Consider the following 144,179-nt stretch of genomic DNA (forward strand, 5'->3'; position numbering starts at 1 on the left):
CGAGACGATATCCGACGAACGGGCTGTTTTTTTTTTTTTTTTTTTTTTACATGCAAGCTTTAATGTTCCCCCCTTCCTCTAATGTAGTATAAAGTTGTTCTTTGCCCTTAAAAGTGTTTCCGAACTCCATTCCTGCACCGTGCGTTTGGCTATAAGCCATTTAAACCAAAACCGAGACTTCAGCATGGCTAATTTTAACATTTTCCGTTTCATCATGATCCTCAGCATCTTTGCAAGTTTTATACTACAGATCTACGCAGCGAATAATATCTTCGTCACTTAAAATTTGGAAATTTGGTTCTCGGTTTTCTACATTTATCTATAACTCAGATAACTCTTATACTCCTTGAACTTAACTTAACAAGCATTGGTTTTTGAATGTATAAATACCATGCGGTTTGGCAACGTCATAAGATTTAAAATAAATAAAACTGTAAACATTGTAATGCGGCTAGTCGTCAGATTTTAGATTAGAATAAGTGCTGATGTTTAAGAAATATGGCAGTCTAGGGACAGCTGCCGATTTTCTCTGTCATATGGCATTTGCTTGTGAACTAGAGAAAAGTTCCTACCTCAAGAGGCTGGTAAATAATTATTTCAAATAAATCTAAAATCTATATAGCTGCGTCATATTTTTTCTTTTGATTTTTACCATTTATGTAAGGAGTACCGTAGTTTTTTTTTTTTTTTTTTTTAAATTGAAAATGTGAACTAGAGGAGGATGATTATTTGATTAATTTGAATAATTTGAGCTTTCTTTTTCTCACTGTATGAAGTAATTAATTTTAATTTCCGTTGTCTAATTCTGTGTGATAAGTCGTACTTGTAATCGAACCAATAAATGCAATCGGTAGTGTGACTGTATATAACAACTGTATCATCATAGATACTTTTTTTTTAAATGCTTAGGGTTGGTTGATTTTTTCCTTGAATTAAATAATTATGTTCTATATTTTGTATTTAATAATATTTTTAACAAGATGGACAATTGCGGGTTCTTTTATTTCCTAAAATTATGCACAAAATCTGTTATTCCTAAAATGCTGTGGATACTATATCCACAGTATTTAATAAAATTTTAACCTTTTTAAGTATTGTTATTGCATTTATGCACTTATAATTTAACTCATATGTAATTGGCAAACATGTTTTACTTGAAGTGGTCATTAGCGCTTTTGCTAAAGATTATAACAAGTTACTGTATCAGTCTCTAACAAAAATATAAAAATAGTGTAATTTTATGCAACTTAACTTAATGCATGCACTCAAAGAAACTTCTTTTCCTAATTAGTGGAATTTTTTCTGAGTAACATTAGCTGTCTAAAGAAAATATCACTGTAGAAATCTGTTACTACTACTTTGTGTATAAATAAGTGTATTACAATCTAAATATTAAGTAAATTTAAAAACAGGTGATGAGAATGTAAAAAATACTGCCTTTCAAAAGTTGTTTTTAGTTGATGAAAGGAACAAACCATTTAAAATATTTTTGAAATTTGTGACTTGATGAGAAAAATAAGTAGATATAACTTGTTTTGATTTATTGAACAGAATTAAAAATCATTTTTTTTTTTTTTTAATCAGAAAATTCTGGTGGCAGTTATGGAATGGTTGTCTCATTTAACATGGATTTTTAGTGGTCTCTCATCATAAGACACTGTTTATTATTATTATTATTTTACGTGTTGGAGGTTTTTTCGAATTGTGATTTTGCATGATTCCATAAATCCATCTCTGGAACCTGCATGAGCTTACGAGAAGTAAAGGTATTACGATAATTAAGTATATGTAAGTCTTGCTTTTATTTTGAAGTATTATATATAAATTAACGCATGTAAAAATCGAACACAACCACAAAAATAATACGCTTATTTTATTTTTTGTTTGTTTGTAATGTAGTTGATAATTTTATAATGGCGAAATTGGGAGATAACGATGACACCAAAAGAAGTATTGGTTAATCTTTGGATTATGGTTGGCGAAAATTTGGCGACAAACTCTGCTACAGCAACCCTCTATTTTTTTTTCGCCGCCATTTTGTCTTCACAAAGTAAAGACATGTTTCTTTTCTTTTTATTTACTCAACACTTTTTCCAACAATCTGCTAGCCGAATTACACTTAGGCTAGAAATTTTATGGAACAAAACTGCTTAATCATGACAAATATTAACTGCAAAATTGGGAAAAGGTGCAGAATCGCAAACTCCTTGCCGCGTTTTTCAGAATCGCACATACACAGTAACCATGTACACGTCGACTTATTTTTACTTAAAAAAAATCCCAGAATTGCACAAAAATGGCATTGCGCACACTCTTGACTTTATCCATCTACACTGCTATTTTCTCATAAATTACAAAAATTTGCAGGAAAATTTTGTGAATCTTTAAACTTAATAAAAAGCACATATATGAAATTACCTGATCGCGAAAAAGTATATACCCTTTCCAAGGATGAACATTTCCACGTATAATATAAATATAATATCCAAAAACTTTTACCTCTAAATTATCTATTATAAACGTCACCAACGAATTTATAACGCAAACATTAAAAATGGTTGCAAATACTTAGTGTCAAATATTTAAATTATTTCCATGCACGTTTACTTCCACTGAAACGTATACCAAATTGCTACAAACATATAATTCACAAAATAACTATCATTTAATTAAAATATAATTAAATTAAAAAAAACACTACTTAAAATATAAATAAGCACATACATTAAATTAATGAAAATTAGCTTGCAATCCTAATTACTTTAAACTAAATCATTGCTAATAACAATTTTCAAATAATACCATATTAATTTATTTACTCCTTACATTTAGAATAATGCATAAAAATAATATCCTCGAATAATTAAAAATACTAACTTACCTAAACTTCTTCAGAATCTTGATTACGTGGCGGATAAACTTTTCTTATTTCCTCTGCTAAATAAAAAGCAATCGTATATGCGCCTGTTTCAGGATCTTTAAAATCATACTTATGGTTCACAGCAAGATGTTGAAAACCTTCATCCTCCTAACAGACATATGACTTCCAGCAATCAGATATTATTATTGTACCAGGTAGAATATACCGCTTAATAAAACTTAATAAGCAATCTTTACTTCTATCTCGCACAACCTTAAAAAAACACTTATTACTACCCCTTTCAATCCCACTAAATACACATTTTGAATTCACTTTAGATTGGGCCATGGGATCCAAAAATTAACCAACACTGTTTCACACAACACAGAATGAAGCTAAATACAAAATTTCCAGATTTCCCCCCTTTTCCGATTAAAGAACTATAATTCGTCCATTAATGTCACATGACATATCTCATGATCTCTCATTTCCTTCACACAAAATAATGTGTAATCGGAACTGAGTACTTCTCACATTATTCCCAAAGTCCTAGGTAGTAACCTTTATCGCCTACCAAAATGTCGCCAAACTACCTGTTACCATATTCCAAAGATTAGCCGAAGTATTTCAAGTTTGATACACTGGTAGTAGCATTTCTGTAAATCTACTACCCTGACCTTTTAATTTTTTATTTATATCCCTTTTTCATTATAATTAAAGCCTGTTATTTAGAGGTAAAAATACTTATAAATATGAATAAGGAATTTAAATTCATCATAAAATTTCGTAAGATACATATATAATACTATTTACATATTCATTAATCTTAAACTTTTATGATGAATTTAAATTCTTGTATGTATATACATTAGTTTACATATTTGTAAGATATAAAATGTGAAAGAAAATTGCTCACTTTAATTTAACAATAGCCTTTTTAACTTCTGTTTTTAATTTGGCTATGTTTTGTTCCTGGAATCTAAACTGCGTCACTTAAAAACTAATCTGGGTTAGTCTATAGTTTAGGGTGACCCTTGGATTATCGGAAAGTTTTTTTTTCATTTATCGCTAAATTGTTTCATTTATGGTAACCTGAGCAGTTAAATATTATGGAAACCCTATTATGACGTGATTGGTTGCGTGATTGCGGTAAATTTGACTGATGGGAAAATACTTCTAAGGGCTTATTTCTGTGTTGGATGTCAGTTAGGAAGTATTTTGCTTATTTTGTACTGTACACTGTAAAATGGCTGTATGGGTGAGATTAATTTGAAGTTTCTATACAATTTGGAATGAAAGGGAAAAAAACATTAATTGACTGGTATGCAAATGAAGGTTTACTTAGTCATTATAAGTGTCCTGTTTGTACGAAGGAAATGCATATAGTTGAATGTAAAGATCATTCAGATGGCTTTGAATGGGTTTGTTGCAAGAAAGGTTGATGCAAGAAATGCTACTGACTGTCTGGCACTACAGAGAATATTTTTTACTTTTATTTTTGTGAATTTATGTGGAAAGTGCAGAAATTTCTAAATATGGTAAGTTGAAATTTCCTTTTTGTAGTGTGTATATGTGATAGCATGTATTTCCTTTTTTATTTTATTTCATTGTATGATTTAAAGTGCAGTTTGTTGAGCTTCGATTGGCTACAAACTTTGTTCAGTTTTGGTGATGAGTAACTTTGTTTTAACATTATATGATGTCATCATTTTCCTGATTTTTTTTTTTTTTACTGAAAATAGATCGATGTCTACATGGACAAATTTAAGAGAGTATGCAGTGCCATATTTGTGCCATTCTCTGATGTTTTTTTAAGTGAAAATAGATTGATATGCACATGGACACCAAGTTTGTGCGATTCTTGGACTTGTTATTTTGGTTTTGTGTAGTGGCCATCTTGAAATTGTGCCTTGCTGGCCAATCGCCAATTTGCACCAAGGGGCATCCTGAAATGCATTTTTACCCTAATCTGTATTTTGTCATCATCAGTCCTGCAGTACGGTTAGCTTTTGGCCAGTCACCATTCAAAATTTAAACAAAGGATTTAACTCTATAAATACACTGTGTTGAAATACAAAGTCACTTTTTCCTGTCTTTCTCATGCTGTATAAACATGCATTGCATATTTCTCTACTTCAGCGATCATCTAATGATGTATTCCATTTCATAAATGTGTGGAGGGCGCTTAATGCACCCAAAATGATGTATGAACATGTTTATGCATATCAAGAAAGACCAAGAATAAATATATGTATATATATTTTTTGGTGAATTCTGTCTTTGTTATATCATCTTGTAAATCTACACATTAAAGCCTTTCCGAGTAATTATACAGATAACATCTTGTCATTAACTGTTACCTTCTAATCCTCAAGTTATCTATACAAAATTATCACATTATACATACACACACATATATACCCCTGGCGACCCAAATTGCAACACCAAGAAAGACAAGAGATATTGCAACCAAATTTATTTAGTAGATAACATGTTGACCAAGTATCAAATGATTAAATTTATAGATTTCTGTGAATCCTTCCAGAATCAGTAACCAGAGTAGCCACCATTGTTGAAGATCACCTCTGCCACACGCCTCGGCATTGATTCAAAGAGACTTGGTATGTATTCATGGGGTGCAGCAGACCAAGCAGCTTTCACACGTTGCTAAAGTTGATCTGGTGTGGGGGCTTGGGATGTAATCTGGGTCAATTGTTCAGCAACCATGGACCACATGTTTTCTATCGGCGAAAGATCCGGAGAGCAAGCAGGCTAGGGAAGCAATTCAATCTGGCAATTGACGAAGAACCCTTGGACAGTGCGTGCCACATGTGGTTGTGCATTATCCTGTTGAAATATGGCTGTTGGCAAGCCCTGAAGGTAATGAAGGACAACTGGCTCCAACAGCTCGGAGATGTAGCGCTGGCTGTTTAAAGTACTGGCAATGCATGTTAGAGGAGTACGAGAGGGATAACCAATACCGCCCCATACCATAATACACAGTGCAGGACCAGTGTGGCGGTGCATGACACAGTTGTTCAGCATTCTCTCTCCACGGTGTCTCCAAACTCTAATCCGACCATCGTGGTGTTGCAGACAGAAACGTGATTCGTCAGTAAAGACAATTTCATTCCATTCTGCCATCCACATCCTTCTTTCATCGCACCATTGGTGACGGAAGCATCTGTGGTTCTGTGTCAAGGGTAGACGAAGCAATGGATGTCTTGTGGACAGACCACTCTGCTGTAAACAGCGTCGAATGGTATGCACAGACACTGGAAGATGCATTACAGACTGAATGTGCTGTGCTATGATTCGTGATGTGACTGAGCGATCTGTCACTGCCATGCTCATAATGTTCCTGTCATCACGTGACATGCTGCACTGAGTTGAATGCGATCGAACACGTCGGTCCATCGTACCTTCCTGCATCCAACGGTCACATATCCGCATTACAGTTATTTGGTTTCGTCCAACTCGACTACCAATTTCCCTGAAAGATAATCCATACTCTCGGTAGGCTTCTGTCGAACTCAGATACTTGATCAAACAATGATCGCTGTTTACTATGAGGCATAATTGATTGTTTTTTTGAAAAAAACACAATTGCTGAACTTGAAATCATCGAAAACTCCAAGCCTTAAATAGCGCTTTGAAGTGGCACCACAGGCGCCCATGATGTGCGTATGCGCTGAAATTCTAATCATTGCATATCTTACCTCTGCTAATGCATGTTGTAAATTTCATGTTATTTGCATGCTTCCTTCAGGGGGTTGCATTTACGATGGTCAGCAGTGTATATGTCTGATTAAAATTAATAGAATGAAAAATCGGAACTAAAATATATACTATATATATATATATATATTGTTTTAAAAGAATAAATTGAATTTAAATACAAATTTAATTAATTCTTTGTGCCTTTGCTGCAAGGAATGAAATTTAAATTTTAACAAACATGTATATACATAAAAAAGCAAATTTAAAGTTAAAATAATTTTTAAAAATGTGCAAACATATAAAAGATTTAATTTTTGAACTAATCTACAATATCATTTAAATTCGCACTTGATGCTACCTGAATTTAAATGATATTGTAGATTAGTTCGAAAATTAAATCTTTTATATGTTTGCACATTTTTTTAATTATTTTAACTTTAAATTTGCTTTTTTATGTATATACATTTTTGTTAAAATGTATGTATATAAGATCAAAAATATCTAAATAAGCTTTATAGTTTAATTAATAGCCTCTTAATTTGTCAATTTTAATTTGGGTATTTCCTCTGTATTCTAAAAGTAGTTATAACTTTTCATTTTTAGATTAGTCTGTGTCACATGGCTTGCATAATGCTGATGATGAAGCTTATTCAGAACTAACTAAAAATTTTGAGAACTGAAACCTTTCTAAATCTAATCCTAAACCTTCTTTTGGTGAGCTTCCATACTGGATAACTGAACGTTTTTGCTTCTACCTCTCTTCCTGCAAAGATGCTATTTCACTGAGTTCTCTTTCTATTGCAACACTATCAAAAATGTAAATGCTCTTGAATAGGCACGTTTAGAGTGCCAATTAAATTGTCACAAATATCAGTTGAAATAAAAATGAAATTTAATTTGTCTCGACTGCCAAGTTTCCTAGTCGTTATGAATTCAACATTTTAGCATTCTGCGCAGTTAAAATTCCTCCTCTTTGGTATGGGTCTACATTGTATGCTAGCTACATGCTGCATCATCAGTATTTCTTCATTTCTGTGTCTCAGTGTTCCTACATCAGCACTTCTAAATTTGTTTTTATTACATATATGTGTGCGTAATGAAGCAAACTTAGATATAATAAATATTGTAGAAATTGTTGATGATGTAGATGGAGAAATGTGGCATTTTGCCATTGTAATGAAGCAGTAAACATAGTAATGATGCAGAAGAAATATTGATAATGTAGATGTGTAGATACATAATGAAGAGCAACTTGGCAGACAAGGCAGATTAAATATTCATCTAAAAAAAAAAAAAAACATGTTCTAGTTCCATCAAGCCACGCTCACTGCTTAGAAGTCTGCTGCTGTTGTGGTATAGCAATGCCAAGTGCACTTCTAAGGTTGTTAGTTAAGATTAGAATAAATTTAAGCATTAAGAGCATATTGATTTAAATTATATTTACATTGTATTTTTCCTGCCCTGGCTGCCAAATTGGTTTTCATTATGGATCCACATAGCTATGCTATCAATGTTTCTTCTGCATCATTACTTCTAAGTTTATTGCTTCATTACAGTGCAAAATGCCATATTTCTCCATCTACATCATCAGTTGTTTCTACAATATTATTACATCTAAGTCTGCTTCATTGTAAAAATTTCCATGTATCAAGACTAAAATAATGATCTATACTTCAACGCAAAATATATCTACAAAATGTATGTATGAACTTCAAAGCAATGTGATTGGTCAATAAATTTTACACTCATTTATTAGTTCTATGTAGCTTTTCACATTCTAAACATTTGTGTTCTGCTTGCATAATATTTTAACCATCTATTCAAATCTTCGCTTACATCAGATGCTCAGTGGCAATATCTAGCCATTGTTTTACTGCATTGTACTAGTGCTTAAAAATTTAATCCGAATATTTATAAATGATTCAAGGATCAGGCGAGATGTTTTTTGTCTACTTCGGTTTTAGTAGATATATGTTAACAGAGATGTCACTGATGGAATAAACTGCACTTTTTTCCAGCAATATGAAATTGATAAAAGTGTTACGAATTTTCAGCTTAGCAAGATGCCTTCAATTTAAATTAAAATTTTATAGCTTTGAATTAGCAATTTTGGAAAAGCAGATTAGTTGCTGTTTAAAAATAAGTAAAATGTAATGAGATTTTTTTTTTCTTTAAATGGTTTTGAAGTTATAAGATATGTGAATACATTTAATGTTGTTACATTGGTATGTTTTATGTCTTTGCAGTAATTTATTCATCTAGTAGAGCTGTTAAAAGTATTTTGTATTATAATTGAATTGCAAATTAATAATTTTTTTATTATATTGAATTTAAAATCTATAGTGCTTTTACGAAAATGAAAATGAAATTTTGTTGGTATTAGAAATATAAATTCAGATAACTATTTTTGAATTATTATCTTATTTGTAAAGAACTGTAATATTTTTTCAGGGAAGATTTTTAAATTGTAGTGTAATTAAAATGTGAAATAGGTAAGAAAAAAGTAATTTCAAGTAATGGTGGATGAATTTTATAATTATGTAATGAATAATTCAATGTAAAGTATAGAGTACTGGTTCAGAAACAAAGGCCTGTTACTACCTGTGTACAATTGCTCCTTTTACTCTCCTCATATATAATAATGTTTAAGGCTGTCATTTTATGGTTAAGTGTAATTTTTTTATAAATTATTATTATTTTATATTATGGAATGTATTAATGTAGTTTACAAAAGCCAGTTACCTTATGTGAGAAACAGAGGCCTGTACAAGTAACTGCTCTGCCTATTACCCCTAGGCTACTAGTGTGACCGAAAAAATGCCCGCAGGAAAAATGCTCACAGGTATAAATGCTCACAGGAAAAAAAGCCCACATAGAAAAAAAGCTTGCATGGAAAAATGCCCACTTAGAAATATGCTCACATGGGAAAAAAGCTCACATGGAAATAAGCCCACTGATGAATAAAATACGTAGAAATATCCTTACATTAATCAATCAATAATTAATCGATTTTGAACATCGTACACCTACTTGAATTTTTCAAAGAAAAATTATTTAAATTACCAAAACATCTATGGTGTATATATATATCAAAAACTGTATAACTTATGTGTAGTTTCAGTTGCTATATAAGATTAACAAATGGACCGTTTTGGATTATCAGAAGGAAGGAAGAAAAATTAAACAGAATATATAGTGAAAAAGTATTACAATTTTAATTGTTAAAAAAATAAAATAATAGTAAATATCAGTTACACATTTTATAATATAAACATTTAGAAGAATAAGCAAATATAAATAATTATTTAATTTAAATTATGTAAAATACCTTATTATATATAAATCATAAATATACATTTCAAAATGTTATAAATACATAAAATTACTGAATATTAGCTAATATATATAAATATCTAATTTTATCATCAGTTTCATTATAGTTTCTTACATGATTCACGATTACCAAATGTAAGTTTTCATATTTTTTTTAACTTCAGCACAATCTGTATTTGTTATTGCTAATAACAAACGACGGGCTATAAATCTTTTTTCAATCCGTCAGATAAAAACCACATACTGGGATGGCTACAATTAAATAATGAATTTAGTACCTTATGAAAGCTTTTGTAACGATTTGTGGAGATTTTTTTGAAAGCTGCTTCATAATGATTCCTCACTTCGATTGGAAACTGTGGTCTTCTAGATCTTTTTTTGGCTCCAAAGTTTTAACTACATTCAAACATCAATTCCTGTAGATACACATCAAAAGTATGCAAAAATAGAGTAAAAAAAAAAAAAAAAAAAAAAAAAAGGCTATGGGCAGTTACAAGAATAAAAATGTTGTACAAAGGCCAGTGGTATAAATATTACAGTACATGCAAAAGTTTACTATACTTTTCATTCTTTTGTATACTGCCTCTGAAAAGGCTAATGTGAGCATTTGTCCAATTGTTTTTTCCAAATGATTAAATAATTTTTCTTTTAAAAATTAAGTGTGTGTATGATGTTTAGATCGATTAATTATTTATTGTTTAATGTAAGGATATTTCTACGTATTTTATGTATCAGTGGGCTTATTTCCATGTGAGCTTTTTTCCATGTGAGCATATTCTAAATGAACATTCTTCCGTTTGAGCTTTTTTCTGTGTGGGCTTTTTTCCTGTGAGCATTTATTCCTGTGGGCTTTTTTTCGAAGAACCAGAGCAAACATACTAGTTAGCTCAAGTGGATAGGCCCTATAGAAATGTTTGTTTAGAAGTACTGCAGGGCTTTACAGTTTTTCCAGAATAAGGAACTGCAAATGAAAAATAATAACAGTGAAATCATAATTTCTGCAATATTGCTTTTATATTTGTGATGTTAATATATAAATATGAAAATTAGTGTCATAAATTTGTATAGAACTTTTAACCCAGCAAGTGACTTTAAATCAACTGTCAGAATTAGTAGAATGCCTGTCACTATTCAAAATTAAGTATTTTTTCAAACTGTGAATTAAAATTTCTTAACTTTTTTACCCAATAAAGGCTTTAAACCTTAATTACAGTACAAAGTCAAAAATCCTGACCTCAAAACCACAACAACGTTTTCCTCGTAGGCTTTACGCACGTGCATTTGATCCCCCCCTCCGCTCATAATAAAACATCTGGAGAGTCCTGATTCTTAATTTCACTTTGACACTAAATAAAATACTTTGTTATTGAAGAAACAATCATTTTAGCATAAATTTGTATGACCAGTAATTTAGCTGCATATCTGCCTGGCTGTGACCTTTGTGAATAAATGGCCTGGTCAGCTTCAAAGTCACATGGTTTTATGTCACAAAAGGCGTCTGAACTTTCACCCTTCACACTTCTCTGTGGACACTGTAAGCGAAGAATTCCTATGTTAGTTTGTGTGCTGTTCATTAATGTTACACTGTATTTTTTATTTAAGTAATTTAAGTAAAGCAGTTATGCTGTTTTGGTTTTTAAATTTACACTGGTAGTTAAGTTTACTTATTTCTTTAGTATTTGTTAATAAATATAGCTATTGATTTCAATGTAGAGCTAAAATGAGTTAAGTCTACTTTCATGCCTGCATGATGTTGCGTTTCAGTCTGCAAATCGAATTACGTTAAAACCAGTGAATATTTACAGATATTCAAGTTTCCAAAAGATACATTAAAATGGGATTTCTAGATAAAAAAATTCCGAGTGAGCGTTGCATGTGAGAAATATTTTTGAGAAGATGATGTCATTCGGTATGATTATTTATCAAAAGATGAAGGCATTGTTATTTAAGTTTGTAAAGGACACCCTAAATTATAAACGATGCTTATCCATGCATTTTTTCTGATTGTCCAAAATACTTATCTGATAATCTGACATCTCCGAGGATGAGCACAGAGGAAAAAAGAGCCAAAACGGATAAACATATTTTTAATCAATTTTTGAAAAACTACAAAATTGCATCTTTTGAAGATTTTTCTTCTTCATTATAAGCTAAACATTTCAGATGATTCATATTTAATTTGACATAAAATCTGCTGATGGAAATTATATTTTATTGCTCAGTTTTAATCTACAGCCTAAAGTTGGGAAATGTATCTAACTATCACTTCATATGAATACAGCGGTGTCTCTTGGACAAGAAGCTGTTGAAATGGGAGTATGTAAAAATATATTAAATGGAAATAATAAACTTACTTTATGGACTGAATTTGAAAACATTTATAGCTATATCAAAAGCATAATAATTGAAAACATTAAATTCGAACTATGACTTACCACTATATAACTAGGAAGCATGCGTTGAATAAAAATCATTTGAGAATCTTACTTGAGGAATAGAACATTTTATTTTGGAACAAATTAAGATGTGTAATAAAAGTAAAATTATACTAGAAGGTGCTAATCTTTGCTTATTCATTATTCCCACCAGCCACAGAGCGGTAAAATCGCTGAGCACTGGTAGTTCCGACCTGGGTTCGAATCCGGGTGAAGGGGCTGGCTGCAAGACCATTTTCGCGATTTTCCCCATGTATAACGTGTATATGAGCCAGTTTGCCTTAGAGAGTCCTCTGTGAAGGCATACCTCAGGCAAATACACTAGTGTGTTTTACTATAATAAACTAAATCAAGTCAAATTAAATCATTAAACATTAAGTAAGCTGCTTGTCATAGTTGCCTCTATGACAGTCTACTCATCTGCCTTCCATGCATTGACCATTTCTGAAAAATCCTAGGCCTGTTAAAGCTTGATGTATCAACGGACAATGAAGCTAATTACAAGTATGTAAAAGGTAAAGTTAAAAATTTAGTGGGGCATTAACAATTCGTGAATTTATATATTGAGGAGGCTCGAATGAAAAAAGGTGACATAGAAAGGTAAAAAAAAAAAAATAATAATTGACTTTCCTAAGAATCTTGAAAGTATTGAAGCATCACCTGTTCAGTCTTTTATGATTTCTTTCTTATCAGATTATAAAGATATCATTACATGAGTAATAATTTGCTTGCTGTAATGCAGCACAATATTACGCTTTATTTAATTTATGTTGGCAAATCCCAAGAGCATTTAAGGAAATTTTAATTTTTCTGCGACTTTTGATCTCCATTTCTTTTTGTTAGATAATTACTGAAGGGAATACAAAATACATTTGCATACTTTTTGAAAGCTGTGCAGTTAGAGCATTGGATATGTTACTGATCGTTCATTCAAGTTATTCTTAAAATTAAAAACAGCAGTAATTATTAATAAATAATTATATTGGGATAAGGTAATAAAAATCGTTTTTGTGTCTTTTAATTGGTTAAATAGGGGTATTTTGTCAGTTAATTATTTATACTTTTTAATCCTTTCATTCCTTTCCTTCACATCTGCGAAAATAAACCTGCAAAATTTGGGATCAGTGAAATCAATAGTAAATTTTGTAAATATATTTTTCGGAGTATTTATTAAAGAATTTTATTTTAGCATTTAGTGGAAGTAAGACTTTGTTTTTCAGCAAATCTTAAAATGTCATTAAGTCTTGCAGAACGTGAAGTCCTGCAGAGCATGATGTGGTAGAATTGAAATTATCTAAATTTGAATTTAAAATGTTTTTGGGCGATCCCAAAGACCTGTTAACATTTTGGAGTATTTTTTCAAAAATACATGACTCGGAGAGACTGACTGCTATAGACAAATTCCAGTATTTATACCAGACTATGGTGCCTGATTCGAGAGCTGCTAGATTAGTATCTAGTTTCCCAATAACAGCTGAAAATTATCCAAAGGGCGTCCAAAAGCTGAAATTAAGATTTGGACAGTAGGATCTCCTAGTGCAAATATATGTCCGCGATCTCCTTTCACTGGTTCTGAAAAATGCTATGGCTGGGAAGAATGCCCCTGATTTAGCCACCCTCTACGATATGCTAGAGACCAAATTAAGAGCATTGGAAAGTTTAGGGTGTACAAAAGAAAAAGTTGCTGACTTTTTAGAGCCATTGGTGGGTCATGCTTGCCTGAAAATGTTTTGCAAGCGTGGGAAAGGAGTGGAATTTCAGAAAATATTGAAAAAGCAGGAGCTATAAGTCAGAGATCCCTGGAAAAACTTATGTGCTTTTTTACGCCATGAAGTCGAATCAGAAGAGATGATAAATTTGGCTCGATCAGGTTTCAGAACTCAAGTTAAGGTTAAAAGGGAAGTTGATACTACAAGATATGATATCCCTTCTGCTTTAGCTCTTGTTTCATCCACACAGGATTTGCACGTTTACAGTTCTTAGTTCAGTTTCATGTCATGTGTTAAAATTTATGTCTATTATATGTATATATTTTCATTACTTCATTTTGGATTTCTTTAAGGAAAACATGCCTGCAATGCAAAGGAGGGGAGGATGTTGCGACTCCTATTAAGTGTAGCATTTCTCGTTTCTTATTATTTAGTAGTTTGTTTTGCGATTTTGTTTGATGTATGAATCTGGGAACCAGTTTTGAATGTTGTGATCGGGGGAATTCTCATTATTCTAAGCAAGCAGTAGTTACATTAGTTAAGTTACTGAAATACTGAATGTTTCTTCATCATTAAGATGTACAGATCACTTTATACTTAACTCTACGTGTAAATAATCCCATTTATCTGTATGTGTTTGTAAATGAAATAAATTGGATATAAAGTGAAGTCTGATATTGAATCAAAACAGCGACTATCTAAGTCCAGAGGCATAGCTAAGGTTTTCAGTACCCGGGGGCACCTAAAGATTTTGTGCCCCTTCTGTATTCCAAGAATGGAAAACATTTCCTTCTGAAATGTGTATCATCAATTTGGCGCCCCCTGGATGCTGCGCCCAGGGACGGATGTCCCCCCTTGCCCCAACCTAGCTACGCAACTGTCTGGGTCTGTTTCCTTGAATGCTTGAATTCTGTAATAAATCTTAAGAAATAATTTGAAACTTAATTAATATGGAAACTTTAAAGGAAAATGTCTACTTCAGGAGAAATGTGAAATTTCTTTTGTAATTCTGTATGAAGTGTACTATCAAAATCTTATCGACAGAGTAGTGTGAGAATTTTTCAATAAACTTCTGCTGATGCTTACTAAAATTATAAAGTGAATGATACTTTTCTGATTATACGAATCCCTATTAAAACATAACAGACTTGCTCCTGACTTTGGAAAGCATGCATGAACTCGTTGACAGATTTTTCATCAAGCTAATGTGCAAAAGGCAACAACCATTTTCAAATGATGGTGCACTAAGAATTCCATATGAGAGTAAGCTATCAGTAAAATTAAAAAAGCAAAAATTTTCAGTAATAAAACAGCTTTTTTTGTGCTGCTGTTCTCTCCATGCACACAGCAATCTGTTTTGGGTTAAAAAGATCGGAGAATTGAGCAGATTTGTTATCTGTTCAAATTTGGCTTTGTGCACTGGCCAGAACAGACATGTTCTACATGCATATGTGGGTTGTCACATATTGGGTCATCTGGAAAATTTTGCTGCTTTTTTTTTGTATGATAAATAGAAATAAAGCAATAAAAAATGTAAAAAAAATTAACTGAATTGCATAAGCACCGTTCTGTCCTTTGATTTTATCTCTCCGGCAGTTGAAAAGTGCCTTTTTAAAAAGTAACTAGGTTTACTTTTAAAGAAGGTATTAAGGTACTGTTTGACAGTCTCCAAAGAAATGAACTCCATGCCATTCAGAGAACTCTGAAGTGATCTGAAGAAATGAAAATTAAGGGCCAAAGTCTGGTAAATATGAGGGGTGACAAGAAACATACTAGTCATACTCAATAAATCTCTGTCTGGTCTTCAGCGAAATGTGGGGCTGAGCATTGTCATGGTGGAAGACATCACTTTAATGATTGGCCTGTTCTGAGCACTTTACTTCAATTTCTTCTTTTAAAACTGCCATTTAAGAAGAATATTTTCTGAATTTCTTGTCTTATTTGGTGGTAACGCTTTCTAATATACAGTTCCTTTGTTGCCTTTCCATATACAAAGCATTACTTTCTTGGGATACAGCTCCGTCTCTGTGTTACTAAAGAAGATTGTTTTGGCTTTCTGGGGATCTTTTCCTTATAATGTTGGGTACTTGCATATTATCTTAACCACCTTAGCAGAAGTTATAAAATTTTCAGAATGTACCACACTCTACAAGCCAGTCAAGCTATTTCATATGCATGCTTTTTTCTGTATTCCAAGTTTCAATAATTTTTATAAATAGACTTGTTTTTCCCCCCTTAATTTTAAAATACATGCTTTTGGAGTTTACTAGCAATGGAAGAAAGTTCAGAATCTTTAAAGGGAACAGTGAGAAGATGTTGGTGTTGCTAAAATAGCTGGTGTTGCTAAGGTTTGCATGATGCCAAGTCTGCAATTTTCTGATATTTTTTGTAATGAAAATGGATCACTATGTACATGGGCAAAAGAATGTTGCAGAAAAAAAGCTGAGAGATTTGAGAACAAATGCAAGTGTTATATTTATTTAATGTATTGCGTAATCTGTATCTAAACCCTTTCCAGACAGACATCCTATATATGGATTCCATATGAATGTCTCTCACAGCTGGGTGCAGAGCCAAATTTAGACTTGATAAGGGCCTAAGCTATTTGAGGTATGGGGCCCTTTATAAGTCTGTTACAATATATTTCAATACTATTTATACTATATTTTAATTTTTTGGGGGGCCTCGAAGAAGGGGGCCCTAAGCTATAGCTTGTGTAGCTTATTTGCAAATCCAACCCTGGCGCTGTGTCCCATGCATCACTCGAGAATGAAATTTAAGTGATGCATGATGCATATGTGTATTTTAATCTGAACCATTTCTTATACTAAAAACCTCTAAAGACCACTAGATGGCATCTTGTGTCCTTTACTTTTGACCTGAGCATAGTTTAAAGATCCTGATCTTCAATTTGCCAGACTCAGGTGTGAGCTGTTGCAAGAGAGGAGAGAAAGCATAAAGTAAACAGAGCTCATCCCTTACTGGTCACAAGATTCATTTCGTGTTTTTGATATCCCTTCGAATCCACCTTTTTATTCATTTTTTCATTACTAGTAGGGTCTTTTAGGGTTATTATGTGGGGTTCTGTTTGCTTTGCATTGCTTTTTTTCGCTTATATTTTGGATACTTTCCTTTTTAATTTGGAAAGCATTGACTTAGTTTGTTATGCCATGCAAGTGTTATTTATTTGAGGAAGGATATACTCACATGGTAAATGAGACAATTAATGACACGGATGAGAGTGGTGGTTCATTTTAAGAGTTAGAGCATGATATTTCTAGTGATTCTGATACGGATGTTTTGTCAGAGACTGAGTTCGCTGAGTGCCTTGTTTCTTCTTGTAAATAGACGTTCTTGTATTTTTTAATTAATTTTAAAGTTTATTAAGGTATTTTGGCAATTAAAACTTTGAAATAAATTGAAAAGCTCTTCCGAAAGTTATTTCTCAAAGTAAGCAATTTTTTTAATGTATTTTCATGTAAAGTAAAGGAAAACGATAATTAAATGCTAGTTTTAACATATATGTCTAAAAGAATTAATCTAAAATGATACCAAAAATTATGACATCAGGGCTTAAACTTTTTTGTAATTGTTTTCCTTGAAGTTAGGTTTAGCGATGCATCCCCCCCTCCTGTATGGTGATTCCTTTTGACTGCCATACATTCTGACAGAACATCCTTTTATATTGGCCAACTTCTGATAAATATTGGTAGTTTGGAAATTTAAAAAAAAAAAAAAAAAAAAAAAAAAAAAAAAAAAAAGATGCAAAAACCACCAACTTTCACTCAATAAGTAACATTTGCCCTTTCATCTGTTAACAGTTGTCAAACTTTTTCAGTTAAGGATAGGAGTTGACACTAATTTATAATCTTCCATCCCAAATTTTTAAAGAATTTTTTTTTTTTTTTTTTTTTTTTTTTTTTGTGTGTAAGCTTGCTGACTAATTTTGGTATTTCCATCTAATGATGCATAATTTTAAGTTGAAGAAAGTATACTTCCGATTTAGTTGTGATTCTGCATCTCGACTTCAATTCTCTGAGGGATTTTTTAGATTCTTGCAATCAGTTGATATTACCAAACCATCATTTACATATAAGCATATGATTAACTTCTTGCCATTTTTGTTTCTGTAAGCAGTTGTTTGCTTCACTTGTCTTGAAGCCAAGTTGAGTCACAAAGTCTCCAAAATATTTATTCCTACAGCATGATATTTTCCATATAAACTGCATTTCAGCTTACAGACTTTGTCAAAACCATGATTATGTCCCTCTGGTTGCTACATGTATATGAATTCTTCATGTGTTCCGTATAAGAATGCTGAACAGACATCAAACTGAGAAAAATATGTTTTCTCATCGTCTGTAGTACTGAGAATTGAATGAACCATTCCTAACTTTAGTACTGGACTAAATGTTTAATCATAATCAACTACACAACACTAATTAAATCCTTTGGCAACGGGTCTAGCCTTGTAGTGAACGAGGGATTTGACTATATGCGAAAGGACAAATTTTTATTAATAACAGCAGCAAAAGGCTCACAAATAGAATCATCAAGGAACTTTGTCATAGTGCCGTCACTTTAAATAGAAAACGTATCATTTGAGTGTAATGGTTTGTGATGATTTGCTTAATCGGAATAAAATATTCATTAAATCAAGATACGTTGCTTGGCTTTTAGCTAGTAAAATGGATAAAACTTATTAAATTAAGAAAGTTGTTAAATACGCATTCTTTAAATTAGAAATTTGGCAATATTTTCAACATGAATTTTTTTTGGGGGGAGGCATATAATTTTGTCAAAATAAAAGGGAAACACTTTACATAGATAGGATATGGTATCCAATCAAATATTTGGATATAAAACAGAAACAAGATAATATTCATGTAATGAGATAATTTGCTGTGAATTTTTTAAAAATTAAAACTTAAGTTTGTGTGCGTGTGTATACAGTACAAAGTCCGTAATCCAGACTCCTCGGCGATTACGGATTTTGGGTTTTTCCGGATTATAGATCATCAATTTAAATCTGGTAAGATGGCATGCAGAAATTATACAATTAAAAATATGAAATTGTAATTTATGAAATAAAGAGTAATTGTGATCTAAAGAGTATCAAAATTTACAAAAAAAAAAAAAAAAAAAAGCTTAATATTTATTTGTGTACTTTATTAAACATTTCTTTCAATGTAAGTTGTTTAAGTTGCTTTGTTTTTTTTTTGCTAAACGCACATGCGCAGCATTAAACGCGCATGCATAAAGCATAAAAAAAAAGTTTGTGGCTTTGAAGTCCGGATTACAGATAATTCCGGATAATAGACGTTCGGATTGCAGACTTTGTACTGTATATATATAATTTATTTACATATATATACCGGGTGGCCATAATTAAACTGACAGTGCTCACATTGTTCTGTAGCGCGATCTATTTGCAAGAATGACGCCACATTTTGTAGGAAGATTAAACAAGACGAAGGCTTCCGCGAAAAAACAAATTAGTTCCAAAAGTCACCGCTAGGGGAATATTTGGCGCTGTGTAATAGAAAATAGAGTGTCAACAAATGCAAATCAATTCGGAAATTACCTTTTATTTTGCATTCAAATGAGGTTCAATGTGGCTGCCATTGTTGTGGACCACATATTGCATTCTGTGCACAGTATGCAGAACAACAGAAAGTAACATGTCTGCAAGAATCTCCCATATAGTCCGTGATATGTTATCCTTCAGCGTAGCCAGGTCCTGGACCACTCCTTGATAGACCTTGGACTTAAGGTAACCCCATAGCCAGAAGTCGCATGGGGTAAGATCAGGCGATCGAGGTGGCCATGCAGTTGGAAAGTAGCGGCTAATAACTCTTTCTGTTGTGAATTTCTGTCTTAGCATCTGTTGCATCCGTACAGCAATGTGTGGAGGGGCTCCATCTTGCATGAAAATGATTTCCCCCAGGCATTGTCTTTGCTGAAGTGCCGGAATGACAAAGCTGTTCAACATGTGGCGATATTTCTCTCCGGTACCAGAACAGGTTTCCGGCCCTGTCGGGGTAATTTTCTCATAGAAGAATAGACCTACTATAAATTCCGCTGTGAACCCACACCAAACAGTTACCTTTGGTGAATGTAAGGGAATTGCTGTGACTGCATGTGGTGATTTGTCATCCCAAATTCAGCAGTTCTGGGTATTCACAGTTCCATTCAGGTAAAAGTGGGCCTTGTCTCCCCATAAGATTTTCCACGGCCAAGCATCATCCACCTCCATTCTGGCAAGAAAGGTGAGAGCAAAAGTCAATTGCTTATCATGGTCGGGGTACAGTAACTCGTGTACACGGCTGATCTTGTACGGATAGAAGTTGATAATCTTTCGTAAGTTTTACCATACCGTACTGTAAGGCATATCCATATTCCGAGCTACTCCACGAGCGCTAGAGGTGGCAGCAATATTTTCTGGTCCTCTGTCGACAATCGCTGTGGCAATTGCTTCGATTGTATCTTGTGGTACAGGTTTTCGTCCTCTGCTTGACTGAACCTTCAGAGAACGTGTTTTCTCAAATGTCACAACCATTGCTTTTAGCCCATTAACTGACACAGGACCGTTACCTTTACGTTGTTGTGTGCTTTATAAAAGCACGAAGAGTGGCTGATGCGTTGCACTGGTTGAGGTAAAAGAATTTGACCAGTAACGCACGCTTGACTAAAGAAGGAGACATTGCACATAAACTTTCAATCCGATTGATTCGAAACGTAACACATTGCCTTTTAAAACCCAAGCAGCTGGCACTGTGCGAATGGATGTAACATTTAATTTGAATAAAGAACTTTTTCTTCTGCTTAGCGTACGTGATATTGCAGATCACGAGACTTTATCGGTGTTTATGTAGATTTTACGCTTTTTTAAAAGTGTTGCCGTGCTGCACTTGAACTAAATCAGAAAATGTGCATAATAAAAGGTAATTTTATTTCGTATTAATTTGCATTTGTTAACACTCTATATTCTATTATACAGCGCCAAATATTCCCCTAGTGGTGACTTTTGGAACTAATTTGTTTTTTCTCGGAATCCTTCGTCCCCCGTCTTGTTTAATCTTCCTACAAAATGTGGTGTCATTCTCGCAAATAGATTGCGCTACAGAACACTGTGAGCACTGTCAGTTTAATTATGGCCACCCGGTATATACATGATTGCATGTGTGTATATAATAAGTACTTGGCGTCACATTTTTAAACCAGTATAATAAGTACTTGGTGTCACATTTTTAAACCTTTTTTCAATTCATTTGTAGATCAAATGTCGGTTATGGTATTGAAATCAAGAATGAGCACGGATGATAAACATTCTCAGCAACAGAATTTCCAACGAATACCTACAGTACATGATTGGGAAAGTTACAAAGTTAAAGATGTTTTTGATGATGGGACAATGAGCTTCTTTTGGTAAAGAAAAAGACTATTTTTATATGTATTAAATTCTCTATGAAATCTGCATTTTTCTGAAAACTAAATATATGTATTTATGTAGATTTATGTTCTTTTGTAATAAATTATACATTTAATAAATCAAGTTTAATGTATGAAATTATTTTGCATTTTTTTTTTTTTAGGCAAGCGCATACTTTAACAGTTCTTTTTTTCTTTACCTGTGCTCTTGTGTATGTTTCGTTCTTTGAAGAATCGCCAGTAGACTCTGAATACAATGTTAAAAGGTACGCACTACATTAAATTTTCAGCTTGTAATCTTTTGTGTATATTGACATACACATGCACATCTGTGCATGCATATTTTTATTATAATTTAGGTGTTGATGATGGAAATACTTGCATTTATGGCCAATTGAACAATTCGTTTATTGTTTGCATGATAATTTAAACATAAACCCAGCTTATTTGGGACACAAAGTGCAGCTTGTTCATTGACCCTCTGAGTGGCATGACAACCTTTATCCGATCATGATATTTTTTTGTCACTTGGTGTATATTAATTTATAATTTAAAATATTTTGCTTTCTTTAACGATGTAAATATCATCTTAATGGAAGTTTATGAAAACAGACTAAAATTAGCAGTTGTATAATAAATGCTGTTTTAATACAGGTTTTCATGACTAGATCTAAAAAGCCGTGCCACTGAGAGGGCTAACAAATTTTACATTTTTAAGATGAATTTGCAGTGAGTAAGAAAAGCAACACAGCAAAACAGAGAAGTATAGAAGGAATGCACAGATGATAGCTCAAATGCCTGGATAAGACTAATTTATTTTTAATTCTCCATTATTTTGATTAATTTTAAAATGGTGCAGTTTTGTGAAATTTATTATAAAACATCTCTATTTCCCAGGTATTAATAATGTCTCTCATTTATAATATTTTTATCCATATAATTTATAATTTGTGCTGAATTCTGTCTTGTAACGTGTGCATGTATACACTGTAAAGACAATTATACATGCTGTTCATTATTCTATTACACCACCTTTTGCACAGATAACACCAGTAGTGTGTATGGGAAGAGATACAAGGCGGTGCTGAAAGCAGGATGGTGTCATTGTTGCCCACCAGTCTGCAGTTTCCACCATTAATTCATCAAAGAATATGGTGGTGAGTACTAAGAGTAAAGAGACCATTGCAGTTAGTTTCACAGATGCTCAAGATGATTTATATCTAAAAACATTAGAAGTTAATTCTATCCAGTGTGATAAGAATACCCAATAAAGAATCACATAAAAGATGACCCAGATAGTTAACTGTCACTATTGGCCTGCCTAATGCCTGTCTGAAATGACAAATGCAGTGCTTTGTGCAGTTTATGCCACACTCAAAGACTGCCATCCACCTGCAGCAGCTAGAATTACAGTTCAGTGGCCCAGATTGCATCATTTTAGTCTTCTGCTGTCCAGTTATGATGCAATTTGGCAAACTGCAGCTGTGACAATCGATGTCTTTTTTGTAGTAGTAGAACCAAAGATGGCCATTCGTTGTTATAACCAAATTGTATGATCTGCCTTGAATAGTCCTTTTGCAGATGCTGTATGAAGCACCTGCTTTAAAAATCTGTCATAATTTGAAATAAATTTAATAATTTGAAATAAATATCATAAATCTGTCAAAATTATGCCTTTTGCCATAGCAGGTGTGTATAATAATTTGTCTTTTCATTGTGTGTGTGCGCATGTTAATAAAGATCACCCAAAACCCAGTTCAACTTAAGTTAAAAATAGCAAGCAAAATAATTTTTTAAAGTGCATAATGTGTACAAAATGCAGTAACATATGTGTCAGTAAGATATGTGCTGGGAAAAAAAAAATTAAGAAATATAATTTTTCTTTTCTTTAGCAAGCCCTGCAACCATGCTAGTAGACTTACAAGTTTACAAATGGTTTTATGGAAACATTTAAAAAAATGCACATAACCTCTTACCAGTTCTATATTGAGACATGGAATTTATAGACTAGCAATAATGCTAATAATAGAATAGCAATATGCATCCATTCTCGTGCTTTGATTTGAAAATATCACATTGATCATAGCATACAATGTTTTGGATTCATGGATCAATGATTTAACAATCACAAAATTTTTAAAAGCATATCTTCAGAATTTCCGATAGAAGGTTAAGTGTTTTCATGTATTTTATTTTCAATCTTTTCAATTTATGATATCAATATTCAATTTTCTTTAATAAGATAATCAACATTTTTGTCATTTTAGCTTTATTTTATTGAACATCACTTTTGTTTTACTTAAAAATCACATAAAAATATACCACATAACATTTAACAAGAAAATCTTTAAAATCAGCATAACTTTAAAAATACCTAATAGAGTGTTAATTGTTGCTATGCACTTTCTATCTATCTATCTATCTATCTATATATATATATAATGCAATATTAAATTTAAACAAATTAAATTTAAATTTTAACAAACACATATATAAAAGTAAAAACGCAAATTAAAAAATATATATATATATATATATTTTTAAAAAAATGTGTAAACATATAAAAGATTTAAAAGATTAAATTCTCGAACTAATCTACAATATCATTTAAATTCAGAAGCATAAGCAAATCAAGTGCAAAACCAATCCATGAAAATAAATTCACTAATTTAGCAAATTAAAATTAATTTGAACAATTTTTTTAAAAATGCATAAGTGAATGACTGTTGAGCAGGCAGGAGACAGACTTATCAAGGGAAAGTTGCCTCCAAACCTAACTCTCCAATCATTCAATTCGTGTTTCGTCATTCATGCAGGCAAGGGTAAAAGTCAAAACCAAAAGTAAAAAGTAAGGAATGTCCAAAAAGAAATACCAATAAAGTGGTACCCTTAGAAATTAGCATTTAAGAATTAAAGTTTTAAAAGGAAAATACTAATGAAGTCTTTTGAGAAACAAGCAAGTAAAGTCAAGTATTAAATTAAACTTTTTTTTAAAAAATTAAATTAAAAAAAAATAATTTTTTATAAAAAATAATCTAGAAACTAATGTATTTTAGAAACCCTTGTCTTCAGAAACCTCCCCAACATGAATATGCATATCAATAAAAAGAAACTAAAAAAGAACTAGACATAATCCATATAAACCAATAAGAAACATAAAGAACTAATTCACAATTTTTAAGAAACAAATATATACTAAAAATAAAAAAAAATTTCATATCTAGAAAATACTTAAAAACTACATAAAAATTTTTAAAAAATACTTAAAGCAAGTAAATAGTAAGTTTTAATTCTAACTTACCTACTAAATGAGCGTTGGGGTCTGCAAAAGTGTTTTAAAAGAGAGGTAAGTGTGTTCTTCAAATTAATTATATAGATGGCGCTTATGTAGGTAAAGTTGAGTGCCAAGCTGCTATCTTTGTTATATTAAAAATTTTTTGCAAACATTAATATTAAAATATATAAAAATAAATCTAGAAAAAATTAAATTAAAAATCCTAAAGATATGTAATTCAAGTTTTAATTTTATCGATAAATTATTTAGGGAGTTAAGCCAATCAAGAGAGGTTTGCTTGAAGTAAAATAGAGTAAAGTGGTATTGTGAATTAATAAATGTAAACTGTTTGTAATGTGAAATGTTTGTTCTGTTGAAAAATTGTGTAATCTACTGAATTATTTCTTTAAAATTAATGCATAGTGATATTTGGTGACAGCATCCTTTTATTTGAAAAGTGATGTGACACAAAAGTGAAATGAATACATAATTGAGGATTATGGTTAATACATTTAATTGCTTCATAACAAAGACTTGTCTTCATGATGAGCTATATCTTGGTGCATTTGTCATAATTCTGAGAATGCATTTAATGCTTATAAATGCAATATGTTGTTCTCAATCATATGCCTATTTTAGAAACAAAATTTGAGAAGTTTTGAATTATCTCATAATGTAATTTTTTTTGTTTTTTTGTTGCTAAAGTCTGTTTAGAGGAAATAAAATATCACTTCCAAGTTTATAAAATTTAGTGAAAATCTACTACAGTCAAAAGTCGTTAATTCGGACACCCATAATCCGGACCTCAAAGCTAAAATCTTTCTGCGCATGCGCCGCGTTGACGCATGCTCATAGGCGTTTTACGCGTGCGCGCAAGACATTTATGACTGGGGCATATGCGTCTGCGCAAGCGCAGAATATGTTTTCGCGTGCGCGTTTAATGTATAACGGATGGTATAAGCTAAAATTATCTAATTATCTATTTCAGTTAATGTTGATGATTGCGTTGTTCCTTGATCTTCGAATTGGATCCGGCTTATTATTTTTTGCAGACCGTAAGAGCAATTTTATAAAAGTAAGCTTGAACTTTCGATTATGTCAAATAGAATTTCCGATGCTGGAGCTCCCAAAGGATTAGAAAACGAAAGTATGTTTCGATGTCCATCAAACAAAAAATGAATTGCTACAAAAAAATGGATAAAGGTATATCCTTTGTTTATCTAACCGTTCCAAAATGTGTTTATCAATTTCACGCTGCTCTGCGCGGGGGGAGGGGGGACGTCGCGGTGCGCAATGAACTGCAAGTTGATCTGTCAGCACTATCGTTATCTTCAGGGCAGATGTTTTTATTTTATTCGGCTTATAATTCCTTACTAAATGTACTATTTAATCTCGATGTACTCCGTGTTTGATATGATTTAAATCAAATTCCTCGTTATTATAAATATCACGAATACAAATCAAATAGTTTTCTGGTTGCAATTTTCTAATTTCGGCTATGCGTAAGGTATGCTTTACGCATGCGCGCGTTGAAAGAAATGTTTAATAAAGTAAACAAATAAATATTAAGCTTCTTTTTTTGTAAATTTTGATACCCTTTAGATCATAATTGCTCATTATTTTATAAATTACGGTTTCATATTTTTAATTTTATAATTTCTGCATGCCATCTTACCAGATTTAAACTGATGATCTGTAATCCGGAAAAATCGATAATCCAGAATCGCCGAAGTCCCGACGAGTCCGGATTAAAGACTTTTGACTGTATATTCTTCCCATTGATATAAAACTCATAAATAGTAAAATTAAAAAGTTTTGGATTACATTTTAATAGAATTTTTCATTAAGAGTTGTTTTGAGTATATTACCACTTCCAGCTGTCAATTAAAGATTTATGGGCTTTTGATAAAATATCACTTTCTGTTGTCCAGTTTTACCCAAAATCTAATATTGTTGTTTTTGTCCATGAGTTTCATGGAAGAATGGTTGGTAGAGCCTTAAGGAGATTGGACTTCTATTTCCACCCCAACTTTGAGGGAGAGCATCCCGAGGGTTGGTCCAAGGGTCTCCCACCCCTCTATCCTACCTCCAATAAGCTGTCTGTTAAATGCACCAAAATAAGCTATCTGTTAAATGTATATGCTCATATCATTGATATAGGTATTGTTGCACAAAGAGGTGATGACTAAATTATTTCGCACTGTTAACGTTTGTCGCACTGTTAAGTCAAAAGTTAACGTGCTCATAAACAGTATGGGCAATTGCTGGAACAGTCTTATGCTGCAGTATAGATGTTTTAAAAAGATTTGAGATATATGTATTTGAAGTTGAAACTGAAATAACAGATCACAATCTGCTCATTATCATTACAAAATATACTACATTCCTTCTGAAGCTTTAGTATGGGTTTTGGAACTGCAGTGCTGTAATATTAAAGCAATCCATGGAGAAGGATCACAAAATCAAAATGCCAGTTATTTTTATTTTAGCTGGGAATGTCTGATGACTGTGATAATGATTGGATGTGGATTTTTTAGGTTATAAAATAGCACACTAGGGCATTCAGAAGAATGGTTTTGTGAATTACTTTTTAAAGGAAACTGGCTAAATTTTCACAGTACCTCCCATATAGCCTGCCCATTCATCAGGATTGAAACTGGATTGAACTACCAATGTTTAGTGGTCTTATTCACTCAGTTGCTCATTTGCCTGACAATGATAATGGAAGGCCAGTAGTGAGTTTTACACAGTATGTGTCAAATAAAGAAACCCTGTGTCACATTATTTGTGAATCCTATCAACATACAAAGAAATAAATTTCAGTAGTTGGCTAGTTATTTAAGTAGGGTAAGTAGTTATTAATTAAAATATGTTTAACCCGGCAGAAGGCACGCACCCAACACTGACGTTGGAGATCGTGCGGGGTGACTGAGTCCACCCCACTCAGTTTCATTAGAAAAATGTGTTATATATTTTATTGAAACCATTTGATTATAAACAATAATTGCAATATTTCATTTAGAAACAATACTTCTTTACTTAAAAAAACTTATTTCAATATTTAAGAAAAAATCCATTCAAAATAAGTATATACCTAATCAGGGGTCAGAAGCTAACATACACTTCTGGCAAACATAGGAAGAATGAATTTTACATGAAAAATTATCACATATTTTGCAAGAAATTGTAGTTTTATTGTCTTTGGATCTTGGACACATAGCATGTCAGCCTTTGTCGAGTTTTGATTTCTTTGATGGGCATTTTTCTGATACACTAGAAGTCACATTATCGATGCTTTCACGAACCACTTTAGGAAGCATTGACATATTTTTTGTTATCTCTATGTGAGGCACTGTATAAGAGATATAGCCAAATTTTTTAGGAATTTTCTACTATTTCGATATTGTAAGGGAGGGGTCTTTGTTGAGAATAAGGCAACTCGGGTATTTGTTGCAGTGACGCTTACACAGTAAAAGATGACCATCGGCCATCTGGTGGGTTTTCGAGTTGTCGAATATGATGATAACATTTCATCAACTTTATCTACACCACCTTTTGTAGCATTATGAAAGTAAATTATTTCTGGTTTTTTTCGTATCATCACTTTCATCAATGGCATCATCGCAATGCATTGTAGATGACAAAACTACACATTTTGATTTTTTAGGCACATACGATACTAGTGTTGCGTTCTTTTAGAACCCAAATATAAAAGAATAACAGTTCCTATTTTTTGTTTGGACGAACTTGGTGGGAATTTCAGCCTTGTTTCTGTTCAGGGTGCCTGCGATAGTTAACTTCTTTGATAAAAGTTCTTTTGCTAGAGAATAACTTTTATACCAATTATGTATTGTTACATTTCTAACCAAACAAAGGGGTGCACCGACGTTTTGTAATTTCAAATGGTGAATTTTCAAATCTAAAGGGACCTTCCAACTGTTGCCCTGCATATATCTTCATGTTATAGCTGCAGAAAGATCTTGAATCTACTAAGGCAAATATTTTGATTCCATACTTCAATGGGTTGCTGGGTATATAGGGATGAAAGGAACACCACCCTCGAAATTTCTCTAATTTTTCTTTGATAGTAACCTGTTTACCAATAAGGTATATCTTTTGGCAGTTTTCATTGAAATTGGTAAAAAATTATCTCGCAGCCGCGAGTTTATCCAATTTTTTCCGAGCTTCACGATTGGTCACATTGTCTAACTGTAAACCCCTAAGAAGAAAATTAAATCTTTTATATGACATTGTGTTCCATAAAATTTCAATGCCTGATCCATCAGTAGCCCACAAATCTTGCGTATTTTTATGTGATGATTTATGCTAGCCCTGCAGATGTAAAAGCCCAAAAAGTGCTCTAATTTCCACATCATTTGTCGTTTTGGCATCCTGATCTCTGGTGTAATTTACCGATATTTTTTCAATATAAATATTTGTACTTCAGATGTACAATGGATCGTATGATTTTAGCATTGAAAAACAATTCTCAACTTTCTAGAGGCTCCGTTATATTGCGTGCAGTTCCGTTTAATCCTGGTAAATGAGTTATTATAATTTGAGAAGATGTTTTCACTTTTTGATTTGGTTTTCCTTTCTGCCAAACTCTTATTTTTGCTAATAAAAATACTTTTTACTAAATCAGGATTTCTGTCTTCATCATTCTGCTTAAATTCACTTTTGCTGTCCAGAGAACTATATATTTCTTCATCAGATTTATTTTCACTATCTTGATCAATTTCTCCTTCAGAAGACTCAATTTCATCTAAGTTCTCAAATGTTCCATCTCTTTTTCATATTCGGTAAATTTACGTTTGTGAGCCATTATCTATCAAATAATCTGACAGAACAACATTACTCGAGAGCACAAAGCTAAACTGCTACTAATGAAAAATTTCGAAGCAGTAACGGTTGCACGTGGTGACTGAGTCACCCCATTCCCTCATGGATTCCAAGAAACAATTGCTTCTCTCACAGAAAAGGAAAACAAGCAAAAATAACAATACACATTCCAAGGGGAGTGTCAAACAGGAGGATACTAGAAGGATGATTCATTAAAATGAAATATTTCCTGTTAGGATTATTGATTTTTGACGCATGGGGTAACTCTGTGCCCCGCGCGACTTCTCCTGGGTTAAAATTGATTAATTTGGTGATTCTCACCAGGCATTTAAACATAATGGCACATCAGAGAAATAAATAATAGTGTTCATCAGTTTGCCATTTTTTAACTGGGAAAAAAATTTTATTATATAGTTTTACCTTACTAAAGTGAGTCCCTGTATTTAAGTGAGAGACAATATTTTTCACCTAATGAATCCTATATATAACTGTTAAGCTGAACATGTGCTAAATTTTTACTGTTTTGTGGCTGTTAAACGGTTATGCTGTTGCAATTGTTGATAAATTTATCACCGCATGTTTATCAACAATTGTGCGGGGATAAAAGGTAAATATAATAAATAATGATTCACCAGGTTGGTGTCAAGAATATAAAATACTAGTTGGGGGTAAAATCAATGATGTTTCTATGTAGAATGCTCGGTTTGAGATGTATGCCAAGAAGATACGCGGCTATGGAGTCAAATTTTTGATCATACAGATTTATGCCAAAATGATTGTTTCTTCAATAATGAGGTATTTTATATAGTGCCGAAATGAAATTAAGAATCAGGACTCTCCGCCTGTTTTATTTAGGGAAAGGGAAAATTAAATACGCATACATAAACCATACCCCCCTGAAAAAAAGGTTGGTGGTGGCTTTGAGGTCCATATTTTAGATCATTCCAGCTATTGGACATTTGGATCTTAGACTTTGTACTGTATTTTACATTTAAGAGGATTTGAATTTTTATAATGATATTCATTTTCTTTGCAGAGGTATTGTTGCGTGTGTTGTTGTGTTTTTACTTCTTGGTGTCACACAGATTCCTGATGGACCATTTCGTAGGCCTCATCCTGGTAAGAAATTTTCTTAAAACTGTGAAAACATGTCTTGTATAAAAGGTACAGCTTTAATTGTGTATTGCAGTTACAGGTTTAATTGTAACAACTGGTATAGTATGCCAAAACATTTACCATATATTCTGGTGTATAATGCATGCTATTAATATAAAAAATAAGATTTACAGGTGCATATCATATGCCAGATTTAAAAATGATGTATTTAAATATAAAGAAAAGATGAGCATACAAAAGTTACATTTCTACATGTATCTAAATGCTGTTTACTTAAAAGAAATGATATACCTTATAAATTTAAGAATTTTCATTATCAGATAACCTGAAAAGTTTTTCATATTCCTTCTCCGTTATATATTCAGGCATATCATGGAATTCTGTCTCATCTTCACCATCATTATTACTTTGATTCATAAATATCCTCTTTTTCATCTAGATTGTTAGATATACTATATTTTTTTAATGACTTTTGAATTAGATCGGGATTAATTTCATTCTATGCTTTTATTATCTACTCGTACATTATTTCTAGACTGGCATGATTTAGCCTGTTTTTGTAAATGCTTTTTCACCTTCTTACATCCATGTATCCCATTGCACTTTTCTTTCAATGGTTTGTGGATAGATGCATAAAAAAGCTGAACTAATGGCATCAATCCACTTTGAATAGCTGCCATGTCTGTGTTACACTCTTCCAACATTTTTTTCATGTTATCTGCTAGATGGGATCTGAATGTTTCCCAAACTAAAAGACTGGATTCTTTAAGGCAGCAGGATGCTTCTGTCGAACATTTTTTTAAATCCACAATTTTACATTGTTTTAATCCATCCATCCTGTCTTGTGAACATGAATAAAAACATATCATTTGAGAAATTACATTTTGGTATCATCTTTCTTTTAAAAATAACCATGGATTTTGGTATTGCACCATCCGCTATGCAGGAAAGCACTATGGTGAGATGAGATTTTTTGTTATTTTTTTTTAAATGGGAACCATTTTTGTTCCTTTCACATCAGTTGTTTTATTTTCTACCATATCAAACATTTGTAGTTTCATCTATGTTTCAGTATGTGACAGTAAGTATTTTTATCTTTTTTAGGTCAGTAACATACTTCTGGAAACTTATCAGTTTGTTATCTAAATCTTTTGGAAGTTTACTTGGAAGTTAACTTTTTTTTTTACTCGACTAAATTAATCCATGCTCTAAAGTGACTACACCAACTCAAAGTTGCTTTAAAGTTTTCACTTTCATTTGCATTCTTTTTTGCCCATTTTAAGCAAATAAGTATACAATGTTCCTTGGTACAATTAATCCATTCTGGTGATTTTCTAGGATACAGTTTTTATCACTTTCTACTAGGATAGGTCATTTTGTTACTCCTGCACACAAAGCACATTTATCCTTTGGCATATAAGTTACTGTGATTTCATTTCTGTTCCACTCGGGTATTGTCATCAATTACTTTGATTTCATTTTCACTCACTCACGTATGAAACTTTCACCAGTACCAAAGATCCTTGCTGCAGAACGATTTCCATTTTCTTTCACAACTCGAATGACTTTGCATTGGAAACCAGCACTATGCTCGTTTTGTTTGACAGAAGCCATAATTACTACTACAAGAAAGACTAGATCAACTGTATTTTAACTAAAGGAAATATGGTTTACTAAAGCCTTTGATGTTCACTTCAAAACCATTGCTTCAAGTGACTGCTGAAGGAGAAAAATCTGACTTTTAATTCTGTGAATTCAATCAGGTCAGATGTGCATTCTAACCACAAATTAATTCTCTTTTCTTAAAACACTAGAATAACATACTTATGCACATCTATATTGAGAACAACCCACCCTTCTCACAGAATTATTTACTCATTCAAGCTTTTCCCCTACATTGTTTCCCTTATTGCTTGCCAGTTCAATATGCCATTGTTCGAAAACCTGGAAAAAAATCTTTGAATGAATGACTTCTAAAGATAAGAACATTGCATGTGTGTATTTCATGTTTCCTCATAAAGAAAAGGGTGTGCATTATATAGCCAGTATACCTAAAAGTTTTAAAGTATAGTTTAAAATTACAGGTGTGCACCTGTAAACTGATTCATGTGATATGCCAAAATGTGCTGTAAATAATGGGAAAATAATGTTATGGTTTCATCATCTGAGCTATAAAAATTGCAATTCAATTAAAAATCCTGGATATGTACATATGTTACAACAACATAAGGAGTAAAGACGAAAATTGTTATAAAAATTGTAAAAATATGTGTATTTAAAATTGATGTTTAAAAAAAAATTGTAGGTTTAAACAAATATTGCAGGAGATATCACAGTTAAATTAACAAAGTACCCTTCAGCCTTGTAGATTCATTACAATCTTTTATTCTGCTCATAATGGTATTTTGAAGCTTATGTGATGAGGAAAACTATTGTTGTTGCTAGCTTTTTTAACTCTGCAATAGTTTCACGGAGAATATACATGAGCTAGCATAACCTAAGGGAAAAACAAAACAAAAACAGTCACCTTCCTTCTCCCAAAAAAGAAGGAAATGGACAAATTAGTAAAATAAATCTCTCTCCAGGAATGTGAAAAACCTCAGAACATTGTATTTCATTGTGTATTGTATAAGAATGTGGGTCGTAAGAAAACAAAATGCTTAAAAAAGCACAGGTGAAACTTATCATCCATCTGCCCATGCAGAGAAGTTTTTGACTGATTCTAGGTTGAAAACAACAGCATGCCTTTCTAGACTATTTTATTATGTTGCACAGAAATATGGTGATTAGAGTGCACATTTCATATATATATAAAGCAGAGCATAGATAACTGAAGATATTAGTTATTCATTGTAGTTATAGTGTTGAGTTTTTCTTCTTCTTTGAAGCTGTAAAACACTAGTTTCTATCATATTCACACCGATTTCAGTTCATCAAGCTGGATCATCTCATGGAACATAAATAGAAGCCAGTTTCTCTCAGAGGATTCTACATGCAACATTCCTTCCTTTAGACAGGATGTGTGCTGTGTCGCATTTAAATAATCCGGTTAAATCTTTCTTGTGACACATTTCTTCAGATCAGAGATTTTGAATCTGTTGGGAATTTACTCTTGAGAGGCGATTGTATGGCTTTAGGTTTATAGCCTCACTCTGTGGGGGAAAAAGCTCATTGCAAAAAACGGCTATGCGCAGTTGAAATCATGAAACATAAAAGCTAGGTACTAGTTTAATGTAACTTCCCACCTGTTAAAGTGCATTTTTCTTCCCTCCCCCCCTTTTTTTTAAATGGCTATTGCATTATTTAGATATCAGCCAACAGAAATTTTAAAAGGGAAGATTTTTATGCAAGAAAGTTAATTCTATTATAGTGCATTTTTTTTTTTGGTAGTGATTGGGTATTCTATTTTTTTTTTTTTTTTTGTTTATCATGTTGTTTGTATTTAACTTTTGTAAATCACCACAATTCAATATATATATATAATAATTTATAATCAGAAAATTCTCCATATACCATCTCCAAGGAACATAAATTCAATTTAAAAACCATGAATACATGTTTAATATTTAAATTTGTAATTAAATACTTGTTTTTACTTTAAATTTAGGGATTGTATCATTTTTAACTTCCTATGATTTTGAATTACTTTTTTATGTTCTAAAATATACTTTTGTTTTTAAGATTGAAATTGAGAGTGTAGGGGATATGTCTTAAGTAAGCGCCCCGCTCAGTTTTTGTTCTTAGTGAGAAACTTTAAATTATTCTTTAAAGATTATTTGCTATTTATGTTGTTTAACAGGATTCTTTTGGCTTAAATGGACTAATGTCTTTATTTGGATTGAGAATTAATTCTGACTTGTGATTTGAATCTAGCAAATAATTTGATGTTTACTTAGAAGTAAGATGAAACACTTTCTCTTAATTTAGTTTCTGTTAATTGATGGTGGATTGGTTTATCCCCTCGGTAAGTTGATTAATCTGCAGTCATTGACAATAGCTACTTTTTCAATACTTAAAATGTTTACTTTTGGTTTTGGTATTTTTGCAATTAAAGATTTTTATTTGCAGATTTTTTTTAAGTAAGTAGATATTAAAATACTAATTTAAAATATTAAAATTTTGACTAAATTTTTTTTTCATTCATGGTTTTTAAATTGAATTTGTGTTCCTTGCAGATGGTATACGGAAAGTTTTCTTATTATAAATGATTTATGAATTATTAGTCTATTACTTTGCAGCTTTGGCGCAAGTCATAGGCCTTTTTAATTTACTTTCAATTCCTTTGATTTTGAATATACATGTATGCATGCATTGATTGTATTCTTATTATGTAAGTAAATAATACAAAATTTAGACTAAAATTTGTGCTTTAGAGCAAATATTGAATGCAGTTTATAATTTTACATAAACCTACCTTTTAATATTTTTCTCTTTTTTAATTGTTATTGTTATTAATGTAAATTTTACTTCAACATTTGGAGATTGACTTCACTATTCTAAAGGGGAGGTGTATTTTACAAAATAAATATCCTCTGTTATTTTTTTAAGTAAAAAAAAGTTTGAATATATTTGCTGATAGTCATAGAAATAGAAAGTCATTTGTCTTAATTCATCTGAGCTATGCCTGTTCTTAGTTTATTTAAAAATATGTGTTGTATTTTTATAACTTTTTCACTACCATCTTTTTATTATTTTCAAATTCATATGGTTTGAAATAGAAATAAAATAGTTATTGAATTGTAAATATTTTTTTCAAACATTAATATTTGAAAATAATCAATTTTCTAAAGCATACATATACAAATAAAATGCAAATAATAATTTAAAAATATCTACACCATTTATGCAACTGGGATATTTATTTATGAGGAAAATGTAAATATCTATGAGCAACATATTTTCTGTAATGATTATATGTCTTGAGCCATGCAGCTCCTGAACAAATGAATATGAGAATAAAGCAAAGTGTAAATATATTTGAAATTTATCTAGATATTCTTTGATTAAAAATCTTAATAATCATTGTAAGTTTTGATGAACATATTTATCTGTTATATGTAACGAATAATATTCTCTGTGCTAATGAGACATGAATTTTGAGTAAATTGTGAGCTTTTCTATGTGACTTCATGCTTTTATACTACTAGAGGCTAATTATTTGTATGCTATTATGGATAAATGTTTTGAAGTTGCATCTTGAAATTTGTGTCCATGAAATTCAAATTTTTGAAAGCATGCTACATATTCAGTCTTCCTTTTTTAGTTCAAAGTCTTGCTAACATTTTCTGATCTTTAAGGAAAATCACTTTTTTAACATGTAATATCATGTTGCCTTCCACAGGAAACATTTATTTAATTAATAGAAGTGTTATTTAATTAATAGAAGTTTCTTGCTTGCAAAATTGAGTCTTTTTTTGGTAGACTTCCAGTACCTAGATGTAGAAAGTCAAGTAACAAAAGTATTTCACATATAAATCATATTAGAAGTGCAGTTTCTATCTAAATAGTTTTTGTGGTGATGAATATCCTTTGTACATATAATACATCTAAGTAGCTAGAATAGTCATTATTTAAAATGTGCTGATTTTAGGACATAAATGGGAATAGATACTGTTCATTTACATGTGTTATTTGTGCCATTTCTTCAATGGAGGGATTTATGTGTGTTACATTTTAAGAAATCTTTAGAATTGGTGAAGCAAGCTGAACTTTGCACAAATAAACAGTTGTGAAGCACAATATAAAGTTCTTTGCTGACTTTAAAGTTGGTAATATATCTTTCCAGTTATTTCTTAAAAAACTGCATAGGATGCACTTGGTGACTTTTTCATCAAGAGTACATGATGTAATTAATGCAGTTCAGAAGTATTACACTGTAAGTGTCCCTTTAATTTCTAACCTTAGGTTAGATTATATTTAAAAAGAATGCATGTGCTCATCATATGAAAGGGAATGTATAATTCTGTGCTCTTAATTTTTGCTGAAAACAATGTATTTGAAAATGCCTAGCTTACATTTCTCAGAAATAAGTAAGAAAGTATAGTGTAATTTTTTACAAATCTTTATTTTTTTTTGTATGAAATATTAGTCTTTAAAATATTTTTAAAAGAACAATTCAAAGAAATACGGCATGGAAATTTCAAATAAAGTAAATTTTCATGTATTTTGCTGTAATTAATTGTGCATTTTTTATCAGTTTATTCACAGTTATAACAAGGATATTTATCATGAAGATTTTCAAAATGTAAAGTATTTCAGTATAATGTATGCGGTTCTAAACTGCTTTAAATACCAGATACTAGAACTGCAAAAACAGAAAACTTATTGTTCCCATCTTACCTTATAACTTTCATAAACACAAAATGAAAAGCTACTTAATAACATGTCAACCTGACAGCTACATAACATAAAACTAATACAAAAAAGTTTGACTTTCTAGAAATTTCGGGAAATGCCGAATCCCAGACAGTTGTGAAAATCCCAGATAGTTGAGAACATAAAAAATAAAATTCATGAAAGGAAAGCAAAATGAATGAAAGAAATTAAAATTATAAAAAATAATTTATTATCATCTTGAATATTGAAAACCTGCATTTAAAATTTGGTTAGTTTTTTAAAAAAAGAATTGCATTTCAGGCATGGCAGCTGATGTATTTCATAGTAAGTTCATTCTTAAGTAAGTAAAAACCTTAATTAAATAAAATCATAATTAAAAATCTTATCTGATTAAGAAATCCCGTCAACCCTGAAAGTTTTAACTTGTGTTATTCATTTCTGCAAAAGTTTAGGAACAGATTGTTCTTTATTTAGTTAGCAATCTACAAATACAAGATTTGGATATAGTATATAGAAATATTAAATCGGTTGTCATAATTTTTCATGTTGCATCACCATTGTTTAGCCCTTTTCAATACCAGAATACCAAACTTTGAAATTACTCCATTGTATGCTGTTTTTGTTGCAGGCAGGTCTGAAATTTTAAACATTTTTTGAAAATGCAAGGAAAAAATGGATAAATAGCAGTTAGCCTTGTATCCTTCTTCATAAAAGCTAAACCAGCTTATTGAGAATTTAAAAAGTACTATCCAGAAAGTTTTATGTAAAACCAAGGTAAAGATCTTATTGTGTTGCTGTATCATGCGTATACATTATTTCACTAGGTCACACTGTTTGGTGACAGTGATTTATTATGGCTTTATTAGTTTTATTATGGGGTATAATTTTTCAGGGATGAAAGTTTCTAAAATATTCCAATTTCTTGAACTTTCTGGTTAGTTTAATGATAGTTAATCAGGCTTTTACTGAACAATAAGTGAAATTAATTCTGCAACTAGCAAAAGATGATGAAATTTCAGGTCAGCAACACATGACTAAGTAAGCTGCAACGTGCACCCTAGATATTCTGCAAAGCAAATGCTGCTTCCTGTACCTAGATCCATTCATTCAGTTCAGGTAACAAGGATTCATAAATAAAGTAGTAGGGCAGCAAGGCTATTAAAAGCTTTTTCAAATTGAAGAACTCTGCAGTTATATACTTATTAACTAAATTCTGATGAGAGTTAATGAAAGTAGAAGTAGTACTAAAGCCAAAATGATAAGATAACTAAGTTAATTAACATAAAACCCATACACATGTTTGAGTCTATTATAAATTATAATTTTAAATAAAATTTCAAAGGACAACTGTAACACTCAGTAGCATCTTGCAGTCTGTAGTTAATTTTGATCTGAACCACGCATATTTTGAAATTTCTAAGAAAAGAATAGTTTTAGAGACATTAGGTTGTTTTGGAGCCAGACAGATGAAAAATCAGCAAAGCCTTCGCCAGGAATCGAACCGTGGACCTCTGGAGTTATGCACCCAGCATGCAGACCACCACACCAAGAAGGCAGGAGAAATACATTATATACACCCCTTTTTAAAGGGCGACTGGGGTTTTAGGGGACCCAGTCGTCTAATCCTGGTTGTGGAGATTCATCATCCACAACCCTTTTAGTTCGGGTGCCACTGTAGTGACATTAGGTATTTTTTGGAAGCAGGAAAGATGAAAAATCAGCAACACCTTTGTCTGGAATTGAACCCTGGACCTCTGGAATATGCGCCCAGCGTGCAGATCACCATATCAAGAAGGCGGTACTTTATATAGTAGTTTTTGACATGTCAGGAAATGCATCCTTCTAGTGTTCCTTGGGAGGGCATTTCTGTACAGTTCTGAATTTTTTTTTATAAACATTTTTACATTGCAAAAATATACATTGGAATAAGAGATAATAATGTTGGAGTAAAAGAAGATGAAAAAATATAAATTTCCATATTCCCTTTCAGCTATTATTTCATAAAGCATTGATGTTATTTTTTATTTATTCCCAATAGATGCATTTTCTAAATAGATGCTTTTGGAATTTTTTTTTTTTTTTTTTTTTTTTTAAGATTTCCTAAAAGTATAAAGTATGTGATACTAGATACTAGGATGAAATTGCCAAGGCCAAAGTAATACAATCTTGTCTAGTTGTATTGTAATCCATGGTGCCACTAAACCCTGATGGCAGGAAGTAGGTTTGATGAAGATATTGCAAATGATGCCATGCCCCATATTCAAATGGAAAGATGCTTTTTTGAATAATAGTATTGTGATTAACTCTTGATCAGCCATGAATATTGTGAAAAATAAGGATACCTGCCTGCTGGAATTATGCTTCATTAAATAGCACTTCAACAAATATAGTATTTCTGCTCATTTCCTGCAACAGACATTGCACAAGTGCTGTCCCTTGTGTAATCAGCCTGTTAATACAGATATGCTTTTCACATGAAAGTCTGCAAATGTGCCACACAGGGGTTATTATGGAATGAATGAATATTGGCTTCTATTCATTTGATGCTCGCTCTCTGATCTGCTGAGGTTTCATTGTCCTCTCTTTCTTCTGCCATTAGCATGTTCACATCAAAGTGCTGTCTATGATCTGTTCCCTTTAATGCAAAGGAATCTGTGTCATACCAATGGAGCATTTTAATGAAATTTGAGGCATCTGTTAGGATATGTTCTCCAGATAGATGATGTTTTCCCCAGTTATCAAATGGAATATTTTTGTAGAAGAACAGGCTTTTGTACTACTTTGTTACAGCCAGTGTCTCATATCATACCCTTCATCAAAACCTCACCTGTCATATTTGTATGAATTTGAAGTACTGTGTACATTTCTTCCACTTGACATCTTTTTCTGCATGGCCCAGGCAGTTAGCTTCCAGATCAAACTGTTGCTAATATTCAGTGCCTTGCTAACTCATGAACTGTATCTTACTACATAACTTTAGGACATATTTGCTTATTGCTTATTTGCATATTTGCTTAGGACATGATTTTTAGGGTTCGGTGATTCAGTTGCAGGATGCTTTATGTGTAAATGTTTACAAAACATACAAATACTCAACCAGACTTATCCAAAAATGAAGTAAATTGCTAGCAAAAATATTGTTTAAGCTTGGTTAATAGCATTCAACAAAAGTTTATATTCAAGTCATGGATGAAAAAAAAAAAAAAAAAACTTATTTATATTTTTGCGAGATTTTAAATTTTTTCATCTTTTCTATGTCTTTTTGTGATTATTATAGTGTTTTGTATTTACATTTTTAGTAAAAAGCATCATCATCCAAAATTTTAATTTATTATTATTATTATTTTTTTTTTTTTGTTTTTTGCAAGTGGCTGTCTCAAAATGATTTGAAAAATTTTTTCATTTTTATTGTATTGTGGTATCCTGTATGATCTGAAGAACCTGTTAATGGTTCCAGGATGAATGAACAGATTGTACTTCTAGCTTACCCAGTCGGTTCAGTTGTTCTTGTGGTACTTTTTTCTGTACTGACTTACATAGTTGCAAATATATCAGTATCTGCATGACTCAGTATTGGGCATTAAACTTAGTATCTTGGATTTCAAAAACTAATTTTTTGATGCTTTATAAATTTTTGCCTCTGTTTGAATGATTTCTTGATCAATTTAAAGCTATATAGCAGCTCTGTCAGTGTTTGTATTTCTGTGAATTATATGAGAGCTTTACCCACAAGAATTTTCTTCATTTCTAAGCTTTTCAATCTAATTTTAGATTTGTAAACTTATTTTTTTGTGTAAGCTTATTTCTATGTATTATTCGTAAGCTCATTTCTCTGCATTTATTTTTTAAATTTAAGTCGTCGTTTAATCCTGTATTTAGGTGTGTGATTAACCGCGCACCTGTAACCAGGTGCACTGTTTATACCTATCACCCACATGCTTAATCTAAGGTTAAAAGTACCTATAAAATTATAGTATTTTAATCCAAATGATGCAGCCAGCGTTAGTAGTAGCATTGTAATGCAGATTCCAGCACTGTTTATGCATATTTGTCTGTATGTGCACTTTTATTTTTTTATTTTGCAATATGTTATTATTTCTTAGCAATTTATTGCTGGTTTTTTATTTTTATAATAAGCATTTTATTGCTTTTTGAGAATCTGCTTAAAGTTATTTTGGCTTACCGTTATGAAAAGTTCAGATATATTTATCTGATATATGTAGTCTTTGGTGCTCCAATGTATTTCTAAAGAATTCTCTGAGTAACCTACAGATTTTTATTTTCTGTGTAAATCAAATTATTTTATGATTGAATGTAACTATTGACAATGAATTTTGTGTTTCTTCCCTTAGGCTTGTTTGCTCAAAATAATTTTTCTTTTTTTCTGAGTTCAGCAGGGAGTATATTGATAAAAGTATTGCTATGCAATTTGTTAAATTATAATTTTTACAGTACTATAACTAGTTTTTAGTACTAACAAAGAAATACATATTATTAATAATCCATGTACCATTTAAGCTATTCAAATTCCCTTACCATTTAAAACTGCATGCATGTTCATGTATATTTTATGATAAAATTGTGATAAATACCATATTTACTTGTGTATTTCTTTCCCTTGTGTATTTCCCTGGCTTTTCTAGGGTTTGATTTAGAAACTATAGTTATCTGCATAACTTTTAACTTTCTCCTCGAATTCAGAGAGTAAACACTTCCCTGAAATTCTTCATTTTGGTATTCTTTGCACCTGCATTTCAAAGTTGTTTATCCATCCCTTTAGAAGCCTAGCAATATGGATAGTATCTCTAATCTAAGCAGCTCATTAAAAATGTTTTTGTGCACTTTGCACATGTACTCTAACAAATGCATAGTGGTGTACTGTGTGAGGCTTAAAACAAAAAAGTATTAAAGACAATAAAACATTTTTTAAATACAATATGAGAACATTTATGTGTATGGAAGTTTTGTTATTTTTGCTTAGGTTTCTCCTTTACCTATATCTTACAGAAATAGCAACGCCTTGTAATTTTCTCCCTTTCAATCTTCAAGCTCTAAAATTAGTCAAATATTGGGGAATACATGAGTAAATACGGTAAATTGCTTATCAACTTTTTGTTTTTACTGTCTGATTGGTAATTGGTCAACAATTTTCACTTTTTAGCGGTCTGGAGATTTGTTTTTTGCATCAGTATAGTCTATGAGCTCTCTCTTATATTTATACTTTTTCAAGTAAGCATTTTGGAATTTTTTGTACCATTATGTGTCAGTCATAAAATATTTATTTCTTGGTTGAGACATTAAGCATGTGGAATGTTTGTCAATTTTCTAATGAACATTCATTTCTAAGAATAGTAATTATAAATTATAATGTCTTGTAAATATTTTTCATTCTTTTCATTCTAAAATGTTTGCACTTTCTTACATGCAGTGAATTTTTATTAAATTTTAAATATATAACAGAAATTGTCTACCATAGAAAGAAATGCATCCAGTTATGAGTAATTTGTTAAAGTACATTTGACTTCCAGTTTGTACATTCCTGTGTGGTAATTTTTGTCTTCAGTTAAGAGTATCACTTTCATGTTATCTAATGTATTATAACTGACTTTTTCTCTCTTATGTAATTGCATTTAAAGTAGAAAAATGCATCACTAAAGTTTTATTTCTAAATTTCGGGTATCTAAACACATTCAGTGCTCAAAAAGATAATTTTTTCCTTTCATTGCCAGCACTGTCAAAAATTCTGCTTGTTCCTGTTATGTAAAATTACTTTTCGATCATTTTCATTACCATCACAAAATAAATACTATGTGATATTTTAATTTTACCGTAGGGGGGGACACAGATTTCGAAAAATTGTGTTGTATGGTACAATTTGTTATTGCATATCTCTACATCTGTGCTTATAACAATATATAATCATGGGTGAAGTCCAAAGGGTCACCTAACACCCAAGGGGGTCATGTCGCCAGAACAATTTTGTTCAGTTCCATTTCAGGTTTTATCAGGAACTGTTTGGGGAATAGAGTCAATGGGTAATATATTCCACTTTCCCCAGTCTCAAGCCATCAGTTGAATATATTTGAAGTGCTTCCATGCCTCAGAGCCATTATTCAGTTAAATTTTGTGTTGACAAAGTATGTGTGAAATTAAGGACTAATGTCCATGCCATCACAAAGTTTCAAATTGAGGCTCATTGGTATTATAGTAACTTTGTTAAAAGCCATACTGTTTGAGCTTGTAGTATTTAATACATATATTATGAACAGTCTTAAGTTTATCATATATGAAATTAAACACAACATAGTTTCAACTAAAAGTTATATTTTTTGTTGACCAAGTATGTGTGAAATTAAAGACTAATGAAAGCAAATTTGTGTTTATTAGACGAATGATGCTTCTTCGTTATAATCATTCTTTGTTTTTTTGTATTAGTAAATTCAGTTATTATTAACAAGATAAGCCTATACTTAATTTTTTGCATCTTCTGCATAAAATTATACTGAAACTTTTTAAGCTCTTGTGGCTCATTCTACAAATATCCAGTATAAAGTACTCTTTGTTAAATGTATCCATTGTCCAAGCCAGCAGGCCCTGGATGAAAGAAACAAGTACATCTCTAGGTCAAACCGTAGGCAGAATCTTTTATGACCATAAAACATACCATCAACAACCATTTATATGCATAAATAAATATTTAGAAATGCTTCTGAACAATTTTTAGCAGATCATGCATGATTTGTTTTCACCACTTTTATATATAAAGTATGATAACAAATATGAAAGCAAACTTCTAATTTTAATTGGCAGTAGCCCCTTTTATTTATTCTTCATTCAAGTTTATATACGCTTTCTATTGTAAAAATAGTAGTTATTTATAATATATTGATTCAAACTGTCACATTTTCTAATCAATCCACATCATATGTGATCTTGCATAATGCAAATTTTAACAAATTGGATTAAAGATTTTGGATGAAATCAACACTTTTGTTCCATACTTTCTTCTGAATGCCTCACTTTTAGCTTCTGTTCTCTTCCATGAAACTTGCTGCTCCTTGCTGTTTTTAAAAATATGTTTAATGAGTCTCTCGGTCCTGATGTAAAAATTCTTTAAGAACGAGGTGCAATAGTGCCCATTTTATTTCCCTCAGATTAAAGAAACTTGTGTGAATGATGTATGAAAGGGAAATAATTGAATTTGGCCACATCTGCGAGTATTTTCTTTATGCATTCACTATGCTAAGTTATTATATATATGTGTGTAATATTTTAAGGCATAGTTGTGATGGCTGAGGGTGAAGGCATATAGATGAAACTTAGAAAACTGGATTTTGACGAATCACCAGTCTTTATTTTCACACTTGTCAAATTAATTTTGGTACACATTTATCCAATCATAGTTAAATATGATAATTTTTATGTACACTGGTTTTAAAAGTATGATGTAAGCGTCTTAGACAGGAAAGCATAAGCAGGCTGGAGATATTGCCAGGGCAGAAGTTAAGAAGAAAAGGAATGAAGCAGTATTTATACTAATTAGGTGCATAAGTATAACTAAGCTGTGCTTGGTTAATTTTAGATTGTTGTGTAATGGTCAAAGATCTCAAATTTGAAAGAACAGATGAATTTAGGGGCAGAATACCAAATTTAGAATAGTTAATTTTAAGTTTGCCAATTATTTATATGCATAGCCATTGTATTTTATTATATATATATATATAGAGAGAGAGAGAGAGAGAGATTAACTGTGAAAAGTGAAAGGAAATGTTTAACTTCAAGAATCATGATCTGCTAACAGCTGTTTTTAACCCTTTCCCCGTTATGTATATATATATATATATATTCTTTCCAGAAATTTCAGAAGTTTCTCAAAGTATCATGAATAAATTACACTTTCTTGATTATAATTTCAAAACAAACCTTTAACTTTGTACCTTAACTCTTTTTCTTCCAATACACATCCAACCCAAAATCAGATTCATTAGAGTCTGGCAAAATTTTTCATGTGTATGAATTGGAAATCATCCTTCTGTACAGAATTTTACATCCATAAATGCTTAGAGGTTAAATGGTAGTGCTTATGAATGATTGCTATTGCTATGTTTAAAATATGTGCTCAGGATTTGATCAATAGATGTATTTGTTTCTAACATCCAAAGTTCTTTATCATCATGTTTATTTAGACATGGCATCTGACAGTATAACAGGTGAATGCAGGATTAGACAGTGATCAGTCTTTGCTAGAGTTTTGCATGTCCAAGATGTTTTTGTACCTCTGAAGGAAAAAACAAAAGATGTATTGTAAGAAATGTTTATTTGAAATGGAAGTAAATATGCACAATGTGTACTTTCCTGGAAGCAGATGCCTTTATTCAGATAAAAGTGCTACAAAAACTGAAGAAATGGATGTAAACAATCTAGAAGTATTACCATCTCTAGCTTATTTGCAACCATGCAGTCAGTTCTAAAAGAGCAATGGTACAAGCTGCAACACATTGTCTTTTTGAAGAGGGACCTGAGAAAGCGTAGATAAGTCTGATTGTTAAACTGATAAAACTGATGACAGAATATTGTCAGCATACTGTGCAAGCTTAAGAAAGGCTAAAAAAAGACAAAAAAAAATTAATCCTTTTGCAATGGTGCACCTTTGTTTAAAATGTTCGTGCAGGATGGAAAGGAGTCAAAGGCAGTCATCGCACATGACTCGGGTTTTGCACAGCTAAGCCTAATTTTATTTAAAAAAATTTCACTTCTAGCATCGTAACTTTTTGGTACCATTTTAGACTATTACTTGAGCTCTTATATATGTTAAAATTAGCATTTAATAACATGTTTTCTTTATTTTACGTGAAAATATATTTAAAAAATACCTTATCTTGTAAAATAATTTTCCATTGCACTATTCGAATTATTCCAAAGTTTTAATTGATAAAATTCATCAGTAAAGTTTAAAATTAATAAAACAACAGAATAAAGACTATTTGCTGTAAGAAATAACAAAATTTTAAATAAAGTCTGAGTGGGGTAAATCTCGAAGTGCAGAGAAGTATCACTTTCTAACTTTTTAGGAAATGAATCATCACTCTCATCTGTGCTAGTAAATGGTTCATTAACCATACGCATAAAGTTCAGCTTAAAATGCATATAAGTATCGCCTGTTCCCTTAAATTAAATCTCTAGAGATGTGTGGTTGGGATGGCCGACTATAAGAGAAGTTCTTGGGGAATGCATATATGGGATGCCTGTCCATAAAGGGTTAAATATAGGTTCCACCCAATAGCCCAGTTCTGTTTCTTCAGATGCCTACATGTAAGCGATTGACTGTCAATGGAAAATTGTTCCTCATCACTCTTTACCTGATAATTATGATGGTGAAAAGTGGCTTGATCAGTGCTGTTCTTGTAGTTTTCACAATTGCTATATCATTACGTTTTGCCGCATTGTGTTGATCCATGTGTGAGGTGATAGGCGTGTGTGATCAAATGACTTCTTTCAGCCCAGTAATATATTCTGTTACCTCAATTATCTGCTCACATGTACAGTATGATTTCAAGGCATCTTTATAGTTAGCAGGAATTCATATGACCATGATCTGCTGTTGTAGTTAGTTGCTCATGCATTCAAGTTCTGCCCATGATTTTTTTCACTCATTGCATGCCATGCAATAGGCTACTATTTAGCCTTAAACCTTTTTTTCATGATTTTTTAAAATCTTTTGTTTGCTCTTCAGTCGTGGAGCATTTGCTTGTGGGATTTCATTCAGCTGAGGGTTGTCTTTTCTTCTTCCCTCTTTTATAAAGGGGGCTTAAGATATAATTTGATAGAATATTTCTTTATTTTCAAGCATGTGAAAAAAAAATCAGTCTTGAAAGTTATTGACAATCACATGGTAACACATTACAGTACAAAGTCCATAATCCAGACTCGTCGGGACTTCGGCGATTCCAAATTAGGTGTTTTTCCGGATTATAGATCATCAATTTAAATCTCGTATGATGGCATGCAGAAATTATACAATTAAAAATATAAAACCGTAATTTATGAAATAAAGAGCAATTAAGATCTAAAGGGCATCACAATTTACATAAAAAAGCTTAATATTTATATGTTTACTTTATTAAACATTTCTTTCAATGTAAGTTGTTTAAGTTGCTTCATTTCTTGTGCTAATACTTTCTCTTTAATTTTATAAACATACATAATTTCTTCTTCAGTTACAAAGTTCCACTGTTCAAGTCCTGTAATTGCTGTGTCGAGAATACTGACTAACTTGTCAATCAAAATTTTTTCATTTTCAATAACCTCTTTGTCACTTTCTTCACTATCAGAAGCGGTATTTTCTGGATCTAGAACCATACTACAGATTTCACCGTCCGTTAATTGGCTGGTGATTGAGGCATTGTCGCAATGAAAAATTTCTCTTATATCATCTTCATTTATTACTGCTTCTCCACATTGCTTTACAAAATCCAATAACTGGAAAATTTGACCTTTAGTTTGTGATGTCCAGAAACCTTCAAATTCACGGCTATTATTTTCATCGTCCTCACCATGAAATATGGTAGCTAGCCATAAATTATGCCAAGCATTTTTTAGAGTATCTGGAGACACATCCTCCTACGATCTTGCTATGTTCCACACAGCAGATTTTATGCTAAAAAATTTCAAAAAGTCTTGAATAGTCTTGCCATTGTTCAAAAAATGTAACATAGATTTTAAAAATGCTACTTTATATTTGCATTTCAGTGCGTGCACTGTTCCCATATCCAAAGGCTGAATGATAGTCGTACAATTTTGAGGGAAGAATAATACGGATACATTATCTTTCACTAAAACTTTAAGTGAACTATGCGTCGAACAGTTGTCAACAATCAGGACTTTTTTTGAGTCATCAGATAAACCAACCGAATTCAAATGTCGCCGGGCCTCAGGTATAAAATGATTTTCAAACCAATCATTCATCAGCACTTGTGTCATCCATGCTCTTTTATTTGCGCGATATATAACCAGGGAAATTGTTACTCCTTTAAATGCTCGAGGTCGTGCATGTTTTCCGATTACAAAAAGTTTGCACTTGTGCGTTCCTGCAGCATTTGCGCACGCTAAAATTGTTAGTCTTACTTTGGAATCTATGACTCTAGTTAGAGCCTTTTTTGTAGAGGTTGCCAAGGCATTTCGTGGTACATATTGCCAGAAAGGACCCGTTTCATCAGCATTGTAAATTTGTTCTGGAGATAATTGTTCACTAGTAATGAGTTCAATGAATTCATCTGCAAATTGTTCAGCAGCTTCAGTATCAGTTGAAGGTTTTTCACCTGAAATTTTTAATTGTCTTATACCATGGCAATTTTTAAATTTGGTTAACCAACCTGTCAAATATGTGCACTCAGTGTTTAAGTTCATTTCTTCATGAAATATTTTGGCTTGAGCCATTAGCATTGGACCCGTCAATGGCATGCCCTCGCTGTGATGCTGTCTGACCATTCAATCATCAATCACTTTGTCATGATCGTCACTTTTAGCATAACGAACCCTTTGTCTGTTATTCATTGCAAGTGGGGTTTTGGAATCCGCAAAAAATTTAAAAAGGTCTTTTGCTTATGTTATATACATTTGACTTTGTGACAATGTCATACTCCTTGCATAATTTTGAGACGGTTATGCCGTTATTCATTTTTTGCCGCAATTCCACTTTCTGTTTGATGGACATCAAGACATGCTTTTGCTTTGTGTAGATCCTTTGGCAGCTCCAGAATTGGAAACTCTGTTTGACATAATCGAAAGTTCAAGCTTAATTTTTATAAAATTGCTCTGACAGTCTGCAAAAAATAATAAGCCGGATCATATCAGTTAATCTGCAACAGTAACCGATATGCCTTAGAATCAGTAAAGATAATTTTAGCCTAGCTTATACTGTTCATTATACATTACACGTGCATGCGTAAAACATAACAAAAAAAAAATGTGGCTTTGAGGTCCGGATTATAGATCATTCCGGATAATGGACGTCCGGATTATGGACTTGGTACTGTATTTAGAAAGCTTTTTAACATGTTTTGAACTGGTTCCACATACTTTTACCTGGATGCTTTCTAAGGAAGATTTATGTTGGAAGACTTATCCTCATCTGTATGAATAAAAAATGAAGGTAATACTTTTGTTATGTATAGATTCCTGTCTACTTAGTGACAACAATGACTCTAAATGTGAACGGCTTATTGAACTGTTAGTATGCATGGAATATTGTTTAAATATAAAATGGAATAAGTTAAAAAAATTTTAGTCCCTGTAGTATCATAATTCAAAGTCTTGAATTGATACATTAAGTCTTTCTTGAAATTATTAAGATAAGCCACAGACACTAATATTTTCCTACCAACTCTGCTAAAGGTCAGATAAAATCTGAGCATTGCCAGTGAAAAAGTGAATATGAAGTACTGTTTCACTGTAAATAGCATTATTAGAATCTGAAGTGAATAGGTTAGACGCCAGTTTTGAAAATACCTTCAAATCGTCATATATTGGCAACTTGACTGTGCTCAATTTCTTATTCTGTATTCTTAAGAATGCCAGTTTTCTTCTTCCATATGAAAATTTTCCCAGTAATGCCTTGTATCTGGAAAATATGACAGAGAAATGTTTAAGCATTTAAGCACAAACTTCATGTATAACTCGTAAACCTAATGTGTAATTTTTTTATATTTCTGTTTGAAAATGGGCATGCGTTATATGAAAAGCCAATTTTTAACTAATTCAAGCAGAAGAATTGCATTCTATTGCCATCTATAACTTCTGTATTTGGTCAAAGAAAAATTCAGAAATGAAGTATCCATTTCTTATTCAAATATCCTAAAGCAACCCCCCACTGTCTCATAGTATTTTTTACGTATATTTGTACTGAGTGTATTAACTGATATCTTAATCCAGCTTCATGCATCCATAGTTTCCTAAAATGCATGCTGTATTGATTTTATATTCATCATAGAGCTAACATAGTTTACTGTGTCAATTTTGTACATTTTGTTAGTGCCTTTAACATTCATGGTTATATGTATGCACAAATAATACAGTGCCCATAAAAGTTCTTACTTGGCCTTTATTTTTGCGACTGCTGGCCATATATGTGTGTGATTAAAAAAAAAAAAAAGAAAGAAAGAAAGAAAGAAAAGATGTAACAGTGTTGTTATGCATAGAATGTAGATCCATACTGAAGAGGAAACTTGGCAGCTGAGACAAATTAAATCTTGATTTTATTTCAATAAACATGTTGCAGCCACAAACAATTTGACATATGTTTCGTGCTTATTTCAAAACATTTACATTTTTGATACTGTTGCAATAGGAAAAGGGCACAGCAAAATTACATCCAAGCAGCACACAGAGAGAAGCTAAAGTGTTCAGTTATCCAATGTGGAAGCTCATGAAGAGGAAGGTTTTAGATTAGAAAAGTTTCGGTTCTCAAAATTTTGACTTCAAGTTCCCAATTACCTACATCATCAGCATTATGCAATGCATGCAAGATTGATTGATCTAGAAATGATGCAGTCCAGAAAGATTGTTATTTTCAGAATAGAGACAAATTATTACCCAAATTAAAAATATGTAATTAAGAAGCTATTAATAAATTAAATTATAAAGCTGATTTACATGTTTTTTTAATCTTATACACATGCATATTTCATACTTCCAGATATCGAAATGTTTTAAATGACACAAATAATGATACACTGAAGAACACTGAAAATAGCGCACCAAGAAGGGAACATCAGATGGAAATGAAATTTAATACACGTAATGATACAGATGAGAGATTAATTTGATCCCCAAATCCAAGCAATTCAACAAATACAGTGTGTATAATTAGATAAATGCAGTGCAAACTCAGTAGCGAGTCGGACCACCTCCTGCTGCATTGCATGTTGCAACATGGTCCATCATTGAATTGATTAGATGTCTGATGTCTTCCTGAGGCAGATGGACCCACAAATCATGTACAGAGTGACACAGCAAGATCTGCCATTTCCGCTGGTCCCACATATGCTCCATAGGGGACAAGTCTGGAGAGGGGTCTGGCCATGGAAGAGTCTGAACATGACATAGGAAGTCTTGAGCAACTCAAGCTGTATGAGGATGCGCATTATCTTCTTAGAAAATTACCCTTGGAGGACCATTTAGGAAATGCCTCATTTAGGGTTGAAGAATGTCATCAACTGGCCCATTAATTTTATCTGTGTACCACAATTAGAGTGGATCGGCTATCATAGGCTATGTCTTCCCAGACCATGTGCCTGCTATGCAGACAGCATGGGTGGAATTGATACCGTTCACCAGGGTGTTTCCACACCCATATGCACTTATCATCTGTCCCCAAAACAAACCGGGATTCATCACTAAACACCATGTTTTGCCAGTCTGTGGCATTGCACCCCGATCTGGCTTGGCCCTACTGTAGATGGAGTCAGTTATGTTTTGGTGTTAAAGACCATATACAAAAAGGGTGCTTGGATTTCATATTCACTTCCACAAGGCATCCAAAATGTTTGTGTAACAACTGGCATGTCTACATCTAATTTGTGTAATGGGATGTATGAGTGCTTGCCATATGATCCTTTGAATCCTCTTGCTTCATTTTCTCCCTGGCTGCTGTGGACTTGGTTCTCCGCACATAGGTACCATCTCCTCTCCACTGCTACCAACGTGTTCTGACACCACACTGTGAATGATCAGCCTTTTGAACAACACAGCATGTTGACCAGCCTACGGTTTTTACACTGATCAGGCCCTTCTCAAATTCAACTATGAGGAATGTCTTCTCACATTTATACCTGGCATTCTCTGCTTGCTTCAAGTCATCCTAAAGTTGGAATGAAGCTTCATCTATGCACCGGGCCCACTTCCTGATAGCAGCGCCGCTGCAGGATATGTGGTCATGTGCATTGGCACCAAACTGAGATCATTTCTATGACAGATGTCACTGTACTTATTCAAAAAGTTTTGTTATTGTACCTTTCTTTGTTCACTATTTTCAATATTCCTGAGTGTATTTTGGCAGTTTAAACTTTCAAAAATCAATTCAGTAAAAAATATGAAATCTAACTTTGTACTTATTCTAAACCCTGTGGTTATATTTAATGAAAATTTATACTTGTTAATTTAATAAAATGCAAAAGTTTGGCTTCTATATGATAAAAATTGTGTGAAATATATAATTTTAAAATTTATGGAATGTGTAGATTTTATAGCATAAAAATTGAATTCATTGCACTCCTTGTGGGGTCATTCAGAAACTGAATTAGGATAAATTGAGTTTGTTTCTGTAACTGTTTATGGTCATCTAGTGATATTCTTTTGTGATTAGCCAATGTGTAAGATAGTTTAATTTATAATTTTGCTTCATTTGGTATGCTGAAATCAAGTAATTTAAGTTTTTGAATATTTAAAACATGTTAATATTCACATGCAGTTCTATTACACCAGGAACATAATAGCTATTCAAAAAATACATTGAATGAGAAATATTTTTAAAATTTAATTGATGCAAATAATATTGCAAGTTGTCTATATGCAAATCTCAAAGCTCACTATTGTTTTCTAGATTTTTTTTCTTCAAAGAAGTAAATTAGATGGATGCTGAAATAGGTTTTTTAGTACTTCTAAGTGGTTGTGTGCTATTACTGTTTCTATTATATATGTTAGATTAAATGTACAGTGGCAATGAATATTAGGAAAGGATTTAAGTTATGGTCTATGCAATAGAAATGCATGAGAAGGCACAAGACAGTATTTAATGAAATTTCTTAGTAATAAACTTCTGGCATATAAAACTATTTTAAATGTTGTGAAAGATAGAACCTGTTATCACTTTTGATCAGGAAGACATAAGAGTTGGAATAGAGAGATGTGTGAAAAAGCTCTTGGTGCATATCTTCACTCTAGTATTGGAGAAATAAGGAAGCTATCTTCAAAATCAAAATCCAGTGTGTTAAAAATTTTATGTGAAAATGAGGCACCTTTGTACCACCCATGACAGACTCAAAAGTGTATCCCTGGAGACGAAATCCATTTATATGATTTTTGTAATTTTAAGTAAATTAAATAATCTCTCCTTTAGAAAACGAATTCTTTGAGCTGATGAATACCAGTTTACCTGACCTGGCATTACAAGATTGCATAATAATAATTTCTGGGCTTTGCAAAGTCCACACATCATATGTCACAATATCAAATGCTTTAGTTTATTACTACTAAATAAATTTCTGTAATAATAATATAGAAAGAAATGCTGATAGGGTTATTAATTTTTTATGGTACTTTAGCTGGCAAGAAGTATACAGATATTTTAAATTGACCATTCTCTGACTCCTTGCTCTTCTCTCTCTAAAAGAGAATGTCTCACTGAAGGAGTTCTCATCTGTGTGACTACATCAAGCAAATTGGACATAAAGGTCCTCTGGAATTGCTGTCATAATCAATCACTGGACTTAAACCCACTAGACTTTTCTTTGTTTGGGGTTTATTGAAAAGCAAAGATTATGGAAGGGAATCAAGTCGTACAGATTGCTCAATTGTACAATAAAAGTAAATGCATGTTTGACATCAACTATGTTACAGAGATGAAGAACGTTTTATTTTATAGATGCAGTTTTGCCTAGTGAGATATTTTGAGTAAATATTGCATTAAAGTCATTCAGTTAGTGGAAACAATGTTTTGTCTTAGAATTTTGCATTTTGTTATTTAATTTTGAATTGTAAGGATGTCTGTTTTTCTTAATTATATTAGAATTGTCATAAGCTGTGTTTTTCAGTTTCGTAATTTATGTATTATTCTGTTTTTGTGATTACGTACTGCCAAGCTTAGAGTGTTGTAAGACTTTTTTTAATTTATTATGTGTAATATCTGATCTTACAGTATTTAGGAGAGTTATTTTCATTAATTTCTAAAACACAGTGTTTTGATCATTAATTATTAAAAAATTTTGTTCTGTCTCTAATTTTTCTTCCTGTTCAAATGGATATTAGTTCTGAAGATTGATTCTTCCCAGCAACTGTTTAGCAATGGACCGTTGCTAATTGCATTCTGTAGTAAAAATTAAAATCTCTGAAAAATTTTGAGTTGATCAAAACTTTTCATGACTACCTGAATATCAGTGCTTGTCATTTGATCTATTATCATCGGAGACTTTTAGTTGATATTTTATTTTCCATTATACAAAAATTTATATATTGCTGTCTTCAAATTGTACACAACGTCTGAGTTTTCAAGCAAAATTATATCATATTTTGAAATTAAATATTTTGGTGAATTTTTCTTATGTGTAGACTGGAAGAACATATTTTTATAGTTAGAATTAATGAATTTTACGAAAGATGCAAAAATAAAGGCTGGTTAAGAACTAACGTAGTGAATTCTTTTATTAATAAATAAAGTGTGCTTTTCCCAAAAATAATCTGTGTAAGATTTATGAAAAATACTCATGAAGAAAATGGAATGAGCATGCTCACAAAAGTATAGACGCATTAGGAAATTGCTCTAAACATTAGAGAATTTAATTCTTCAGTACGGTTAACTTTTACACTGTCTATTTCTGTTTGATTGTCATCTGAGCAATACTTTTAATGACTGCAATTATTTTGTTCTTCAGATCTATGGCACGGATAATTTTATCACCAGTTCAAAACTTGAAAACCTTGTTCCTGTTTTCCTGCATTTATAAATTCTGAAACATTTATCTTGAGCAATGGTTTTGCATGCTTTAGTGTTCTGAAATATGTCTACGAATATATTGTTAATTAGTGTTTGACTGTTAACCCCTTCGAGCCGGGTAGCGAAAATGTGCGCTTATCGCGGAGGCCAGCAGTGTCTTCCGCGAGCGTCTCTCCAGGCCCAGGAGCATTTTTGCTACTAAGCCTAAATCCATGAAATTTCCGAAGTATCAACGCATTGTTTAATAATGCTCTATAGAGTATTTAAACGGCTTATGCTTTATAGATATTTATATATATATATATATACTTTAATTACCTTATTTCTTGTCTAAATGCATATTTTACACATTTTATTTTAATTACTCACCATTTTATGACTTTTAACATTATACATCTGAAAACTAAATATATTACTTAAAATTCTCTTTTCGTATGAAAAATTTTAAAACAGGGATCTACACACAGTCCTACGTTACATTCCTTGAACTCGTAATAACTCATTTGCCATTTTGGAGGATTTTTCCGGGAATGTGAACAAACGAAGCATCGTCGTCTCATTTTCTTATCAGTCTCTTCTGAACAAAGTTTTGGAAAATGTCTTTCAGTTAATCTTTCAGAATCAATATCTGAAATATTTTGCGTCATTTCTGCTATTTCATGCTCTGTTAAACATTTTCGGCGCTTCGACATTGAAACAGTAAAAACAGAAAGAATTCACGTCTAACAAGATCTAATTATTTTCTAAAAACTGAACTGTAAACCGAAATACTCAACGCTTTAGCACATATAAAACTTCTACTTACAATAAACAACTACCACGTGCGAATAAAGTGCGATTTAAAGAGACGTCATAAATCACGCCATTCGGAAACATTTAGTTCCCCATTTGTTTATATAATCAAAAACACATGTATGTGAGTCATGCTTCTCTCATTTCGAGTAGAAGCTCTAATGTACATGTATCTGAAATCATATGGGCATACAGTGCCATCTTGTGGCAGAAATTATAGTTTGAAAAACGTTCCTAGGTACTGGCACAAATACGTGACATTCGGTAGAAAACGCAGCGTTGCTCTGGCATGCCGACGCGTCGGCCGGTAGATAAGTGCGTTCGTTGCTGGCACGTATACGTGACAGTCAGCGCGAAGGGGTTAATGTTACTTTTGTGTTTAACACATATAAACCATATCTTTTAACATAATGCTGAATAGAATGGTGACCCATCACTGCAAAGAAAAACTAAAATATCAATCAGTAATAGGTGAATTCACAAATATTACTAATTTTTCGTCATATTTTTTCTAATGTTACCATACATTCCCTTTGATTTCTTTAAAGTAATTAGCAATTCATTTGATAGAGGTCCGATTAATAAAGGCTTTACTGTACTTTTTTCCATGAATGAGTATGAATTTTTCACAAATGTGAGTACTTCTGTTTTGTATTTAGTTTCATGAGGTTATTATGTTTTGACAGGGTGTAGAAATGGGAAAAACATTTTGTGATTTTTCGTACATGGCAGTAAAGCATTTCCGGGCATTGTTCATATTGGAAAAGTATCCATTTAGACTAGAAGAGAAACATGCTAATGTGACAATCAAAATCGTAAAAACAACCTTGTATTTAGCTTATGTATAATGAAACACTCAATCGATTTCGAGGGCAGCTAAAGGTCCCTCCTCATCAAGAGAAAGAAATACCTAGAAAGAAGAAAATAAAGGAGAAGGAGTCACAGAAACACGTGGTCCTTATCAGCACTGCACGTGCAGTGCTGATAAGGACCACACGTCCTAGTTCCACGTGCATTTAGTTATAACCACGGGCAGTGCTGATAAGGACCACGTGTTTCTGCGACTCCTCCTTTATTTTCTTCTTTCTAGGTATTTCTTTCTCCTGGTGAGGAGGGACCTTTAGCTGCCCTGGAAATCGATTGAGTGTTTCATCATACCTATGCTAAATACAAGGTTGTTTTTACGATTTTGATTAAGTATCCATTTGCTGAATTATTATGCACAGTTTACCTGTCATTCAGTTGTATAGTCTATTCCAAATAAAAGCTACATATGTAGGAGCATGTTTCTTTTTAATAATCCCTTCAAAATTTTCCTCTGTCTGCATCTCAGAAGTAGTTGTAGTGCACATCATATTTTCTGAAGCATTTTAATCACTTATCTCTCAGATTTTTCGTTCTGTGTATTTTAAGCATACTATATACATTCTTGAATGAGGATGATTTATTATAACGATCAGAATTTTTTAAATGTAATGGTTGCACAGTAGCTCATTAAGCATTTGTTGGGAAAGTCCAAAGCCATTGGCCAGATAGCTATCTCATCATTGATAGAAATTGCCACAGTGTATCACATGGGTTTGTTGTGGTCATGATGCAGAATAATTTTGATAAAATGAATGCTAATCCATTTCTATAAACAGTATGTACAGGGTGTGTCAGGAGAACTTTCTTCTTTGAAACGTTCGTCATGTAGTGACATTTATTCTGAGAAGGGTGGGGTGGCGCTCATTAAAAAGAGTGGTATCTAATATTTTATGTCATGTAGGTTTAGTACCGATCATGCAGTGAACGAGAGAGTTGTACCTTTCAACGTACTGCATTTTCATCCGTATAAATTGACAATGGTTCAAAAACTTAATCCATGCGATTTTCTTTCACAAAAAAAAATGCATACAAAGCCATTCTTTATAATATGCCTCGTGATGCTCTTGTGTTCTTTAGCGATGAGGCTCATTTTCATTTTTCCGGTTGCAGCATGCATTAAGCAGAACATGCGATAATGGAGCGGCCACGAATCCCTGAGAATTTCATGAGCAGCCCCTCCGTACAGAATGTGTGACTGTTTGGTGTGCATTGTCCAGAATAGGCATCGTTGGACCATGTTTTTTTGGAGAACATTTTCCTGCACGCCTTATCTCTTTACGGGATGATCGTCAGTGGCCAGCGCACTCGCCTGAGAAGGCTTAAGAGACCGAATGAGAAGGCGTAAGTGACTGCAGCACCACTTCTGAACTAAAATGCATTCACTATAGGTTGACTAGTATTATAAGAAGGAGACTGCAACTGAAAACTGTGGGATACAGACCTGACTCCAGTCTCATGATAGCTGGTTCCACTGACCAGTGTGCTGAACACTGCAAAAATAAATAAATTTCATTTGCTCTAAAACCCTTATGCAGACAGTTTTTGGGATCAGCAAATTTTCTCTCATTGCTGGTTCGTATTGTGTCATGACCATTATTGCTGCATGAAAAACTGAAGCCTTCTGAAGAATATTATGATTGTGTTTTGTGACTTGTATTTTATAAGCATTTATATGAAACTTTGAGAGATACTGCCATTTTTATAGCTGTGAAAATATTTGTGAAGTTTTTAGTTATTTTTTTAACTATAGCAGTTTATGTTTGCATTTTTCATAATACATCATTTTATTGCTAACAATATTTTTGAATTTTTTTTTTTTAATTTAGACTGCTAATGATGCAAGGCAACTCCTTAAACATATTGACAAGAATTTGGGTAAACCTTTGTATGAGAAAAAATATGGTGGTAATTGTCTTTTATATGATGCTTCAAATCCAGATGATCCATATCATAACATTTGGGTAAGCTTGCTGATTAAAAATTTGCTTAGCCCTCTGACTGGCACAAGGTTTGGTGAAGAAAATTTCCCAAAACTGCCATGAGAAAGAGGTATTTTCTTGATTTTGAAGCCAAAATCTCCTAGTACTTTACACCCGGATTTATGTACTTTTAATGTATTGTTTTAATATCTTAGACATACTTCAAGACACACACACACACATATATATATGCTCTTAAAAACATCGCAAAATACATTCTAGGCTGTATATATATATATATATATATATGACCTTGCCTGGCAGAGGGTTAAGTATATATTGCTGTGAGTTTGAATTATACATGATGTGTTTCTAGAATTGAATGTATGTTAATTAGATGCAAAAAGTACAACCAACTCAAAATTTAATTGAGAATTGAATTGGCGTAAATTATCAGTGTTTTACCCAAGTAGCACAGCAATGTCGTAACGACGTTGCGAAAATGTTGCAATATGTCGTCTTTAAGACGCCTAAACGTCCGTGAAACTCCACTCTTTTGGAACCATTGCAAAGATGTCTTTATTGCGCCTTTGTAGATGAGATTTTTGTCGCATAGGTGTCATTATTGCGTCTTTCGCAGGTTATATTTTAGTTGTGAAAGCATCATATCATGACGTCTTAACAACGTTTAAATGTTCGCAAGATTCCACGTTTTGGCAACAGTTGTGAAAACGTCATTATTATGTCCTTGTGTTGCATATTGATTTATGCAGAAAAATAAGCTTAATAATTAGTATATTTTTCTTCTTTTTTAAAATTTTGTATTCCCTGTATTTTCCTAATGTTTAAATATTTTATCATTTCCTGAAAACCAGAAGATAATAAAATTTTTTCTCTTGAGAATAAATATGCGTAATTAATAATAGCTTTAATTATTTTCAGTACTTTATATTTTTTAAATAATTTAAATTCTAAGTTACAATTATTTAACATTTCATCTTTTTTTTTTTCTTAAACCGTTAGTATGCAAGTGAGAGTAATTGTGAAAGTGGTTATTATAAATATATAACATTTAGTAGGTTTTAAGTATTAAATAAAACTCAATCAGACATAAATAAAAGTAAAGATATATATGCGGGTAAAAAAAAGAGTTATTCTGATTACTGTAAAGGCCTTTATTTTCTCGATTTTCGCGAGCCCATCATAATTGCAAAAATTTAAGCCACGTGAAATACTTTTTTTTCCGCCTCAAATAATAATAAAAAATCTGAAATTTTTCACTTACCCAAAATTTAATGATTTATTGCACAGTTACAAGCTTTTTCTTGACAACTTTCTCTCTTATAACTATTTTTTGAATAATATACAACTATATTTCTCGAATATAAAACAATAAAATTAATAGAATTCACTTAGAATACTATTTTTACCAGCTTCTTTGAAGCCATTCAAAATTATCTCATGTTTGGCTTCAATACCGTTAAATATGTGCACAAGCCGAGAAGCCTGAATTGGTTTTAGTCGTGATATTCACAAGTCCACAGATTCTTTTTCCTCTAGAAATTGAAGCTCATTAGAATACCACTCAATAAACTTATTCTTGAGCAAATGCTTGAACTCGTCATTTACAGTTAAATCCAAAGGTTGGAGCTCTCCTGTGCAGGAAGCGGGCACAAAAACTGGTATAATATTCCTCTTCTGTTCAGTCAGAAAAAGAGGATCTTGGTGTGCCTTTTGAAATTTTTCAACTTTCGGTTCTGTTCATATAAAATTCGCGAAATCCCCCGATATATTCATTTTCACGAAAATAACGGCCTGCAAAAATAAGGACCTTTACAGTATAACAGCATTATCACATTTATTTCTGTTAAATCTCAGAGACATTGAAAATTGCTCCTGTCATGGTAAATTAGGAAAGGGTTCTTAAGGTAACATAATCAGTATTTTACCTCAACTCGAGTATAAATTTATTCGCGTTTCACAGTGAAAAATATAACAATTAACTTTTATATCTCCAAGATATGCAAATGAAAGACTGTATGAAGTAGTTAATAATCGTGATCAAAAATATTTCATACAAAAATATACCTAAATCTAATAACTTCCCATATTCATATCTAAAATGAAATAATAACCTAAGAAACAACATACATGACAGCACTATTTAAGAAAAAACATGAACTAGCAGTGTTTGAAAGTATAAATTGCAGAAGGAAGGTAACAGGACTAAAATTTCCAATTAATAAAAAATTATGTTTTTTAAATTGTAAGCAATTAAAAGTGCAGTAATTATGGATTGCAGTATTTACTAGTAATGCTGATGTTTCTTAACACCATTTCTTTCGATCATATGTTGATGTATTTACTTATTTTTAGTTTCTACATTTTATAAGAGTGGTAAATTACAATAATTATTTCATGCACTTTTTATAATCAGTAACTTTCCTTTTGTTACTGTACAGAATTAATTTAAATAATAGAGTATACGATAGTAAGCTAAGTATGTTAAAGTAAGCTCTTCGTTAAAGAGCACACGATAAAACTTTTTGTTTGTATTTATTATGAATTTATTTGTTATCACAAGCACATAAAAAGTAAGCGAAGAAAATAGAATATACTTAAATTTTAATAAACAATAAAACCCGATTTCCAACATTCATTTATTGAGATAATCTAATAAACATACATAACGGCAATCCTTAAAAAAAAAAAAAAAAAAAAAAAAAAAAAAACGCAAATTACACAGTGTTTAGAAGAATAGATACCAAATGAAAAGTAATAAAACTGCAATTTGCAAGCAATAAAAAACATTTGGTGCTTTTTAATATTACACAATTATAGATTACAATATTTCATAGAAATGCTAATGTTTCCTTAACACTATTTTTTTATCATACATTTCATACACTGCTTAAAATAATTAACCTTTTCTGCATACTATAAGACAACATACTATAGAATATGCATTATTATTAATTTTAATGTATTGTTTCTTGTTATTACATACGTCTAATTCATCTTCAACAGTCATATTAAATACTGGTACCAGTCCAATAATTTCTTTGTATTTTGAAAATAATGAATATACTGTAACAACTTGAATTGTTGTTGCTTCTGCATTAATTGCATTTTTAGCAAAACCAGAAAGTGCCTTACTGTTGTATGTTATTTTTGGTTTTGTATGAATTAATTCTGAGTATCAACCTTTCTTTATGAATACAGTAATTGATTAATATGAATGATATACGATATAGCACTTAATACATTATAATAGAAGCACTCTGCTAATCAGGTTATCCAAATATTGCAGCACTGGAACTACAGAAGGTTGAAGAACACCACCATATAACTTTTTAATCACCGGAAACACATAAAACGCCAAAACAGTATTTCATGAACACTATATTCATGATTAGCAATGTAGCACATTGCATCCGATAATTTTTAAAATGATGCTTTATTTTATTTCTTTTATTCAAAGTCTCAAACATTTCATTTTTGTACTTTAGAAATGTAACACACTTCATTTATCTTTCCCTTTTCCGATCAATATCCTAAGAATACCTTTCCACGGTGTTATCTTTTTGTTATTTAGATTTTTAGTAGCGTGAACATATTTTGGAATTTTCTTGCATGTGGCTCTCAATGTACCTGTGAAATGTATCTTTTTATGTAATAGTAATTTGGCCAAATCAAAGCTGTTATATTAATTATCCATAAACACATGATGGCTGATATTTAGTTTTTCATTCAATGCAAAATAATTTTTTATACATGATTTCGCCCTCCAAAGTTATCTAATAAACCAGCATATACTGCAATATTTTGCACTGTTTCAGTACTCAAAATATGATACTGTACTTAGGTTTGTTTTTATATAGTGTTTGTTATGTTTTGTAATCATTCAATAGTGACCAAACTCTTGGTAGACGTTAAATGACTTATCACCAAGTCTAAAATAAAAACTGAAAGTTGCAAAGACTAAAAAAGACCCGTTTATTAAAAACTAAGAGCAGAACATGCACCTGGTGCTTACAAGCTCAGTGCTTATGGCAAGGTAACTCGAAAGTAACAGTCATTTCAAATGTAAGCTAAATTTAAATAAGTTAGTAGCCAAAGGCTTTACAGATGAATTTAACATGAAGTTGGCTCACTTATCTAACCAGTGTGCAGATTCAGTACTGGCAATTACAATGCAAGGCTGAAGACTACAAATCTTATCTGATCTAGCAACCCAATAACATGGCCTTGAGAGGCAGAACATGCTCTATCTTACAATCTAAAAAATCTCACTATAAATACTTATAAACTAATTTGCCTTTTGGTGGGAAAACGGAAGGGACAAGTGACAGTAAAGTTCCAAAACAATAAAATAGCTGGTTAATTAGCATAAAGAAACCTTACAATTCTTTATTGATTTGTGAAACAATTGTGGACCACAGATTCATGTAAAGAACGTTTGTGATTAGGATAATATACTTAGCCCATTCTTTCATGAAAAAAATTCAGTTACAGGGCACATTTTACGCAACTTGTCTGTTGCCTGAAGTTCTCCAGGTGCACTATTTTTTGTAAAATGCAGTGCATGTAAAATTAATAAAAACTGATTGTGACTAAAGCTATTTGAAGTGCCTCATTACCCATATTTGAAGGACCCATTATTCCATCTTCTTCCAGTAATCCTGAAATCTATTCATTTTTACATTCCCCATTTGCAAGAATAATCAAAGAAAAACTAAAAATTCATCCACTTCTAAATCTTTCCATAAAGTTAGTTGTGACTTTTCTTTCATTTTGTTGCTACATAATATTTCCAACACATGTAATGATGTGTCTCTTTAGCTATTTTTTGAAGAAGTTTGTTGGTAACGAAAAGGTGAGAAAAGCCCAAAGTAGTGCATTCAGTTGGCTGTATTAGCAGGATTATTGTGGTGCATTGTTGTTTTCTGTCTGTGAGTCCTCAGTTTCTATGGTACCCACTACGATATCGCTATCCCTTTTTGATTCACTCAGAGAATCCCAAAGGTAGTCTTTATGATATGTGCTCTCGTAATTGGAAACATCATTCTTTTCTAATATTTCGGCATCTATCACTTTTTATTTGCTTTTTTTTAGCTTCCTGCTGTACTTGGAATGTTTGCCATTTTTAAAAATGCAGATAAAAAATTCAAACACACAATCCATGCATGTAAAAAAATTCATATTTCACTAATGTGCATAAGTAACCTCTTCATTCAACTTTCAGTTGCACATTAAAAGGATGTAACGTTTGATAGTCAACCAAATCAGAGTGTGTCGCTGCCATACGAAGTGGAGCCATTCTGCTGTGCCAGCACGTGGGTGGCAGTGAATATCTTGATAAAGAATTTCTGTTGTAACAAAACATTGCTCGTCAAAGATTCTGAAATAAAGATATGTATATTTACAACTCTGCAACGTATTATTACTACATATAATTACATTGTATAGCATATAATTCATAATATATACGAATGAAAATTTGTATATTCTGAACTGTAGCATGAGAATATATCTCACAAATTACATAAAATGAACATTATGTATTGGATTGGTTAAAATTTGTAATGACAGTAATAATATAATTGGAGTTTAACTATAGATTCTGTTTATGATGCGTAATCCATTTGTGATCAGTGCCCATATGTCAGGTAATTTCTTGAATACTTTCTGCCATAATTCTTGGAGATAATTAGAGAGAACTCTAGTTTTAATTGTTTTGGTAACCAAATTGATTGTCTTGAAGTTGGTACTTCAGGGACACAAACGGTTTATAAACAGACATAATGCTGAATGTGGAGAATAATACTTGGTGTAGCAGGTCTTCCCATAGCAGCACCGAAATCTTCTGGTGAATTATCACTACAGCATAAACATGTGCATTGGATGCATACAGAAAGTAAATATTTTTATGTTTCAAATGCTTCTGATGGTTGTTATAGCCCAGGTTCTGCAGATCATTAGAGTAGACAGTCTTTCCATAGAGAAGGATTTTTAACTCATTTTGAAACAATTCGCCTTACAGAAATCATTTACACATGGGTAGTTCATGTGAAGGACCTGGCCTTCATTTCCACTCTCATGATGTCCATGAGAACATCCTTGTGTAGTCAAAGAAGGTATATTTTTGCAGTCTGTGATACAACTGTATCCAAGATCATGTAGGTGATTAATGGTGATCATGTATTTGCAAACTGGTATCATGAATGCACCCAAACTTTGTATGAGGTAGTACCTGCCTTGATGGTCTAATACCATCAAAGTACTATGTTATGGTGAAGGATATTGTCATTCAATGCAGCAGAGATGTTGGCCACGGCAATTGCTGAGGCAATGGCCTTATGAAAACTCTTAAGTGGACAGTAGCTTGTAGTTAATTGGAATTATTGCTATAGTAGTAATAGCTTATAAGATCTGTTGGTAGAAACTTCGAAAGCATTCTGTCATATTCTCATTTTTCATCAAATTTTAGACTAAAAGTGTAAATTATCACAGAGCATTTTATATAGTGTAATAATATATATTGTAGAGACATAAGGTTAATTGGAAAAGCCAGAGAGATGAAAAATTAGCAACCGCTTTCGCCGGGAATCGAACCATGGACCTCTGCAATACCGGCCCAGCCTTCAGAACCACTACACCACAAAGGCACACTAGAAAAGTGGGAGAAATACCTTATAATTTAACAGAACTAAAGTTACTTTAAAGTACCCAAGAGAAACATATATGAAGGCAATATTTTCCTTACTACAGTACAAAGTCTAATCCGGGCTCGTCGGGACTTCAACGATTCCAGATTAGGGTCTTTTCCGGATTATAGATCATGAATTTAAATCTGGTAAGATGGCATGCAGAAATTATTCAATTAAAAATATGAAACCGTAATTTATAAAATAAAGAGCAATTATGATCTAAAGGGTATCAAAATTTACAACAAAAGAAAAGCTTAATATTTATTTGTTTGCTTTTCTAAACATTTCTTTCAACGTAAGTTGTTTAAGATACTTCCGCAAAAAATTCAAAAAGTTCCTTTTTCTTTTTGCTTATGTCATATGCAGTTGACTTTCCAATGTCATACTTCTCACATAATTTTGAGACAGATATGCCTTTATCTTTTTTTTGCAGCAATTCCACTTTTTGTTTGAAGGACATCGAAACATGCTTTCACTTTGTAGATCCTTTGGCAGCTCCATAATTGGAAACTCTTTTTGACATAATCAAAAGTTCAAGCTTAATTTTTATAAAATTGCACTAACAGTCTGCAAAAAATAATAAGCCGGATCCAATTAGAAGATTAAGGATCAGTGCAGTCTGCAACATTAACTGAAATGCCTTAGAATAAGTAAAGATAATTTTAGTCTAGCTTATATTGTCCATTATACATTAAATGCGCATGCGTAAACTCATTGCACACATGCGTAAAGCATACAGAAAAAGTTTGTGGCTTTGAGGTCCGGATTATAGATCATTCCGGATAATGGATGTCCAGATTACGAATTTTGTACTGTATTTTATTAAGTCTAGATGGTGCTGAAATACTTGAATTACTGCTGTAAAAAGCTAAAAAATATTGCATCTTGTTTTTGATTGTAATATGCTTTTCTTTCTAATTTATATTTTAAGGTATTTGTAAATTTTAAATATTTTCTTATAAGTATTATGTTTTTGTTTCATTATACAGTATTCACTGTGTTTACTTGCATATTTCCTCTCTCACAATTTTTTCACCCTAGTTTTTTTCAGCATTTGATTTAGAATCTTCTTATTTATGGTAACAAAGTAAAATATATGCTCAGGTACAGGTTGAACTAAGATCAACACCTATGCTTCCATCTAGGTATGTTAGGTGTAGGCCTTGCTAACTGCTAAACGTCCTCCCTGGATGTAATTCCAAGGAAGAACACCAGGGGTCAGTCCAAGGGCTCCCATCCCTCTTTTCATACCACCAAGCTCTCAAGAGGATTTAAAAGGATTATGAGGGCCCCTTTCGCTGCACAGACACTATATGTTTGCGAACATTTATGCCATTTCTGGGATTCAAACCTAGCTACTGACAACTATAATTGTCTGGGTGGCAAATCTATACATATTAGGAAAGTAGCTTGTGTAAGTAAAAAGAACATAGTATACACCACGTAATTTTTCCCTTCCCGGTTTTCAAATAGTAAAGTTAGTAGGGAAAGGGGGAAGATATATTTGAGTAAGTATGGTTATTCATTGTATTATACTTATTGTTATAATCCTTTTTGATATAATTTATTAATTTATTGTATTATATAATGTGAGCGCTTATGTACATATTAACAAACATCCTTAATAACAGCAATATACAAGGTGTCTCGTAACTATTGCAACAAACTTCTAGGGGAGGTAGGGCACATCATAAGGATTAAGATTTATGGGACACCCTGTGTAACTTAAAATAGGCAGTACTTATTTAGATAATGAATGTGATTATTTAAGTTGACATTGAACTATGAACTGTGATTCTGTTTAATTTTTCATATTACATTTCACAGGACAAAATGGACATTTTTGTGCCTACGCATTTCTTTGGATGGTGGATTAAAGTAAGAATGTGTATCATGTTTATGAATATTTGTACTACTTTCATTTTGCTTGGGGATAAATTTAAAATATATAAAGTGCTTTATTTTTATTATATAATTATTATTCTGTGATTGAATGTTTGGCTATTTCAGACTCTAATGTTACGTGATTGGTGGATTTGCACTGTAATGAGTATTATGTTTGAAATTCTGGAATATACACTTGAACATCAGTTGCCAAATTTCAGTGAATGTTGGTGGGATCATGTAAGTTGAATAACTTCACATCTCTGTCAAAATTCTAAAATTATAGATTTAGATGCAGTAGAATATCTAGTTGTACTAAATGTGTGTGATAACTTACTCTATAACTTACTATGGTAGTTTAACAAGAAACAGACGGTTTTGTTTTTAAGATCCTAATTTTTTACACCACAAAGGATTTAGTATTTATTTCTTAATGAATCAGTTTAAAATAGTATGTCATAACAAAAATAGCAATGAGAAACACTGCTAGTAACTTTATCAGAGATGCATATTTTTACATGTTTCTATTGTTCCATAATGTATCAATATTTGGGTGTTTGGTTGAGGTTCATTTGTAAAAGTTTCATCTGGTATGGTATGGGTTATGTCCTGGGGTTAATGAAACTTCTTACATTCTATGATCATGAGCATTACAAAGTTATGACAGATGTACAGTGTCAAGAACATATTGCAGAAGAATCAGAAAATTTAAAAACTGAAAAAGAAGTACTTTTTACTGTAATTAGAGAAAATAAAGTCACACAAACTTTATTTTGTCTTCAAGGCATCATTGCTTCCTGAAAGCAAACTGTAATTCAATGATTGTTTAGAATCAGATGTTTCTTTCCATTTGAAACCTCTTTCACTAATTTTAAAATCATGTCAATATGCAGTTGTGGCTTTTGGAAAATCTAGCTGTGGCTCTCAAATTTTCTTGAATTCTAACATGAGGCTCTTACTAGCATGTTTTGCTAGTTCTGATACATTAGATCATCAATAACAATTACTTACCTTGTGTCTATATATTGGTTGAATATTCTGCATTTAATCTATTAAAGTGCATACAATTGAAGTTAGAAGCATAAAGGACATTCTATGAGAAGATCAAAAGTATCTTTGCAGACTAATAGCACAAATATACTAATGAGTAGTCAAAATTACGTCAGATTTAATTTCATTAGCAAAGTATTGGGAAAAATATTTTTTTATCTGAATTTATTATTGTATATTCAGACCTGCACTTGAAAATAAACCATTAATACCATATGTGCTATGTCAGGTTTAATCTTAGAATAATATGTAATAATTCTATGTGATTAATGCATTTAGTGTGTTTAAGAATGTACGTGTTGTTTCAAATTTTGATGGGACTTATTACTCAGAGTTAACGGGATGAAATTTAAACCTGCCTTTTATCCATAAATTCAAAATCTGCACATTTAAGAAACTGCTTTTTGTAATATACAATTGACTTGTGTAAATGTGACCCCTGATGCAATGAACCTCACCTTTTCGTCATCTACACTAGAGGGCTATTATAGTGTAAGTTGCCTTTCTATACTATTAAATTTTATATATTTCTTTAGTTACTTTAGTATCATTGAAAAAGGCTGTTTTATGTTCAGTTATTTGCAGCTAAATTTCGGTGGGAAAAAGTAGTAGGAAATACACTGGTTATCATAAATTAAGGAAAGATCACAAAAATAGCGATAACTCCCTCAAAAATAAGCCAAACCCTGTAAAATTTGAATATATTGCCAAGTAAGAGTAGCTGAGTAAAACTGCGATATGCAAATTAGTGGCACTGCTTTCAGAATACGTCATCTGCGAGGAGCATAAAAGTCCATGTTTGAGAGCAAGCCACACATATTTCACTGTGACATCAGAAATCTGAGATAGCCAATTCGTAACAATGACCTCCAGGCATCATTTGCCTGCAGAACTGCGATGGAGAGCCATTGGAAGACTAGAGGCAGGACAAAGTCAAACAGAAGTGGCCAGATGGCTAAATGTGAGTCCTCCTGTGGTTCATAGACTTTGGAGGCAATTTCAAACCACAGATTTGGCATCTAGGAGGTTCAGCCAAGGACGGCCAACTGCTATGACGAGCGCCGATGACCGATATTTGACATTATGTGCACGCAGGAATAGAACCGCTACTCCGACTCTTCTTAGATCCTCCCTTGCTGCAGCCACTGGAAGGTTTGTGTCAACGTCAACTGTGCATAGAAGGCTTCACGAAGGTGGTCTGTATGCAAGGCGACCAGCCATTTGTGTGCCGCTCAGGTCACGCCATAGGAGGGATAGTTTTCAGTGCGCATAACAGCATGTCCACTGGATGCCTGATCAATGGAGGGCAGTTTTCTTTACGGATGAGTACAGGTTTAGTCTAGAAAGCAATAGTAGGCGTTATTTGATATGGAGAGAACCTAGAACCCGTTATCATCTGCCAAACATCCTTGAAAGAGATGCATACGGAAGGGGCAGTGTCTGTGTTTGGGTTGGCATCTCTTTGGGTGGATGCACAGACCTCCGTGTGTTTCCAAGGGGAACCGTAAATGCTCAGATTTATAGAGATGACATCCTTGATGTGCGCCCATATGCCGGGGCAATAGGTGATGCTTTCCTGTTAGAGGACGACAATGCAAGACCACACAGGGCTCGCATCATACATGATTATCTTCAACAGGAAACAATTATGCGCATGGAGTGGCCAGCTCGATCCCCGGACTTGAATCCTATCGAGCACATTTGGGATGCTTTAGGGAGATGTGTAGCTGCTCTCAGTCTGCCCCCTCAAACCCTTGTCATGCTTGCAACTGCTTTGCAAGAGCAATGGCTCTCGCTTCTTATGGAACTGATAGACGGCATAATTGAAAGCATCACACATCGCTGTATGTACTGTATTGCTTCTAGAGGCGATCATATTCCATATTAAAGGTACTTTTCCTATAGCAAACTGGCACCTTCGATTTGTTCATTTTATACATGTGCTAATTTCTATGCTACCATATTTGTCTGGTAATTTCTTTTTATGTTATTTGATATCTTACTATGTGTTTTATATTGTGGGTAAGTTTCATTAAGTTCTACATGTAACTTTTTCAGTAATCAGGATTTTTGTGATTTTTCCTTAGTTTATGATAACCAGTGTATAAATTGAAAATGTGATTTTTGATTGGCTTTTCTAGTGGCTAATGGATGCTCTCATCTGCAATGGTTTTGGAATATACCTGGGCATGGTGACACTTAAATATCTTTCAATGAAACCTTATCATTGGCGTGGTCTTTGGGCAATTCCAACATATAAAGGTAAATTAAAGAGAATTGCTGCTCAGTTTGGTCCTCATAGCTGGATTGAATTTGACTGGAAACCGACATCATCGCTCACTAGATGGCTTTGTGTGCTAGGCCTTATCTTCATGGTATGTTGAATTTGTTTACTTGTATGTGATTTTTATGAGTAGTATTTTCTCATAGCTCAGAGAGTGACATATAATTGACTGCATTTGCTGAAAAATATTTTGATTCTGAAATACATTTTGTAAAGTAACCTCTTAGCTTGTATTGTTTAATGATGGTAAACCATGTTGGGACTATTTATCTGTTGTGGATGGATGCTTTAATGAAAAGCTTAAGATAAATAGGTTTATGAATTCATTATGCTTAACCCTCTTAGGAGACTGGCCTTGTGACTAAAAGTGTTTTTTTATCTTGCTGTGAAAAAAGAAGCCAGATTTTACTACTACTTCTGCCTGTTACCAATCCAGATTGGTACTAACAGCAGCCGTGCTTCTACTCTTAGCTGCCTTCCCCCTCTCCAAATGACCCTCATTAAGTGGGGAGTATTAACATGTCCCTCTCTTTTTGTTCAGTGCACCTCTTTTATGACAAGAAATGGGTAATTAATGTATTAAATAATAAAACACATTACTTTAGTATAAGTTTTAATAAATTACAAATTTTGCTCATTTCATCCATAATATTTTCATTTTCTGTGTTAATCAATATGATATTTCCTGAATGACGAACATTAATGTTTCCTAACGACACTGACTTAATAATAAGATCTATTTGAAGAGTATCTGATTTTTGAAAATGTTTCTTCGCAACAAAACTGAGTGGATGTTAATTACAATGTATTTATTAGAAAAATCTAGATAAACATATACTAAAAAAAGGAAATTAACTTTTTTCCAACATTGGATAAGAATAAGAAAAGAAACTTTCAAATAAAAGAAATGTGTGTATGTCTCTTTTATTCTAGTTTTTAAACCTAGTTTTAACTTTGGTATTCAGCTTTTTATTCATCGTTATTAATAATATTTTTTTCAGACTTAGATAAAATATTCTTTGTCTAATCTAAAACAGTTCTGTAACACTAAAGTCATTTAGGGGCGGGGAAAATGTCATCAAATGCAGTCCATGTGCAATGATAAAAGTTTTAAGAGGAAAGCCGAATACAAATATAACTTGCATGATTATTTAAAGTTTTGAATAATTTTTATTCCATAAAATTTTTCCTTGTATATTATACACTTATATAATGGTAATAAATAAATCATATTGTAATGTTCCAACCTAGAATTTACAACTAAATGTGTGGAACCTTGAGAACGGGTAAGCGAATAATCGCTTTAGTTCAGTAGACAGACACATAAACTTGAGAAGAGTTAATTACCCTTTATTACTCAAAGTTCATAAATGGCCCTTTCTCAGGACGTACAGAAAAACCTCCACTTGGGCTTGAACTCAAGAATACTAAGAAATAAAACTTAACTAATGCATAACTAAAAAGGATATAGCGAAAGCTATCAACATTCTACAGGAGTTGTCCCCGTAAATGCTAACTAAACGGCAAAGCTATCAAGTGTCTGAAATGCGGCTGAGCATAATATTAGCTTGGAGTGTAGTTAAAATGCGAACATGCGATAATCAGAATCTCTGGCTCTCTAACAGAGTCAGTGGAACTTCGACTCTAAATACTGCTCTTCCTTCATTTGCATGTAACCGCGATTCTAAAAACACATTCTGGAGGAAATTGTAAGCTGAAATTAAGGACGACAGGAAAGTGGCTTTAACTAAAAATAACTGTTAACAACTTAGGATAAACCTTACAATATGTTGAAAAATTGTGAATTATTTGGCAGAAGACTTTAATAAATTAATATATACCAACAAATAAGTTCAAAAGTATGAATTGTTTCATTTTCTGTTATTAAACCTTTAAGTGCTTTAAATTCAAAATGAGATTAAAAATAGCGTGTAACTAAATGTAGAACTGAGAATTTCGTATAATTTTTATACATATTAATTTTTTGTATAATTGAAGAGAGTCTAGAATTCAGTTTTTCTGTTCTGTACTTTCAAAGTCAAACTATTTCCAAAAATTTCATCTTAAAAGCATTATTTATGGTCTTCAATGGTTCAACTGCCCTGGGTGGGCCTTGGCCTTCTCCAGGCATCTGCACTTTTGGCTGTTTTCCAGTTCTTTAACACACGTTTCTAGCACCTTTAAAATATTAAGATCTTTTTCGACACAATTTTAGCACAATCAATCCATCTTAGTAGGTGTCTGTCCTGGGATCTATTTTCCATGGGCTTTTGCCAGAAAGATTTTCTTGCAGCAGTGATCTTCAAGCATTCTAGCCAGATGACCAACCCATTTAAGTCTGTATAATTTGATGAATTTTACAATATCAGCTTGTTTCTAAATTTTGTTCTAAATTAGATCTACTCCATGATCCATTCACTTGGACCCCACCAAGAATGCAATAAGATCTTTTGCTTAAAAATTCCCAGAGCTTACTCATCACGTAAAGTCAATGATGCCCAAGTCAAGACAGATCTTATAAGACATTTATAAAGAAGCAAAATTAGTTCTTAAGTCATTATTTATGTTATCAATGTAAATTCTAGAATCACAAAGACCATTTTCTTAGACTGTTTTCACAAACGTATACAAACTTAGACTGTTTTCACAAACGTATACAAAATAATAACTATTTATATACATGCTTATTATGCTATTTTATTTTATTGCGGGAGATGAGTCCATCTGCAACCTTTAAATGATGTAGTAAAAGTAGTATAAAATCAGCTATTAGCAAAAAATGAATTTATTAAAAAGTAAAAATTTCATACGGTGTAAATTTTTTATAGCCCTGAAATCTAATTGACTGGTTGCTTGCTTTTATATTTAATATGAATCACTTTCCTCATTTATTAGGCTTACTTAGTAAAGTTCACTACCTCTAACGTGCAATAGCTTATGCTCACGTATTGCAACTAGGGCCAGAGCTATGCATTTTGCCAAACGATGCAACCTCCCTGAGGGTCCTAAATCCTGCTACCCAGTGCCTTCCTAAATTCTAAAACTTTCCTTGCTCCTAAATACTGCTGCCTAGTGCATTCATAGAATTAAAAAAAATTACCATCACTGAATTTTGCTGTTGGGTGTTTTCTCTAAATTAAAAAAAAAAAAAATTCCTGCATTTTTCTGGCAGAATTGTTATGCTGCTCAGTGCAGCTGCACCAACTGTGGTTGCAGCTAATATCTATTTAAATCTTATGCTTATAAGAAATTCTTACACCATGTTTATTATTCTACAATTTCAGGTTATTAAAAGAATTTCCTATACTCTTAACATAAGTGATATCAATCTTATGCTCTCAAAAGTCCACCTATTGATATGTTTTTATAATATTATAATCAATCTTCATTATAATATTATAAAACGCATCAATAGGCAGACTTTGTTATTGTAATGAATCTTCATTAAATGTTGCAATGCATCGAATTATTAAAATTTTGGAATTTATTTCAGTTATTCTGTTCAATTTATTTTACGAAGATTTGATTCTGAAATATATAAAATGGAACTTTAAATAAGTATTTTATATTAGCAGCAAATTGCCAAATCAGGTTTTATTTGAAGAGCCAATAACGTCTTATTCATTTATTATTGTTAGTGAACATCAGGAATTGGATGAAACAATAAATTCGATTTTTATCTTCAATATATGTTGAAAGTATTTACCTCTCTGGGCTTATTGGGTAGCTGTATTAAAATGCAAACAGAGCACAGGTAGATTTTTGGCAACACAGCAGTTACATAACAGCAACCCCAAACTAACACATGAAATCTCAGAAAAGTGAACAAAACTTTTCCAAAGGGAGGCCTATTCGTGTAATTACTTCCGTTGCAATTATTGGGGAAAAGAATACTTAATGTGAGCATATATATGCTTGCTGGCCTTTCGGAGCAGGATTTTGGCTGAATATATATATATATATTATACTTGCTGGCCACTTAGAGCATAATTTTGGTTGGATGTATTTATGCTTGCTGGCCGCTTAGAGCATGATAATGTTTGGACATATATGTGCTTGGTGACCACTTGGAGCATGATAAAAAAATTCTAAAATCTGGGTGAAGATAGGTATGCTGAATTGTTTTATTCACATAGCTTTTTGTGGATGAGGTTTTGTGCTTAATTTTAAGTGTATTAAAATATAAAAGATATAGAATGGTAATATTTACCAAATCTAAGTTTATGATGTATATATTTTTTCATGTTTCATGTATATGTTTAACCCTCTGACTGCTTGATTTGTGAACCGAAATCGCTTCCAAAATTGTGTAATTTTTTTTTGGCATATTTTATTAAATCTATATATATTGGAGAATTGAAAAATGCAGTTTTTTCTTTCTAGAAAATATTTTTTATATAGATTTTTCTCATGAGAAGCTAAGTTACCAGAAAAACCAATTTCAGATGTTATCACCAAAAAAAAAAAAAAAAAAAATCTTTTTTAAAATAAATTTCAGTCGAATTACAGTTAATTTCTATTTATTGCATAATATAAAAAAGTAAAATGGGTACTTACGTATTAACGCAACCAGGCCAAAATTCGCATAAATTGCCAAATTTGGCAACCCTACGTGTTTAGACGAAAGTTTATTTGTAAAAAGAAAAAATAACACTGGGCGTGTAATACCACAGCAATGGGTTTTCAGCGGAATTTGCCGAGAAAAGAAGGAGACTTTTTTGGTTACTGTACCTAACAGAAGCGCCATTACCCTCATGGAAAAAATTTGCAAAAATATCAAGGAAGGAAGCATCAATTATTCGGATTGCTGGAAAGGATACAATACAAGTGAGTTCGAAAATGCTGGATTTCTGCATGGAACTGTTAATCACAAATATAACTTTGTGGATCCCAACACAGGCGTTCACACACAACATGTAGAGCGCATGTGGGGCTCAGCCAAATGGCGCAACAAAAAACTGAAGAGGAACAGCCCGTCATCATCTTGACTCATACCTTATCGAATTTATATGGCGCCAAGCTCAAGCTGTTAATGGTGAAGATGGTTTTCAATAAGTGCTAAAAGCAATAGCCAAAAGATTTCCGCCGAAAAAATAATTCTGCAACTTATTCAAATTCGAAACCGGAAGGGTTTAATTGCTATTTTATATTTTAAAACAAAATAATATAAAAAACTGTATTAAAAATTATCTGTAATTAATAAATGTATGTTTTCTTTCTAGTCATACGTTTTTACTAAAACTTACAAATCGCGCCAACCTGGTTGCAATAATACGTAAGTACCGTAAAAGGTATGAAATTTAAGAAAATATAAAGCGCTGAGGAAAAAATACGTTAATAATGCAGTTTAGTGTGATAGTGTTCAAAACAGGGTTCAAGGCTAAGTCCAACTTCTCGGTCTTTGCACCAGATTCAATAAATCTAATTAATAATTCAATAATTTAATTAAATAATCAAGATAATCGCGGAACGTTTTCTAGCAGCCATTTCTGTAAGAAAAAAGCGGCAAAAAGTGAAGTTTGAGCGGCAGTGTCATGTACCTACAAAATGCCGCAGTTTAATGGACAACTAACGATATTTGTTGGCCAAAATGTAAACTAAACGCCTAATACTGTATATAATTTATTTCAATGGTTAAATGGGGAAAAAACGTGATGCACACCTCAATAATAAAGGAAGAAAAACATATGCCCGCGGAAATCGCGGGATGAGCAAATTTTGCTACATTTAAATTGCCCGTGGAAATTGCGGGATGATCAGCCAGAGGATTAATATTTCATTCTTCTCATTATAGATATCTTTGAGTGCTTTGCCTTTGTCATGTAGATAGTATCTAATTTTGACAATATTAAGTGAGCTATCAGTATTTAACCCTTTGATGTGCGGTGGTCATGCCGTGAAACCAACAATTTTCGAATTTTTTTCTCCTCTTTGCGAAATTTTTAAGTGAAAATCAATTAATTACTGATCTTTTACTTCTAAATAACACAAAATGACTGCAAAATCATACATGTTTTAGGTCTTAGTACTTCAAATCGGATGCCTTTTAAAATTCGTTTTCACCGAGACAAAATAACTTCCTTGTATTAATATAAACAACTTTAAATTTCAAAAGTTATTCATCACACATCATGATTTCTATCATAAACAATAAAAAATAGCAATAATTAAACTGCATATATAAAAAAACCTATAGGTATAGCATTTGCTTTGTGGTTTCAGCGACCACTGCCCCACTAGAACATTGTGTCACAATGCTCTAGAGGCTTGGTGGTCGCGCCTTGAAACTACTGCTCTTTACAATAGCGTTTGCTTGCTTCTCAAATAGGAATGTTTATTTTTACCCGGATATAGATAAGGGGTTTTGAAACCACAGAGTTATTACTAAACAATACATGCACTTGCCCAGTAAAAAGGTCTTTTTTTTCCAGAGACTTTTCTCTGACCTCAACACACTTTTGCTCCCCAAGCTAGTATTGTGATTTTATAAATTATTTCCTGTGGTTTAATGTAAATATACTTTGCTATATTTAAAAATAGAAATCGCATAAAGTTTTATTTAAATTAAAAAATATTTTCTGAATATTTTGGGATGAAATATGAATAAAATAAGTATGAATGGGAAATTAATGATCCATACCAAAGCCAAAAAGACCAAGCCCCCCCCCCATTAACATAAAAAAACGCACATTTTATGTGCCAGATGAAAAGAAACTAAATAACGCTGGACATATACCAGTGAAATTTAGATCCAGGCAGTGTACATTTTGTAGTACAAGGAAGAAACCTCATAGAAGAAGATACATGTGCAAAAGGTGCAATGTGGGTCTATGCATGTACCAAAAAGACAAAATATGCTTTGAACAGTGTCACAAAAAATTTCTTTGAATTATTTTATCCATTTAGTCAAACGTCCTTATTATGTAGGTACTTAAATTTTCACTGCTATAGAAAAATGACATAAATGTTTATTTTTAATTTTTTCTGATGATTTTCTTTGTAAAATAATGTAAAAAATATATATATAATGCTATTCTTACATACATTTTTTTTAATTCTTAAATTTTGTCATTTATTGGAAATGCACACGTAGAAAGGTAAGTTTCCAAGTCCCAGATTCGCCATGGTTTCACAGTGCAACCACCACCTACAGAACAATGGGCAAGAGTAGATTTTTTAAAATTCATATATTATTTGTCTCCAGGATCCATAATATTCAATTTCTAGAGTTTTTAGTTAAAAAAATTATAAAAATAATATCCTGCACATCAAAAGTTTAAACTGCATTTTCTGATATCAGCATTTTTAAAGTTATTTGAATAATGTTTAATTTCAAATAGCTAAAAATAATGTTACATAAATAATATTATGACAGTATTTGCTGAACAAAATTGCTGCATAAGCTCCTTGTTAATGCATATGATTATGTTTATAGTTTATCTTTGTAATGATATAAATTTTGTAGCAATTGATTTAACTGGTCATTTTGGTATTTTTTTATAATTTGAACTAGTAATTTTGGTATTTTTATTCTATGTTTGGTAAGTTGTATTGATGAAATATAATTTGTATTTATTTATTTATTTTTTAATTTTTATTTTCTTCTTTGCAGTCATTACTTCTAGAATTAAATACTTTCTACCTGAAGTTTGTACTCTGGTTAGAGCCGCCTCATTTCTTGAACATTCTCCGTTTGTTACTTATGGTTTTTGCTGGTGCAGTATCTGCAAGAGAATATTTTCAGTGTTTGGATGATCCGTAAGTTTTGAATTTTTTTCGTATTTGATATTTGAGCTACTTAGTATTCTGTGTCTTAATTTAAAACATTACTTTTGTTTTTAAATATAACCCTTATCATATGAAAAAATTTCTATAATTATGTATTTCTTGGTGTTTTTTTTTTTAGAAATTATTTCATTGTGTCAATCCTTTGTCTTCTTTCAATCTTTTTTCAGGAACTGTAAAACATTTGGAAGACAGTCATGGGTTATGGTTGCCATCATCATTACAGAATTTCTAGTCATTGCTAAATTTGATTATGAAACTATAACGAAACCTCTCCCTGTGCATATTGTATACTTTTGGGTATTTGCATTGTGTGCTTTATTTTTCTGGACAGTGTGGAAATTCTTTTTCCTGCCAAAACTGAATGTTTCAAAACTAGATGAAAAATTATTTCTTGTTGACCAAAATTATCAAGTGGGAGATGGAAATTTGATTGAAAATTCGGCCTTAAAAAAAAATGGTACTAGTAATACATACAGAAATGCAACAAAAAAGGTAAATTGAAATTTATGTATAACCATTAAGCTTTTGGTTAATAGGAGCATGTACAAATGACAAATAAATTAACTATACATTTTCGTTCATGAAAAAACACTGATAAAAATGAGGAAGAGCCATCTAGTTCTTTTAATATAGTTAACAGCAGTATCATTTTCTGTATAGTTTTTCACAATGCAAAGAATTTGCTTAAAATGGTTTGAAATATGTGTATTTATTGATTTTGCATATTTCTTTCTGATACAAAATGCTGTAACCACTTATGGCTAGTTTTCTTCATTTTTGTATGAAAATTTTATCCTTTATATAGTTGTGTGAAGCAGTGCAATTATTTTGCATTTCAGAAATTTTTTGATTAATATAAGTGAAATACATAAGCAGCAGAGATAAACACACATCCTGTATTTAATTGGCATTATATATTATGCATTTAGTGTTTGATACAGTATATACTTTGGTAGTTCATAAAGAAACTAACATATAAATATTGAAAAAGAGTCTTATAGCCTTTTCACCAATTTCTTACACTTAAATAGTCATATTTTGTGCCCAGAAATTTCAGCACTTTTGAGAAAAATTTACAGTTTTTGAAGTTTGATATGAAAGGGTATTGTTTAAAAAATTTTATAATGTTACTGATGTTTTATTAAACTAAAAGTAAATAGCAGTAACATTGTTTGGAGGGAATGGAATGCATGTTTATTTTATGCATCATTTATCCCCCTCCTAAGAGAGACATTTGTGTCTTTTGAGAAACCAAGACTAGTATTGTCATTCAAAAAGCAAGGTGTAAATAAAAGTTAGTGAAATATTTATTTAATTTACTCCTTAAGGGTTAAGGGTACATTGTATTTTAATAGAATAGATATTTTGTGATCACTGAAATTGATAAACTAATGCATTTATAATTTCATTCTGTTGTTATGAGAGAAAATTTAATTTTTCTTATTTAAATGCATCTTCAAGAAATCTTATAATTACCATTTTGTGCATTTTTATTTTCATGATAAATTAGAAATAATTCCACAACAGATGTTGAAATTTATAAGTAGCATTTATAGTGAAACACATTTCAGTATGGGAGAAAATTGCTCAAATTATATATTGTAGCAGAAGTTAGACTTTTTGTCAAAGTCGTAATTAATTAATTGATATTTCTATGTTGCTATTTTATAAATTTTCTTGTTATTAAAATTTGACTCATCTTTTATATATTTCTGCTATTAAAACATCTGCTCACTTCTATCCTCTTCCAGTTATTAAATCACCATCATGATAACATTTGGCAAAAACATGTTGCTGGATGTCTTGTTCCATATTTTGGCATTCAGATTTAATGCACAAAAGTTAACTAGTGATCTTGTTAATGTTTGCTTGGGAATGATGTACACCTCTGCATTAGTATATTTCTCAACTTCTCTGGCTCTTGTAATATTTGTGCCTTAGACTTGTAACATCATTTGTGTGTCAGAGGCTGTTTGTCATAAAGTCCCAGTGCATCGCAAGAATTACTAATAATCCTTCGTAATTTTACCTGCTTGCCCATAACAACATAAATTCTTTTTAATTATTTTTCCATGATAAATAAATTTTTGTAAACAAACTATGTTATTATTTCTGGATTTCGTGTCAAAGTAATGTATGTAATGTGTTCTTTTCTTTTTTTGAGGACTTTTCTATATTCATGTGTTCTGTATGAAGATTTAGTCAAAGACATTCAGTTTTATGTTATTTGAAATAGCACATTTAAATTTTACAGAATGTGAGACAATTTTGTAATTGTTTAAGCGGTGTGTTTAGTATTTTCATCAAATGTGTTATACTTTTCTGTTTGACTGATACAAGCTGTAACAATTCATTTCCCTGTATGCACCTTCAAAAAATATGCTTACCATTAGAACAAATGATATGCTGCTGTATGTTAAATACCTTTTGCATTTATTCATTGACTTTTATAAGTGTTCACATTTTTGGAAACAGGCCTGTGGCCATTTATCCTTTGAGAGTAGCTTTTAATATTGGAATCAGTGAGATATCACTGGGAGCTAACCTAGGTGAATTAACTGGATGTAATTCATCTAGCTTAGCTCCCAGTGATATCTAACAAGTGATCTTTTGGTTAGAAAATCTCTCAGAAGGAGCATGCTTTGACTGTGCATTTGAAATGAAAGCTTTTGAAAAATCTTTTTCATGTCTCTTTAATTAAAACTAGCCTAGGTCCCAATTAATCTGCAGTTTTTACCAGTTGCGTACTTAATAATTTAGCATACATTATCTGCTCTGCATTGTTTTTGAGGTCACATGTTGCCTCTTCTTGCTCATCTTTCAATCGCTTTGCCAGTCAAACATGCTTGTCTTTTTTCATATACAACTTTCAACTGTTTTCATTTTTCAGTGAATATGCTGTTCTAAATATCAATTGCCCATTTTGACCTGAAAGTGTGGGTGGGCAAAGCTGTATATTATCTACAACATAAATGGGTGACATGTGCCTCTGCTAGACTGAAATTTATATAATTATTAGTTCAAATGTGTTCAAGTATAAATACTCAAGTATAAATACAGAATTTTGATAGAGGTGTTCTGGGCAATGATTCATGTCCATTCTGGGAATAAAATTGTCACACCTTGTATATGTGATTTTAGCTTATTAATTAACATGTATGTTTATATAAATAAATCTTCTACAAGGATCTGCCTAAGCTGATGTTAAACTATTCCCGATAATAGTTATTGATTGTATTATTAACCTGATATTATGAGGAAGAGATACGAGTTCTAAAGGTATAGGAGCAAAAAGTGCAATTAAGGAATTAAAATTACTTCCTTTGTTTTTAGTTATTTCTGAATGTTGCAGGTTATCATTTCTATTAGTTCAGTTGTTTATTAAAAACTGTTTGATTATTTTTATCAGGCAGGCTCATACTGTTATGCATATGCTACACATTTCTCATCTTTTTTAGTTCATTTTAGCTGCTGCTAAAATTGTTTGCCATTATTATTTAGTTGTGCTTAGTTCTTTCCGAAAGCTCTTCCTTTATAAGCATCAGTTACCCTATTAGTCTTGTCAGAGCTACAGTATAATTTCTATGAATTGAATCTGTAAGAAAATGATGAAACATTTTTGTATAGGACAAATGCTGATATACTTTTAACTTTTTTGCATTGCTGGAGGCCAGAATCAGTTTCTATCAAACATCTGAAATACCTGTGTTTATGAATTTCTGTTAGAATGGATTTCCTTCACTCCCTCCCAAGCAAAACGCTACATTAACCTACATGCGTGAAGTGATTACTTCTTTCTTTGTTGTTCTTTATGCTGTTTCAACTATTGTGTGCTGTTTCTCCTTAGGACGGGATAGCAGCTTCGAGCATCAATCCCTAAAGATTGATGCTAAACAAATTGCATTAAAATAAGAGAGTTATTTTAATCACTGCAAAATAATAATTGGCATCTAATTTAACGACTTTCAAAACCCATTGGTTTTAGCCATTGGCTCATTAGGCATACACTAACATGATGGGGGAAGCACCAGCTAGGGACATAGGCATTCGGTGACCTGCAGATGTCTGAATGCATGGCGACTTAGCTGTGAAAGTGTTAAAAGGTTTAAATATGCTGAAATGAGAGAATGTCACATAGATTTATTTATGATTTAGAGTGATTTAAAATTCTCATGTGTTGCTTAAATTTGTTTTCTAGTCAGTAGTTTCAATAAATTAATGTAGAACTAATTTTATACATTCAACCATATTGTTGTTCACATAAACACTTGTAGCTTGCAGTGTAAATGGGAAAATAATATGAAATGAATACTTAAAATGTACTTAAAAGTATTCATTTTTCTAGAAATGTCCGAGCTGGATGCTATATAAAGTGAGTAATAAATGTGAATGGAGTTTTGCTTTTACAGTGGTAGTAGCTGCAAACAATTTATAATCTTTCAAATGTGTTACATTATCTAAACAAGTTCGTATGGTACTTAAAAGGCCTTAGGTTTTTTAGAAATGATTTTTGGTCATTAAAAGTCCTTAATTTCAACTCAGCAAAAGGTCCTTAATGTTACTTATGTGGCATTTATGTCTGTTTTTTATTACCATTTTGACTGAAAATTAACATTTTCGAGAAATATTTTTCAATTCATTTACAAATATGTATCTGATGTATATCATTTAATTCTTTCCTGCGTCTTAATAGGGCATAAGGGGCATGACGCCCTGCCTTGATCTCAACATTAACATTCAAAATTAATTCATTTTTGAGAATGAAAAAATATTGCATCAGAAACATCCTTTCCCTTTCTTTGAGGTATGATTTCTTTTATTATGTGGTACTAAATATGGCGATTTATCAACATTTTGCCATTGTCAAGATCAATTTGTAAACAAAATTTTTTATTCAGATATTTGCAAATGTTTTCACGATTTTTTTTACAAATCTAATAAAGTGGATAAATATTGTTAAAAATGATAGTATGTTAAAATAGTAACCAAAAGATAACATTAAAGTAGAACACTTTTCCCCCACATCATACTTTAAAATGACGTTACTTTCCATTTGGGCAACGTAGGAATAAGTTATTTTTAGACTTCAGAAAAAGAGACTTAGGAATAAGTCTATTTTTAATTTGAAAAATAAATAAGCTAATAAATGCTTTGAAACTTCGTTTCTTAAACACTTCTGTGCAAAAGGTACTTTAGTTATTTTAAATAAATTTAACTTTTCTTCTTTTATATTTTTTCATAGAGTTTTTTCCCCCCTCTTGTAATTATTTCAGAATATTCAAATGTGTATCAGTTTTTTCTTAAAAATTCACTTTACACTTTTCTTTTCTGAACTTTTTATTCAAAAATCCTTTGGCGTTTTGCTCTTACAGAGCTGGTAGGAATAATTTTTACACATTGCCCCTTAGAAGGTTTAGAAGGATTTGGAAGCAAGATTCTAAGTTTAAGAAAGTTAAATTTCCAGAAAATTGACCAAATTATAGATGTTTTCATGGTATTAAACAAGTAATGAGTGTGTTTTCTAGAAATTTGTGATGAGTTTCTTATGTAATGAAAAATTTTTTGTAAGAACTGTGAAAACAAAGTTACTTGAATTCTCTGCTTTTGAATCTAGAATTCTACCTCTTAACATCTTATCTTCCCTTGCTCATCTTTTCACTAGACACAAGCACTGAAAATTGCAACATATAAGAAATTGTTGTTGCATTGAAGATGTAAAACTTGCTGAATATCTGTGAAATTTCAATAGTGAAGGGGAATGTGTGGCTACAGATTTCCTAAATGCTGTAACTGACACAACTATATCAGCAGAATCTGTTTGATCACTGTTATTGCATTCATTTATATAAGATTATATTGCAGTTTAGCAAAAATGAGTCTGACAGTTTTTTCTTTAGCTATAGAAAAATTCAATTAGTTGGCATTCAACTTATCCAAAATACTGAAAAATGCACTAATTAATGGAATATAGCTTTTTTAATTAATTGTGGTATATAGCTTTCCTAATTAATAAATTAGAATTAATTATGGAATTTTGTAGACTGTTATGATGATATTCCGTGATTATTTTTAGGCAGTCTGCTTTTCCTCCTTTTGTTATATGTTTTTCTTCTTCCTAAGTGTTCAGTTCTTGTTTGTTCTTAACGTGTGTTTGGTAAGTAATGTGGAAGTTATACATAGTGATTTTAGTGATAGATTGTTGTTTATTGCTTTACATAATTAATGCCTTAATTTATGGATTGGTCTTAAGATAATACATTTATGCAGAACTTCATTCCGTCTGAATGATAAGTGCATCAAATGAATGCCGCTTCCTCATGAGTTTGTTCCTCATTTATTGTGCTTTTCATTTGTCAGTCAGCATTTACGTAATGTTATGCTTTTCCTTTAGAAAATGAAAATCGCTAAACTGCACTCATTTATTAAAAACATTGTAATTAGAAAACTCTAGCTTGGTTTAAAAAACAAATAAAGTAACCTCTGAAACTAAATACAATTACGAAAGGAAAGTATTTAAAAAAAACACTTGAAGTTGAGGACTTGTATAAATTAGAGTAGTGTACTGGCACTAGTTTGAAATTGGTGATCCACTGGTGCAATTTTTTTAAACATTAATTCACTAGTAAATTATTAAATTTTACTGTGGCAAATGTGTGATTGAAATTTGTAAAATATTAAATATTTAAGTCACTTTTATAATAAAACAATATAAATTTATCTCTTTATAACCAACGAATATCATTATGTCCTAAGAATAATGTGATTAAATAGATCTCAGTGAGGTTTAAGAAAAAAGAAATAGTCTTAAATTAATTTTAAAAATTTGATAGACCATAAGCTTAAGCTTGAGAAAGGAACTTTGCTTACTCTTCAGCTGTCCTAATGAGTAATGATGTCAGATAATTGAATAAATTTTACAACTGCGCATTTTATGGAATATTATTTTGACTATATATTGTAAATCTCTTCTGAAAAGTATTTAAAGAAACTTCATTCATAAATCTTTTATTGTTGTCTGTTTTATACAAAAAAGCATCTGGAGGAGTATATGAAAGGTTTAATAGTGTGCATGCATATTTACAAACCTTCACTAGTCATTTTAAATATCCAAACATACCTACAGATGCTATCAAACATGCATATACCATATGTAATATATTGGGTCCTATGTGCTTTGTGCTGTTGGAAGTATTACAATATTTATTATAAGCAATTTTTAAGCACTGTGATATGACCTGAATTTTCTTGTAAATCTTGATAGTGTATTGCAGTTTGACTTACATGTAAGAAAGTCTAAGCTATAAAAAATTCAGGCGAGCAAAAGTATAAACCAATTCAGAAGACTAACAGATGAATTGGTTTTATCAACTGTATAATTAGTTTAACATATCGTAATATAGTCTGATTATTTAAATCCTAGTCATTTATTATTCATGAATTTAAGAAATTTAATAGAAAATATATGTCGAATAATTTGTTCATATTTATTTATAATGTGTACTCGTAGTGTGTTTTACATGTTCGATAGATCTTATTTTATGTAATTCATTCTGATTTATTTTTTTGAATTATTATTCATCTTGCTTTCCTATTACTGTAGAAAAAGTGCATTGATTTATATTTAGTAATTTTCTAGTTACATACTACAGCACAATTTGTTTTATTTATTTACTTTTTATATTGATGTGTAAATATGCTATTGTAAACGTGTTTGTGTCTCAGATTTTTATTCCTAAATGTGGCCAAATAATAGAATTCTTGCAGCTTTGTTGTATACTGTTTTATTTTATTGCTTTATTTGATAATTAATTATACTATTATGTAATGTAATGTATAAGTCGTGTTAATGTGATAAAAGATACTTAATATTTATAAAATTGCTCATATCAGTGATGGTATTTTTTATGCCATATGTGCCAGAGCTTTTGATTTCTAGGATTGTTGTATTTTGTGAATGAATCTTGCTGACATTATGTGATAATTAGCATTTGAAATAAAATAATTGTTAAAATATATTAGCATGACATTTTGTGTGTGTTTTTATTTGATAAAAATTGCTGCACTTTTCTTATTGTTGATCTAATATTCTTAAGAGCTCAAGCAATGATCATATTATGACTATAATTATTATTAAAAATGATGTTTTAAATACTGAAATAGGTGAATCTATGATTTAATAGCTTTTGAGAAAGATTTTTGTATACAAAACTTGATAGTTTATTTATTTGGCACCATGGTCATTCCTTTTCATTGGAGAAATTGTTGATTTATTTTGGTTGAAGCAGTTCATAACAAAAATCAAAGTTCTTGTAGGCACAGCATTAGTTTTATGTACTGTTGATATTATGACAATAGAGTTAATTTATAACATAAAGTTTAGCATAATTTATGACATTAATGTTTAAAATCCCATATAAGTAGTTTAATTAGAAACAAAAGTATTTGAATAAATGGAATTAGCAAGCATGTGCTTGTTGAGGAACGTTAAGTAATAGCTGAACTACTGTGCTAGAGAGATTATTTAGAAAATGAAGTTATGTACACTGCATCAGCATTGTTTTTTTCCCCTGTTCGAATATAAAATTTTGTATTCAATTAAAACTAGCACCTTAAAATGGTGAAAATTTAACATTTGCATAAATGTGTTTAAAAATTGTGAATTGATATTCTTTCTCCAGAAAAGTGGGTGCATTTTTGTTACATTACCTCTAGTGTACTCTTCATAATGATTCAGGCGTCACTAATAGGCCCTAATTATGCATAAATCATGCTCTAACCATTTAAACTATCCCAAGTGATGTTTCTTGTTTCCTCAAATATATTTTAAGACTTCTTAGGTAGGGTAGCAAGCCTTGAATTTATAAGGCAAATGTGTTTAAGTGTAAATTCAATGTTTGAATATCTGCATTTTCTAACAACTACTTTTTATTTCAGTTTTAACTTGAGCCTGATACTCATTATTTTTAACTTTTTTTTTTTTTTTTAAATTGAAGAGCTACTCATTTTATAAATCTTCATATTTTATTTTATTGTGTAATTTAAGAAGTATTAAATGCAAAACAGGAGGTGGACTTGAAAACTGGCCAGCCTTAATTTCTTAGTTTGAAACTAAACTTTCTCAGGAATAAAGCAGTATGATCAAAATTGAAATTAATGAGTTATTTGTATCAAGTTTTGCAATAAATGCTGGAAATTTCCTTCCTTAATATCCAAACATGTCTGGTGCATATCTCAGTTTAAGTTTATATGTTTTAATTGCTTGGTGGTGATACTACAATTGTTAATCAGGATGCTATCTTTGATTTTTCTAGTATTATGAAGATTTTGCTGATATGCTCTTATCTTGATGTCTCATGTCTTCATTTAAAATGGAATGAAAATCGTGTTGATGAGGCATGGTAACCTCCTGGTACATAAACCTGCTTTGATGCAAGACATCTGTTGGCATTTGTTCTCAAATTGCTTCTGATTGTTTATCACTTTCAGCATTTATTATATTGCAGTAATATTTTAAGAGAAAGTTAAGTTTTAAATTAGTGAAGTGAAATGGTATGTTTTTTTTTTATTGTGCTGCCCTTTACGTATCAATTCTGAACCATTTCCTAAGGTACTGGTAGCTGAAAAATGTAATAAACAGGTAGGTAGCTTTTATATGCTTTGTCATATATTTAACAGTCATAGATTCTAGTTTAAGTCCAATATTAGGACATAATCACAGATTCATTGAGCAGTAAATTGTAATGTAAGCCAGTCGGAAAAATGAAGTGTGAAACAAATTACCAAGTAGCCAATATAAGTAGGAGGAAATTAGGCATAAAAGATAACATTAATATGATGGGTAAAAGCTGTTCTATGGAATATTAAATTTTGAAAGTTTCAGAAAGTAATGAATCTGTATGTTTTAGAGAAAAAATGTCCCTGAATTCAATACTGAAAAGGTATGCTTTCTTTTGTGCTTACAGAAAATCTGTTGCTATGAAGGACAAAATTATTAGTTAAAAACAGAAAACGTAAGATTCAAATGCCATGAAATTGAATTATGTGTGAAACATTCCTAGAATTTCATGTAGTTTATGAGATGTATCAAGAGAGCTTATTGAAAATGTGAATTACTTACACACAATAATCTATTCAAAATTTCTTCAGTCAGTTATGGTTCCTAAAGTCTGATGACTTTAGGCTTGACAAGAAGCAATTTCTTTACTAATGCACTCTAACAGTAGTCTTCCCCACAATGATGTTGTTCTGTATAGTTCTTGCAACTAATTTTTCTTTCTTCTTCTTCTTCCTCTCTCTCTCTCTCTTTTTTTTTTTTTTTTTTTTTTAAGAAATTGACAGAAACATATTAGATGTGTAGCATGCAAGCCAAATTCCCAAATAATTTTGTTACTTGAGATATAAGTCCCCCCTCCCCTCTTAAAAAGTATCTGTAAGGAAAGTTAAGTATTCTAATATATGATGCAATAAGTCAATTTCATAATGAAACTAAACGGGCATTTAGTTTGCTAAAATATAAATTTGTATTTCGGATTTATTAAATTGTTATTTTTTTTAAATGTAGTTTGAGATTAGTATTATGTTGTGAAATAGTTTGAGGATTATGCATTCAGAGAAATACTATGTGTCAGCTTAATGTTAGAAGTCTGTCAGAGGTGATTTTATTAAGCTTATAAGTAAGGGATATGAGAATGAATTTAAAGTATGAAATTAATAATTATTATTAAAGGGCCCTTTTGGTGTATGAAAGAAGGAGATAAGAGGAAGTAATTGCAAATAATATCTGAAAAAATTGCATTTGGCCTAGGCCTGATTCTTAATTCTTTATCTACCAGAGACTCCCTTTATGTACTTTGCCTCTGTTTGCTTACCATCAGGCTATGAGACTGAAGTTTTTGGTATTCGTCAGAACATTGAGTGCAGGGAAAAGATGTGTAAATTACTTAATCTTTTTGTACACTACTTTTTTCCCATAAAGAAACAATAACTGTCTAATGAAAAACAAATTTAACAGCGATAACATATAAAAAGTTATGAAGTATTTGAAGCAAATGAGTACTGTATTATTAAACTTAAATTTTTAAGGGGAAGAATTTTATTGTTTTTTCTTTCAAATTTTGGAATACAGATGAAATATTTGTGTCTTGTAGTCTTATTTCTGATTCTATATTTTCAATCGGTTTCTCTTAGGTAAATTAAAATAGAAAATATTCTTTTATGTGAATAAATAGTTTGAAAAAGCATAACAAATATCATTGCTGTCTTGAAAAGTTTAGGAAAATCATTTGTACAGGAACTTGTAATTCTGGAAAGGTATATTACAATAATTCCAAAGCACCATCTGTGGAAATTTCTAATGAATATTCTGCATGTCCTTAATCATTGACATAAACTGAAAAGGAATCACTGATCTAGTTATTGTTCATACCAAAAATGGGAAAATAGTCAAAGAAACTTGGATTCAAATTTTATATGAACCTTCTGCTGACTCCTTAGAAAGGAGCAGTCAGCAGGTTGAAGTTCAATAATTCCTCCCTGGATTAGGCCACAAGTGTCTTTCTTCAGGCAACTCATATCCTTTGCCAAGCTTTCTATTCCCTTTGCATAAATTTTATTATGAAGCATGAGCTTCATATTCATTTCAGTCTCTCTGTTTTATGGCCGTGGAGAGAACATTTTAAGCTTCATATTACATCTGTTCCATTGCCTATGGAATTGTTAAATGCTAGCATAGTTTTCTCAAGTATATCAGTGTTTTGATTTTTCCTGACTGAAATAGTTGCTTATGGGGAGATTATGTGGTTTTTTTATTATATAATGATACATGATCTCTTTAGAAAGCCTTGCATGGAAGCCAGATGTTTACCAAAGTTGATTTATCAGATCACGTTATATAAAACAAAAGGTCTAAGGAATATGTTATTTTTTTGTTAGCTTCAGGTAAGTTTGAAGAAATTTTTGTTATTATTATTTACTGTCTGTCTTTTATATTGCTTTCTATTAATTGCTCTCTTACCCAACTTTAGGAAAATTGTTATAAATACTGTAATTATTATTTTAGTTAAAATAATGGATTTGTAATGCCATTAATCTAAATTCAGCTAGCTCAAATACAATTAACCTAGGTATTAATAAAAATTTCGGGTGAGTTTTCACTGCAAACTTAACTAAGCTCTACAGGCAAACAGACACACACTTGAATTAATTATAACGCATCACTTGTGAGGGTTAAATTAAAAAATATTGCAACACAAAGACTTGGCTTGCCACACAAGGCACACAAAGACTTGCCTAGACTTGGCTGTAAACATAAAGTTCTCTTTTAAACTTCTTCCAAGTACTATATTTTATTACTTCTAACAGAGGTACCAGTTCCTTGAAGCCTACTAATAGTTATTCAAGATCTGGACTTACCAATTAAGTCTAACTTGAGATTTTATTTTTATGCAAGGCAGTGTTGTTTGCCAAATGACAAGCTGGTGCTCATCCAAACTCTCACATAAAGTTGATGTATTCCTCTCTACTCAACTGTATGCCACTGAAATCTGCACAAATTTTTGGAATTATCAAGCCTAATAAATGATGATCAAATAAGACACTATTAAAGATGTAAACTATAAATCGATTTGGTTAGTGAAACTCGCAGGTTTAATGTAAGCATTAAGTACAATTGAGAATTAATTTTATTTCTCAAAGTGGTGTAAAATTTCCTTATGAAACATGGGAAATTATGATTTTTTCCCTTTGTTTTAACTGTAAATTTAAATAAATTACTTAGTTGATTGAAAATTTTGTAATCCATGCATATTAAGCATGACAAATTTCTGAAAAAAGTTTGAATTATAAATAATGCACTTAAATAAAAAAAAAAAAAGCAAATGCTAACCGAATGCGATTATGATAACCACTCTCGGATAGACAAAATGTTTCCATTATAACAACTAATTACTGTATCTGTCATGAATGGAATACATGTAAAATCAACATCATTATAGCTTTTTCCTTTATTATTATGATCTGGGGATGTCTTTGCATGTTATAACAGAATTTTGCTCATTTCTGATCACAAAAATTATGGTCAGAATTCAACCAAATTCAAAGTAAAAATACTTAATTATGAAATTAGAATAAAGTCGTCCTTATAAATAAAAGTAGGACTTAATTGTCGAAACATACAAAATTACCGTAGACAGATAATTATATATGCCACGGAACAAAAAGAATAATTTTTTTATTACAAAGTCAAGGCAGTAAAAGATAAGATGTCTGTTGCGCTAAATCTATAAGATCTCTAGCCCTAAATCTATATTATTTAGAAATAAATGTAAGTTCATTTCAGTACATAGTTCTACAAATGAAAGTAGGGAAAGCAATATTAAATACAAAATAAAAGAATGCATACTATAAAAGGTTTTCAGATTCTTGCACCTTGAATTTCTGTGGTTTCGCGGAAGAATATATGAAAAGTATCATGGATGCAAGCTCCTTTATCGACTCCACTTCAATTCAGATTGCTAAGAACTATGAGAAACGCTTTTAAACAGTGATGACCAAGTGTTAGGAACTTGGGAGTAGTATTTTGTATTACCTGGATTGGATCTAATTATTTTAATTAGAGCTAAGTATACTTAGGACTATCTGCTTAAAAGGATGGAAAATTTCTTAAAGAAATTTGCTTTCGGTACAGATGCAGAAAACCTCATTTAGCCTTCAGAAATACTCTTTTGCAAAAAAATCGAAGCCCCATGAAGAAAGTGGTTGTTTTTGATGAAACTGAATATGTATATAGCTCATACACACATAATAAAATGATTAAAAAAATCAAGATCATAGTACCTGTTCACGGCTCACAATCACCCATTAAGTGTTCAAATTAGTAGTTGGTCGAACCGCCCCTGGCGGTAGTGCATGCTTGAATTCGTCGAGGCAAGGTGGTAGAGTTTCGTAATGTTATCCTGCGACACATTCTGCCAGGCATTCATCAGTTGTCGCTCCAGATCTGCGATATTTTGTGGTGCCCGAATCTGTCAGCCTACCATGTCCCAGACATGTTCGATTGGTGAAAGGTTTGGTGACCTTGCTGGCCAAAGAAGAGTATCAACCGCACGGAGACAGTCCAGAGATATGCGAGCGGTATGTGGCATGGCATTACCTTGGAAAATGGCCGCAGGATGACGTGCCATGAAGGGTAATGCAACCGGTCGCAGGATGGTATCAACATATCGTTGAGCTGTTAAAGATGTACGAAGGATGACGACCTGCTGTCTTAAGAAATTGCGCCCCTCACCATCACACCAGGGGTTATAGCTGTATGCCTTTGTAAAACAAACGCTGATTGGGACCGCTGGCACCGTTCTCTCCAGACCACCACGGTGGTCTTCTGCTTCAAGAGTGAAGCGGGATTCATCGCTGAACACTATACGATGCCATTCTGACGGCAGCCATGACGATCGGCTGCGACACCACTCCAGACGACTCCGCCGATGTTGTGGGGTCAAAGGCAAACGTCTTAAGGACCTCTGTGAGCGTAACCTCGCCTCAGACAAGACTTTATATTAGAACATCATTTTGATATATTTAAACTTTTTTTTTGCAAATTTTTACTCAAGAGTAACAGAAATTTCGTGAGCGAAAAATATTTTGTATGTAGAATACAGATGCCGAATCATATTTTGCATCTGAGTAGTGTCTGTTGGTTGGCGTCATTAGCTCAGATGGGTACCATATTGATTGGCCTTGGTCTCAGCCCCAGTAAGAAAGGTTGATATTAGTAATCTTTGGTGTCTACGCACTGCAGGTACGCAAAATCCGTCTGTCCGAAAGCACTTTCGTGTGGCTGTTGGGAAGGAAAGAAGTGCACGAAAATTCCGATATTGACCTCTAAAGTGCTGTATCTCAAACCTAGAGTGGTGTGTTGAGAAAAGTGATGCATTCAGAACTGATCGATATGAACAGCCGTAGATTTTTCAGGCATAAAGATTTTCAACGTTTCTGCTTAAAGATACCAAAAACTGGCAATACTTGCTCATGGTCTGTTATTCGAAACAATAAATACACTCTTTTGGGGGAAAAAGAAAAAAAAAACCCTTAAAAATAATCCTATCATCTCGAAATTTTGTATGCAAATTCCTTCGTACCAAGTATGCAAATGATTAAATTTTCACGGCCAGTGAGTGTTAACTTCGGACATGCGTTCGATTCTACTGCGCAACTAGTATCGTATAAAACAGGTAACACTTGCGAACGGTTTATCAAGGATTTATTGCTAGTAGGACGCCATACGTGACTACTATACTGTTCACGGCTCTTAGATTTGCCAGCTTAAGTTTTTCTGTACTTGATCAGTTTTCGCTTTGCACACAGAAGGTTTCACAACGGTCTTAAGTGACCAAGGTGCTGTAAAAAGGCCTTCGTTCAATTATACTGATCTTTTTTGATTTCCTAACTTTTTTGATTTCCGGAGAGAATTTTTGGGACTTTGATATTATGTTAATTGTCAAACAAATTCTTGTACGATTCAGGGATTTAGAAATTTCTGCCCAACATTCCTTCTAACTGGAGACGATTTTCTCGACTTTAATTTAATGAGGAAAATCTCTGGAATATTGGTTGAACCGCTACTATCTGAGGATGTTACTGACCGGATATCAAAGATTCGATATGAATCTACGTCTCCCGACAAGGTTCAGAAAATGGACTGGAAAACTCTACCTACTAGCACAAAGATGCTTGCTAGCCTTGACATTGAAGCAATGAAAATTCGTAACTGATTTCAAGTACTTCAAGCTGGAAATCTGCCTGATGAGAGAACTTCGGGGAAAAGGGGGACTTTGCTCACAGTAGACACATATTGGTACTAATAAGATACATTGTAGTCAGAAAGTGAAATCTAAAAACAGCGTTGTCTTCCCCTTACAGAGAATTGAAACGTTCTTCTCCAGTTTTACTATCCCGCAAGTTTGCTGCTTGTGGCCACGCTTCTGTGGCGCCATCTGCAGAGTGCTAAGAAGCCAGCTAGTACGAGTACTTTGACGGAAAACGTAGTTTGGCCAATCGGCAACATGGATCAAATCATATACTCGGCTGGGCCAATTGATTGTGGTGCTCATGAATTTCAGACTGGAGCAACTCACTCTGAGGGCAATTCTTGTGATAATTCAAGGCAAAATTCGCATGAACTGATTGTCAGTGTACCAAACGGAATTAAAAAATCTCCTAGATTATCGTCCAAGATCCTGATTTCATCTGGAAACAGCTAAATGACTTACTGGAAAAAGGTAAAATTAATGACTTTAAAAGCAAAAATGCCGATCGACTTCGATTTTTGAAATTAAGGTATTTTCGAGCGATTTGCATCACCGAACTACGGCTCTTTTGGGTAAACATGAGGTGAAATACTATTCCTACATACTGCCAGATGATAAACTTCTCAAAGTTGCTATCAAGAGTATACCTTCTTATACAGACCCTACTGAGGTTGGAGAAGCCCTTACTGAACTTGGCTACTTAATTAACAGATTATTGCAGCTTACTAGGAGTCATCCAGAAGATGGCACTGTACCTTGTAACGCTTCTCAGGAGCGGCAAAAACAGGGCTATTCATAGCCAGGAATAGCTGCTGTACCTACTAGTTAGTGTTGAAAGTTGCCGAGGCCGACGTGGTCCCACTCAATGCTACAGATATCAGAACTTTCATCATGTTCAAGCCTAGTGCCACTTGCCACCTAGATGTGTTAAGTACGGCCAGGGTCATGAATCCATATCTTGTAACAAAACCGGCCCTTGGAACCAGCTACTTGTGCCAATTGCGATCAGGAATTCACCGCTTCATTTCGTAGTTGTATTTCCATTCAAAGCCACGACAATTCTCACCTGGGAATAAGCCGTACTTGGAACGAGGATTCTGAATAACACTCAGTCCACGATGGGACAGAAATCACATGAATTTTCGGAACTCGCTCCCTAGCTAGGAGAGGCTAACATGGGGATTGCCTAGCTCACGGTTGCAATTTCTATGCTAAAAGACGCCACTACCCAGATACCTGGTGTTATTACACAAAATTCAGTCATGTGTCCACAGCCCCATCATGAATAACACACCAGTTTCTTTTGTGCCTATTTCCGTAATGCTTTGGAACGCACAGAACTTAACTGCTAAACTACATGGGTTTCAAAATTTTCCGTATATAGACACTTGCCACACAGCGTGATATAGACACTTGCCTCATCATTGAAACGCATGCAATTTCATGGAATAATCTAAAAATTGCAAATTGTGTCTTAGTGCTGTGACTGGCTCAGATACCGAAGTGTCGGTATATGTAAAGCGATCGCTCTGTTCTTACTCATCTTGACGGATCATTCCAAAGGTTTCGAGGCATTGTGCATAAATGTGAGAATACCAAAAATTGGTCACACCAGATTTTGTACTACATAAACTGGGTTGAAAGCAGACTAACTGAGAAAGATTTGCATGCAATAATAAAATCTCCACCATCATCGGTGTCGATGCAAGCAGTAAACACGTCGACTGCGTTTGCAACCATTCGAATATTAGCGGTCACATGATCCACTGATATGTGGAAAATCATCCGATTTTCACGTACGTTTCAGAAAAGCCCACTTACCGTCCAGATATTCGTAACAGACTACCAGATATCTTAGACTTTTTTCCTGGCAAATTTTAGCTCCCTTTCGCCATGGAAGTCCTTATGGTCTTTTCGGATCATATCATGGCAAGAATTGGTGTAAACAAGCCCATAAATATCCATTCGAGAAAAATACCAGATTCAAAGTTACTTTATCACATTGCAGTAACAACCCCCGTTAATATTAGTAACTTACGTACTCCGGAGGACATTGACACAGCAGCACAAAATTTCACCCCAAAATTCAGGATTCCATACTTCAAGCTACCACCGAGAAGATGGATTCCTACATACATGGGCAACTCGCAATTTACATCAGGTCCATTATTGCGCAGAGGAATAGACTCAGGAAGCTCATTAATGGTACATAGTGCCCGCCACTTAAAACTGAAATTGGTAGACTCAGCAGAAAACTTAAAAGTGAAATTCAAGCCCACCGTACAGAAACAAAGTCAGTAATCTAAATTTAGAAGATTGCTCGATCTGGAGTTGCCACAGAAAACTCAAAAATCCCAACTAAAAAAAAGCACTCTTTATTATACGGAAGCAAGATGGATTCTCCTTCTTTATTCAGGAAAACGTAGATGCTTTTGCTAGTCAAATAATAAGTTTACACCAAATGGTTTTTCCTCAGATCCGGACTCCGTATCGGGCATTAATGACCACACAAACTGCTAGGTGAACTCTCTTTAACTGTAAAATATCATTAAGTCCAGAACTCCAAGGGAAGTTTCGAAAATTATTAAGCACTCTAAGACCAGGTAGCGACAATATCACTAACAAACTTCTGAAAAGTTTCCCTCATTTTATCATCTGCATGTTCGCGGCCATTTATAATGCTTGCCTTACCGACCCTCATTTTCCAGCAATATGGAAACAAATATGGTTTTCGGAAGGGACTTTCTACGATACGAAGGATTTCTGACTTTATTGGACATAGCATTACAAAACTCAGCATTGGAATCCTCATACTAGACGTCGTCAAAGCCTTTGGCCGCGTTTCACATGACGGGTGCTTTTTTTTTAAACGGAGGACGTGGGCACCATACCCTTACAATTATGGTTAATCGGTTTTGCGCCACGTCCTCCTTTGTCGAGTGAAACCCTCCTACAAAATACTGGAGGGTCACACCATCATCCCTCGCCCTTCGTCTCGAATTTATTGTAAAACAATAAAGAATTTATACATGGCCAAACAGTGGCAATCTGTGACATAAGACATATACATATTTCTCCATTATGTATCTTAAACATATTTGTTTAACAATATTGGTTAATAACAATAGTTTTAAATAGAAAATTTTTAATGCCTAAATATAAAATTGAATTACTTTGAATACCTAAATAGAAAATTTTGAATACCTAATATATAATAAATAAAATCTTATATGTAATAAATATAATCTATAAAATATAATTACGCTTCATCTCAATCTTTTACTTTCTTGTTTATAAAATCCTGATAAAATGTTATTTTTCCTATTTATTACAGTCTTAAATATTTTTGAGACATTATTTCTTACTCTTTCACAATAGTCATTATTTTCAATAATCTTCGAATCATGTTATGTAACTTGGCATAAATCTGTATCCAGTTTAGTTAAAATATCCATTTGTGATTTTCCTTATGATGTGTTTATGCTTTAATTAAGCTGTTTCTTCTTTGAATCTCCTGCATAAATACAAGCTGCTGTGGCTGGAACCGAGTCAAATTTGTCTGGAAGAGAAAACCTTGTACGGGCCAAATGAAGACGCTCTTCACTTTCAACTTCAATTCGGAGAAAATGCAATAAATTTTCCAAATTTTCAGTGTGTGCAACACTTTTCCTATACTGGCGAGATCGCTCCTGTAGGCAACAATTATTATTAGTCATAATAACTACAACTACTTCTACTAGATAATAACTACTACTTTCACTCCACCTTTAGTTTCGGTTTAGTTTCTAAGGTTGTCATGCCTGAAATCAGTAAGGAGTTAGTGCGCGCTACAAAGAATAATAAAGATGTTATATATATAAAAAAATGATTCTTGCTTTTGCCTTTTAAATTATTATAAAAAGCACTTTGCAAGCAACTACATTCTTGGTGACCTCGGAATTATTGATAAAGATGTTAGAAAGTGAAGAATCGGCGATTAGAGAAGAAATAGCACGGGTAAGTGTTAAAATACCTCCCTTTTGGGCTGAAAAGCCAGAGATATGGTTTTATCAAGTAGAAGCACAGTTTTCTATTTGTGGAATAACTGCCGAGGAAACTAAATTCAACTACTTAGTTTCGCAATTGGAAGCAAAATTTGTTGAAAGTTTATGGGATATTATAAGTGACAATAGCAAAACCAAATATACTGCTGCTAAAGAACGTCTCTTAAACACTTTTAAAGAAAGTGAAAATAAACGTTTACAGAGACTGCTAACAGGCATAGACTTTGGAGACAGTAAACCTAGTCAACTCTTACAAAAAATGCGAAATCTTGCTACCGATGGCATTTCGGATAAAGTTCTTAAAACACTATTTCTGCAGAAAATGGCAGATTCTGTGCGCAATATTTTAATCGTTAGTGATGAAGATATCGAAAAACTGGCTCTAATGGCCGATCGTATAATCGAAATGCAACCGAAACAAGAACTATACTGTGCCAGCAGTATTGTTTCTCCAGGAGCAGATGCTATTGCTGAATTACGACAGCAAATTGCAGTTTTGGATAATAAACTCGAAAAACTAACTGTCACAAGGCATTATCGTCCTCGCTCAAGAAATAGCAGTCGATCATCTAATGATCCAAGTAAGTCTCGGAGCCGTTATAACCAACGAGATAATATACTGGTAGAGAGCGTACTGCAACTTTCAACCGGTTCCAACATTAGTGTCACGAGACTGCTGCGCGAATTCCGAAAGTCCGGAAATACTTTTTGGGCGTTTTCGTGGTTTTCCCCATGTGTAACGTGTATACGAGCCAGTTTCCCTTAGAAAGCCCTCCACGAAGGCATCCCTCCCCTTAGGCAGATAGCCCTCGAGGCTTTGCCATAATCACACACACACACCGGAAATACTTTACATTACTTTCTATGGAACGAAAGACTGCTGCTCTGCTTGGTCACATAAAATTTAAGTAAAAATGGTTGTTCGCTGCAGCGCCTATGGATGTAAAGAAAGTTTCGTGAAAGGAGGACTTGTAACCTTTCATAGGTAAGTTAAAACTGCATGATTTATTATTTTATTTTCAGTATTTTTGTCATTTTACTATCTCTGTTAAATTGGTTGGAAAGTTTCAGCCATATTGTGTAAGAAAATTGCCGCCGTATATGACATTTTCAGCATGTATTATTAGCATCAAAATGTATTAAATACTGCGATACTATTTACTGGAATCACCCTTTACAAATAATTGAATTTTATATGTTTTTTCCGTGTATTCCGTTGAAATAGAAAACTGCGCCAATTGGCGTTAACCTTTTTTCGCCAAGTCGTACGCGTTTTGATTTCATAAACAATTACTGCCTGCGATAAAAAAAGAAAAATGTTATTATTAGCATTAAATTATTGAGACTGTGCGATATGTTTACTTTGTTAAAAAAAAGCTGAAGATCTTGATTCATGCAACATTAAACATAAACAGTTAAACAGCAGTATTTTAAAAATCAGATTACTTTTATAAAGCTCAGTGCTTTATCATTATTTTCTATAAAATCAATTCAAATAAAAATAATCTGGATTATAATTCTGTCTCATCTACGATGCTGTTAGAAATTTATTGTAATTGAAAAAATGTGATGTGAAAAACTTACCATATTTTAAATGGTATTTTTTAAAAAAAAAGGAGAGTGAGAGAATTTTTAACTGTAATATCGTTTTGATCCTAATAATGAATACTGAGTTGAAGTTTGTTACCGTTTGATACATATTCAATATAAAATATTTGTTATAGCTAATAAGAAATATTGATCCCCCCATGACATACACATGAGTGTGGAAATCAGTAATTAAGATTGCATTATTTTGTTCCAGTAATATAATCTCAAGAAAAGAGAGTGCATTATTTTGTTCCAGTAATATAATCTCAAGAAAAGAGAGGTGGTGCTCATTTTAGAAGTTTAACCTACATGCAGTGAAATATAATTTTGTTAATAGATTTTTATGAAGGAAGAATTGTTGATGGCAAAATCAAAGTAACTTTTTTCAACTTTGCGTTGAGCACAAATTTTTTCCCATCATTAACAATCTAATTTGAAAGTGACTCATTTTCTTTTAAATTTCACTTGACCCTCTTTTCTCCAGAAGGCACCTTTTGACCTGTAAGTTGATGTAATACAAATTGTGTTTTTGAATGTACGTACTATTGTAAAATAATTTTAAGAGAACTTTAAGGTGGTCCAAAAGGACCCTTTGATTTCCATTCCAATACAGAATCACGAAATAAGAATTCTCATGTAATAAAAGGCTAAGGGGAAAAATGCCACCCCTCATATACAGACAATTATAATATTGTTTTGACTCTAATTGTAGGTATATTTACATTTCTTTCTAATGAAAAATTATTACACTTTTAAAATTTCATGATATTTTTCAGCATGTACTTAAAGAATTCTTAAATGATTCTGAAAATTACCATTCTTTTGCAGTATGACCTGGCATACATATATGTGTGTAATTTAATACTTCATTTGCTACTTTAGTACAATTAAGTTTTTTTTTTTTTTTTTTTTTTTTTCATTTATAGTTTCCCTAAAGATCCAGAAAGGCAAAAACAATGGGAAGTACAACTGCGGCGGGAAAACTTTAGAGTAACCAAGTATTCAAAGTTATGTTCGAAACATTTTACATCAGACTGCTTCGATAGAACAAAGTTTGGAGGCACCTGGTTAAAGGCCACAGCAATTCCAACGTTATTTAATTTCCCTTCTCACTTACAAAAAAAGGTTTACAAGCGAAAGTCCAAAAGATTCAATGGTTCGACAAGCTAATTTTTTTAAAATTTATACCATCTCCAATAATAATAATAATAATAATAAATAAATAAAGTTTGATAAGTCAAATTTTTCATATCAGAGCCATATATAGGGTGCAACGGACAACGGTGCAAATAATTTAAAGCGATTATTAAAAATATAGATAAAATATTCAGGAAAAAAGAGGTTATTATTTTTGTATTTCATATTATATTGCATTATTGTATTTCATAAAGTTATTCATGTAGTATATAACAGTAACTAGTTTCTATATTTTGGCCAAATTGTGTGTTTTTGTTTTAAAAAGCTCATTACTTATTCACATATCAAAAATAGGAAATTTGGAATATACTTGACTACCATTTTGAGTAGGTGATTTTTAGTATTTGTTCTTGATATACTTTAGAAAAAATAATTTAAAAAAATAAAGCATTAATCCACTTAAAATAAAAATATACTACTTTGTATGAACACCAAACTTTTAAATATGAGCAGGACATGCTTTTGAAACGAAAAGCTTTATTTCTTCATCAGATGCAAGTTGGATCCTTTGCAGCTGGTGAAGAGCAAAAACTTTTTATTCAAAACCTGCGTCCTGCTCGCGTTTAAAAGATTGGTGTTCATACAAAGTAGTATATTTTTGTTTTACTTAATTTTTGAGTGTTTATTTGTAATTAAGCCACTTACTTTATAGTAAATACTATATTTAAATGCACATTTTCATAATGTGTTTATTTAATTGGGATACAGGAATAAAATAGAACATTTATTGTCAGGTTTGAATTTATAACTCAGAAAGAAAATTTTATTTCGGAAATGTACATTTTACAGCTGATCTGCAAAATATGAAATCTTACTAAATTTAATGTACAGTTAAGGCAGTAGCTTCCAAGTTTGCATTAAATTATTTTCTGGACATTGCTGAATTTATAAGCACTTTAATATGCAAGTAACTGAATAAAATAGGCATAATCAATTACTTAATAAAGATCTTTTTAAAAATAAAAAATTCTTTACTATTGTACATTTCCATAATGCAAGTACTGTTGGTAACACCGAGAGGTCAAAAGTAAATGAAATTCTTTCAAAAACTATTTCTGACTTTAAATTAATTAAAATTATGTTTACTTAAATATATGAAAGAAAATATTTTTCTTTAATATTTTACTTTCATATATTTAAGTAAACATAATTTTAATTAATTAATTCAGTATAATTTATCTTTTTGTATTATATACTATATTAAGTTTGGGCAGTAATAGTTTATAGTTCCAGCTGAAAGTCAACAGTCTGTAAGTATATAATCTCAATTTTTTATTATTTATTTTAGATTTTCTTCCTAAAATTATTTAACTTAAACATCTTAAACAATGGTGCAAATAATTTAAAGCGATTATTAAAAATATAGATAAAATATTCAGGAAAAAAGGGGTTAAGTTATATCTAAATATAATTGTAAAAAATCGAACAACCTAATTCGAGGCCGTTGTCTGCTGACTGCTAGCAGACGGAAATAAAAAGCACTACCTGCCATATCGAAAGCGGGCCAAACTGACGATGAACAGCCTAAGCTATCACTCCCCAAGAGCGCCAAGAGCATTAGTCACGTGGTATATGTTGGAGACACCCTAGCAGACGAATTCTCTGTGGGGTGAACCGTCTACCTGTTATATGAAGTCGTTGGTTATAACCCTAATGGCAAGTACTGTTATTTCCACTTTCGTTTTCGAGAAAAGTGTTTTCGTGATAGATGCAAAGCCCCCTGTGCATAGAAAAACAACTTCCCGGAAAACGAAAATCAGCAGTAGAATTAGCGGCAGACTCTGCTGCTGTAAATAAAGAAAATTGCCGTAAATTCCGCTTATTTATCACGGACAAAAAAACAGGTTTACATTTTTTTGGTTGACAGTGGAGCAGAAGAAAGCCTTATTCCTCGTACTTCTAAACACGAACTTATTAGTGACTATAAATTATATGCTGCAAATAATACAGAAATTGATACTTTTGGTACACAAGTTTTAATTCTTGATCTTGGTTTACGCCGAGAATTTCAATTCCCATTTATTGTAGCAAAAATTAGTAAACCCATTTTAGGTGCAGATTTTTTAAATAAGTTCAATTTATTGATTGATACAAAACATAAAAGGTTAATTGATGGTGTGACGAACTTTGCAGTTCATGGTGACATCGCACCCATCTCTATTAATGAAACTGTACATACAATGGACAGATTATGTAAATATTCTGATTTATTTACTATGTATCCTAATTTTCTTATTTCTATTCACAAAACCAAATTTTCTTATTTCTACTGTAAAGCATAATGTGAAACATCATATAACTAAAGGACAACCTGTAAGTTGTAGAGCAAGACCATTAGACTCTGAACGGTTGGAAATAGCTAAAAGAGAATTCAAATATATGCTAGACAATAACAACATTAACATCATTCCAGACATTGATAACATCATTCCAGACAATAACAACGTCCAGTTCAGAATGGGCAAGTCCCCTACTCATAGTGACAAAGACGGTTCTTTCCGCCCATGTGAGGATTACAGAAGACTGAATGATTTAACTGTTCCTGATCGTTATCCCATTCCTCGAATTCAAGATTTTCAACATATTTTAATTAATAAAACTATATTTTCTAAAATTGATCTCTTTAAAGCGTATTTTCACGTACCAGTAGCAGATGAAGATAAAGAAAAAACTGCCATCATCACACTTTGTGGTCTTTACCAATTCAATGTCATGAGTTTTGGTCTCAAAAATGCCCCGGCGACCTTTCAAAGGTTCATCAATGAAGTTTTTTATGGCCTCGACTTTGTAATTCCATATTTGGATGATGTGTTGATTGCCTCTTCTTGCGAGGAAGAACATTGTTTACATCTTAAAACAGTGTTGATTGCCTCTTCTTGTGAGGAAGAACATTGTTTACATCTTAAAACAGTTTTTTAGCGTTTAGATAAATATGGTCTCCGAATTAATATTAGCAAATCAGTTTTGGGAGTACCTGTAATAGACGTTTTGGGCTATCAAATATCTGCTGAAAGGTTCAAAACCTCTGCCTGAAAAAATTAAAGCTATCATAGAATATTCATTGCTGGAAACTATACACCAACTTCGCTCCTTCTTAGGAATGATCAATTTCTATCGTAATTATATAAAAATGCCGCAGAAACTCAAGCTCCTCTTCATGAACTTTTGAAAGGATCTACAAAAAAAGATCGACGTAAAATACTATGGACCAAAGAAACCAGAAAAAGTTTTGAAAAATGTAAACAAGATATTGCTCAAGTAGCGTTGATGGCCTACCCCAATTCGGATTACACTCTGGCACTTCTCACAGATGTATCCGATTTGGCTATTGGGTCAGTTATTCAACAAAAAGAACCAAATGGATGGAAGCCTATTGCATTTTTTTCAAAAAAGCTTAATGATGCCCAGAAAAATTCTAGCGCTTACGATCGCGAGCTTTTGGGTATATATTTATCCTTTAAACATTTACTTGAAGGCCGCGATTTTACTATTTATATGGATCATAAGCCCTTAACGTTTGCTTTTAAGCAAAATAATAACAAAGCCTCTCCCAGACAACTAAGACAGCTACAATATATCTCACAATTCTCTACTAACCTACGCCATATAAGTGGTCAAAACAATGTGGTTGCAGACAGCCTATGTAGAATTGAGGACATCGATTCCCCTGTTGTTGATTTTGACCTGATAGCAGATGCACAAATTAATTATGATGAACTGCAACAGTTGAAATTACATTCCAAATCATTGCATATTAAACAACACCAATTACCATCAGGAAAACTCTTATATTGCGATACCTCTACTTCTAATATCAGACCATTCATACCTAAAACTTTTCGGATGAAAATATTTAATGCAATTCATGGTTTAGCTCACCCTGGAATCCGAAGTACTGTAAAAGAGATTACTAAAAGATATATTTGGCCGGATATAAAAAAAAAAGATGTTACGCAGTGGGCCCAAACTTGTATCAATTGTCAGAAAAATAAAGTAACTAAACATACAAAATCAGAATATTCTCAATATCAAGCACCAGACGAAAGATTTAGTGTCGTGCACATTGATTTAATTGGGCCTTATTCACCTTCTAATGGATACACTTATTGTTTGACTTGTATTGATCGGTTTACCTCTTGGATGGAAGTGGTACCGTTATCAAATATCACAGCAGAAAATATAGCAAGAGCCTTTTATGAGCATTGGATAACACGATTTGGTGTACCTTCTTGTGTTATTACTGACAGAGGAACTCCATTCATTTCAGAACTGTTTCGAAATTTGGCTTTGCTATGTGGAGTAAAAGTAAACCATACAACTTCTTACCATTCTCAGAGTAATGGGAAAATTGAGCGTCTACACAGCTATTAGATGTCATAACGTTACCAACAGTTTGATGTACGTGTGAGTAACACGTGCATACGAAAATATCCCTAACATTAACTAACTAGGAAAGCCGAAATCTTAGTTAAGATAGACATGTTACAATTAATAATCAAATTTAATAAGGAAAAGTAACAGTTGCCGGGTACATTATAACGGCTTAAGAAATTCAGAGCACAGTACAGATGCGAGTACACAAGTTCACATATCTCGGCGAAGCAGAGACGCACACATTTGTTGAAGTAGTTCCACTTGACTGCCGGGGAAAAATTCTTCTCTCCCCGTCAGCCTGTAGGTTTGCCAAACGGGTTTACTGTTTCGCCAATTGGCGCTTTTCTGTACAGTTTTTAAGTCCGTATTGCCTGTTTGGCGCTGCCGCTGCATACTCCCTCGGCAGTGTCAACGAAATGTGACATACCGATGCGGGGGTCGGATTAATCGTCCAGAACGGGTGATACAAATGTCCGAAGTTTTTTTCACACTCTTGGAAGCAACTTGAGAAGAGTCCATGATTACAAAAGCGGGTTTCAGTCTATCTATGGAGATCGTTTGCTTAGTCCCTTTTATTTCGAGATCAAACGTTTTATCTTGTCTTTCTAGCACCTTAAATGGTCCATCATAAGGAGTTTGAAGTGGTTTTCTAACTCCGTCGTGTCGAACAAACACATATGTGGACTTGTGAAGGCGTGGATGAATGAAACATGTTCGCTGGCCGTGGCTAGAAGTCGTGGTCGGGCGGACACTGGCAAAGTGAGATTTTAAATCCTCCACAAACTGTTTGGGGGACGCATCCGGAGGTTTCGGATTGAAAAATTCTCCTGGGAGACGGATAGTCTTTCCATACACCAGTTCAGAAGTGGTTGCTCCTATGTCCTCTTTGAGAGCGGCGCGGAAACCCATCAGCAGCGTTGGAAAGGCAGCCACCCAGTCACTGGTATCGTGCGCTTTTAAGGCAGCTTTCAAAGGACGGTGGAATTCCTCGATCAGTCCATTCGCCTGTGGGTGGTACGGAGACGTCCTGATCCTCTTGATTCCCAATAATTGGGAAAGGGCTCGAAATAAGCCGCTTTCAAACTGTCGCCCTTGGTCGGTAGTAATAACAGTCGGACAACCAAATCGAGTAATCCAGTGGTCATAGAAAGCCTGTGCTACTGTGCGTGCTGTTATGTCTGGTATGGGTACTGCTTCGGGCCATCTAGTAAATCTATCTATCATAGTTAGACAGTAATAATTATTTTGAGAAGGAGGTAGGGGACCAACAAGGTCAAGGTGGACGTGATCAAACCTCTGTGATTGGTCTGGAAACTTCATTAACGGGGTTCTAGTATGCCTGCTTACTTTTGCTTTCTGGCACGGAATGCACTGCCGTGCCCATTTCCCGCAATCTTTGCGGATGGAAGACCAAACAAACCGTGAACATACTAACTTTGTTGATGCGCGAATACCGGGGTGAGACAAATTGTGCAAGGTGGCAAAAACTTTCTCACGGAATGACGGAGGAATGTAAGGGCGGGCGTTACCTGTTGACACATCACAATATATCGGTAAGCTACAATTCGGTAAGGTAAGTTTTTTGAGATGTAGAACTTTTGACTCTTTAAGCAATGTTTGTAATTCTGGGTCGATTTCTTGCATTTTAGCGATTTCCTCATAGTCGATAGGGTTAGGCATGCTTATTGCTTCTATACGCGAAAGTACGTCGGCAGCGATATTCTCCGAACCTTTTATATGGCGAATTTCAGTGGTGAATTGTGAGATAAAGTCTAACTGCCTAGCCTGACGAGGTGAACATTTATCCAAACGCTGTCGGAATGCATACGTGAGCGGTTTGTGATCGGTGATTAAAGAAAAGTTCCGTGCTTCCAACATATGCTTAAAATGCCTAATAGAAGCATAAGCTGCCAACAGCTCTCGATCATACGCACTATAGTTCCTTTCCGCCTGCGAAAGCTTTCGTGAGAAAAATGCGAGAGGCTTTAAATTTCTATCAACTATTTGTGATAGCGTTCCACCGATCGCGAAGTCTGACGCATCAACCTGTAAAACCAACTGGGCATCTTTCTTCGGGTGTGCCAAAAGAACAGCATTAGCGATTAGCTGTTTGCACTTTTGAAATTCACTCCGCGCTTCCTCAGACAAATTCAGGATTGTCTTATCATTTTTCTTAGCCCTTTTTAAATACGAAGTTAAATGTATTTGATTCTGGGCTACGTTGGGTAAAAATCGACGGTAAAAATTTAAAAATCCTAAAAATCTCTGCAAATCTTTTACCGTTTTCGGAAGTGGGTAGTTAAGTATCGGTTCCACTTTGTTCGTCAGAGGCTTGGTACCATCTTTATTGATTATATGGCCTAAAAAAGATATTTCCGGAACGCCGAAAACACATTTCGAAGCGTTAATTGTCAATCCATATAGTTAATCTTTCAAAAACAGTACGTAGGTGAGATTTATGCTCATCTTCCGTACCACTAAATATCAAAATATCATCTAAGTAAACGTAGGCGAATTTTAGATCTCCAAGAATTTCGTTCATAAACCTTTGAAAGGTTTGAGCTGCTCCGCACAGTCCGAAATTTAAAAACGGAAATTCGAAAAGACCAAATGGGGTGCAAACTGCAGTTTTCAGTATATGATCTGGATGGACTGGTATATGATGATATGCCCGAACGATATCAATTTTTGAAAAAATTGTCTTCCCGCTAAGCGTATTATTAAAGTCTTGTAAATGCGGGATAGGGTATCTGTCGGGTTCGGTGTACGCGTTTAGTTTTCGGTAGTCTCCTACTGGCCGTATGTCGCCCGAACTTTTAGAAACTACATGAAGAGGTGATGACCATGCTGATTTTGATGGTCTACAAATACCTTGATCTATCATAAATTGAAATTCTTTTTTTACTGCTTCGTATAACTTAGGGCTTAACCTACGCGGTTTACTGTGCACAGGAGGACCGTTTGTTTCGATGTAATGAACTGTACTATGCTTTACTCTACCCGAATCGGATTTTAACTTGAGTACTTCCGGAAAGTCTTTCAAGATTCTGTGATATGGTGAATCACCAGATATTAACTTTACCGAAAAATAATTTTTAGAATCGGAAAGAGAACCAATACGAGTTAATTTCGTAGTATTATTGATAAGCCTACCTCGTTTTAAATCGATTAAAAGATCAAAATGCCTTGAAAAGTCGGCTCCTATTATAGGCACTGGTACATCGGCGATTAAAAACTTCCAAGAAAAGTTTCGTCTAAGTCCTAAATTCACAGTTAACAATTTTGTTCCATACGTAGAAATTCTGGAATTATTCGCGGCAAATAATTGAAGCGAATCAGGATGCATTTTCTTAAACTTAGAAGTCGGTGTCACACATGAAACATCCGAGCCCGAATCAATCAAAAAGTTTAAATTTAATCTGTTATCGTAAACATGTAAACGACATGAATGCGCGACTGCCGATGAATTTCGATCGACAGCCGCTACTACTAGTTTTCCTGGGCCGTAGTGTTCTGAGAAAAGGAACAAGGTGCTCGACATTTTCGTGCATTATTACCGAATCGCGAATGAAAATAACAATAATTGTTCACACGCTCTCGGGAATGCCCACGCGAAAAACTACGTGCTGTGTTATGTTGATCCCGGGGGAAATTATTCCTCGTTTTTCAGCGGGAGAGTCGCTCGACTTGTTTACTTAGGGCAGAGATTTCACTCCTTAAGGCCTTAAGCTCCTCGAGGGGGGCACCAGAATCGTTAGGGTTTCTGGGGGAACTCGCCGAAGCTGCCTGGACCGCGAACACGCTGTTGTTCGTTGGCGTGCGCACTTCAGCTATCTTATCAGCCATTTTTGCTAAATTGTCTAAGGATTCCGAATTTATTGATAAAATGGCATGCACCTCGGAAGGTAACCTTTGCAGCCATAATGATTTTAAAAATTCGTCAGTTATACAGTTTCCACCTAATTCTCTCATTTTTCTCAATAAGTGAGATGGTTTGTCGTCCCCTAAATGCAATTCAGAAATAAGTCTGCGTATTTGCTCGCTTTCCGAATCTGAGAATTCTACTATTAACCTAGCTTTAAGGGCATCATATTTAGCCGTCGCTGGGGGATTAAATAAAATATCTGATACTGCGGAAAGAGTTTCAGGGTCTATCGAAGAAACCACGTGGTTGTATTTTGTACTATCGCTACTAATCTTCGCTAAAGCAAAGTTACTTTCAACTTGAATAAACCAAAGTTTAACATTTTTTTTCCATAAAGGGTGAATTTTAACTGCCACGTGTGAGATTTGTGGCTCCTGAACCGCCATATTCGATTCCTCGTTGGTTTGGCCTTCCGATCCTGGCATGGTTGCCAATTATAAATATATCGTAAATCGTAAACTTAATGTTTTGCACTATACCTTATCAAAACAGTATCAATTTAGAATAAAATAATGAAGACATTCAATATCTCAATAAAAGTGTGAGCACAAATATTACCCAAAGATCAATTTTAAACAATCAATAATTAAATTAAAACTATAATTTTAGAGCAAAACATATCACAAAAACATAATTAAGACCAATCACAGATAATTAAAAAAATTTGACCACATACCTGTAAATCCTCCTTAAGTGTGATAAACCACGTGTAATCCGTACGATAAAATGAGGAGGAAATAAATAGGGTAGAGCATTTATCAGTCATAAGGAAGAGCACTGGCATCAAAATAAGGCATATTTTTAGTTTTTTAACAAAGATTGAGACAGATAGTCATTAGGGATCGAAACAGAAGGAGCGAGGGACAGGGTCACCAATGATGTACGTGTGAGTAACACGTGCATACGAAAATATCCCTAACATTAACTAGGAAAGCCGAAATCTTAGTTAAGATAGACATGTTACAATTAATAATCAAATTTAATAAGGAAAAATAACAGTTGCCGGGTACATTATAACGGCTTAAGAAATTCAGAGCACAGTACAGATGCGAGTACACAAGTTCACATATCTCGGCGAAAACAGAGATGCACACATTTGTTGCAGTAGTTCCACTTGACTGCCGGGGAAAATTCTTCTCTCCCCGTCAGCCTGTAGGTTTGCCAAACGGGTTTACTGTTTCGCCAATTGGCGCTTTTCTGTACAGTTTTTAAGTCCGTATCGCCTGTTTGGCGCTGCCGCTGCAAGTTCTTATGGGTTTGCGAGCTGCTCTACATGAGGACTGTAAGTATACAATAGCTGAAATGGTTTATGGCAAAACTATTAAATTACCTGGCGAATTCTTTGAAGAATCAAACATGCCAATATCTAATGATAATTTTGTAAGTAATCTTCGAAATCAGATGGCCCTCTTAAAGCCCTATCAATCCAAATCCAAATGTAAACAAACGATTTTCATCCCAAAAGATTTGTACACATGCTCGCATGTGTTTCTGCGGGTTGAAAGAGTAAAAAAACCTTTGGAGCCCCCATATGAAGGACCCTTTTTAGTACTGCAAAGAACCCCGAAATATTTTCTTCTATCAATTAAAAATAAACAAGTTAGTATCTCTGTGGATAGGTTAAAACCAGCTTATGTGTTACAACCTAATGAACTTTTGTCTCCAACTTCAAAAAGTGATCATACGTCTGTCCAAGAAAGCAAACATCTGTGCCAAGTCAGCAAATAGAACAACCTAAAAAATCAACGCGCTGTGGTAGACAAGTAAAACTTCCAGTTCGTTTCAATGACGTTATTGACTCTTCTTGAACTTATAACTCTTTCATATTAATTTAAAACTTAATTATGTTTTTCTTTGTGTACATAATTTCAATTTATATATTTGTATCAGTGTTAATTGTATCTTTTCTCCCATCATGTTTTCAGAGTAACGTAACTTTGTTACTGGTAGGGGAGTGATGTAGGCAACAATTATTATTGGTCATAATAACTACAACTACTTCTACTAGATAATAACTACTACTTTCACTTCACCTTAGTTTCGGTTTAGTTTCTAAGGTTGTCATGCCTGAAGTCAGTAAGGAGTTAGTGAGCGCTACGAAGAATAATAAAGATGTTATATATAAAAAAATTGATTCTTGCTTTTGCTTTTTGCCTTTTAAATTATTATAAAAAGAACTTTGCAAGCAACTACACTCCCATGCCCTCGGAATTTCTTCAGGTAGTGAAGACTCTACAAGGGGATACAGCATAGCTGCATAAATATCACTTTTTACCCCCAACGTCTCCAAAGCTCTGAGTTGCGTGTCTAAGTTATCATATAATTTGGATAGAGTCATATTTCCTTTTTGGTTGGTTTGAGCCAAAAAACTTTATAATTCGCGAACATAAGTTAGTCGCGTGCAAATCGAGTAACAGTAATTAGTCGCGTGCAAATCGAGATTTTAGCTGTTTGATAGCTTCTTTATAATTATATTTACATCTTCGTCGATCTTCTTAAACTGTCTCTAAAATCCTAACCAATTTCGGGCCTCCCCATTGAGTTTTTGAAGCTCCAACTTTGGTAATTTAAAGTTCGTTTTCGGAAAGTTTTCTAAAGTTCCAGGTGTAATTACAGGAGTGGAATTCACCATTCTATTTTCTACTTTTGTTTTTAAACCGATATATTTATCACGATATGTTTCATTCGTGTCAAAATCAGCCAATTATTCACTTTCGTTTTCCCTTTCCAACAAAAGTTCGGAAATCTAAGGTTGAACTTCATCTAATCTGTTAAATTTTCCTTCCAACTGTGATCTCAATACTTGGAGTTGATTAACCTCCACGTCAGACTTTAGAATTTCAGCATTTAAAGCATTGGCAGTAATCGTAAACGATTACCTTAGAGGCTTACGCTTTCGTAATAAAATTTCCATGAGTTTAAATTCAATATGTCCAATATAATCAAATAAATCATAAACTTACTTGATAAATTCCAATACGAAATCGATGTTTTGTTTTCAAACCGTTGTTTCGTTTTCTTCAAATAGCCATTCCATCCTGTCGCGGACGCCAGTTCTTTGAAATTAATCAGTTTCTTGATTTATTTAATAACTTCAGACGAATTTGTAATATATTTCGCAGAGAAAACCTTTTTAATTAACAACGAAGTTATTTTAATTAGCATTCTAAACATATCAGAAAAAGTAACATTCCGTGCGTTATCACGCTCAAAGCAATATATAAAAAAATCATTCTTGCCACGAAAAATCTACACTATAACGAACATATTAAATTATTGTGTATTAACTGAGTTCGTGCACGTTCCTGAACAACTATATAGACACTTTGAAGTCTTTATAGACAATTGGACGATTTCTAACGCGGTCTCTTGAAGCGGACCGGCCATACTGAGCAATTAGCCGTTGCGTGCATCGTACGAACAAATGCTGGCAATAATGGTTGCTGAAAAGTTACTCATCGGCAGAATCAAGTCGAAGGTACACAATTTCGAGGTAAATCGGGCGATTGTGCAACAGGCTCGAATTGCCCCAACGGTATCATTGTCCGTCATCTATATTATGTTGTAGAGACATTAGGCATTTTTTTTGAAGCAGGCAAGATAAAAAATTAGCAAACGCCTTCGCCGGGAATCGAACCACGGACCTCTGGAATACCGGCCCAGCGTGCAGAACCACTACACCACGAAGGCATGCTAGGAAAGCGGGAGAAATACCTTACATACTCTCCTTTTTAAAGGACGACTGGGTTTTTTTAGGGAACCCAATCGCCAAATTCTGGGTGTGGAAAATCATATCCATCACTCGTTTTTAGTTCGGGCGCCACTGTAGAGACATTAGGAATTTTTCTGAAGCAGGCAAGATGAAAAATTAGCAAACGCCTTCCCCGGGAATCGAAACACGGACCTCTGGAATACCGACGCAGCGTTCAGAACCACTACACCACGAAGGCACGCTAGGAAAGCTGGAGAAATACCTTACAATATTATGTAGAAGTGAGGAGCCACCTAATATTTTCCCTAAGTGAGTAGGTATTAGCCCCACACACTAACTAGAAAACTAACAACATTCTGGCATCATTTCTCGAGTCGTGATAGCATCAACGTTACTCCTACCTTTCAGCGTTAAATTAGCTCAAGTGGAAAGGATTAAATTACATGATATGCAATGCGATATACATAGTTGCGCAGGTGCATATTTCAAGATGTTATCTATTGTAGTGGGTACAGGCAACATGTTTCAGGACATTATATATTGCATTAGAAACAGGCGTGATGTTCCCACGTTACAAATTATTTTTGCAAACATGCCCGCTATCTAGCGTGCTACCAGCCTCTTCCATACCACCCGTGGCCCCTTTCTCCATCTCACAGCTTTTGATTGAGGGGAAGTGCTTACAGCGGCCTTTTAAGTAGTCTGCCTTTAACCCCACAGCATTAGCCGGGTTGTTTGGAGTGGTGTCGTAGACGATCATCATGGCTGCCAGCTGACTGGCATTACTTACTCTTAACCGATGAATCCCGCTTCAGTCTTGGAGCAGATGACCATCGGGTCTGTATGTAGAGGAACTAGGGCCAGCGGACTCAGCTTTTGTTTTACAAAGGCACACGAGCATTGCCCCTAATGTGGTGGTATGGGTGCTATCTTGATCGACAGCAGATCAACCCTAGTCATCTTGCATACAGTGTTAACAGCTCAACGATAAGCTAATGACATCCTTCGTCGATGTGCTTTAACTTTCATGGCACACCATTCTGGAGCCATTTTCTAAGAGGATGATACTTAACTCCATATGGCTCACATATTTCTGGACTGTCTCCAAGCTGCTGATACTCTTTCTCGGCCAGCAAGGCCACCAGACCTTTCGCCAGTCATACTTGTATTGGATTTGATAGGCCGCCAGATTAGGGCGCCCCAAAATGTAAAAAAATCTGGACAACAGTTGAGGAATGCCAAGCAGAAGGCATCGCAGCATGAGATTAGGAACTTTTATCACTCCATGCATCGCCGTCAGGGCTTAGTTCACCCACTACTGATTTGAATATTCAGTGTGATATTGTTGAATACTGATGGGTCCTATAGCTTTGAATTTTAATCATTTCTTAACTGTGTATGAAATTTACGCATATTTGATTTCAGTAAAAACACCCACTTTCTACATGGTGTTTCTAGCTTTTTTTTCTCAGAAGAATGAAATTAGCTGCTGTTTAAAACGGACTAAAAAGATCATAGCGAATGGTTTTAATGATTAAGACGTATTTCAACCAGGTTATAAGTAGGTTTGAAAGCTACCAAATATATGCGTAAGGGAATTTTAAAAAAGAAAAGAAAATTATTCCTATTTATTTATTTAAAAAACCAATTCGGAGTAGAGTTTAAATATTTAAAGGCAAAAAAATTGCGGTAAATTTTTAACCCATAATTATATTAGTCATATCAAGATTGAAACATCACTCTGATTTTTTATCAGGGGAACGTTCTGGAAATTGCATTAACATTCGTTGGCGACTAGCGGCCAGTTTGATAGAGTTTCAGTATCTGAAGTAATTTAACCAAAACATGAAGATTTCAAACGGACGCATGTATATCTTAATAAAGGAAAGAAAAGGTAAAGCCATTTGTCCAAAAAGCGCTATTTTATTATAATTGTTGATTCTATAGTAATATCAGTGAAAGGTGGTCAAATTACCATTGCTATAAGTTGCAAGGTAGTAAGTAAAGGTAATAACGAAAAACTGAGTTTAGAAGTGCAGGGGTCTCTTCAGGGGTATACCTGTGCCAGATCATCAACCTAATAAAGTTGTAAATAACGTATTAACTATTTTAAACATTTTAATTTAAATTTGGAAATTTAATTTAAATTTTGTGTGCAATTTATATTTGCTGTACCGTAAGAGAAGGATGGAGTGATAGGTATGGGGCCTAGCAAGTAAAATTTAAAGAGACAGAAGATGCGTCTTTAATTTACTGAGGCGATGTAAGCTTGGATGTAGTTATTTTTATGATAAAGTGAAAAATATTCCACAAATAGTTAAAGAAATCAAAGTTTTGACATAGAGGTCAAAAGGCTGATTACTTTATTTGCTTCCGTAGTAAGATTAAACACGTTAAATATTGTTTTTCTTCCCTGATGGGTTATATTTCTGATTGGTTGATAGCATGAGAAACAAATTTTATTTTTTCTTTGTCACACGAATCGAAATATGTAGACCTAAGTGTATGTTTGTGACTCAATTTAACTATTAATCGGAATTTTTTATTATTCAGGAACTTCTTTGTAGAATTTAATTATAATTTATTTTAGTACACATAAATTAATACATCCATCAATGAAGGAAATATGAAATGTGCAAATATATGAACTATACTAAACTGTACTTTATTTTATACGTATTGTACTTTACTGCACTTAAACAAAGAATCATCTCTCTAAGTAGAAATCAGAAAAAATAATTTGACTCCGAACTGATTTTCATCTCTCTTTTTTTTTTTTACATCGGAAACACTCACCTTACTCATGGTGAGGTGGGAATGAAGAAAGTGAAGTCTAAAAAACATGTTGCAAGTCGCTTGGCATTCCAAAAGATCTGTCTCTAGTTTTGTGTAATTATCTGATTTACATTTCTCAGGTAATTTCATCAAGGGTCCTTGAAAAAATGCATTGTATGATGAGATCACTGTTAGCCAGTACAATCAGCTATGTAAAGACACATGTAATCCATATGCTTTGGGAGCTGCTTTCGTCGATGACATTTTAAACGATCAACGTGAATAAATTTGATAATTTATTTTAATTATGACAACGTGTAATTAAGATACAATAACATGCCGAACAAATATTAACTTAGAAGTCAAACAACAAAAAATCAGCGCCATATTTTCAAATTTTCACAGGACTAGTTTCGATGGTTTTACCGAACCATCGTTCTCAGCTGCAAAATCGTAAATGAACGCTTGGTTTACGCTTTTGCAGCTGAGGATGATGGTTTGGTAAAACCATCAAAACTAGTCCTGTAAAAATTTGAAAATATAGCGCTGATTTTTTGTTGTTCTGCTTCTAAGTTAATATGACAACGTGTATTAGGGCTTTCAGGGAAGCGGGAAGTGGGACTTCTTGGAGGGATTTCTAGAATAATTGTGTGGGTTTGTTTTATTTATGGCAAAGCACACGCTATCTGCCTAAGAAGAAGGATGCCTCGTGGAAGATTTTTTACGGGAACCCGGCTCATATTAACATTACATACGGCGAAATATACGAAAACTTCCATTTAAATCAAAATCGAACTATCAGTGTTTAAAATTTTTTGTTTCAGCCACGACGGCCTTTTAAGAGAAATTAAACAATATTTTCATTACGAATGAACACATTTTAACGCAAGTTCATGCTTAATGTTACTTATTATTAATACTGATTCCAATATTTACTATAAAAATGAAAATTGCAACTTTCTTGTTTTGGCTCGAGTAAAATGGCTGTGAGTACAAAATCCTGATTGATTAAATAAGAGATAACACATTTAGCAATTTGCATTTTTTATGTTTCGTTTTTTATTATATTATTTTTATGTCAATCTACAATAATTATTATAACTAACAATTTAGAAAGTAATAACTTAATGTATATTTTAGCTTCTTATTCAGTAATATTTTTAAACAAACATGGAAATTAATAAACGCGCAGGAGGAGTTTTGGTACTATAAAAATGTGTTCTATTTACTAGGATTAAAAATAAAACGTCGTAGGATAACCAGAACCCGATTAAATATGTCCAAGTCCCTAAGCAGAGCATTTTTTGAGGGCTCTCTCCCAACATCTATATTCATAGTTTTTGCATGTAAGAAATAAAAATAGGCTTAATCTCAGAATTCTACAATGATTTAGGAGAATCTTGAGCCATATGCCTAAACTTGGGAGCGTAAGCTGTTGTCGAGGCCTGAGAATAACCATGGTTAGGGTATTTATACTGAACTATTGGTTTTAAATTATTTAAAAACATTTGTATACTATGCTTTGAGTAAAGATCTATCGCACTGCGTTTTATCAGACTGTTGGATGCGGGTAACATTGCCATATATTCTAATGTTTAAATACATGCAAATTAACTTTCATTTAAATTTGCATGTTTTCTAGTGTTTAATTTTATTGTGTGTTGGTTTATTAACACAATTTCTCTAAAATGGAATTCGACATTTGACTGTTCTCAAGTAATATGTAAAATAGAACACAGTGATGCATATTGGATGTTAACCTGCTGTGATAGAAAATGACGTTTTCATGGTAGCTGACATTGCGAGGCAATTCATTGAGCATTAAAAGCCTCGTAACCCGGAAATGACTTTCGGTAGCGAGCCTTTTATAATGACGTCACGACTGACCTGAACGTTCCAAATGAAAAGCAGAGCTTTGTATCTCCAGGGAAAAGTGACCAGGAAGGCGGGGAATTGGGAGCAGAGTTTCAGATGCTTAGCAATGAGAAGCCAACATTTATTTCCTAAAAAGAAATTTCACCTTACCAAAAAAACTTCTTTTAACCTGCTTTTAAGTAGAAGTTTTGTTTCTAACAGTTATTTTTAAATCTGTTTTTGTTTTGATGAGTTTACTGATATTTGGGCTTTTCTATTACACAGTACAAAGTTATTTTCCTTTTATTTCAGTTTTCAAAGGAGACACAAAACTGTAGCACGCCTAATTAATATTTATTGAACTAGCATTATTATGCTTATCACGTGTAAATTATTTAGAGAGTTTTAATGCTAAATATTATTAAATACACGTATTAAATACACTCATATGTTTGCTCATACCCTGACATGAGAAAATTATCACCTTGTGTTTAATCTTACTTAGTTATTATTACCAAAGGTATTTAAGTTTTGCCTGTGTGATTCACAGCTAGTCTCGGAGAATGCTGCCACGAAAAATTTCTTTTTAAAGTTTCCTTTCGGTTTTAATTTTAGGTAGGCTGGCTTTTCAAAACACTGTTGTCGAACTTAAGGATATTTCCTTTTATGTTTCCATTTGGTTTTTCGCCTTCTGTTTTATTTTGGTATTTTTTAACACTTCATGCAAAGACCTAAACTGTGGAAATATGCACCACGCATTTTACTAAATAAAAATCACACAGATTAAAAAAAAAGCGTAAAGATCATAAATTACTCGTATTAAAGCGTAATACTATTTTTTTTCGATTTCTAAGATGTTCTGTAAAATAATTGATAATCCTTCAATCATCATTCATGTAAATAATTTACTTCTTTTTCAAACAGTAAAAAAAAAAAAAAAAAAAAAAAAAAAATACTTTGTAGAAGATTTATAAGATTTCCCTTTTATAAACTTCTGGAGTTTATAGTTAGTTCACATTTATTCAGTTCTATTCCTAGTTGCGAACGAGCCTTTGAGTCGTAAAACTTAAAGAAATAATTCAATGCATCCTCTTTAAGGCAGAGCACTTAGAACAAAATATTTATGAAACGATTAGGCACTAGTCGCAATACGCGATGGGTTATTTTTTAAAATACGCCGCTAAGTTTACGCAGGTTATATGCAGATCGACTCCACACAAAAGATTCATTCATTGATTTAGCAAAATATTCGCTAATTATTTCGTCTACACAGGGAACAGTGAAAAGATTTCAAATCTTATTCCATTTGGCTGAAGTAACCACGATGGTTAGAGGCATAAATATAAAATAATCCAAGTAGTACTTTTGTATCATTTGAAATATGTGTAACGCAAAAAGCATAGAAGTTTAACATGAGCATCGTTAAGTTTTGCTAACTGTCTTGTAAAATACACTCCAAAAGCAGATTTGTTTTCTTGAATCTGCCTTTTCGTATCAATATGCCAGAGGGATCGATTATTTTTATATCTAAGAAGCAGAAAATGTTAATTGCTTAACACACTTTCGAAGTAAAGTAAATAAATTATAACAAGAGTTCTTAATGTTACATGAGTACGAGTTCTTAATGGATTGAATGCACATTGAAACGATAACTTAATAAACTTTTTCTCAAAAGAAACACTTTACAATTCTGTAACTTTCTGCCAAAATACTCTAACAACTGTTCTCAGTATCACAGAACATAATCAGTAGGTACTTCTTTAAACGACTAAGAATGTTAAACACAAAGCGATGCATAGCTCATCTAAAGAACGAAGCTCTCAAAAAGATCTCGCAATACTCCGAAGTCTACTTTCAACTAAAAATTGAGAACTGATGCTCTATCCGATTTTATATAATTTTCCTCCAGCTGCCGAGAAATTTCCAGTACCTTCCATTTCTCGAAATTGGAAGACATATACAGTTGCGTTTAGGTATAGGGCCCGATACAGATGCACTTACAATGGAATTAGACCAATTACAGTTATATAGGGACTGCACCAAATTGTTGCCAAATGGTCTGCAAATTTGGCGACTTCTGGCGATTTCTCACCAAATTTGGCGAAATAGTCATTTACCTCAATGTTGGATGGATTTGCTTCTGTCACCTTACTTTTTCCATGGAGCTTGGTTTTTTGAGGCATTTCCTGTTACATTATACATGAGATACTACAGTATTACGTGTAATTTCACTCAAATTATTTACATATATACAAAATTCGTAACATTGCACAGATAATCTCTTTGCTCGCATCCATGTGAAGAATAAATGATTTGTCGAGCTGAGGCTACGTCAAGTTTGTCACAGATGTTAAAACCTCCTTTAGTTCCTTAAATGTAGCCTCACATTCTTTTGTCCACAAGAACTTTTTCTTACTCTCTGTCAGTTTGCGAAGGGGTGTTGTGACCGAAGAAAAGTCCTTCGCAAATCTGTAATAGGGGCAAAGCCCTAGGAAACTTGTCAGCTGATGGACATTTTCGGGATGTCTCCAATTTTTAACTGCCGTCACTTTCTCTGGATCCGTATGCACACCTTCGGCAGAGATGAAGTGTCCGAGATAAGTAACTTCCTATCTAAACAATTTGCATTTGGGAGGACTTAACTTTAGATTGGCTTCGTTCAGTTTCCAAAGCACCTTTCTAATAATTTCCAAATGTTCAAAAAACTTTCCCCGGCGATGATGCTTTCATACAGGTATATCAGTTAGGCTTTGTAGGAAAGCTATCTCAACACAGTCTTCATGAGGCGGTCCAATATTTCCGTCGCATTATGTAATACAAACGGCATCACCTTAAGCTGTCAAAGTCCTTGTCAAGTAGGAAATGTCGTCTTTTCTCGGTCATCAGGATTTTTCTCTACCTACCAGTATCCAGTCTTCAAATCAATTCGAAAACCACATGCTTTCCCACATGCATGAGTTTCCAGAATATCGTCAATTCTAGGGAAGAGGGTAGCTGTCTTTCTTCGTCATGTCGTTCAACCGGCGATAGCCAACGCAAAATCTAGTTGAACTGTTTTTCTGAACAGTGACTATAGGAGTGCCCCAACCACTTCCTGAAGTTTCAATAATATTGTTCTCTTGCATGTTTTTTAGAATTTTTCCTACCTTGTCCTGTTTAGCAATCGGTAGACGTCATGTACGTTGTTTGATTGGTATATGATCCCTCGTATTAGTTCTATGCTGTGCAAAATTGTTTCGACTTACGTCAGAATATATGCTGGAGAAAACATCTTAAAATTCTTGAATGAAACTTTCTGCAGCACACATTTCTTTACCGCTTAGTTGTGCATTCTGCAATAACTCCGATGTTAGGCTCTTCGGAGACACAGAGACTGAAGGGCTACTCATTCATTTAACGCAGGGGACTAGAATACATACTCCAACTACTTCGCCTTTCGTAGTGACTTCCGCCTTATCACTTACAATGGCAATTCTCACCGGGATGGGGCCACCAGCGGCCGAGCGGTAAAGTCGCCGAACACTGGTAGTTCGGTCCGAGGTTCGAATCCCGCGAACGGGCTGGCTGCATGGGTGTTTTTGTGGTTTTCCCCATGTGTAACGTGTATACGAGCCAGTTTCTCTTAGAAAGTCCTCCACGAAAGGCATCCCTCCCCTTAGGCAGATAGCCCTAGTGTGCTTTGCCATAATTAAATACACCACACCACCATCTCACCGGGATGACGGTCCTCGATAGGTCAACAAGTGTCAAACCTACTAGTCTTCTTTTAAACTGCCGTCAAGAAATTTCCAGTACCTCCAACTTCTCGAAATTGTTAGAAGGCATTTACAGCTTCAGTTATATATAGGGCCGGATAAAGGTGCAGTTACAGAGGAATTAAACTAATTACTGTTATACAGGGGACCGAACTCAAGAGTCGCTAAATGGTCGCCGAGTTTAGCGAATTTTGGCAAATTCTCGCCATATATGGCTTTAAAAATTAGTCGCTGAAACCATCGCTAGCTTGGCGCTTTCTCGTCAGCTTTTCAAGATAACATCTACCTCAATTTAAAAGGAACTGGCGCCTGTAACGTTTTTTCCAGCGGAGCTTTGCTTTTTAAGGAATTTCATGTTACATTATACATGAGATACTACAATTTTACGAGTACATAGAATTTCACTAAAACTATTTACAGATATGCAAAATTAGTATCAGTATGTAAAAGATGTTCATTCTACATTTCCCCCTCTTAATCTTCCACAGTTTTATTGTTTTTTAACTTGTGGATACACTTTTACAAAGTCAAATTTATTAGTATTATTTATACCGGATTTATTTATAGCCTTATGAGACTGAAAAACAAAGAGGTTGAATCTAGAATATATTATGAGACTTCGGCAAATGAATCTCTTTGTGAATGAACTGGACTTGATTATTTACACTGCTGTCAAAATTAAGAGATTTTTAATATTTGCTCTGCTTGATTACATCCAGAACTGTTGGATAAGTTTTAAGGAAATTTAGAATGGATATATGCTGATATAGTACAAAAAAGTATACCATACAACAGTCATGATGCACTTGCATGATCATGCGTAAGGCTCACCGGCACTTGAAGGCCTGAAACAGAGTTTCCAAGATCGAACAAAAAAGCTCTATAAAAAGGGGTATTGTCTGCCTTAACAATCTTACAGATGGCACAAATTGACTTCATATTGGAAATGAGGAGGTTTATCAGTCCTCATTTCTCTGGTAAACTTCTCCTTCTGGTTCTTCTTCTTCTGGTTCTTCTTCAAACTCTGGTAATTCGACCTGGGCTCTATTCCAGGCGAACGGGTTGTCTGCATGTGAGTTTCGTGGTTTGCTCCCTGTGTAGCGTGAATGTGTATCAGTTTCCCTTAGAAAGTCCTTCACGAAGGCATCTCTCTTCTTACAAAGATAATCTTAGCTTACTGTGTCAAGTCCAATAAACCAAACCATTAGAGTATTCCACCCACTCGCATGCGTGTTCGACATTTAAGATTTGCATTTTTGTTTGAAAGTGTAATTTGACATTTATTTCAATACTAAAAAAACCCCCAAAATTTGCGAATTTTGGAAACCAGCGTAGATTATGTCAAAGTAAGCGAGGGATATCTGCTAAGCGAAGGATGCTTTACTGGACGAATTTTTAAGGGAAACTGGCTCACATTCACGTTATACGCAAGAAAGCCGCGACAATTTTCATGCAGCTAAAGTCTGTTTCCGGGATTTGAACTAGTGTCGAACTACCGTGACTTAGCGATTTTACTGCTCGGCCGCTGGCGGGTTCCATTTTGTAATTAAAATGAGAGTAGTTTAGGTTACTGGTATTGGCTAGTAAATAAATGAAGGCAAGTGTGTGACCATTCATCGTTACCAAACATTTCACATGATTAAATATCTTTTTCGAACAAATACTGGAAAAGAAAATGGGTTTAAATATTTAGAACTGCACTCTTCATTCAGTTTTTTCTCATGAATATTTATATTTCACAGCTTCTGTTTTAAAATATGATTGAAAATCTGTTTGGCAATTTTATAACTGAAAAGAACGATGGCACGTAACGAATAAAAAGTCTCTTTATTTTGTAGTATTTTGGCGAAGTTGGGGTTTAAACTAACGTTTAAAATTTAGGCACTTTATAGACAAGATGATTGTAACTACACTTACTAAAATGTTAGCGCATTTAATACAGCTAAAGATAGTATCGTAAGCTTTCCTAGAGCAAAATGGAAAGAAATTCCATTCTTAAAGCAACAGGAATGTACGTAGAAGAAATTGTGTGAAAACTTATTCCTATAGGTGAAATTCCAACATACGAGTAGTTACCAAGAGTAACTACGTAAGATAAGCAGTAAAAAGTTAAGTTCGGTCTTTTCTTTAAAACCCAGTGACAGTAAGTACTCTTTATAAACAATGTTAATATTATTAAGCCTTCAATTAAGGCATGTAACAGATCTCGAAAATTTCGGTTCTGTCTTCAATATTTTGTATTTGCTCATGTGACTTTATTTTTTGTTCATTAAGTCTCCTTACATGAAAAAATCAAAACAAATTTTCTTTTGTCATGTATGTAAAATATGCTTTGTTTTATTTCACATTCGATTTAAGAAATTCTTTGCTAAGAAAATGTATATTTAAGTAAACTATGTAATTCCATCAATTTTTTTTTTCTTCTGCCTGATAAATAGGAAAATAAGTTGAGTAGAACAGTAAGAAGCTAGTGAAATGAAATGTTTGTTTATAGGTTTTTATCACTATTGTTGCAGGATCCTTTTCATTATAAGATAACACGCGCTAAACAATTGTACAGGAAAGCTGTACATGCTAACGTTGCGTTGTGAACCTTCTTATGGTTTATTAACAGTATTTTTGGTTTCAAAATAAGTATCATTCAATAGTTATTTGTTGAAGTAACTAATTGAAGAGATGTATTTCTTATGTTTATAAGCATGTACTGAAATGAGCTTCATTTCACTAAGCAGTTTTTCGCTGCGGCTGTTAAGCTGGCGCATATAGGGAAACTTTTACGGCATATAGAGAAAATTTTTTCATGTAACGGAAAAATTTTCTCATTTATCCAATCTAAAGGGCTGGACATATTTCAAATAAAATTTTTACCTTTTTTACGCTATAATAGAACATGCGCCAGACTATATTCTCTGGGGTACTATTTTAAAAATATAGTGTAATAAATACTTGGTATTTCTGATTTTTAATTTTTAATTAATTTCCATCTTTAGTTGTCGAAAATTGTTAGTGATATCCGAAATGGCTTCTCCTCAATTAATTTAGGTAAATGAAGCTCTTCTATAGAAAGTTGGGCATACGCTTCTCCTGGCAGGAGAAACTGGGTAAGGAATATACTAGGAGCTGAAATGAATGATGCAGATTTGGGGGAGAGAACGGAAAACAATAGCACTTCCATCAGGTTTATGAAAAAAAGAGTGTATTTATTGTATCTACCTCAGAAAGTCAAGGCCAACAGTTTCGGAACACAGCCTCGAATAGATACATTTAGGTAGGTATATTGAAGATAATATAGCTTTATGTATTGGCATTGATAAATTTATTGATTTTTTTTTTTTTTTTTTAAGAAAAGAAAACCGCTTACGGCGAAAAGCAGTGAAAGGGCGAGCATAAGTTTTAAGCCACTTGTTTTTCACCAGATGGCGCTACTTGAATGAGGTGTTGCTAATAGTTCGTGATTTGCGCTGAGTTCTTGTTAGGGTGCAAAAAAACTCAAATTGTGTATTGAAAAATGAGAATAACTTATTTCTAAGAAAATCAGCTAATGTGATCGCTTTTTGACTGGAGATATCATGCTTTGATAATTATAGAAACTGATGCGTATTTTTAATTTATTTGACGGTTATTTGAAAATTTCTTTGGTACTGCCGGACAACATTATGATTGGTTATTTTAAATGTGCAGTTTTTCTTGCCTAAGTTAAAAAATAAATATGTCCTCCCCCCTCCTTCCTGTGCCGTTAACATAAGTTGCATATACATGCATTTTACAAGCGTTTAAATTATTATATAATCTGAAAGACTTGAGGAAAGGATTGTTTTCTTCTTTTAATTTTTCTAGCCTTAAAAAGCCCATTTTACACTAAAAGAAATTTCCGCCCAAAAATCTCGCTCGAACTTCACGACATTTTAATGGAATGTGCTGAGTAAGTTTTCCTTGATATTATTCACCTAACCTGTTTACTTGTTTTATGCAATAAAATGCATATATACTCAATTTATCTTAAAAATGGTAAGCGCCGTTTTTCCTTTTAGTGGAGCCGTAAAATTCGCACACTTTTCTTGGGCGCAAAGTTCGTTAGTGTAAACGGGTCTAAGGTGGTTAAATTATTTTGGTATCTGCTCTGAAATAAAAGTATGCAAGCACTTCCCTGTTGTAACACAGCTCAATATATCTTCGTTTCTAATACAACGAAGTTATGTTTTAAGACCTACTTTTTCATCTTTTAATGTGACTTCTATGCGTAGAAATCACACAGGAGAAGGGTTAAAAGTACCCTTTATTAAACTCTTTAAAATTCACAATGCATCAACTTGACGCTAACACACTACGCCTGATTCGAGCGCTAACTCAAATAACAAGAACTAAACTAAAATTTGAAGACATTAACAAGTAGTAGAAGTTACTCTACAGGCCTCAGATACTTCTGTTACTTAAAACTGCGTCGAAAACTTAGTGGCAGCAAAGTAATAGCTGTTATTCCACCTTAACAAGCAATAAATGCAGAAATAGAAGCTCACGCTACAGAGGTAACGGTGCTTTCCCAAACTATCTAACTTTCCCTGCTAGAACTCAGTATTTAAACCTTTTCTCCTCAAAGTAGAATTTGCATTACTTCACACGCGCTACCAAACTTAAATATTCTGGCATTGACAATTAGGGGAATGAAGGCTTATAGGAAAGAACATAGAACTTAAACTAAATTGGTTATTTAAAATAAATATAAATCCGTATAGTGTAAATAATGCATTGTTGGAATAACGCTAGAAAACATATCAAACCGTCGTGGAATTTTTTTTTCTTTTTTTTTTCAGTCTAACGAAATAGAGTATAAGGATGAACAGGAAGTACAAGAGGGCGTAGGAAAATGGTAACTTCAAACCAATAAGAGCTGGATCGTGGATATGTTGATTTAGTGACTTGGCACTCAAAATGTTATTCTTACTCGTGCTATTCAACATCGAAAGTTTAATTTGTCATGAACGTTTTAAAGCCAAACCTCAGTTGGAAATTTAAGAATTAATTTTGTAAAACATATATCCATACATACATTACATGCATTTTATATAAATAAATATAGCAAATATTCATGATGTAAATTGGATTTGCATAGACGTATATAAATGCGATTGGGATGTCTAAGTGATAACAGTACGCGTAAAATCAAAATCAAGTAAATAATTTATTTGTACAAAGTTACAAAAATTGAAATGTTGACTGAAAGTTAACATCCGCTTTTTGTAAGCTGATACTGCAACAGTCTTTTCGTGATTTGCTATACAAATATCAAGTAACAGACTGCAATACAAGTTGTAATACAAATATCAGATTAAGAACCTAATTCCTAAAACTAGCCCACTTTCTAGCGTCACACATCTCTAAAAGCAAAGTCGAAAGCTAAAACTCATTAGCAGTTTGCACAGCATTATGGTACGTAGAATCTGAAATTTAAGCGCTTCTGGAAAAAGTTGCCGATACACTCTAACTGAAATTTTCTTTCACTATTTAAACTGACTTAATTTGCATTTCTGGTGCAGTTGATGAAATGCAGAACAGGCCAGTTAACCTAAGAAAATAAAATTATTTGCAGTACAGATTTTATTTATTAATTTCAAAAACATGTAAATTCTACGAAATGAACGTTACACGTTTCTCATATAATTGAAAAATAACTTTTTTTTTTATGATTAATGCTGAAATTAGTAATCTCCCGATTCTGCAATGGATCGAATAAGCGAACGCAATGAGAATGCGAGAATTAAAAAATAGAGAATAAATCCAACTTTAAGTTGTACAATTTGAGACTTTGAGAATGTTAAACGAAATTAAATGATAAATTAATAATATTAAATAAAGATTAAACGATGTTCGATCAATTAAAATATTGCCCAAACTTTACGCAGCAATTAGTAATAAAGTTAGCAAAACAAATTAACTTATTTAAACAAATTAACTTATATGAAATTAACCAAAAATTTCACTGTTCAGAGTATTTTGGGTAAAAGCATTTTTGAACATTAATTGTTCATATAATATATATTTACAGTAAATTAAATGCAAATTTCGAAGCAGAAAACTCGCCTTTGTTTTAAGTAATAATAATAATAAATTGCGACATAGTTCAGTGCTAAACAATAAACTTTCACTTTTTCTAGCAGATAGGGAAAAATTCGTCCATGCTTTCACGTTGCGAGAGGAAAAACAACTTGGTCAGCTGTTAGAGGCCACGGGACGTTTCTAATGTTAAATGTTAATGATATATTTTAAAGGCTGGAAACTGGAAAATACTTGACTCTTGTTCTAAGAACACGCAGGTTAGAGATAATTTTATTCTGCTGTGGAGAGACTACTATTTGTGATAGGGATTATCAGTTATGTAATGGATTTACTCTTTAAAAAAAGCTTTTAGAATTTTTTACAGAAAAATATTGAATTGCGGGTTTTTAGTTAATTAATAACGCTACATTAATAAAACTGCTAATTAATTACTAAGAGTAATGTAGCAGAAAATAATATCTCAGGAAAGAATTTTACCTCAAATATTATAAATGAAATATTCTATTTTAAAATACAAAAAACAGGTTTTATGGAAAAGGTCAGGCTGGGATTCGTATTATAAATTTTGCTTAGTAATTTCCAAAACACTCACTATTCATACAATAAAATTTGCTTACTTCCTTTTCTCCTCCGTTGAATTACTTTTTCTCTAAAATAGTTTGAACTTCATGAATAAATCAACCATCTTATTACTACGACCTAATTGCATCGGTTTGTGTACAGCATTTAGAGCTTTTATAAAATTACATACTTACCGTATAAATTTTGTTTATTGGTTTCAAAAATATTTCCTGTATATTAAAATATTAATTCAATGAAATTTGCCTTCTTGGTTTTCTATTTTGGCAAATCCCTTTCCAAAATAGTTAGATCTTCATAAACTAACCAACCATCTTATTATTCCCTAACAGATGACCTACCGTACATTTTTGAAAATAAGCTGGATTCGTGTATAAATCGATAAATAAGACTATGTTGCAAAATTTTATCAATAATTTAATCGAAAAATGTAAAAAGGGCCTATGTGACAAAAGTCAAATTTTACAGGAAAACAGAAAAAACTACTCCATCCCTCACAAGAATGTCAGAAGTCAACTGCAAAACATTATGAGATCAAAGAATCCATGGAATTCAGTGTTTTTAAAACGCCTTCTGACATTCATGTGAGAAATGGGTATTTTTTTGTTGCTTCTATAAAATCTGACTTTTACCACGTAGCCGCTTTTCATATCTTTTGATTCAACTTAACACAATGTATAAATCGAATTTATAATCGATTTATATAGCCAAGAGTGTGAATAACTGCTCATCTAATTTATCAGCTAGACGTATCAGGTAAGAATGCCAATTCATGTTCAGGTTCGATTTAAAAAAAGAGAAGTAAGAGCACTGCAGAATGAAGTGCAATTTTGGCACCGATGATTTCTCTTTCTCAATTATTCCAACTTTTAGGCATGGGCATTCATTTGGCACTCTGGCAATAATGTGACGAATTTTACTTTAGTTCTTCGTTGTGGCAATCATAATTAAGCAACACAATTTCATACCAGTTTTTTCCTTTAGTTCTGTTCTCGCTTTTACGAATAAATTAGATATTCATTTTTGCTATGTAAAGCTAAAGCCATCCGAGTGGGGTAAAAGACATCCTATTCTGCTAGTTTTTAACTAAGAATCATCACTTTTCCATAAGAATGCTATGGACGAAACTGAAGCTGATATTACTTCAGAAGTTCATGACAATGATGTTTGTGATGAAACTGAGGGCGCGAAGGTTCACCCGACATACCTCAAGGAAAGAAGTCGGAAAATTACTAGACATTTCTGAGTGAGATACAAATATTAAGAAATTTGATTAATACATATTAGGATTTAATCAAACAAAAAAATAATATTTTTCTGTTGTTTAACCTATAATACAATTTTTGTGTTAAAATAATTGTGAATCAAATATTTTAACACAAAAATCGAACCACTTTATGTATGTTTGTTCTTTCTTATTTTTTATCATTGTTCTTGTGTGATGCTTGAGCTGTTTTATTATATATTTGGATTGATCATATGTAACAACAACATATTTGTGAATCATTTTGTACTCGTACATGAGCCGAACGCAAATTTTACTAATAAAGGTTTACTAAAAGTTTTCGGCTTAATAATTTCGGCTAAGAAATATAGAATAGCTGTTTTTATCTGTTTATAGAGTTGAGGGCTTTGCTAAAGAAAACGATCAAACTTTCATCACCTTCATCTTCCAATAGAATTTCATTCACATCTCTAAAACCAAAGGCAGATAGCCCCTAGTGTGCTTTGCTATAATCAAGTAATCCATTTCAATCCAATCTTTAAAAGCCCAGGCAGATAGCTTTTAGTGTCTTTTGTTTTGATTAAGTAATCTAATTCAGTTCGATCTTTTAAAGCATAGGTATTAGCGTGCATTTGATAAACATTCCGCCCTCTTTTAGTCAACATTAACTTGAATATCATCTCCATCTTTAACGTTTGTGCCAAACTATTAATTTTTATTAGTTGGCCCAGCTAGAATTATTTAACAATTGACCTAGCTCTACGACTCGTTTTCCTGATTTTATTCTACAATTCATTTTCTTAAGCAATACAGTATCCTCATTTGCACTTTCATCTTCAGGCAACTCGCAACTATTATTACAGTGGAACCTCGGTTCACGAATTTAATTCGCTCATAAACCAAAAATGTTCATAACCAAAACAATTTTTCCCATAGGAATTAATGTAAAATGGTCTTGGGTCACAGGTGGTTGTTTATTTAAACATTACAACTGTACTTTTTTCTCACGCTCATAATCAAGTATCAAAGGAAATTGTTAAATATAAAGCAAAGCAGATGACGGCAGTTTTAAACAGATAAAATACACGAAAACTTACCTCAGTTTTACTGTATCTGTACGAAATGGAAAATGACGAGGTATGTGTTACCGTTTGGGGAGGCATTGCCTTCCATAAAAACATTAAGTGTGTTTAGGGGGCATGCTGTTTTATTTATTTTATTTTTATTTATTTATTCTGTCATAAAGCCCCATTAGACTCCGTTTGAGACACGTTGAGTTCGTTTCACTCAGAATTTGTTCACTGTGATTTATTGTTATCGATGCTTTAAAATGTTTATAAAGCGAGACAGGGCAGTATCATTAAATGCACATGCTGTAGTTTGCTGTTGCTTTATTAGGGTGGTATCATTGGGCAAAAACTTTGCATCTTATCTCATTTGGAACAAATTTCCCTGATTAGAGAAATAAATTTTTTTGGTACTTTTCCATTTTGCCGGCGCAAGCGATAAAGTTGCCAAAAATGGTACAAGCGATGCCAAACGGAATATCCTCTCTGGTAACCTTTTACGCCTCATTTTCAAAACAGGTTGCAACCATTTCTTTTCAGATTGACTGTTTCTCTCAATACTGGCATACAGTTACATAGAAGTTTTACCAGAACTACAGAATGAATTTTATGCCTTAAGACCATTCGCGGTAATCAAGTCAATTACGATGCATTCGCACCACTCATCCGAAGGCTAAAATATAGGAAAGGCAAAGTCAAGGGTTAAATTCATCCATTCTAATGAGAATGCACTAGCGAAGTAATAAAGAACTACGGTTTTACATAATTTCTGAGTAAGCTATTCGTCCGAATTGAAATAATTCTTGCATTTAAATTTTTATTTAAATGCAAGAAATTAACTAAATTAAATTTTTATTTTAAAGCAAGAAATTAATTAAAGATTTAACTTCAAATTATTGTAGATAATTACTGAGACAATTAGATTTTTGTAGAGTAGTTTACGTGAAATGAGATCACTTGGGGTCACGTGATATGAAACGGCGAATCGTATGTTGTACCATGAATAGCATAGTAAATTCTTAAATGAATGTCTTTTTGCAAATTTATTGTATTTATTTATTGTCTTTTTACAAAATTTTAAACGACATTAAAATGTTTATGCCTTCAAAATAAAAGTTTCTTAGAACTAACATTTGCTAACATTTTTTTACGTGCATACTGTGTGTTGTCGCCAATAAAGTCTGCTTGGCGAGATTTGCGCCGGCGAAACGGAAAAGTACCATTTTGGTTTCTTCCTTCCTCTTGTTTTAAAATAATGTTTTTCCAGATCTCTTTTTGTTGCTACTTCGAAAGTTGGTATATCTTTCTTGTTAAGCATTTTAGTTGCTTCTCCACGTCTTTACTGTTAACTTCGTAGCCCATGGTTTTGCCTGGAGACGCAGGCTACAGATCGAAGTTAAGCCAGTAGTATAACTACAGGCTATTGAAGTATTGCTGAACCTAGTTTAACTGTTAAGCTTCCGCCTCACGTTTGAGAGAGAACAATTCGGACAGCAATTTGAAGGTTTCTCACTCCTCTTTTCGAACCACCAACCTCTTCAGAGTACTTTCGACTCGCCATGTATTTTGAGTACCTCCTTGCTGCACAGACATTCTACGCTTATAAACATCCATGCATTCTCTAGGAATTTGAACCCGGGACTTTCGGTACGGCAGTCAGTGTCACTATAATTACTATACCGGCTGGAAGGCGTCTGGAGACACAGTATCATAGACTGCCCCCCCCAAAAAAGTCCTAAGTATGAAAGCACTTAAAGTTTGTGCCTGCAACCCAGACTGCCATAATTTTCGCCAGGCCGAATTCATGATCTTCTAAGGTCACTTGCTCCCAGCTATTGTTAATGAGAATTAAGCAATGAAAAATACGAAAATGAAGTTTCTAGGGGGAAAAATGATGATTTCTTGAATGTAGTGATGTTTCTAGAAGTCCCTCAGTGTTAATTATGTGGCATAAGTTGCATCAAAACACATTTGAAAATCATACGTCACCAACTGAATGTTTGTAATTAGAGATAATTTTGTCTTCCGAGGCGTTTTTTGTTCAGATAATTTGTTCGTGAAGTGAGGCATTTATAATCCATTCGCGTTTTTTTACTTTTGTTTAAACACTTCCTTTATCATATTGCCATCCAGTCTATTCCATGCCACCTTGATCGGTATAGTGGTTACCATTGCTGGCTGCTGTATCTTTGGGCCTGAACTGGCAAAATTGGGACGGAATTGGCAGAGTCGTACTCTCAACTATAAGAGGTACAAGACTCGTGCCAACGACAAACGAAATACTACGTTAATCCCCAGGATAAAATCTGTAGACTTAACCTGTTCTGTCACGCAAGTGAGATAACTATTCTATACATCTTTTACCTTTTCGACTACATCAGGCAAAGATATTTTCTCAGGCATTTAATCTACATTTTTTTACTAAATAAGTACCACTACTGTTATCATTATGTGATGCTGCAGTTTAAATTATTTTATCTATTAATGGGTTGTGATTTACCCCTTAATAGGTAAAATTAATAACTCAGTATTACTTATATCTTCAAGAAGCAAGTGGTATTATTGATAACTAGAAGAAAACTTTCAAGTAATTTTTATTATATTATGTAATCCGCTACGTGAAAATAATTATTGCCATCCAGATTTTCAAAGAACATACCATTCCCCTTCGAATTGTCATTTCTTAAACGTCTCAGTCATAATGATTTGTTTATTATTACTGGTGGTTCTTTTTCACCTAAAGCATTGACATAGATAATACTTACTCGCTGTCTTACTTTTTAATTCCATGTCGCTTGAACATTTATTTATTACACTTTGCCAGAATTGTAGACAGGAAATGGAAAACTAGTATAAACTGTTTAGGAATGTAATGAGTCATTTACTCCGCATTGTATTATAAACGAGCCTGTAAGATAAACTGCATTACGCTGAGAGAGGAATACAAGTTACGTTCCAGAAATGAATAAAACCCGTTTCTCATAAAAGAATAGGTTTTTCTATTGGAGATACGTTTCTTAAATTTTAAATAATACTTAGAAGTAGTAGATGCAAAAATTAAGACGTTGTGGTGGTTGCAAATAACGGTATATGATGGTTTCGGCCGGGTTCGAGAGTAGCCTACTAAGAGCAAAAAGTATTGTAACATTCAGTACTCATGCTTCTTTATGCTCTTAGAACAACTCGACACTTTCAGACGTGGTCGTCCACTGGGTATCTACGATAAGGTTAGATGTAATAATAAAAAGAAAAAGAAAAAAAAAATAGCAGTTGTGAGTCGTCCAAGCGCAGCCATCCTTAAACAAACGCTCCCAGCAAACAAAAAATAAGTTTAAGGTCACCAATTTAGTAACCTATCTAAACAAAATGAAATTATTTAAGTAGATTAAATTTATTACAAATTGTGAATAAGATTTGCTTTGCAAAACTCCTTTATTAATCTAAAGGTTAAAAAACATTATTTAAGTTTATTTAGTAACTTTAAAGAGCGAAGAAACATTGCTTGTGATAAACTGTTTACTATTTAAAAAGCCCCACTAGTGGCTGAGTGCTGGTAGTTCGTCCTAGATTCAATTCCAGGCGAACGGGCTGGCTGCATGATTGGTTTAGCCCATGCGTAACGTAAGCCTGTCATATTTCTTTTAGAACGTTCTCGCCGGAGATATCCTTTCCACTCAGCAGAGAGCCTTCGTGATCTTTCCCGTATCCCAATAACCATAATCATACACTCATGTCCATAAATTAAGGATAATTCGGAGTAACTCGGAAATCGAACTCTAAAATAAATATATCGCTTGTAAAATCACTACACACATCTTCAAGAATCATATGCAAATTTCAGGAAGTAACCAGATGACACCGATGGTACGTCACAATGACGAGAGTGTAAGAGAGTGATATATAAGGAATACAGGCAAAGAAGTAAAATTGTTCGCAGGGGCTTTATGAGCATTTCAGTGCAATAACTGAATAGTTATAACACAAAGGACGCAGTTGGATGATTTTTTACGTGGTAGAATTATCGGCCGTCTGGAATGTGGGCGTACCCAACTGGAAGTATCAGACGAACTTGGAATTGCCCAGAGTGTCATCTCCAGGCTTTGGCAACGATTCCAAGATGATGGTAATGTGAGTAGACGTTACAGCACGGGTCGCCCCAGAGTTACAACGCCGAATGAGGACCGGTATTTGGCAGTTACTGCCAAAAGAAACAGGCGGAGCACAGCCTCAGATGTCTCGTCAGCTCTCTTCAGCCACTTGTACGACAATTTCAAGGCAGGACGTGTACAGACGCTTAGGGAAGATTGGTCTATATACTCGTAGACCTGTCAGATGCGTTCCACTTACTGAAACTCACTGTCGCCTGCGGTTAGCCTGGAGTAGAGAGCATGCATTGTGTATACCGCAACAGTGGGCTTGTGTGATGTTTTCCGAAGAGTCCAGGTTTAGCTTGCTGTCTTATTCTCGCCGGACTTTTATATGGAGATCTCCAGGTACCCGTTACCACCAAGAAAATATCATTGGACGACACCGTTACGGTGGTGCAGGAATGCTCGTTTGGGGTGGAGTTATTCTGGGTTCCAGAACTGACCTGCATGTTTAAATTGGAACCATGACAAGCCAAATCTATCGGGACGTCATTCTGGAACAACATGCACGTTTGTTTCGGGGCGCCATGGGCGCACAATTTGTGTTTATGGAGGACAACGCCCGTCCTCACCGTGCAAACATCGTAAGCGAATGCTTTCAATCGGAGGATATCACCCGTATGGACTGTCCAGCATTCTCACCGGACTTGATTCCAGTAGAGCACGTGTGGGACATGCTTGGCCGACGAGTTGCAGCCCGTCAATCTCCTCCTACATGTCTACCGGAACTTCGGAGAGCACTGCTTTTTGAGTGGTGTAATATCCCCCAAGATCAGATCGATAATAATTTGATACTCAGCATTCCTAGGCGTTGTACGGACTGTATTGCATCGTCTGGGAGACATACAATGTATTAGCAATCATACCAACCATGTAATGTTGGTTTTTTGTAAATAGGTATTTTTTTGTAATTTGCTCCAGGGAGAAAAAATCGCTAATTATTTTAATAATATCAAACATATAGCATCTTCTTTTGCTCTTTACTTTTTGCTTAATAAATAAGCTTTACAAATAAGTCAAATTTTTTTTTCTTCTAACTCTTCTTTTGCCTGATTTTGCATTATCCTTAATTTATGGACATGAGGGTATTTTAACAAAGGTAAACTATATTTGATGATTTGTCACATTCTTTGCACCTAAGCATCACGAAATCGTTTTGCATCCGACTAACACAGAAGTACTATATTAATACTTTCAAGAGCCTTTAAATTTATAGAAGACTGAAAATTTAGAATGAATGAAAACGTAAAAAGGATTTTATTTTTAGTAAAAGATGGGTCTATTACGTAAAACCCGAGTACAAATTTACTTAGTTTACCGCCGGTGCTTAACGCAACAAATTATATTGTTTTAAGCACTTATTAAGCATGAATTATGCTGTTTTTAAGTCAAAAAACGAGTTATATTCTTTTATGTTTCAAGAAGTTTAAAGTCACAAAACCAGTGCCTCATTTTATTGATATCGCTCGAGACATAATTTAGTATTTAATATACCAGATTGATTCGAAATTGATTCAAAAAGTTGTCTTGCCAAAATTAAAACGCGTAAGAATAAGATAAAATGATTTTTGCAACTGAAAATTTTGCGAATTATTATAATTACGATGCTATGTCTTACTTGCCTTACTTTTTGTTTAAGTTCACTAAATCAACATTTCATTAATTTTATTCATAAGTAAATGTCGTTATATAATAAGCTGCATATTCAACATATGCAGCTTGTCGATAGCTGGTCAGTTTGATTGGCTTCTGGAGTACTTTCCTAATCTATAAGTTTTACTTGCTTATAAATGCTGCAGCAGTCAGTCGTAAAATTTGTAATATGTCGAATGAATATCATTTAGTGAATGTCAGTGTCAGGGGTTGATTTGGGAAGTTCCACTTTGGATGGAAATTTCAGTTCTGAGAACGTGCTTAGAAGTAGACAACCAAGAAAGTGATCTATTGAATAAACCAATAGAATCAGATATACATACTACCAATACAGAAATAACGTAGGGGCGGTTTCTGTTGACTATATATGTCCATGACTGTATTCCAGTCATATCTGTTTACTATATTCCAGTCATTTCGGTCATATATATAAAGTCAAATATTGTCGTTTCCAATTTTTAGCATTTTAGGTCTCTGCAACATTTTCTTGTTGGTGAAAAATTTCCACAATACACAGTCAACAGAAACAGATCACTTGAAGTTCTTCTCGTACTTCTGTTTGTGTTCCATGTGAACTCCAACTGAAAACCGTCAGCAATGTCCATGACTATATTCCAGTCATGTATGTTGACTATATTTCAGTCATTCCAGTCATATATTATGAGTCCAAATGTTGTCGTTTCCAGTTATTACCATTATAGGACTCTGCAACCTTTTTTTTTGGGGGGGGGTAGAAAATTTCCACTAGGCACAGTCAACAGAAACAGATCACTTGAAGTTCTTCTCCTATTTCTGTTTTTGTTTCATGTGAATTCCAACTGAAAAACCGTCAGCAGTGTGTGTCGGTTTGTATTTGTCTATTCTCTAGAAATGAAGTAGAATCTTTTTAAAGATATATTTTGATTTTAGAAGGAAAATAGACATTTTGCGTTAATGTTACTTGAGAGTAGTTTAGCTCAATTGAGAAGCCAAGTTCTCACGGGGAAAACTGCGATTGCAGAAGGTGTTTAAAGAAGGTGTTGTTATGCATATTGAGGGAAATGGAAGCTATGTTTTAATCTGAACTGTTGAAAAATAGCCGAACCATTAATCTGTGATCAGCAGCTGTATAAATTGAAACGGGATTTAACCACCAGGTATAATATTGATCACGAAATGCGTTTGATTTTTCAACTGAACAACACTAAATCACGCGTGGCAAGAGTGACTCGATAAAAGATTTATGCTTTAGAAAAAATCTTTTATCAACCGCCCGAGTCCAAATATTCTCGTTTCCAGTTATTACCATTTTAGGTCTCTGCAACATTTTCTTATTGGAAAAAAATTTCTACAGCAAACAAAATATTAAAAACGTAATAAAAATATTTAACTAAATACTAACTAAACTAAAATAATGCTTTTAAAAGAGAATTACAGTTAGCGATAAATGTTATATTTACTATCAAATTGACGAAACAAGCTTTTTTTTTTTTAAATTTCAAGCTTTCTGCATCAGTTTTGAATTACTTTCCGATCAACCCCATTATAGCAGTTTTTCATATATTTTTCTTGATTCAGAAAGCAATGCATTATGCTGTTTATTTCCACTAAAAACTGTGTTTTTACTGTTGAAGTCAAGTAATACTTTCTAAAAATTCTTTGTTATTATGTATAACTTCGTATGCAGATATGACTTATAGTACGCTCTTGCGAAGTACTGTTCATTCTTTAAAATATAGTATAGATTATTCTCTCTTATTTTCGAGTGATGTGCATTAAGAGTTTGAGTACATGTTCATTTTAAGGTCTTCCACAGTTACCCAGAGTTTTGTCCATAATCAATGAGATCAGTGCCATGCATTCCTCTAGTAATTTAAAATCTCTATAAAGAATTATCCACATACTATGCAGTTTAAATCATCTATCTCAAAAGAAGGGGAAGGAGAGGAAGGCGGTTAAAAACTCGATTTTCCAGAATTATACCTTTTAAGGCAATTTATACTTTTGTCTACATACTGAAACAAAGAATTTTTTGCAATTTCTTTACTTGAATGAACGAAAAGCCTCTGGAATGCCATTCTGGCAGACTTTGCTGATGTATAATAAAATAATTGCTTAAATATAAGGAATAATTGAATAAATTATTCCAATTCTTTTTAACAGCGTATATAATACAAGGAAAGGGTTCATAGCCATAGGAAGGTAAAAATTGATAAAAAAATTCGAATCTAAACTACATGATTAAATAACTGCAAAATATCCATACACTAAAGAAACTTTATTAAATCATTTTAATAGTTTATTTGTATATACATTTTATAATGTTATTATTTAAATTAACATGTTATTTATAATTTCAGCCTTTACTATAACTTTTGCTTTCCATTTTTCCTTACCAGAATGCAAATGAGATAGCCAGTTTTTAAACTGAGGAATTTTAGGTTTTTAGGCAGAGTGTGTTTCTGGCTTTGCGAGTACACTACGTATTAGTTTCCTGCCAGCTCTGATAGTTGTAATTATTCGGCTTTGCTTTATATCACAGTCTACACGTTGATTCGACGCTTCAGTAGAATTACTGAGCCAGTTTAGAATAATATTTAAACTGTTTAGTCTTTGACTATTGTTCCACGTTAACTTAAATTTGACTGTTCTTTTGGTTGCATCATCACGAGCTGTGGTTGATACTGTTAGGACAAGTAAGTTGCAGCTTATGTTTTAAATTCTCACGTAGTTACTTCAGAATCAGCGATAATTCACTTTACGTCTGTTGAAGATGTTGGACTAATTACGAGTTTCATATCAAGTAAAACCCCACAACTTGATAATGAAGTATGACTAGAGATAATTTATAAAACATCATTTTGCGTACTCTTTAAATTTTTAATCACAGGAATAAGCAAAAAATGCGTAGAAAATGGCATTTTAATAAATCACTGGTAAACCCCTGATTCTGTACCGAATCGAATAAGTGAACGCGCGAAGCTTGAAAGAATTTTCTGGAAATTAGAATGGAAGAATTAAAAAGTAGAGAATAAATCTAAACAGACAATTCTATAGACATTTTGAGACTTGGCGATAAGATTAATCGAAATTAAATAATAAATAAATAATGTTAAATAAAGATTAAACGCAGGTGGATCAATTAAAATATAACTCAAACTTTTACCCAACAAGTAAACTTAACGAAATAAATAAACTCGTGTAACTAATCGAAAACTTCACTATACATAGTGTTTCGGATAAAAACAAAGTTAAATATTAATAAGCATTGATCAGCTGAGCGCGTACACGCAACACACTCTTTTTTCTCTTCGCCATTTGTAGTGTAGGATGATTAAGTCAAAAGCAAACAAATATTTTATTCTACTCAAGAGTAATTAAAAAACTTAGGCTCCTGTCGTGACAAAAATGCAAATCATTTAGTGGTTAGAGCATAAACATATAGAGAAATCTTTCGGAATGATTATATTTCAGGATTGATATTAGTGTTCATTATAATTGTGAACTCGGTTTATTTGATTTATGAATACCAGAAAAATATTCTCGACAGATCTCGAGGGCTATGAAAGAAAATAGCTTTTTCCTGAACGTTTTGCATTAAAACCTAAAAATAATAAAAAAAAGTATGAAAGATTATTTTGAGTAGACAATGATGTTTCATTTGCTGTATTTAGGTATGATATACCTCTAGAGATAAAGATATAGGGCTATTAATATTCAACTTGAAGAGCACTTTGACTCACCACTGGTCGAGTAGATAGGATCATTGACAACGATTACTAGTACTCTGAGCCTGGTTCGATCGATTCGCACGTTATGTTATAAAAACATAAAAACTTATCGCACTTTGTCTTAAGGAAATATTTAAGATAAAAGTATATCACATTATTTTTACAAGTGATTTATTTAATCGTGATCCAGTTAAGCTTTTGATTTAACCCTTGCCTGTGGAACATAATTGAGAAGAACGTGAAAACCTTTAATTTTGTTCGTTATTATCATTAAAATATTAGGAAGAGTTTATTAAAAAAACTAAATAACTACTATATTCAGTATTTTCGCATATATGGGAAAATTTTAATGAATTACAGTAATTTTTGCTCAAATTACAGCAAAATAAATCAAATGACATAATATTCAAAATATATATGATAAACTAATACAACAATATTATTATTTATATCAACTGTCATGAATCCCATGTTCCTCAGATTCTCTTTGAATTTCATAAATCCTTCACAGTATGGTATATAACAGCTTTTCTCAACCTTTCGACTAACGCCTAACATCTAAACAAAAATTAAAAACCTTTAGTAAAACCACTACAAAGTACTACTACCACCAACCACTCATGAAAACAAAGCTCAGATCGCATAAATTTAAGAGTGTTACAGAAAAATCTCAATCAGGATGTTGAGGTTTTAATTTTGGAATTTAATAGTTAAAAATACTTTGCGCACCGCCCATTATTCTCTTGCGTACCAGCTATTATTCTCTTGCGTACCACCCATTATTCTCTTGCGTACCACCGGTTGAGAACTCCTGGCATATACGAAAACATGGCACAGCACGCAAGCCTACATCACAGTCTTTACAATTAACTCTAGTCCGGCTCCGTATCCTCTCTCCCGTTTCATTAGTTTTACGACAACAAAGGAAACCTTGTCTGGTTAGAGTATTCTTTTTCTCTGTTGGTGGAATGTGTTCAGGAAAGTGTTGACCCGTAAGTGGCAACAACTTCACATCAGGACGCCCTGGTCTTGTCGGCTGAATGTATGGCTTATTATCTTCAATGATTTGTTCCACGATTGAGATTCTGTAGTCCGTATTATCTTTCCTACCACCTGACGACTGATAAATAATAAAGGAATTCCAAAGTGCTTGATCCAGAAGATGGGAAAAATATCTTTACGTAGTATTTCTCTCCACATTTTCCGGCAAATGGATAATCTGTAAGGTGTTGATCAAGTTAAACCAACACCTCCCATAGTTTGGTTATAGTCAGGAATGAAAAAAAGCAAATAAATAAAAAAAAAAAAATATTTATTGTACGTAAACAGTATGGCATGAAGATAAAATGATTAAATTTGTAAGCAGTATCGGAGTTTACAGGAAAGTGAAATTAGAAACAGCTGCCACTCTTGGTATCTAAAACTGCCGTTACCTGGTTAGGCATGGAACCGAACTGGGTTTAGATGACACAAACGTGCAACTCATTCCATGTTGCTTCAAGTCTATGGCACACTTCATGGCTATGGCTTCTATGGCTTCATCAACCGTATCAGCTGCAGAAGGGTGACGGGCCAGTTTCTCAGCAATCCATGACCAGATGTTTTCAATGGGTAACAGATCTGGAGACCGTGCAAGCCAGGGCAGGAATCAAATACCCTATGTATCGAGGACGTGCAACATGTGGTCTTGCATTATCTTGTTAGAAGATGGCTTTTTTCAGGCCTAGAAGATAGGGCACAACCACTGGACGGAAGATATCAGAAATGTACCGATCTGCGTTCAATTTACCGTCGATCCGAACTAGAGATGTGCGTGTCGTGCACCCAGTGGCTGACCAAACCATTACACCAAGAGCAGGGCCCCTATGCCGATATTGAATGCAAGCAGGCGACATGTGGTCTCCTCGGAGCCTCCAGACACGTATACAGCCACCAGAATACTGCAGGAAGAACTGGTACTCGTTTGAAAAGGCGACGTTGTACCACTCTTGTATTCAGCTCTGTCGTCTGGCGCACCAGAGTCGCCGTCTGTCCCTATGTTGCATTTTCAAGGGGACGCGATGTAATGGTTGTCGTGTTGAGAGTCCACGCGGCTGCAAACATCGGCGCACCGTACGAGAGGATACTAGGCGTGCTGCAAACATGCCCATTTCCTGACTAATGATCCGTGATGTGGTTGTACGGTTTCACTGGGCTGACTTCAAAATATATCTCTCCTCTCTGCCGATAATCATAGGAGGGAGTTGAGATCCTGTATGCCGTTCAGTATGACCCTCAGCAACCCATTGATTCCATATTCGCATGGCAGTGGTTAATGTTGACCAGTGCGATAATCCACACTCTTGATAGTCAACGATCCTGCCTCTATCGCATTCCGACACTTTCTGGTAAGCATTTCTTCTTATTATTCGAGACCTAATACGATAGTCTGAGCAAACTCCGACCTTACAAAGTGCTTTCCGGATGAGAAATCCAATTACAGAACTTTTCTTTTATGAAAATCTTTAGATGTCATTTCACCCTCCTGCGTCGTTTAAATGGGCTGAAATAATAATCATTTGCATATCCCAACCTTTTCTTCCTTTCATGTGATTTTGACGTTTATCAGATCATTCCATCCTGGTGTTGCAATTTTAATGACCAGCAGTATATATATTTCCAAAATAAGCATTTTTACTCGAACCAAATATCAGAGCACTGTATTTGCCTATAAATTCATGAGACAAAAGACTTGTTAATCTAAAAGGTACAAGTTCGATAATCCGGCAGGTTCAGAACTTCGATAGTGCCGAATTAACAATGTAATCTAATAAAATCTAAATCAGAGCAATGGACGTTCTTCCCTTCAATAGCTTCAGGTATTCGCAAAATTGACTAGCTTCTTGATTATTAATGATCCCATTTCATTAATATAATTTCATCACCATGATCTTTGAAACTTAGCTCAGTGCGAATAATTAGTAGTTTCTTCTTTTCTTAAACTTAACTAGCTTTTTAAAATCACGTTTTAAGCCTACGACTATTAAAGATGGCAATAAATTAAATCTAATTTTAACTGAAACTGTTGTAACATTTCTGTAAAAATTACTGTTCGCAACATTTTGTTTGAATATGATTTGATAATACGTTGTGTAGTAGAAAAAGAGGCTAAGGAGGCTTAATCAGTGAACTAAATATAAGAGAAAGTAAGATTAATTCATAGCTGATTCATTATCTGATTAATTAATTCATTGCATTCTTTACTAAATTATATATTGGGGGGGGACTCATGACATTGTGCAATGTTTTCAGGGAATTAAATCTATACTTGTGCTTTAGAATTCGAAGTTCGTGACTTTCCTGCTTTTTAATCTGCTGTTTTTTGTTTTCATGCAAGAGAAGGTGAAAGGTGAGTTTTCTTTAGAATTGCGAAATTGAATGACGTCGATGATAGATATTGATTGACAAGTGTGTTTTTTTTTACTTTTTATAAAGGGGCCCTCTGCTGCTGAATTTAATTGTCGTGAAAATCTTAGCCGAATTGAACTTTGGATTTCAAGGCCTTGCCTCCCGAATGAGTTGCTTATCTTTACTTGCCATAAGAAGTAAGGAAACCATTTCATATGTTCAAATAAGGAAAATCAACAAATATAAACTATTGTTTCCCGGTATTTCGTTTTATTGTACGGCATGGTCAAAGCTACGTGAAAAATAGTACATGCAATATTTTCAAATGACAATGCGACCTTTCTCGAACGAAAAGAAAAAAACAAAAAATCGAAACACAATTATGTTTTAAAAGTACCGGATTAAACATCGATGGTTATATGATCTCTGTCTGATTCTGACTGAATGAGTGTTTGATGTATAATCAATTATTTGTCATCAGTGTTAGGTGCATCTTGCATTTGAAGCAAAAATAACAGTGATAATAAATACCCCTACATCCATCCGCTCATTGTTCATTCAGTGATAAATCACATACAATTAGTTGATTAGATTCTCTCACGACATTCAATTCAATGAGTTTTTTTTTACCTTTTTATACACCGTTCTTATGTCTTAGGATTTTGCATTCATAACACTAGCATTCTAAAGCCGCCCAGACAATGTAGTGCAGGAGTTCTCAACATTTTTCTCCCGTGCGCCCTTTACACCACTGTTAGAAGTTGAATTCCCCTTTCCTCAACCTGAAAAATACGTGTACATTTATTTAGATTCAGATCAATTTTTAACATATTTTACTATAAAAAACAAAAAGTATAGAAAATGTTGATAAATATAAAAACTTAATATGTTTCATATTCATAAGCTAAAACTAAATACTTAACAACTAAATAAAAGTTTGACCACATCTCCGCCCTGAAACTGGGAAATTCCACCCAAGGGGTGAATACACCCTGGTTGAGAACTGCTAAAGTGGTTACTGAGGCTGATTGCGGCACCAATGGGCCCAGATTCGAATCTTCCGAGAAGGCATGGATATTTGTAAATGCATAGTGTCTGTGCGCTATGGGGATCATTCAGACTATACGGCGAGCCGAAAATCTTCTCCATATAGGGACAAAACTAGGCAAAGTCATATTGTGACCCATATGGTGCTCAAGGTTCATACAAACGCAGTGACGTAGCTAGGATTCCAGCTCCCGGAGACAACTGAAGAATTTGCGTCCCTTCCT

The 144,179-nt window shown here is 33.1% G+C and overlaps 2 protein-coding genes across 4 annotated transcripts; both read left to right on the forward strand.

The window, feature by feature from the left end:
- Positions 1 to 344: 344 nt before the first annotated feature.
- On the forward strand, positions 345 to 86,072 carry LOC118201547 (phosphatidylserine synthase 2-like). Of its 3 annotated transcripts, none has more exons than XM_085809762.1 (12): positions 345 to 584; positions 21,335 to 21,485; positions 21,653 to 21,754; positions 22,143 to 22,385; positions 30,641 to 30,723; positions 42,218 to 42,285; positions 58,249 to 58,383; positions 66,879 to 66,929; positions 67,062 to 67,175; positions 70,127 to 70,360; positions 77,882 to 78,027; positions 78,225 to 86,072. In XM_085809762.1, exons 4-12 carry the CDS (start codon positions 22,339 to 22,341, stop codon positions 78,556 to 78,558), a joined length of 1,212 nt encoding a protein of 403 aa, XP_085665888.1. In that variant the 5' UTR covers positions 345 to 584; positions 21,335 to 21,485; positions 21,653 to 21,754; positions 22,143 to 22,338; the 3' UTR covers positions 78,559 to 86,072. The 3 variants fall into 3 exon arrangements, with proteins under 3 accessions (XP_085665888.1, XP_085665887.1, XP_085665886.1); XM_085809761.1 differs by lacking the exon at positions 22,143 to 22,385 and adding an exon at positions 1,585 to 1,788 and having other exon boundaries at positions 354 to 584; XM_085809760.1 differs by lacking the exon at positions 22,143 to 22,385 and having other exon boundaries at positions 359 to 584.
- A 12,342-nt stretch (positions 86,073 to 98,414) lies between these two features.
- On the forward strand, positions 98,415 to 101,705 carry LOC146992814 (THAP domain-containing protein 1-like). The gene is made up of 2 exons (XM_085809117.1): positions 98,415 to 98,888; positions 100,420 to 101,705. Exons 1-2 carry the CDS (start codon positions 98,818 to 98,820, stop codon positions 100,661 to 100,663), a joined length of 315 nt encoding a protein of 104 aa, XP_085665243.1. The 5' UTR covers positions 98,415 to 98,817; the 3' UTR covers positions 100,664 to 101,705.
- Positions 101,706 to 144,179: the final 42,474 nt, after the last annotated feature.

The sequence above is a fragment of the Stegodyphus dumicola genome, chromosome X2 (assembly GCF_044657685.1).
Source record: "Stegodyphus dumicola isolate Sdum_Otavi_A_Nest chromosome X2, ASM4465768v1".
In the NCBI taxonomy this organism is placed as follows: Eukaryota; Metazoa; Arthropoda; class Arachnida; order Araneae; family Eresidae; genus Stegodyphus; species Stegodyphus dumicola.

Bases quoted from the DNA above. Each gene is read 5' to 3' on its own strand.
- LOC146992814 (XM_085809117.1), top strand. From the start codon at position 98,818: ATGGTTGTTCGCTGCAGCGCCTATGGATGTAAAGAAAGTTTCGTGAAA. The intron at 98,889-100,419 runs GTAAGTTAAAAC...TTTCATTTATAG, and splicing joins GGACTTGTAACCTTTCATAG to TTTCCCTAAAGATCCAGAAA.
- LOC118201547 (XM_085809761.1), top strand. From the start codon at position 21,340: ATGTCGGTTATGGTATTGAAATCAAGAATGAGCACGGATGATAAACAT. The intron at 42,286-58,248 runs GTAAGCATTTTG...TTTTTAATTTAG, and splicing joins TTATATTTATACTTTTTCAA to ACTGCTAATGATGCAAGGCA. The intron at 70,361-77,881 runs GTATGTTGAATT...TCTTCTTTGCAG, and splicing joins TGCTAGGCCTTATCTTCATG to TCATTACTTCTAGAATTAAA.